This window comes from Vulpes lagopus, chromosome 4 (genome assembly GCF_018345385.1).
Source record: "Vulpes lagopus strain Blue_001 chromosome 4, ASM1834538v1, whole genome shotgun sequence".
In the NCBI taxonomy this organism is placed as follows: domain Eukaryota; kingdom Metazoa; phylum Chordata; class Mammalia; order Carnivora; family Canidae; genus Vulpes; species Vulpes lagopus.
In genome coordinates, this window is record NC_054827.1 from 46,568,677 (window position 1) to 46,683,658 (window position 114,982).

At 60.5% G+C, this 114,982-nt stretch overlaps 2 protein-coding genes across 3 annotated transcripts; one reads left to right on the top strand and one right to left on the bottom strand.

Annotated features, from left to right (window-relative positions):
* The first annotated feature begins 9,769 nt into the window (after nucleotides 1-9,769).
* On the top strand, nucleotides 9,770-86,203 carry CAMK2B (calcium/calmodulin dependent protein kinase II beta). 2 transcript variants are annotated; one of them, XM_041751604.1, is made up of 21 exons: nucleotides 9,770-9,961; nucleotides 38,575-38,669; nucleotides 52,531-52,590; nucleotides 58,600-58,654; nucleotides 60,375-60,440; nucleotides 65,791-65,863; nucleotides 68,212-68,314; nucleotides 68,403-68,486; nucleotides 69,651-69,745; nucleotides 69,895-70,017; nucleotides 70,370-70,453; nucleotides 71,013-71,055; nucleotides 71,981-72,055; nucleotides 76,295-76,332; nucleotides 76,423-76,494; nucleotides 77,727-77,771; nucleotides 79,246-79,294; nucleotides 84,888-84,963; nucleotides 85,085-85,179; nucleotides 85,271-85,505; nucleotides 85,979-86,203. In XM_041751604.1, the coding sequence occupies exons 1-20, from the start codon at nucleotides 9,897-9,899 to the stop codon at nucleotides 85,501-85,503; spliced, it is 1,629 nt and encodes a 542-aa protein (XP_041607538.1). In that variant the 5' UTR covers nucleotides 9,770-9,896; the 3' UTR covers nucleotides 85,504-85,505; nucleotides 85,979-86,203. The 2 variants fall into 2 exon arrangements, with proteins under 2 accessions (XP_041607538.1, XP_041607539.1); XM_041751605.1 differs by lacking the exon at nucleotides 71,981-72,055.
* A 4,331-nt stretch (nucleotides 86,204-90,534) lies between these two features.
* YKT6 (YKT6 v-SNARE homolog) lies at nucleotides 90,535-98,959 on the bottom strand. The gene is made up of 7 exons (XM_041751618.1): nucleotides 98,675-98,959; nucleotides 96,572-96,654; nucleotides 94,898-94,998; nucleotides 93,746-93,850; nucleotides 93,388-93,453; nucleotides 91,424-91,525; nucleotides 90,535-90,814 (listed from the first exon to the last, which is right to left on the bottom strand). The coding sequence occupies exons 1-7, from the start codon at nucleotides 98,776-98,778 to the stop codon at nucleotides 90,779-90,781; spliced, it is 597 nt and encodes a 198-aa protein (XP_041607552.1). The 5' UTR covers nucleotides 98,779-98,959; the 3' UTR covers nucleotides 90,535-90,778.
* Between the last annotated feature and the right edge of the window lie 16,023 nt (nucleotides 98,960-114,982).

The window sequence follows — 114,982 nt, forward strand, 5'->3', positions numbered from 1 at the left end:
AAGGGGGCTGCCCGCGGCCTGGACCACGCTGCTTTCCGTACCACCTCTTGCTTTCCTTTACGTGACTGTCTATATGTCAAGCGTGTTTTTAGGGACATTTTTACTGGACGAGACCTTGAGGCTGCCGTGTCATTGCTTACTGGCCCCGGCTGCTGCTGCTGAGAAGTCGGGTCACAGTCCTACGGATGCCCCGCGAGCGACGCGTCTCTTCTCTCTGGTGGCTTCCAGGACGTCTGAGGTTTTCGGGGACTGTGTGCATCTGTTGTTCTTTTTATATTTATCCTCACTGGGGCTTGTGGAGATGATGGGAGATGTGCATTCATGTTTTCCATGAAATTTGGCATGTTTTCTGGCCATCGTGTCTTCAAATATTTCTCGTGCCTCAACTTCACACGTTGGGACCATGTGTGACGCACTCGGGCCGGGGGTCCCTGCTCCTCTTTGCTGTTGATCATCGGGGGGGCTGGGAGCTTCCATCAGTTCCCCAGGACCACAGCCGCTCCGGTTGCCCCAGTATACCCTCCCAGTGGCCTCCCATCACCGAGTCCACCGTCCAGGTCACCTGGGGCTACTTCTCACTTTCTGGAGATGACTCTTCTTGCCTGCGGCTCACGTCTCCCTGTGTCTCTGAACACCTGGTGACTCTTGTGTTAACGGAACAGCGGGTGTAGCAGCTACGACAATGTGAAGCTCAAGGTTCTATTAACCGCCCCCCCCTCGCCCCGCCCAACGCTGACTTGTTTCCCGGCTGATGGCCTTGAACTTGCTCCGACTTGGCTTCGTGCTTTGTTATCGCAGATCCCGGAAAATCCGCGGTATTTCCTGGGCCCCGTCATCTGCCCTGTGTCTGCACATCAGAGGCCTCGCGAGTCCCCCTGTGGGGTCTCTGGCGTCCTGCCCCCCACATCCCCATGGCTCCCACAGCCCCAAGTCTGCTGTCTCCCCCGTTGGGTCCCTGTGACCTCTGCCCTCCGGCACTCTGTGCCACCGCCCGAGATGGCGCCGGGCCACCGCAAGCGGTTGTACGCGGTGCTCCTCAGGCCCCCGGTCTGACAGGGTCTGGCCTTCACACCTGGGACCAGGTGTCTCATGCCTTCTGCCCGGAGGATGGTTACTTCCCCCAAGAGGGCCAGTCCGTGCCAGTGAATCCTTATTGTCCACGCGTGGAAGTGACAGGTCAGCTTCACGCAGAAGAACATGCTCCATGTCCCCCCTGCCCCTGTTCGCTCTGGGCCCCCTGTGCCCCGAGCCCTGGGTCCCCAGCCCTGAGATGCCTCTGCCTGCTGCTTGTCGCGGCTGCATCAGCCCTCCTGTCCACGCCAGCTTCCCTGAGAGCCCCCTCAGCCCTGCTCTCTCCTCCTGGTGACACTCAGCACTGTGCCCTGCCAGTCCCTTCGGTCCCCATCAGCACTGCTGCGCCAGCACCTGAAGTTTACTGCTCCCCTGCACTGCCACCAGGCCCTGATTCCAAGGTGCCCTGTCATTAGTCATAATACCAACCCCATGAAGGAGGCGAGATGTGCAGTTTGCAGGGTGCAGCCCCCACTGGTTTCTCCCTGGGGCAGGGGAGGGTCAGAGAGAGAGGGGGCTTCGGGAGACCCTGGGTCCTGCAGAGGTCACCGGTCTGGCAGGGATCCCTGGCTACAGCCACTTGGGGAGGGGCCAGATCAGTGGTGGCTGGGGGCTGCCTTGTGTACCCCAGGCCCTGGGGCTATGAGTGACGGCCACTTGGCCAGGGGGTGACTGTAGCCAGGGTGGCTTGCAGGCTGGTCTTCAGGAGCGCCCCCAATGCTGAGGTCCCACCCTCCAGCCATGTGGGGTCACCTCCCCGGGGAGTCTCTCCTCCTGTAGCTGTGCTGTGTGGGAGCCCCAAAGCCTTGGGGCCTGCCAGGTGGAGGGTGTGGTGTGGGTGGGGCAGGGGGCCATGGCCACCCACCAAGCATCTGCTGAACCCATGGGGAGGCCACCAGCAGGCAGCAGCCAGCAGAGGCCAAGACACCTTGGCTGGGGCCAATGTGGGAACGGGGCCAGGGGCACCTGCCACCCACTCCTCCACCACAGCCCGCAGGCCCCTGGATGAACGAGTGTCCGGAAGCCCAGGAGCCCTGAGCTGGGGACCTGAGCATGAGGAAGGGGCCTCCCAGCAGGATGTAGGGTGGGGACAGCTCTCCAGGGCACCTTCAGAGTCTTACCTCCCCTTCTGCTCCTGGACACCCACCACCCTCAGTCCCAGCAGAGGAGGCAGGAAGCTCAGAGGAGAGCATTTGCACCCCATGGTCAGGACGTCTGTCTCCACCCCTTGGAGCCCTTGCACATGGCACCTGCACAAAGCACTTGCTCGCCTGCCTGCGGCCCGGTGGAGGCAAGGGTGCCAGGGCAGACAGCCGGCCTCCCACGGCCTCTCACCGCTGGCGGCTGCACCCTGGAACCTCATGTCCCCCTCTGCGCCACGGCCCGGGTGACAAAGTGTCTGTGGGCCGCGGGCTGCCTCGGGAGCTGCCCCAGTGTCCTGCGTGCGGCCTTGGCCTGACACCTGTAAGTGAGCGCAAGCCTGCAGTGTCCCATAATTACGGTCGCTGTGTGCAAACTGCATTATATTTGGCTCCCCCCACGCATGAGGCTCCTGTCGCCACTGAGCTCCCCTCCCCATGCATCACATGGCCCAGCCTCTCCTTCCCTCCTCGGTGGATCTGCCAGGCCAGTCCCTGTGGGGGCGATTTGGGTTGTTTCCAGTTTTCTTGGTTATAAATAGCACCGCTGTGCATGTCTTTATTACAAATCCTTTCCTCTGAAACCCTGAATAACTGAGCCCCCGGGCGCCCAGGACTCGGTGAGCGAGCACATCCTACAAAACCCCCTGCTTGCTCCCAGCTGATCCCACCCGGGGTGCGCGCCACGCGGCCCCCTGGCGCCCTGGCTGCACAGACAGACCGGGGGGGGGGGGGGTGGTTGGGGGCAGCTCCTTCCAGGCTCATGGGCACAGACGACGGCAAGTCAACAGTAAAGGGGACGCATCCGGTGTCTCCTGATGGTCGCCGTGTCCCTGTCCCACGAATGGTCATGCGCACCTGGGCTGGGAACTGGCCCGCTCCGCTGCTGGTCCAACCCCAGCCCTTACCTATGCCCTCACCTGTGCCCTCACCTGTGCCCTCGACTTCTCAAAGATATAATAAGGGAAAGCACTCTTATTGTGTGAAGTTCACAGCTTCTACATTCTGTGGCATTTTACTTTCTTTTGAGTCAATATGAGTATTTGTATTTTCCTAGAATAATTTCCATCTCTACCATGTTTTTCCATTTATTGGCAAAGCACTGTGCATAGTGTTCTTTTATAATCTCATCTCCTTGTTTTGCTTTTGTCTCCTTTCCACACTGACTTCTGGGGCTTATGTTGTTCTAACTGGACTTGTCAAAGATCTATTTTACTGCTTAAAAATCTTTTTTAGGGGTGCCCCGCTGGCTCTGTCGGCAGAGTGTTCGACTCCTGATCTCAGGGTTGTGTGCTCAAGCCCCATGTTGGGGGTGGAGAGGAGTTTAAAAAAAAAATAAAATCCTAAAAAAATTTTATTTCCCCCAAAGGTCTAGCTTTTGGTATTACCGATTAGTAATAGCACTATTGGATGTTTTTCATTTCATTGATTTCTGTTTGGTTTTATCAAACTCTTCCCTTTACCTTTCCTGGTGTTATTTTGTTATTTTTCCCAGTTTCTTCGGCTGCTTGTTTGCGAGTAAGCCGAGCTGGCTTGTTGCCTGAGCCAGGCACTGCAGCGTCCCATCACACATGGTGCCTGGTGGCCTCACTTGGGTCTGTTCATAAGTTACATTTTGATAGTTTCCATAGTTTGAAATTTAGATTTCCTGTTGAGCGGCTTTATTTGGCTTCCTTTGGTCATTTTTTTTTTTATTTTAATGCATGGTTGTCACGGATGCCTGCTTTCGTAGGATTTGTTGAGATCTCCTTTGTCTCTGAAAGCAGGGCCAAGCTCAGAGCCTCCCCCGCATGACTGTGGGGACGGGTCTCCTTTGCAGGCAACACCAACACTCGTGCAACTGGTGTGTAAATACACTTACATACACATGCACCCATTGTACCTGTGTACACCTCAAAGCCACAGCGCTTTTCTCCCATGGAGGTCCCTGGGTGCTCGGAATCAGTGCCAGCACCGCCAGCCCTCGTGGGTACCGCACTCTTCCGATGTCCACAGCCACAGCTTCGTCCTGAATTTCGTGGAAGTGGGATCCTGTGGTATGTTTTCTTGGCATCTGGCTCCTTCTGTTCAAATACATTTCCGAAGACTCGCCCATGTTTCCATGTGTGCCAGGAGCTCCTCTTCCTCATGTATTTGCACCAATGTCTTGAACCACGTGCCTGTTTATGGGTGATTACATCGCTTCCAGGTGTAGCTACTCTGAATAGAGCTATATAATGTTTTTATACAAATTTCTTTGTTTTTTGACATACGTTTTTATTTCTTTGCATAAATACCTAAGAGAGGAATTAGCGGGTCGCAGGGAAGGTATTTGCTTAGTTTTATAAGAAACTAGCAAATGGTTCTCCAGGGTGGCTGCCCCATATTCACGCACGTTTTCTTCATGGTGGTTTGTGTCTGTCAACAATAGAAAATCCCAACACAGCGGGGTCTCCTAACTGGGGTCAGGGCCAGCGCGGCACTGGGGGCCCCACTTTGCCTTCTCGAGGGAGGGAAGTGAACAGTCTCAGGCCGATCTGCACAGTCATCTGGCTTCCTGCTGGGACCCCAGGCCTGGCGCTAATGCCCATTGTGCTTGAAGGTGGATGGTGAGCAGCTGGGCACCAGAGGGCCTGACCCATGCATGGAGGCGGTTCCCACGCCATGGCCCTGGTGTTCATGGTGAAGGGAACAGCAACTGGGGTGACTCCCTGGCCCCTCCTGGCCATTTGGGGCACCGGTGTCATGCTGCTTGCTCCTGCTGGCCTGAGCGGCCCTGCTTGTCGAGGATTCCTGTGTAAGCCCATCACAGGGTCAGGGGTGCCAGGCTTCTGGGGCCCAGGGCCTGAGGCATTTCCCAAGAGGTGGGCAGTGACCCCAACCAAGAGGAGGTTGGACAGGAAGGGCCATGTGCTGGGGCCGGTGAGGGCCTGAGAGGGGTGCTGCAAGCCTGCAGGCACAGGGTCATGTCCGGGCCTGGAAGTGGGCTAAGCAGGAGTCCCTGCAGGCCTCCTGGGGAGGATCACCCTCTGCCCAGAGAGCGTGGGTGGCATCTTTCAGACACCTTGTGCTTAGACGCCTGGGGAAGCATAAGGAGGTCTGGAGGGTCAGTGCTCTCCTGTCAGAGGGCAGAAATTTTGTGCAGGCCCAAGTAAATTCCCCGTGTCCTGCTGGCTAGCTTTGTTTCTTTGCTTGCCCGTCACTTAGACGGCTCATGTGCCCCTGCAGGACTCAGGTGCAGACAAAAAAACAGCAGGGTGTGGGGTACGTTTGTAGCCCCTCTTCTTCACCTTCTTCATTCCTTAAATACGCCAGCTGGTTCTAGCCACAGGGCCTTTGCACAGTGGCTGTTTCTGCCTTCAATGCCCTTTCCCCTTATCCCTTCTCCTTCACTCAGATGAAGGACTGAAATGTCACCTCCTCAGAGAGGCCCTTCCTGAGTACTCACTCTAAAGTTGCCACCCTGTCACTATCTAACAAATCATTTTGTTTTAAATCTACATAGAACAAATATGACTACTCAATGGTTTCTGATTTGTTTCTTGTTGGTCTTGGGTATAAGCCCTGCAAAGGCAGCAAACTTGTCCACCTCATTCTTTGGTGTGACCCAGTGTCTGGGCGGAGCCAGGCACAAAGTTGGCACATGGTGGCCACATGAACAAGGCCAGTAGTCACCCAGGAGCAGAGCACAGTGGTTAAAGCACCAGCTATAAAGTCAGGCAGATCTGGATAACAATATTGTTTGGATGACACAGACTAGCTGTCTCACCTGAGCCCTCCTACAGACTCCTTCTGTGCCTCAGTTTCCTTGTTTGTAAAAGGAGATTGATAGCCCATTTCTTTCTTTCTTTCTTTCTTTCTTTCTTTCTTTCTTTCTTTCTTTCTTTCTTTCTTTCTTTCTTTCTTTCTGATAATCCATTTCTTGACAAGTTACTATGAGGTTTGTATGAAGTTGTGGGTAGAGAAAATTTAAAGTTTCTAGCATGCAATGGGTGCATTGTAAATTGTAGCTATGGCCTTCATCATCACCATCATCACCACCATCACCACCCTCATCACTATCATCACCATCATCATCATCACTATCATCATCATAACCATCATCATCACCACCATCACCATAACCCTCATCACCATCACCATTATTACCATCACCATTATTACCATCACCATCATCATCACCATCACCATCATCATCACCACCATCACCATAACCCTCATCACCATCACCCTCATCACCATCACCATCATCATCACCACCATCATCATCACCCTCACCATCATCATCATCACCATCATCACCATCATCACCATCATCATCACCATCACAACTGTCACCACAATCATCTTCACCATCATCACCATAACCATAATCATCACCATCACCTTCATCACCATCACCATCACTCTCATCACCACCACCCTCATCGCCATCATCACCATCACCCTCATCACCATTATCACCATAACCATCATGATCACCATCATCACTCTCATCACCATCATCATCACCATCACCATCATCACCATCACCCTCATCACCATTATCACCATAACCATCATGATCACCATCATCATTCTCATCACCATCATCATCACCATCACCACCATCATCATTACCACCATCACCACCATCACATCATCCCTCCACACACCTGCCATAAGTGTCTTGCTGCCGTGTCAAGGTCCAGGTGATTGGAGACTGATGGATTAGGGTCTTCCTCTTCTGGGAAACCACTGCCTGCTCTTCCAGGCAGATGGCTGGGCCTGAGAGAGGTGGTGGCAGTGACATCGGTTCCTGAGGGTGAGGGGGACAGGGAGGGCTGTGTCTTTCCTTGGGAGAATGAGCCCCACGTGCAGCACTTTTGGCTCTGCAGATGTGATGCTTGTTGCCATGGTGACTGTCCTAACAATAACCTCCCAGAACTGATATTCCCCACACCCGCCCCAGCTGCCACCTGGGAGGGAGAGCCCTCCTCGCTGACGAAAGCCAGCTAGAGAGGATAAGGTGGGAGGCAGAGATGATGCGGGGGTGCGGGTGGAAGAGGGCCCTTCCTGAAGGAGGGCTGGGGGGCCAGAGCCAAATGACAGGGCTTCTGGGGCCTGGGATTCCAGAAAGTCATGGCTGGCAGCCCTTCTCCCTTCCAGCTGCCTACTCTGCTGGGGAGGAACTCTCTGACTCAGGGGGTGGACAGTAGGTTGTTCTGTGAGAGGGGTGCGGGGTTGGGCTCTGTAGGCAGGGGCAGTCTGGGTCCCTTCGGTAGCTCAGCCATTCCCCCCATGGTACCCTGATCAGCCTGCTCTTCCCGCCTGCCCCCAAGTCTCCACATCACACCTTGAAAATTCCAGCCCAGACGAGGGGCTGCCTGGGGGACCCCAGTTGTTGACTGGAGTAGAACAGAGGCCTTAAATCATACCCCTTTAGTGACCCCGACTCCTTGCGGAAACTTGGTCTGGGGGCAGCCCACCCAACCAGGGAAAAGCAGGACTTCAACACAGAGCCTTCAGAATACTGCGGTGTCCTTGCCCAGGGCTGCAGAAAGCGTGCATGTGTGTGTGTGTGTGTGTGTGTGTTTGTGTTCTGTGTGTGTGTATGCATGTGCAGATGTGTGGGAAAATAAACAAGACAAGGGAGGGATTATGGGGCAGGGGTTTGAGTCCCAGTCACTTCTTGGCTGTGTGACTTTACCTCTGTCTGTCTGCTGTCCCATCTGGTAAAATGGGGATAATCATAGTATATGCGTCCTGAGGTTGAGAATTAAATGAGATAGGACACGTAAAAGGCATGCAAGCAAATCAATGCCAGCTGTCATCATGGTTTTGATACCACTTCATGCTGGCATGGACTCGCGTTGGCAGGAGTTTGCATGACCTTGACGGCCTAAAGGGCCTACCTGCAGCCTGGGGAGAGGCCGGTTTACCAAGGGGTGTGCTAATTCTATTCTATTGTGAGGGCCTGCCTCCTTCTCCTTCCGGAGCTCAGAAGGATGCGGGTCACCCAGTGTGCGGGCCAGGTTGGACATCCACAGCCCCTGCTGCCCCAGGAGAGGTGGAAATCTGCCTTTCAGAGGTGCCTGGGTGCTCTGGTCCCGGCTCTCCCCTCTTGCCTGGCACTACTGAGATCAAAGCCAGAGCCCCTCTCCCCACAGGATGCCCCCCGCCCTAAGCGGGGCACTTGCCAGAGTACCGCTCAGCCTCTGGCCGCCTCCTGGTGCCAGTCGCTTCTGCAAAACCATCCAGTGTAAGGACTGGTTGTGACCAGGTCTGCTCGTCGGCCTGACGGCTGTGTGCCAAACACATCCCGGTTGGGAAGGTCCTGGCTGCCCCACCCCAGAGTCCCTTCATTTGATCTTTTATTCAGGAAACACTGTGGCTTCTGGGGTGAGCCACAGAGCAAGGTGAGGGAGATGAGCAGGACAGGCCCACAGCAGATGCCTGGGGAGCCCTGGGCACAGTAAGTAGCTCATCTCAGGGCAGCTGCACGGCCTAAATCAAGAGCTGGCTGCTAGAAACTTCTGTCCTCAGGGCCTGCCCATGACAGACCCTGCTCTGACCCTCAGAAGAGTGTGGGTCCCGGAGCCCAGGGAGTTCTCTGCTGGCTCTGAAGCCCCGGTTCTGGACGGCAGCCTGGGTGTGGCCCTAGGGGAAGGCTCTTTTGTGGGAAATGGGGTCAGCCCAGCCTCTCCGGCCCCTCCCTCTTGCTCTCTCCTCCTCTGTTCCCCGGGGTCACTTTGAAGATGGACCCTCTTCTAGGCCAGAGCGGAGGCAGGCAGGTGGATGAGGCCTGAGAAGGGACCGTCCCCCTCACCCGGCAGAGCTGTGAGCTCTTAGGACTGCTGACTTACCGCCGGGGGCGGGGCGGGGGGGGGTCGGGTCCCCTGACTCCGGGACCCTCTGCTTTACCGCCTCGGCTGGGACACCCCCACGCCCAGTCCTCGGGGACTGATGGAGGGGGTGCCCTGCGAGCCCGGGGATGGGGCCTCCCTTGTGCGCTCCCGCCCCGGTGTGCATGCCTGGTGTGGGGGCTCCGGGGGCGGCTGTGCCGTGCGCGGAGTGGCGGGGACAGGACACGAGGGTGCCGCCAGCGTCTCCTCCTGGGGTGTGAGGGGTCAGTCCAGTGGGGGTGGCACACGGGCCCCTCTTGCGGGCATTCAGGGAGGGGAGGGGCGGGGTTCATTGTGTGCGGGCCCTGCGCGGGTTCAAGGGGGTCCCGGCGCGCCGCGGGAGGCCGGCGAGGCGGCTGCGGCGCTGGTGCGTGCGCGCACGGGCAGCGGCGGGTCGGGGCGCAGCGCCTGCAGGGCGAGGGCGCGGGGACGGGCGCGGGGCAGGTGAGGCGGCCGCCGCGGGCGGGCGCGGGGCGGGCGCGGGGCGGGCGCGGGGCGGGCGCGGGGCGGGCGCGGGGGCCGCGCGGGTGCAGGGCGCGTGCCGCGCGCGTGCAGGGGCGGCGGCGGCGGCGGCGGCGGCGGCGGGGACAGCCGCGCCCGCGTCCCCCGCGCGTAGGTGTGCGGCGCGCTCCTGGCGGGGCCGGAGCGCGCACATCTCGCGTGCGCTCGCGGCCCGGCGCAGCCCAGCCCGGCCCCCGCCCGGCGCCGCCAGCCGAGGTGTCGCCCGCGCCCGCGCCCGTGTCGCCGCCGTGCCCGCGAGCGGGAGCCGAGCCGCCGCCACCCGAGCGCAGCAGAGCGCACGCCGAGCCCGTCCGTCGCCGCCATGGCCACCACGGTGACCTGCACCCGCTTCACCGACGAGTACCAGCTCTACGAGGATATTGGCAAGTAAGAGCCGCGGCGCGCGCGGGCCGGGCGGGGCCGGGGGCTGGGGCCGGGGGCTGGGGCCGGGGGCTGGGGCCCCGGGGACCGGACCCTCCGCGCCGCCCGCTCGGGCGCACTGCGGCCCCGCGCGCCCCCGGCGGCCCTCGGCGGCTCCCGGCTGGGGCCCGAGGCGCACGGCCCCGCGCCGCCGACCCCCTCCGCGGCCCCGGGCCAGGCCGCCGGACCTCGGCGCGCGCGGCTCCGCCCGGGCCTGCTCCCGGAGGCCGGGACTCGGGGCGCGGGGCCGGGCGCCGCGGGGGCGGCAGCAGGTGTCCCCGGAGCGCCGGGCAGACGTGACGCATTTGGCGGCGGGAGGTCAGAGCGGGGCGGGCGCGGGGGCGGCCGGGGGCCTGGAGAGCGGGGGACGGGGCGGCTCCGGCCGGGGGTCGCCGGCGCGGCGGCCGCGCTGTCCCCGCCCCCGCCCCCGCCCCCGCCCGCACCCCCACCCCCGCCCCCGCCCCCACCCCCACCCCCACCTCCAGTCCAGCGGCGGCGGGCGCGGGGGCGGCCGGACTTGCTCGGCGCCTGCTCCTCCGCGTGGCTCCATCCGCGCGGGGGGTGCCCGCTGCGCTCGGGGCCGCGTGGGAACAGCCTCCGCTGCGGGGCCCCCGTGGAATCAGGGTTTCGGAGGATTTCCCCCCAGATTCTTCTGGAAACGCGAGTCAGGAGAGTGGAGGGCTGAGATGGGGAAGCTGGGCAGGTCCCTGGGGTGGAGATGACGGGGTGGGGTGGGGGAGGCCGACGGGCCCCTGATTTCAGGGTCATTGAAGTAGGGGGAGGCGGGGGAGGTGGACCTCGGAGAGTTCTTGACCCGAGGGCTGCAGGCAGGGGAGGCGGGGGTTCACGTGGGGAGGGACCTTGAAGGCTCCGTCCAGGTGGGGCCTCACCCCCGGGAACAGGTGGCTCCCGGGCTCCGGTCTGCAGCTCGCGCCGCGTGGGGCGCCTGGGCTCGGGGTCAGCCAGGGCCCTCCCGGCCGGGGTGCGTCGGGGCGGCACACCTGGCGTCCCTCCGTTGGGTTCCAGAACTCCGGAATCCCTCGGCCCCAGCCCGGCAGCCAGAAGCCCGCCGTCTCCATCCTCCTTCTCTGGCCCTCCCGCGTGGTGGGGGCGCTGGCGAGGTTTCCTCTTACACATCCAGCGGCAGAGCCTCATTTTTCCTTTTCTAAAAAGCGTTTGTGATGGTTCTTCTATTGGTGAGGCATGTTGATGGGTGATAATTGTGGGTCCTGATCTGGGAAGAGTGGGGGGCTGTGCTGAGTCCTGGTTCTCCTTGGATGGGGGGGGTGCGGGTCAACCCTGAGGGCCGAGGAGCTGGGAGGATGCGAACCCCTGGGGGGGCACGGCAGTGGCCGGCAGGCCCAGGAACGCCCTCCCACCCGTGGGTGCTCTTCGGATGCCTGGCCCCAAGGCTGGCGGGCAGAGAGCAGAGGGTTGGGGACCGCCCAGCACACCCGCTCTGCACACCCCTGATGCCCTGAACACAGGCGGGGAAGGAGCTGGAAAGGACAATGGGCTGGGGGTCCTCAGGTGGAAGGAGGAAGGGGGTGGCAGTGGGAACAAGTCCCTCTTTCTAGGGAACCTGCTTAGCCTTCCTCTGCTTGCCCAGGCACCCCTAGGCTCCCCCTGCCATGTGCCTTGCCTCTCCTCAACTTGAAGCTGACCCTGCTGACACCCTACACTTTTCTTTCTAAAGATTTTATATATTTATTCACGAGAGACACAGAGAGAGAAGCAGGGACACAGGCAGAGGGAGAAGCAGGCTCCCTGCGGGGAGCCCGATGCGGGACTCGATCCCGGGACCCCAGGATCACCACCTGAGCCAAAGACAGAAGCTCAACCGCTGAGCCACCCAGGCACCCCCACCCTACACTTTTCTGTGAGCTTCCAACTCCAGGCCTTCTGCTCCAGCAGTGGCTGCTTCTCCCGGCCTCTGCCACCCACACGCACACCGGGGAGTGGAGGTCTCTGGGCTACCAGGGGAGATGCCAAGAGGGGACCTTGCAATGGAGGCCAGGCTCCTCCCCCTCAGCCAGAGCAGGAGCAGCTTCGAGAAGGGAGCCACATGGCTGCTGTGCCTGGAGCCAGGGGACCAGGCATGAGTTGGGGAGGCCCCCTAGCCCTGGGGGCGGGTGGGGACCAGGGCAAGAGGCTCTCAGCTGGCCCAGCATTGCTCTGCGGGGTTTCCCAGGCCGCAGGCCCAGTGGGGGCCCCGAGGGCCAGTGGCGGCCCTGCCAGCATCCTGTGTCGGAGGGGTCACATAAATGCCGGGTGAGCTGTGGCAGGGTGGGGAGCGAGGGGCTAGCGCGTCTGCCCAGGGCAGGGGCAGGTGGCCCTGATGGCCTCTTGTTGACAACGCCTGCCCAGGGCCGTGGTGCTGCCGTGGCCCCAGGTGGAGGCGTCCCAAGTTTATTTAAAGCTGCAGCCCCTGGCAGCAGTCAGAGGACGCTGCGCTCTCTGCCCGGGGAGGGCCGGGCCACTGGCCCACAGCTGCCGGTGTGACGTGGCTGCCTCCTTTCCCCTCCCTGCCCCACTTGGATTTTTTCCGTGGGGGCCCAGGCAGCAGGGTCTCAGGGCCCCGGGGAGGGGCGCTGTGTTCCGGGGGCTCTGCTGTTCCTGGCCTAGTGGGGCAGACCTGCCGGGCCAGGGCTCTTGACACCTGCCTGGATGCTCAGGTCTGTGGGCCAAAGAGCTGGAGGTCCATCCAGAGCTGGAGGTCCCTACGCAGGCACACAGCAGGGTCTCCAGGCCCTTGGCGCAGCGTAGACTGGCCGGCAGGGCGGTTTTAGTTCTTGTGTGTTGACTAGTTTTTTAAAATTGAGAAAAATATCAGGAGTAATAAGAGAATACTTGTATCTCTTTTAGCAAGAATTGGAAACTTTCACTCTTTTGTCCTTTTGGCTTTAAGTTCTGTTTAAAAAAAATTTTTTTTTTTTTTATTACAAGAAAGCATTACAAGTAAATGTGAAGTGACTCTAAGTTCTGGAGCTCTGACGTACGGCATAGTGATTCTGGGTAATGGTGCTGCGTGCTGTACTTGAAATCTGCAAAGACAGTGGGTCTTAAAAATTCTCGCAACACATACACGTGCACACAAGCATGCACACATGCGTGTATGCGCATAAGCACGCACATGCAAACACATGCACGCACACAGGGCCGTGACTCTCTGAGGCCACTGTGGGCAATCCATGACGTGTACACAGGTGTCCCATCATCACGTCATAACCTTGTACTCAAAATTGCATGTCGCTCACATCCCACCAAAGCTGGAGAAAGCCCCAAGTAAGCTTTCTCATGTCATGTACATGGACGTGATCCTTCCAGATTGCTGGGTTCATTTCCACACAGAGATGAGCACCCGAAACTGACGCTTGGGATTCTCTGGTGTGTTTTCCTATAGCTTTCCGATCGTTCCCACCTGTGTTTTCGCGCAGTTCAGTGCCAGGGGCACCTTTGGGGGGGCCAGGCAGGCTGCCCGTTGCTGCTGGCCTGAGGCAGGTTGTGGCCACCGTTCCCCTCTGGATGGAGGCCTCCCTTGCTCCTGGTTGCCGTGCTCTCCAGTCCCACGGCGAGTTCGCTGGTGCAGGTGTGAGGGCTTCCCTAGGGTCTGTCCTGGCAGTGGGGTTGCTGGCCAGGTCCCTGCTCTCCGGTCCCCCCTGTGTGTGTGCAGCCCCTCCAGGCCCTCGCAGTGCGCCCTCACTCCGTGCTGGTGGCTCTCAGCTGTTGGATGGTTGCTTGGGTAGGAAGAGATCTTTGTGTTCAGGCTCCCGAGTCTGTCCCTTTGGGGGGTCGTCTCCTCTAAAATGTGGGTGATGTCTCCAGAAGAAAGTAGCTCCCACGAGGTTCTGGACGCTCCCCTTGGGGGTGGCCCCGCTGTAACCACCTGTAACAGGCATGTCCCTTTCAACATTCGATTTTACTTGATACGAGTGGATCCTCCGTTTTAAAGACACGGAACCACCGGTCAGGAAGGATGGGCCAGGGAGTCCCGGCAGTGCAGAGGCCCGACCTCCAGGCCAGCACACCCCACCCCTCCCGGATTCCCCTAAACTTTGCCAGGCTCACCGCTGACCTTCACATGTCCTTGGCTGCATCGAGTGTCAGCCGGTCAGAGGAGAGCAGGCCTTGTCCTGGCGAAGGGCCTTCCTTTCCTCAGGAGCGACCTGCTAGGCAGTTAATAGATAAACAGGATATTCCGAGCAAATTGATGGGTGCGTCTCCTGAGCTCCCAGGCCAGGTTGCCAGGGAAGGAGGAGAGGGCTGGGTGGAGGAGGGGTCTGCTGTTGGCTCTCTTGCTGCCTCAGACCTTGTGCCCTGGCTGCCCTGGCTGCTCCCCTCCAGGGGACCCCTTCGCCCCCCGCCTCTCTCCCCTCTCCCCTCTTTGCCCTCCTCTGCCCCTCCCCTGCCCCATCCCGGCAGGCCCTGGCCCTCAGCGCCTCCCTCCGACAGGCCATCTCCCCCACACTGGGCTGCAGGTGGGGTGCAGGCCCCTTCCAGGCCTGCCCAGGCGCTAGGGGTTGCACATTCCAGGGAGGGTGAGCGCAGCCCCAGAGCTCGAGGCCCATCCTTGGTGGACGGTGTTTGGGAAGAAGTGACACGCGGAGGCTGCGGCAGGATGCACATGAAGGTGACGCTCCTGTACTTACTATTGAGTGGTATTTTTATACCGTAACCTACTTTGCCAGGAGCTAAGAATACACCTCGATACCTGCACTCTTTCTCTCCTGGTAACGGTCCCAGCAGTGAAGTGGTGCTTATTACATCAGTGTGCTCCCCGATGAGATCCGCACCCCGACCCTTCTCCGCTCCTGGCAGAGGTGGACTTAGGCGCCCAGAAGCTCCATCCAGGGCCAAGGCTGCAAGGGCTGGGGTTCGAATTCGGCCGGGGGACTCCGGACTCGGCTTTCTTGTCCCTCACCACAGCTCGTGCCCCTACTGGCTTGTGGCCTGCTTGTGGTCCACTCGGACCCTTGGCTCTTTGGGCCTCTGCCTGCCCTGGGCAGGCCGCTCAGCACACACAGGCCATGTTTCTCCAGCTCCAGCGCTGTACCGTCCTTTTCCTTTGGTTGTCGATCTGCTGTAACCAGCGCTCTGCCCCGGTTTGGACCACCAAGGCTTGAAATTTTGTTGCATGAATGGAACAAAGTGCAAGGATTTATCTTCTTATAAAGAGAAGTAAATAGTCACATGTGTGTGATAAAAGTGACTCTTCGACACCCCACTTTTCTCAGCCCAGAGGAGCCCGGGTGGTCTAATGTTGGTGTTAGGACATGTGGGCTCCTGCATACGCGTGTATACATGTGTGCAGAGTACATGTCACATATGGAATTGCCACATATGTGATTTTGAAGTGTGTTTGCTCCTAACACCTGTTCACACCAATCCCACCAGGCGAGGGTTTGCCCGCAGGGCTCAGCCTGTCGGGGCTCCTAGATGTACGCGGTGTGCTGGCCGTATTTTTCGAACCAAAAATGGGGCCCATCCTCTCCTAAGCATGACACAGGGGTGAGAGGGCCCTTTGTTTGCTGGCGGGGCTCCTGCGCTCATCGGAGGGCGTGACTGCTGTGTGAGAAGGAGAACAAGGGTTGGCTGCTCTCGGCAGGACCCTGGGTGCAGGGAACAGGGGCCTCCTTCAAAAAGAGCCCGGGGCTGGATGCCTGGGGGGGGCTCAGTCAGTGAGGCGTCTGCCTTCAGCTCAGGTCATGACCCCAGGGTACGGTGATGGAGCCCCGGGTCGGGCTCTCTGCTCAGTGGGGAGCCTGCTTCTCCCTCTCCCTCTGCTGCTCCCTGCTTGTGTGCGCTCTTTCTCTCTCTCTCTCTCTCTCTAATAAATAGATAAAATATTACCAAAAAAAAAAAAAAAAAAAAGAAAAGGACTACAAACCATATTCCTCCCCTCTTTTATCTCATCTAAGGGAGAGATATTTTTTTCCTTCTGCCTACCTGTACTTACTTAAAACACCCTCAGAGAGTCCATGTTGACCCCCTGGGATCTAACAGGTGCTGAACAGGATGAGGTGTCACCGGGTGGAGGTGACATGACGGCTGTCTGCTCCTCAGACACGTCCCATTCCTCCCTCTGCTCTCCAAGGCCACCTCCCTGGTTCAAGGCATGAGATGTGGCCTTTCTGGAGATTTCAAATATATTTTCAAAAAATTTAATTCCCTCTTTCTCTCTCACAAAAATGGAATCTGATTTTTAAAGCATCTTTCACAGCTGCGAGTCACTTTGTTAGTGTAGAAACATAAAAATGCATAATGTATCAACTTGGTTTTCCAAAAATTATCATATTGGCATATTACATAGAAATGTATATTTTATTCATATAAAAATCTGAATCTATTTAAAATAAAAACATCCTTTTGTGTTACAGTGGTGTCACTTGCTGCCAAGCCCAGGGGCCCTCTGTCTCCTGGTTTGGGGGGTCGCTGGCCTGGCCAGTGGCTGCTGCTCCTGCTGGACGGCATTGTTTCGCTTGGACATAATGATTCTGACATAACTAAGGCTCCGGTTCTTTGTTAAGCCAGAGACAGGCGTTTGTTGAATTGTGGAACAGATTGGCAATAGCTGGGCAACGGTTTAAGAAAATGTTGTAGAGGAAGCATAAGCCACACTGTTCGTGGGGGGTGGGGGCCTGATCTCAGAGCTCGCCACCTTCCCCTCTTCCCCTCTTGAGCAGCTGGTGTGGGCCGCCGTCACTGTCATACAGGAGTGTCACCAGGCCCTCTGACGGAGTGCGCTCCGTGGGTCCAGCCCGATCGGGTTGGTGCCTGTTTCCAGCAAGGCACCAAGGGGCAGCCCCTGTGTTTCCATCACGCAGCTCACACTGAGTTCCAGGACTGGGTGCCAGGCTCCTGTGGGTGCACAGCTGGGCCGCTTTGAGGCCTGCAGCTCCTTCCAGGGGCCTCGGGCGCTCGCCCTGCAATCGGTGGCACCAGTGGGTCTTGGGGACACCCAGACACCTGGCTTGAGTGGCCACCTGTCTTGTCACCTGGTGAGGTGCGGCTGCGGGGCAGACATCTCTGAGGTGCTTACCTTGGAGTGGACGCCAAAAGAGTTTACAGTGTTCTTTCCACGCCTTAATGAAATTCTTCCCAAGGCTCCTGTTCTTATATGTTGAGGCACAGGCTGGTTGTCAAAATCATTGGTTTGAGCCAGACCATCTGTTTTTTTTTTTTTTTTTTTTAATTTTCAATTTTAAGTAGATTCCGTGCCCAGTGTGGAGCCCAGGTGGGGCTTGAACCCACGATCCCGAGATCAAGACCTGAGCTGGGGTGCTCAACCAACTGAGCCACTCAGGCACCCCACGCCAGGCCATCTGTTAGGGGCTTCCTGGGTAAAGAGTGCTGGTCTAGTGAGGAGTGCACCTGCTGAAGAAGCGGTTCCCAGCCCCGGCTGCACGGGGGCCCCTGCCCCAGACCAGCTGAGTCAAACACGGCAGTGGGGTTGGTGAGGCCTCCACGCTGTTACAGTGGGCAGCACAGACACAGACCCGATGCCAGGCCCGGGCTCCTGCCTCCCTGCTCTCCGTGTGAGCCTCACCTGACCGTCAGTGTGGAATTGGCCTTCTTTTCCTGTACACTCAGCCATCTCACTCCTGATCCTGTTTGTCTAGAGCAGCACTGTCCAGAGGAAACAAAAAATTTGAGCCACAGATGTAAGTCACACGTGTAATTAAAATGTTTCTATTACTGGGCACCTGGGGGGCTCAGTGGGTTAACGTCTGCCTTCAGCTCAGGTCCTGGGATCGAGCTCAGCAGGGAGTCTGCGTTGCCCTCTCCCTCAGTGCTTTCTCCCTCTCTCGAGTTCTCTGAAATAAGTAAATAAAATCTTTAAAATAAAATTACTATTTAAAGAGAAAGGGGTGAAAGGAAGTTTAATAAATAGATGTATCTGGCTCAGTGTATCCAAAGTATTATTTCAACACAAAATCAATGTGAAATGTTATTGTTCAGCTATTTTATATTTTTAAAAATATTACATGTTTGAAATCTGTTGTGTACTTTACATTACAGCACATCTCAGTTTGGACCAGGCGCATCTCAGGTTCTTATAGCTACTTGTAGGCAATGGTCACCACACTGAACAGGGCATGTCTAGAGCTTCCAGGCCATTCCTATTATTTTTTTATTATATATTTTGCAGTTTTTCTGGTTTCTTTTGCTTTTCTGCAGACTTGTTCAATCCGTAAGTCTGCTAACACACTTAACTGCTTTACCAGGCGCTCTCTAGGTGCCGGGTGAACAGTGATGAACAGACAGTGCTTGCTCCCATGGAACTTATACTGGTGGGGGAGGCAAGTTACAAACATATACACCAAACACATTATATGATGGGGTGGAAGGTGAGTAATCCCACTGGGAATCGTTAGAGACTTGGGGTGCCATTTAGGATGAACGCTGCCTCTATAAAAGGGGCAGTCAGGCCATGTAAAAGGAGAGGAGACTCTAGTTGCTAAAACTGGGAATGATAAAGGGACAGTACAGCTGACCCAACAGAAATAAAAAAGATGATAGGAAGTCCGTGAACAACTGTGTGCCAAGGTGAATAACCTCGATGCAGTGGACAAATTCTTACTAAGACACAAACAACTGAAATTGACTCAAGAAATAGAAAATCTAAATAGGCCTCTACCGATGATAGGGACTCATTCATAGGTGAGAAATTTTGAAATGCCCCACAAAGAGAAGCCCAGGCCCAGAAAACTTCATTGGTAAATTCTGTCAGACATTTAAAGAAGAATTAATAGCAGTCCTTCACAAACGCACTCAAAAAATAGAAAAGGAGGTAATTTTTCCCAAATTATTCTATAGAACAAGTAAATCCTGATATCCAAACCAGACAAAGACCCCATAAGCAAAAAAACAAAAAAACAAAACAAACAAACAAACAAAAAAACAACTGTGGAACAATGTGGATGTAGATGCAACATCCTCGAGAAAATAGTGACAAAATGAAGTCTAACAATGTAGAAAAAGGTTAACTTTATGAACAAGAAAATTTTATCCCTGGAAAATAATGGAGGGTTGGTTCAACATACAAAATTCAGTTAGCACAAAACAGCACATTAATAGAACAAAGAAATTATATGATTATCTCAACAGATGCAGAAAAGTATTCAACAGAATCTAATATTCTTTCCTGGTAAAAACACTCAACAAACTATGAATAGAAGGGAAACGTCCTCCACTGGATAAAGAGCATCATGGAAAACCCACAGCTCAGGTATTGAATGGTGAAGGACTGAACATCTTCTCCCGAGGTCAGGGTCAGGTCGGGACAAGACAAGGAAATCTGTTCTCTCCACCTCTGTCAAACATGCTACATACAGGAGGTTCTAGCCAGGACTGTTAGGCAAGAAAAGGAAATAAAAGGTACCCAAATTGGAAAGGAATGGGTAAGCCTATCTCTAGGTTTGCAGATGACATGGTCTTGTGTATAGAATATCTGAAGGAGCTCTAGAGAGACCTATGAGAACTAAAAATGAATTCGGCAAAGTTGTAAGATGTGAGATCATGATATAAAATTCCATTATATTTTGTTAATACTAGTGATGTTCGATCCCAACATAAAGCTAGGAATTAGGAAAGTTCTATTCACAATTGTATCTAAAACAATAAAATACATAGTAATAAATCAGCAAAAGGAGAACAAGAACTTGAACAATGAAGACCACCAACGACTGTTGGAAGAAATTCAAGAAGACCTCAGAAAATGGAGACATACCATGTTCATGAACTAGAAGATTGAATGGTGTTAAGATGGCGGGACACTGCAGATTGACCCACAGACTCCATGTGATACCTGCCAGAGTTCCAGCTGCCTTTTTAAAAAATGACAAGCTGATCCTCAATTCATATAGAAATACAAGGGGACCCCTTGTTCTTTTCAAGAACAATCTTGAAAAGGAAGAACGATGTGGGGGGACTCACACTTGCTAATTTCAAAACTAGGGGCTCCTGGCTGGCTCAGTCAGTGGAGCAAGTGACTCTTGATCTCAGTGTTGTAGGTTCAAGTTCAGGGGAGAACTTGGCGGGGGAGAGATTACCTAAAAATAATTTTAAAAACTAATTATATAGCCATGGTGGTCAAGAGCATGGGTACTGGCATAAGCATAGACACATAAGCAGTGGAGTGGGACTGAACCTAGGATGGACCCATCCATTGCTGGTCATTAGATCTTTGACAAGGACCACAAGACACTTCAATGTGGAAGGATACTGGTTCGTTCAACAGATGGACCAGCTGGGTGTCCATGTGCAAAAGAATGAAGTTGGAACCCAATCTAAGGCCATAACACTGTGATCTCAACATAGATCATAGACCTAATGGTAGGAGCTGAACTTGTAAAATTTTGGAAGAAAACAGTAAATTTTTGTGACCTGGGATTTGGTTTCTTAGATATGACACCAAAAGCATGAGTAACAAAAGAAAAATAGGACTTAGCGTTAAAATGTTTTGTGTTTTCAAGGGCGCCATCAGGAAAGCAGGAAGATAGTCCCCAGAATGGGGAAAGATATTCGCGAATCACATATCTGATAAGGAGTTTGTGTTTAGACTAGTCCAAGAACGTACTATCTGACAGTAGAAAGACCAACAACCCAATCAGAAATTGGACAAAGGACCCGAGTTGACATTTCTCCAAAGAAGAGGTACAAGTGTGCGATAAGCTCAAAGAAGATAGTCATGTGGGAAATGCAAATGACAACCACAAGTAGAAGCTACCTACTGCCCCCAGGATGGTGAGCACCAGGAGGCCAGTGATGGCCGGTGTGGGCCAGGATGTGGAGTCACAGCCCTCAGACGCGGCGGAATGGTGCCGTGGCCATGGAGAACAGCACCTCCAGATGTCCCATCCCTAGAAATGTGCCCACGAGCTAGGACAGCACAGGTCCACACCAGGTCTTGCTCACAGGAGCAGTGACCCTAATAGCCAGAGAATGGACACACCCCGAATGTCCATTGGCTGGTGACGGAGTCAGGAGAACGTGTCGTATCCTCATGGTGGGAAACCAGTCGGGCAGTGAAGGATGAAGTCTAGCACGTATGATGCTCGTGATGGCCCAGGAGCACTTCCAACCCGCTGCACACGGTGAGAGCAGGCCATCTCGGGGCTCACATGTATGGACCCCATTACATGCTGCACGTCCTCAGCAGGCAGCTCGGGGGCACAGGGGGCACGGGGGCGCAGGGGAGCCGCGGGTGGAGTGGGGCGTCCCCGGGGATGGATGTTGTAGCTCAGCTTGTGCTGATGGCCGATGACTCTGAGCGTCTAGGAACAACCATTGAATTACACACTTTAAGTGGGTGAATTGTTTGGTCCATGAATTATATCTCAATAAAGATGTTTAAACCTAAATAAAACCTATATATATGTAAAAAAAAAAAAAAAAACCAGAGAACCCTAGCATCTGGCTCTCAACACCCAAATTGCAGAGAAGTGAGATTAGCAGTGAGAGTGGCTCTGGCTGGCGGCTCCCTGGCGCTGTAACCGCGGTGGCTGAGGCAGGACCGTGGCCCAGCTGTGGTGAGCTGCCCCCGTGGCCCTCTGCCCGCTATTGCCTCCCATGCTGGGACGTCCGTGGAGGCAGCAGAGGGTGGAGGCCCCAAGGGACACAGGGACGGAGGCTGGAGCGTGCAACCGCCTCATTCTCTGAGATTCTGAGGCCAGCCTGGGTGGCGCTGGTCCACGTGGTCACAGAGCAGGGTGGCTGGCGGGGGCCGAGGCCCAGGCGGCTGGGTCTGGGAGGGCCCACGGGAGGGCGCCTGGCGGGAGGCCAACTCTCCTGCCCCTGGACGCGGGGCATCATGATGGGCATGGGTGGCAGGGCTGGGGGCCTGGCCGTGTCAGGTCAGCAGGGTTGGCCGTGAGGAGGGGGCTGTAGCACGGGTGGCGGGGGCCAGGCCCCAGGTCCTGTTATGCTGAACGTGTGGCCTCCTGCCTGGGTCCTGAGCGGGCCTCTCCCTCTTCCTTGCTCTCTCCCTCTGCCCCCCCAAGGTGCCCACTGTCCCCAGGCACCGTCTGGAGCAGGGCCTCAGCTGGGGCCTGTCAGCCTGCCCTCCGGGACTCCACCTGCTTCCATCCTCTGCGGCCCTGGACGGTCCCCTGGAGACTCCAGGGCCAGGCCTCGGGGCCCTCCTCTGCACCCCCTCCTTGCCCAGCAGGTCTGTGGGGGCCCCTCAGGGCTGCACGGGCACTTGCAGGGTGCAGGTCTTCGGGTGCCGTCCCAGCCCCGTGCCCAGCCGGATGGCGCGTTTGCTTTCCTGGAGGCTGTGAGCAAAGCCGCGCTGACCACCTGCTGGACGGTCTGCCTCGTGGGGAGTGCTCACCACTTGCCTTTCCGCACCCGCTCGAACCTTCCTGGACTGCTGCTCCTGCTGCCGGGCTCTGGTGTGAGTCCCCTCACATGGACGGGGACCCCATGTGGCCCGGGGGCCGGGTTTGCCCCCCTGTGTCCCTTCCCTGCCCTAGAAGGGTCCTTTGGGGTTCCCTTGGATGCCCTCCCAAGGACCTCTCCATCTCCTACCGCCCCGTCCTTGGCAACTGCTGATCGCGGGGCATTGAAGGTTCCCCGTCGGGGCTCAGCTGCTGTTCTGAGTGCCAGGACACCTGCTCCCTGACCTTGCCGTCCTGTCCCGGGGCACGTGGGGTCCCAGCGTCAGTCCCCCTGGGGGTGTGTCCCGCCTCAGAGCTCCAGTGTGAGGTCATCCAGGGACCCCAGGCACAGAGCAGCTTGGCAGGGTGCACGCGGGCTGGGCACTGCCTCTTCCTCGCGTGGCAGGGCAGCACGCGGACGGGGACCTCCCAGCAGGTGTGCGCCAGGGGATGGCGGGTGCGGGATGGGTCACCTCAGAACCCTCCTGTCGTGAGGGTCGGAGCCGGGGGCGCAGAGAGCCAGCATCCGGGACGCACACGGGCCTCCCCGCGTTCCTGCATCCACCCTGTCCCGAGGCCTCAGGCGGCCACAGCACTTCCCCTGGGGCTGGGAGGAGGTGCCCAGCTGGGCTACCTGGTGCCCTGCTTGGCTGGTCTGCGCCCCGAGGGAGGGAGCCCGTGGGCCGCGGGCCGGGCACGGAGCAGCAGCCGCATCTGTGTCTGATACTCGGGGCAGGTCGCACCGGGGCCCTCGAAAGCTCCTCACGTGCCAGTGCGGGGGGCAGGCTGTGCTTCGTCACCTGGGCTGAAGGGACTTCTTAAAAACCTGGTTTAAAGGAAAGCAGTACAAGTACCAATGTCTTTCCTCCTTTCTGGATGATTTTTCAGATTCGACTGCACACCCCCCAGGGCGGTTTGCTGTGAGATGTGCGAGGTGTAGAACCCTGGTCCTCAGAGCATCCAGCATGTTCACGTTGGGGGTGGCCCTAGGACTGTCCCCGTTACACACCAGCTCCCTCCTCCCCCCCACGCTGCCCCCCACCAGCTCCTCTCAGCACCCCCAAGCACTGAAACCCCACGCTATGTGTCCTTCGGTGTGGCTCATCCGCTCAACGTCACCTGTTCCAGGTCCCTCCACATGGGAGCAGGTGTCAGGGTCCTTCCTCCTCTGGGCCGGGGGTCTCCTGCCATGTGGATGGGCCACGTTCTGTGCATTCATTGGTGACCTTCGGTTTGTTTCTGTTTCCCAGCTGCTGTGAACACATCGGGCACAGGACCTTTTTTAAAGACGGACACGTATCTCCCGCTCTGGCCACGGTGTTGCCACACTGGGCTGTGCAGCCTTGAGCTTCCGTGTAGCCTCTCTGTTTCAGTCACCCCTCTAGAAGTGGGGGGACTGGGTCAGAGACTTTCTGGGGTCTTTTCCGACCCCATGTGCTGCTCGTGTGAAACCCATGGCTTTGCTCGGGGACTGGCCTCAGAGCTCAGCCATCTGATGCTCAGGTGCCCGCAAGCCGATCACACGGATGTGTGCATTCCTCGAGAATAAAACTCAGGGTGAACTCAGATTGACCTGAAACACAAACCGAGAATGAGTCCCTGAAGCTTTACCGGATGTACACCTTGCAAGAAACAGCCCGTGTCCCTGTAAGTTCCAGACGCCCGAGGCGTCTGCCTGGTGTAGGGAACAGTAGGCTCCATGCTTGGGGGGCTTGTGCAGAGCAAGTGGTGTGTGCCCGAGGACTCAGTGGAGACACTGCCCTGACCCTGTTGCTGCCCCTCCTTCCATGGCCCCTGGGAGCAGCCTGGGCAGTAACTCCAGGCCCGCCGGGGTGGGGGGCCACGTCCCCTGTGGCCCTGTCCCTGACTGCCTGGCTGTGTCTCTGGGGCGGCTGTGGCTTTGTCCCCCGGGAGCCCTGGCTGGAAGGCAGGCCCAGGTGCCATTTGGGGGGAGCCCCCGCTGGGGCTGTGTGTGACTCCAGCTGCCCTATTTCTCCAGGTGGGCATTCAGATCTGTCCTTGGTCACACTGACGGGTCAGTGACACAGACCCCTCTCCAGGGAGGGGTGCCGGGCCCATAGCAGGGGTGTGGCCATGGAGCCAGGGCCATGGGGCCTGGAGGTCAGAGGGGGTTCCGTGGGGCGAGCGTGCTTGGCCCTGGGGGTCCCCTCGGACTCTCTCCACTGCAGTTTTCCCTCTGGATCAGGATTCCCAGCGGGAGGACCTCTCGAGGTTCCAATGTAGCCCGTCTCAGACTGCCCCCCCGAGGACACCTGCAGAGAGGCGGAGCCCCCCAGGTGAGATGCAGGTGGGGGCAGGCCTCCGCGGCCTCCGGGAGCTGGGAGACGCTTTCTTCCTCCTCATGACATGTCCGAATTTTAACATTGTGGAAGTGTTCACAGCTCTTGTGGGCAGAAGGACTCGGCGCTCTCTGTCCAAGCCCCAAGTAAGGTGGAGCCCCAGGGACCCCATGCGGCTGGAGCTAGAGTGGCTGTGGGCGTCTAGGTTGGGCCAGGGGCCCCCACCCGAACCGGCTCCTCCTTGGGGAACCCCTTTGGCCCTTGGTCCCAGGGACCCCGGGGTGGGCTTGCCCAGCAGTCACGGGCAACACCCTGTAGTGCTTGCTCAGGGCGCGTTGCCTCAGGGGGAGCAGGCGCCCTGCACCGGATGGGTGCAGGAGGCCAGTGAGGCAAGGCCGTCCTCTCTGTACCTCAGTGGTGGGTCTTGGGACCAGGGGTCATCATAGGTGCCCCTCAAGGCCAGCGGGGCCTCACCCTTGGGACGCAGGTAGGCCCGGGGACACTGTACCACTTTCTCTTCAGTGTCCACCCTGGTCCTTGCAGAGTGGATGTGGGGCTGGCCAGGGAGAAGAGGGCGAGGGCCGGGGGTGAGGCAAGGTGGGGTGGGTGCCACCTGCAGGCCTGGCTGGGCTTCCTGTGCGTCGCGCGTCACTGCTGCTGTGCCTCGCCCCCGGCTGGTGGCCAGCTTCTGAGGCGTCTGCGTTCTGGGAGCGAGAAGGAGCGGGCACAGGCCCTGCCCTGAGGTGTCCAAGTCCAAGACCCACCTTGCTGCCTCCCTCCCAGGCCCGTGACGAAGCTGTTCCCTCCGGTGGGGCCCCAGGGGCTGCCCGTGGTGAAGGGGAGATGCCCTCACGCAGAGGGAGCTGCGCAGCGCACCCAGATCCAACTGCCCCATGGGTGACGGTGGGAGCTGGCAGCTCACGGAGAAAGGATCGGAAGCTCCCCGTGGCCGTGGCCATAGGAACGCTGTCGGACGAGAGTCCACTTTGGGTGGCGGGTGTGCAGATGGTTCTCCCAGGTGGTCCCCACCCACCTCTGGGCCCAACGCTCCTGTGGGGGGGACACAGCCCTGAGAGTGAGTGGACCCTGGACTGGCCAAGAGCCCCCCCGTGTAGGCAGGGGAGGAACCCCGAGAGGCAGAGCCTCCGGTGTGGAGCTGACCTGTCTGGCTGCAGGGGCCACCGCAGGCCTCGAGGCCACTCTGAGCTGCCAGTGGACGGGAGGGGGGGCACTGGGCCCCAGGGCTCCCGGGCAGTGCTGGGCCCTCCTCTCCCCTCCCTCCTGCCCGGTCTGTCCTTATTTTCGTCTTTGCTGGATGTGTACGAGGCACTCGTTAGGACCATGGCTTCCGGCGGGGGTCCAGTGTGGCTGTCGCTGAAGATTCCTGGAGAAGCTGGGTTACTTGAGAGAAAGGGGAGAGAGAACTGGTGGAAGACGGGGCAGGTGAGCCAGACCAGCTGATGGAGGGGAGCCTCAGGGGCCTCTGGGCCCATCCCCGCTGCCCTCCCTGACCCTCGGCCACGGACGTCAACCAATTCCAGTACTTAGTCTGTTCAGGCTGCTATAACCAAAATACCGTAAGCTGGGGGGCTTATGAAAAATGATTTCTTACTGTTCTGGGGGCTGAGGGTCCAAGGCCATGGCGCTTGCAGATTTAGTGTCTGGCGAGAGCCTGCTGAGTGGACAGCTTCGTCCCTGTGTCCTCACGCGCTGGAGGGAATGGAGGCATCTCTCAGAGGAGGTCTCTTCTAAGGCACGAGTCCCATCCTGTAGGCTCCACCCTTGTGACCTAATCCCCTCCCAAGATGCCTCCTCCTAATACCATCACCTTGGGAGTTAGATTCTGACACATGAACTGGGGAACACAAGCATTCAGACCATAACAAGTACCTTGTCAAGGAGACTTTTCTTTGCAGACTTGCCCGGAGTCAGCCAGAGGTTTGTGTGGGCCTGTTTCTGGGCTCTCTGTTCTCTCCCATGGATGTACTGTCTATGCTTCCAGCAGAGCACCCCGTCCTGCTTCCTGCAGCTTCGTACAATGTCCTAAAACCGGGCAGCGTCAGCCTAGGACTTAGCTCTCCTCTGATCTTGTGTTGGCTACTCTGGGTCTTTTGCCTCCAAATAAACTTCAGTTTCAGTGTTGGTTTTTTTCTGGGATCTTGATTAGGATCGCATTAAATCTAGAGCAAGCTGGGAAGAGCCGACATCCTGACGGTGTTGGGTCTTCCTGTCCATGGACAGGGGATATCTCTGCATTTGTTCAGTTCCTTGATTTCATTCAGGAAAGCTTTGAGTCTTTCTTCTATAGCTCTCCTATATATTTTGCTAGGTTTGTACCTAAGCACGTCATGTTTTTTGGTGGTAGCGTAGATGGTATGGTGTTTTATTTTTTTATTTTTATTTTTTTTTAAAAGATTTTATTTATTTATTCATGATATATATATATATAGAGAGAGAGAGAGAGAGAGAGGCAGAGACACAGGCAGAGGGAGAAGCAGGCTCCATGCACCGGGAGCCCGACGTGGGATTCGATCCCGGGTCTCCAGGATCGCGCCCTGGGCCAAAGGCAGGCGCCAAACCACTGCGCCACCCAGGGATCCCCTGGTATGGTGTTTTAAACCTCAGATTCCACTTGCTTGTTGCTGGTATGTAGGAAAGCAATTAACTTTTGTATATTAATCTTGTATCTTGCAACTTTAGTATAACTGCTTATTAGTTCCAGGAGTTTGTGTATATGTCCATTTTGGGAGATTTTTTACATTGATAATCATACTGTCTGCAAAGAAAGACAGTTTTATTCTTTTCTTCCCAAGCTGTATACCTTTTATTTCCTTTTCTTGTCTTGGTGTATTATTAGCTAGGGTTCCCAGTATGATGTTGGAAAGGGGTGGTGAAAAGGGACATCTTTGCCTTGTATCTGATCTTAGAGGAAAAGCACTTACTTTCTCTCCAAAAGTATGAGGTGAGTTGTAGGTTCTTTGTAGATTCTTGCTAAGGACTCAACTATGCCCTGCCCAAATTAATAGGTCCAAATTAATAGGTCAAAGCCTTAACCCCCAGTGTGACTGTATTTGGAGATAAGATCTTCAGGAAGTAATTAAGGTTACTTGAGGTCATAAGAGTGGGTCGCTGACTTAATAGGATTCATGTCTTTATAAGAAGAGACACCAGAGTTGCCCTGCTCTCCATGTGCACCACTGAGGAAAGGCCGTGTCCTCATAGGAGATGGTGGCTACCTGCAGGTCAGGAGCTGAGAGCTCACATAAGAAACTGAACTTGCTGGACCTTGGTTTTGGATCTCCAGCCTCCAGAACTGTGAGAAAATAAATTCCTGTTTTTTAAGGCTCCCCTCCCCCCAGAATGTGACATTTTGAGTTGACTGATACAGTGTTCTTTATCAAGTTGGGATAGTTCCCCTCTGTTCCTAGTTTGCTGAGAGTTTTTATTATGAATGGGTGTTGGATGTTGTCGGATGCTTTTGCTGCATCTGTTGATATGGTCATGTGATTTTCCTTTTAAATCAGTTGATGTGATGGAGTACGTTAGTTGGTTTTCAAATATTTAACCAGCCAGCCTTGCACACCAGGGGTAAATGCTCTGTGGCCCGGGTTTATAATCCTATTTGTGTATTGTTGGATTATTTTTCTTTTTTTTTTTTTTAAGATTGTATTTATTTATTTATAAGATACACAGGGAGAGAGAGAGGCAGAGACATAGGCAGAGGGAGAAGCAGGCTCCCTGCAGGGAGCCCGATGTGGGACTCGATCCTGGGTCTCCAGGATCACGCCCTGGGCCGAAGGCAGACGCTAAACCACTAAGCTACCCGGGCTGCCCCATAGTTGGATTCTATTTGCTAATGTTTTGTTGAGGATGTTTGCACCTGTATTCATGAGGGATAATGGTCTGTAGTTTCTTTTTCTAGTGGTTTTGGTTTTAGGGTAATGATGGCTTCACAGAATGAGTTAGGACATATTCCATCTGCTTCTTTTTCTCTAGAAGAGAATTGGTATAATTTCTTCCTTAAATGTTTGGTAGGACTCACCAGTGAACCCATGTGAGCCCAGGGCCTTCTATTTGGGAAGGTTATTAATTATTGATCCCATTTCTATAATAGATATAGGCCTCTTCACATTTTCCATTTCTTCTTGTGTGAGTTTTGACAGATTATATCTTCTAGTGAGTCCATTTCATCTGTTTTATCGACTTTGTGGGTATAGAGTTGTTCATAGTATTCATTATCCTTGTAATTTCTGTGGGATGAGTGTTGGCTCTGCTTTCATTCCTGATGTTAGTAATTTGTTCTCTCTCTCCTTTTTTCTTATCCTGGCTAAAGGCTTATCAATTTTATGGATCTTTTCAAAGAATCAGCTTTGGTTTCATTGATTTTCTCTGTTTATTTCCTGTTTTCAATTTCATTGATTTCTGCTCTTTTATTGTGTCTTTTCCTTCCTTTAGACTTACTTTGCTTTTCCTTTTCTAGTTTCCTAAGGTGGGAGATTAGATGATTGATTTTTTTTAAAATTTTTTTTTATTTATTTATGATAGTCACACAGAGGGAGAGAGAGAGAGAGGCAGAGACACAGGCAGAGGGAGAAGCAGGCTCCATGCACTGGGAGCCCGATGTGGGATTCGATCCCGGGTCTTCAGGATCGCGCCCTGGGCCAAAGGCAGGCGCTAAACTGCTGCGCCACCCAGGGATCCCTAGATGATTGATTTTAAGTAATGTCTTCTCCATGTATTTTAGTTTTCTTTTTTAAAAAAGATTTTATTTATTTATTTATGAGAGAGAGAGAGAGCAGAGACACAGGCAGAGGGAGAAGCAGGCTCCCTGCAGGGAGTCCGATGTGGGACTCGATCCCAGAACTCCAGGATCATGCCCTGAGCCGAAGGCAGACACTTAACCGCTGAGCCACCGAGGGATCCCATTTTTTTTTTTTTTTTTTAAATTTTTTTTTTTTTTTTTTTTAATTTTTTTTTTTTAATTTATTTATGATAGTCACAGAGAGAGAGAGAGAGAGAGGCAGAGACACAGGCAGAGGGAGAAGCAGGCTCCATGCACCGGGAGCCTGATGTGGGATTCGATCCCGGGTCTCCAGGATCGCGCCCTGAGCCAAAGGCAGGCGCCAAACCACTGCGCCACCCAGGGATCCCTAGATGATTGATTTTAAGTAATGTCTTCTCCATGTATTTTAGTTTTCTTTTTTAAAAAAGATTTTATTTATTTATTTATGAGAGAGAGAGAGAGCAGAGACACAGGCAGAGGGAGAAGCAGGCTCCCTGCAGGGAGTCCGATGTGGGACTCGATCCCAGAACTCCAGGATCATGCCCTGAGCCGAAGGCAGACACTTAACCGCTGAGCCACCGAGGGATCCCATTTTTTAAAAAAATATTTTATTTATTTATTCATGAGAGACAGAGAGAGAGAGGCAGAGACATAGGCAGAGGGAAAAGCTGGTTTTCGAGCTATCTTTCTACACTTGATCTCAGCTAAAAGGCGGAGAAGCGATTCTAGCTATCTTTCTGTTTGTGTTTCCAGTTTAATCCCACTGCGATCTGAGATTTCTATTCTTCTAGATTTGTTAAGATGTGTTTTATGGCCCAGAACTTGGTCTGGGTGTTTCCTGTGAGCTGGAGAAAAATGTGTATTCTGTTATTGCTGGAGGAAGTCGCCTGTAGATGTCCAGTAGATGCAGCTGACTGATGGTGCTGGTGAGTTCAGCCGTGGCCTTCCCGATTTCCTGCCTGCTGGATAAGTCTACCTCTGCTGGAGGCTGTAGAAGTCTCCAACCATAATCACGGGATCATCCACTTCTCCTTGTAGTTCTATCAGTTTTGCCTCGTGTAGTTGGACACGCTGTCTTCGGGTGTGTATGTATTAAGGCTTATCATGTCTTCTTAGAGAAATGATCACCTGATCTTCATGTGATGCCCTCTTTATCCTGATAACTCTCCTTGCTCAAGTCAGCTCTGTCTGACATGAAAACAGCTACTCCTGTTTGTTGTTTTTTTTTTAAGATTTTATTTATTTATTCATGAGAGACTTAGAGAGAGAGAGGCAGAGACACAGGCAGAGGAGAAGCAGGCTCCATTCAGGGAGCCTGATGTGGGACTCGACCTCGGGACCCCAGGATCGCTCCCTGGGCCGAAGGCAGGCACCAAACTGCTGAGCCACCCAGGGATCCCTCCTGTTGTTTCAAATTACCGTCAGCGCAGCGCTCTCCATCCCTTTATTTTTCTCATTGTGGTAAAATATACAGAATTTAAAACTTACCAGTTTAACCATTTTTAGTGCACCATTCAGTAGCATTAAGGACATACACAGTGTGGGACAGCCATCACCACCATCCATCTCCAGAACTTTTTCATCTTCCCAAAGTAACTCTGTCTCCAGGGAAGCATCCCAGTGTGTTCCACCCCTTCAGACTCCCCTGCATCCGCTGGGCTGGAGCCCCTCTTGTTCCCATCATTTCTGCTGCCTCAAGCCCTCCAGGAAGCTTCGCAAGGGTGTGTGTAGTCTGGGAGAACCGGGACCCAAGGAACCCCTACTGTGGTACAGAAGGGTGGTGGGTCTGGGCAGTGTTGAGAGTGACGGTGTGAGCCATGAGACTTACATCGAACAGTGGGGACACATATCGAGGTCAAGCTCTCTTCATCTGTGTGGGGCTGTATGAACTCTGTGACTGAACAAGTCATGAAGATTCATCACCATTGTGCGACCTTACGCCTAGATGTTGTCCGGGTGTGCATCACAGGTGGGCGGGCAGGGCCCTGCTGGGTTTTTGGTCTGACCTGCATCCACAAGACTCCAGGTGAAGTGGCTGCTCTTTTTGGGTTTGGCTGTGTGTCCTTGAGGGCGCTGGGGACCTCAGCTGGCCAGCTGGTGGTGTGTCTGCCCTGCCTCACCATCTCTTGCTTTGTGGACCGATTCATCCAGAAGATGTCTGTTGCTGAACTTCCAGGGGTCTCATAGCATTTCACAAAGGGGTCAGTCTTGAGGCCCTTAGACCAGAAGCCCCTCTGCCCCCATTCCTGGCCCTCCTGAGACTTTCTTTTTTTTTTTTAAAGAACTTACTCTTTCTTTTTTTTTTTAAATATTTGTTTATTTATGACAGTCACACACAGAGAGAGAGAGAGAGAGAGAGAGAGAGAGAGAGCCAGAGACACAGGCAGAGGGAGAAGCAGGCTCCGTGCAGGGAGCCCAACGTGGGACTCGATCCTGGGTCTCCACGATCACTCCCTGGGCCAAAGGCAGGCGCTAAACCGCTGCGCCACCCAGGGATCCCCTCCTGAGACTTTCTGAGCAAAGATTTATGTGGTGGAGTGAGTTAGGGAAAGGCCGCACCTTGTACTCCCTAGTTGGACACTCATAGCCCAGATGAGCAGTTGACTTGGGAAGTCCCGCAACTGAAAAAGAAAGGAGGAAAGGCAGGGGAAGGTGACCCATTTATCTTACTGGTTCCCAAACTTACATGCCCACGGAGCCCCCTCTGTACCTACCCCCATTAACCTCCTGTGGAGGAGATACTTGAGGAACATGATTTGGAAAATGTTTTCCTGGGGCACATGGTGGCAAACTCCATGAGGCAGTGTTGGGGCAGCGCGTGCTGGCGGCTGAATTAATCGTGTCTCCTCAGAATTGGCACGTGGGTGTGCTGACCCCGGTGCCTCAGAATGTGACCTGGTGTGGAGATAGGCCCTGGGCACGTGTAACAAGTTACATCCTACAGCAGGATGCCCCTCATCTAATACGACTGTGTCTTTCTAAAATGGAGAAATTTGGATAGAGACGTGCACACAGGGAGAATGCCGTGTGAACGGGAAAGCAGAGGTTGGGGTGATGCTTCTGCAAACCAGGGAGCACCGAGGATCTCCAGAAAACCCCCAGGAGCTGGGAGAGGCCAGAACAGAGCCTCCCCCACTGCCTCAGGAGGGACCAGGACGTTGATCTGGGACTTCTGGCCTCTGGGTCGGGGAGACAGTGCCTTTCTGCTGTTTGAGCCGCAGCCTGTGGTGCTTCCTAAGGTGGCCCCAGGACGCTAGCACAGCAGGGACGAGCAGAGCTTTAGCTCCTCGCCTGGGCTCAGAGGTCGGGACTGGGAGCCGCTGGGATTCCGAGGGCCTCGGGAAGGCCGGGTTGGACAGGTGTTGCAAACCGCCCAGCTGTGGGCCTTAGTAAAGTCCATGGAAATAATGGAGATGTGCAGGGCAGGCCATTTATGAGGAGGGAGATCGTCATCCCAAATGCCTGCCAGCCGAGGGAGCACTCCACTTCCCTGGAGGAATGTTCTCTGCTCCAGAGAGGGCCAGCTGTGATCTAGCGCAGAGCGGGGATGTGTGGGAAGTGACGCTCAACAGCAAAGCCGACCAAAAACCAGGCCCTGGCACACTCGGCTTGTGTGGATGCTGCCGAGGCCGCGGGGGTGCGAGCGTTCACATGGACAATGGTATGTCCATGCCAGTCTCTAGTCATGTTTCTTCAGGCCCGTTTCCCTGTTTCCTCTCTGGACAGCAGTGGGACACGGTCCCCAGGATGACAGCCAGGATGTTTCTGGGGATGGGCAGCTCTCGTGGGCCTGAGCCCTGGATGTCCCCGCTGCAGCGGGACCTGTAGCTCCTGCCCAGTGGGACACGCACTTGTCCAGATCCTGTTGGGGAGCTGCTCGCTCTCCTCACTAGGAGAGGCAGAGGAGGCTGGGGAGGCAGAGGAGGCTGGGAGGCAGGGGAGGCTGGAAGACTGGGGGGGCAGGGGAGGCTGGGAGGTAGAGGAGGCTGGGAGGCAGAGAAGGCTGGGAGGCAGGGGAGGCTGGAAGACTGGGGGGGCAGGGGAGGCTGGGAGGCAGAGAAGGCTGGGAGGCTGGGAGGCAGGGAGGCTGGGAGGCAGGGGGGCTGGGGAGGCAGAGGAGGCTGGGAGGCAGGGGAGGCTGGGGAGGCTGAGGAGGCTGGGAGGCAGGCGAGGCTGGGAGGCAGGCGAGGCTGGGAGGCCTGGGAGGCTGACATACTCTCCTGGTGTCCCTGGGACGGGTGTCCTCTGGTAGAGCAGTTTGCAGCTGCCTCATGTCATGCTGTGGAAGAGTTGTTTACGATGTTTCCGAGAGGGAAGAGAAAGCAGAATGTAAGCAGCACCTTCAACTTGTTCTTTAAACTATTTTGTTGATTCCATTTTCCGCTGTGAGCATGGATTGTTTATTATTATTATTATTATTAGCAGGAAAATACATAATAATCAGCAGTCTTGGCTCTCTGTTTCATGGAGAAGTTAATGTTTTCCACCCAATTACTTAAGTCAAGATAGAAAATATAAAAGGACCCCCCTTCCTTCATTCGCAGGAGCTCATTTCAGTCAGAGGTGGCTTAAAAACATTAAGCTATGAGACAAATAAATAGCAGCTGGTTTAGTTTAGATGAAGGCACATGAACAGGCCAGGGGCCTTTCTGACTCCTGTGTGGTGCACCCCCACCCCGGCACAGGCCCCCCAGCTAAGCCACCTGGGAGAGAGGACACCCCTTAGGGATCTGTGGGGGAGACAACCTGTCTGGCCAGTAGGTGCTCCCGGTGCTTGCCTAGCCCAGGGGAGAGGTCATGCAGCCGACGGTGGGCTCGGGGCGGGAGTGGGGGCAGCACGCGTGCATCCTCCATGGGCTGCCTCCCCCAGGCAGGCAGGGGTGGGTCCTTTGAATTGCCCAAGGCCTCTGGCTTTGTCGGGGTTGCACTTGGAGACCCCGTGGGAACACAGCAGCCTCCTGCAGGGCCTGAGGTCCGGACATGGGGGTGGCCGAGCTGGCCGCCCGGGCACCGGCACCGATGCACCTGCGCTGCGGGCTGGCCCTCCTGACTCCTTTGGAACCTGGCCAGTCGGCCGCTCAGCCAGGTGGGGAGTGGCGGTGGGGGCGGCGGGGCGAGGGGCTCCCGGTGTGTGCCTTGGGCCTGGAAGCTGGGTGGGGCTGAGCCCCCCAGCTAAGCAGGGAGGGCACAGCAGGGGCAGGGGCGAGGTTGACAGGGGCAGATGCAGCCACAGGGACCGGGAGGAGCTGTAGGGCGGGGCTGGCAGAGGAGAGGTGCGGGAAGGAAGGGGCAGAGGCGGGGAGGGCGGAGGCAGGTGCGCTCTGGGCCGGTGGGCAGGTGGGCAGGTGGGCAGAGCAGGGGGGCAAGTGTTCCCGGGGAAGGTGTGGCGGGAGCCGGTGGCGGCTGCAGGTGATGTGCATCAGGCGCGAGCTCCGTGCGGCACTGGGGGCAGGCATGTGCTGGTGTTTCAGGCTGGAGGAAAGTGGGGTGCGGACCATGCTGCCGGGGGGCCCAGGCTGGACCGGGAGGGGAGGGAGGTCCGGGGGTGTGTGGCCTTGCCCCCCTGTGCAGAGGCCCCCACACCGCCTGCCCCGAGGGTGGGGTCCTGCGTGTGAGGAGGCAGAGGAGGGGGCAGCCCCTGGAAAGGTGGGGAGAGCAGGGGGCAGGGTGACCTCTCAGGGCTCCCCTGGGTGGGAGACCTCTGCAGGCAGATGGAGGGCACGCCCTGGAGGCCCCTGAGCAGAGCCGGAGGGCGCGGGTGTGGGGGGTGCTCGCCCACCAGGATGGGCCGGAGGTGATGGAGCCGCGGGTTCCTGCACTGCATCCGCCCCCCGGGGGGAGGCCCCCCGCTGTCAGCCTGGAGCCTGGTGCCTGCTGGTTGAACTCAAGTGATCTGAATAGGGTGTTGGGGTCCTGAGGCCCCTGGGCAGCAAGTGCTGGGGGGCCTTTAAAAGGCAAATAAAACTCATTTAAAAATAAGTGCTTAGAGTCCTTGTGGGTCTGAAGGCTCAGAAAAGATCGGGTTCGCTGCGGGGGCGGCATCGCAGAGAAGTGTCCTGGAGTTCAGAACAGAGACCCCGAGTTGTGTTGGGTCCTTGTCCTCAAAGATTCGGTTCTGGGGGTAGGACATGGTGCGTTGGAGGGAGGATGTGCGGTGTCCGGGACATGGGGACCCTGGCTCATGGGGAACAGCATAGGCTTCCCAGAGCACTGGTGGTTCTGGGGGTGCAGCCCTGAGCCTGCCAGCCAGAGCCCCAGTCCAGGTGCCGGAGGGCTGGAGGCCTGCCTGGGAGTGCAGGTTCTGGCCGACTTTCAGGGACAGCCCCGGGTGAGGGGGCAGAGAGATTGGGGTCTGTGGTGACCAGAGGGCGGAGGAGTGGTAGTCCCTGGGGCCGCACTGGCCTCCCTGGGCTTGCTGCCCACCCAGGGTGTGGTGCAGGGAGTCCTCCAGCGCAGGGGCTGCCCTAGCGCCTGGCTGGCCTCTCCTGGCAACTTCCACAGCAGCTCCCCTTGGACACCTGAGCCCCAGGCCCAGCCCCTCATCATAGACTGGGTTTTGATGGGCGATGGGGTCTGGAGCCCCATGGCCGACAAGGGTGGGGACAGCTCTTTCTAGAACTTTCTTCCAGGCCCGGCAACAGGGATGACCCCAGAGGGGCTCCCGGAGGTGCCCTCCCCCGACCTGGCAGGTGGGACACTGGGAGAAAAAGGCCCATGTCCAGTGAGCTCCCATGAGCTCCATTATGGAGTGCTTGCTGGATGCACTGCCTTCATTCCCTCTGCTGACTCCTGCCACCTGCCCCTGGCCTCACTCAGAGCCTCACTCTCCCAGGCTTAGAGCTTCTGTGGAAGAAAAACCACTGTGTGGCCTGGGAGGGAGGCAGCCCCCCAGGACGTGGGGCAGAAGGCCAGCCTCGGCAGGGTCTGCATAGCTGTGTGTCCGAGAGTCTCTCCACCCGTGGGCTCTCGGTCATTTTGTTCACACGCACTCTGCTGTGTGCTGGGCAGGATTCCCGGCCCACTGCTGTTGATGCCCATACTTACCCCGCCTGGTGGAAGGGCCTATGGGCCTGGCCCCGCTCCCAGAATGGGCCCGCCTCTGTCCCCTGGCCACCTCCCTTGGCGTCCACCCTGCCGCAGGCTCGCCGTAAGCGTGCAGTCCGGCTGTTGGCAACTTCCAGCGGGGGGGTCAGGCCTGCCCTGTGAGGTCAGCTGTGGCATGGGAAGTCCTGACTGCCCCACGGAGGCTTGCAGAGCCTCAGGCGAACAGTAAATGCGATGCTGCGGGGTGGATGCAGGGGCCAGCAGTGGGTGGGCAAGTGGCCACGGCCTTGCTCAGCCCTTGGGCAGCCCTGGGAGCCTCCCTTGCTCCTTTAGTGGATGGGGATACAGGCTCAGGGAGAGGGATGCAATATGGACAGAGCAGGATTCGAACCCAGACTGGCAGATAGCTCCTGGCTTTTCCCCTCCTGCAAGGGTCAAAAGAAAAAAAGAAATCATCCTTTCTGTAAATGTTTCCTTACATAGGAGGATCACAGGTGCCGAGGATGCACGTCCCCAAAACTGCCTGTACCCCAGAGGCAGCCACCGCCTGATTCTTGGGCTGACTTTGGAAAAGCAAGACACAGCCCAATGCACAACCGTTGGTTATGATGACCTTCGTCATTAAGAAAACGTTCAATTAGATTTAGTGCAATATTTATTTTTTTTCCAAGAACGCGAGTAATACATTTTAATGAAGTTTTATCCCAAAGGGATCCAGTAGTGCCCCCTTATCGGGGGGGGGGATCATGTTCCAAGGCCCCCAGCCAACCCTGCCACGTTGTGTCCTGTGAGTGCGTATGGATGGTTACACTTAATTATGAATCAGGCACAGGACAAGTGGTGACAAAGTGGTTTATCAGAGGCTGTGTGAACGCGTCTCTGTCTTACTGTCTGGCATTCGCTCTTCCCCGGATTGTGTGACAGGGTGACAAGCCCCCGTGAGGGGATGAAGAGAGTGACTAGTGCGTGCTGGTGACACCTGTGAGGGGCTGCTGACCTGCTAACCGTGTGTCCTGAGGATCACATCCTTCCGGTTGAGTGCAGACACGTGCCCCTGCAGATGTTCTCTGAGACGCTGCTTTTGTGTTGCCTGGAACGTGGGGCTTCTGTGGCCACGGGATTCTCAGGCTGCATAGATGGCAGGAAGGCCTGCACCTGCCCATCCAGTGACCTCCCGGCTGGACCACAGACCCTTCCCGAGCCATTCCCTTTCTGGGCCTGACTCATGCGTACCCGTCCGGCGTTCTTGGGAATCCATCTGAAATCAGATTAAACCAACATTGGTGACAAGTGGAGGACCCCAGAGGACCTCGATGGGACCCCCAGGGCCTGCTCTCTGGTCTCTGGCAAGCCTGCCCCCTCTTGAGGGTCAGCATCCATGGGTTGTGGGCCCTCTGGTACCGGCCTCGTGGCGGTAGCTGGCTCGACCCTCCAGACTGGCCCTGCACACCCCACCCCTGCCCTCAGAAGCACCAGTGCTGGGCAGCCCAGGTGGCGCAGCGGTTTGGCACCGCCTGCAGCCTGGGATGTGATTCTGGAGACCAGGGATCGAGTCCCATGTCGGGCTCCCTGCATGGAGCCTGCTTCTCCCTCTGCCTGTGTCTCTGCCTCTCTCTCTCTGTGTCTCTATGAATAAATAAACAAAATCTTAAAAAAAAAAAAAAAAAAAAAAAGCACCAGTGCTTCCCTGGGACTTAAAGCCTCTGCTCTCACAGGGGCCCGGGAAGGGGCCCAACCCTCCAGCAGTGCAGCTTGGGGCTCTGATGCTTCTCCCTCCCTCCCGGACCTTCAGTGAGTCCCCTGTGGGCGGCACAGCTCTGGGGAGGGCTCGCGGGCCTCACAGTTTGGTGCCGAGAGCCAGAGGCCGCATGCTCAGAGGCCCTGGGCAAGCCTGGCAAGGACGCCCAGGCTGTGGTCCCGCGGGAGCCGGGGTCCCGCACAGGCCGGCACGAGGAAGCGGGGCTGGGAGCCAGATCCCCAAGCAGATCTCTGCCCAGGCTTCGTGGTTGGGTGCTGGGTGCTCGCAGGGAGATTAACTGGCTGTCCTGTCTCTGTTCCCCATTTCTTCCCCAGGGGGGCTTTCTCGGTGGTCCGGCGCTGTGTCAAGCTCTGCACTGGCCATGAGTACGCAGCCAAGATCATCAACACCAAGAAACTGTCTGCCAGAGGTAGGCACGGGCTGTGTCGGCGCGGGCCCAGAGCTCGGCAGGACTGCAGGGGCACCTGTGGGGAGAGGGTCCCCTTCCCTCGGACGGGGGATCCCCCGGTGGCTCTGGCTGGGGGCTCACGGAAGGCAAGAGGTCAGAGCGCTTGGTGGCCTGAAGACTTCTAGTGACGGATGCTGTGGGGCTGCCAGAATGACCCCTACAGCCCCTACCCCGTGTCGGGGACGGTTTGCAGGGCCCTGGGCCCACAGGGGTGAGCGTGCTGCTGGACACGTGTCCTCGCCCCGCCGGCCTTGCCCCTCCGGAGGCCTAACTAGGCAGCGGCCCCTTCTGGGCACACAGGTACAACCGTGGCCTCCTGGGGTCCGAGCGTAGTCCCCGGGTTGGGGGGACGGAGCCATGGTGGGGGCACTGCCCTAGGCAGGTGACTCAGAGTACAGACCCAAGGGGCGAGGGGCTGGGATTGCCGGAGGGGGTTGCTAGCATGAGGAGGGGCATCTCTGGCCCCAGGGTCAGCCTGGGGGAGGCCGGGTGACCCCTGGGCAGGGAGAGTCAGTGAGGCCCCCACCAGCTGCCGTCTTGTCCAGACACAAATCAGCCTCGAGGCTCCTCCTCTGGCCGGAGAGGCCCTGAGGGCAGCTGCTGGTGGCCTGCATCCCTCCCTGAGACCGTGGGGGGCAGCCCTGGGGAGCAAGCAGTTGAGCCCACCCTGTGCGATTTATTGAGCTGTATGGAGGCATTGTCTGGGGACCTGCTGTGTACCAAGCCTTCAGGCCTGAGTGTGTCCAGGGGCGGGCGCTCCCACCCCAGCTCATGCCAAGGGGCCTGTGGTGCCCAGGGAGCTCCGTCCCGAATCCTCCATGCTCCGTGCTAGTGTTGGGGCCTGAGGGCCGCGTGGGGCCGTGAGTGGGGAGGCTCTGGACAGATGTAGCAGTGCTAGCCCCTGACCGCAGGCGCTGCCCCTGATGGCAGGCATTCCTTGGGCGCTGCTTGGGGGACAGCGGCGGGCTCGGCGGCCTCCTCCCGTGGCTAGACTGGGATGGGAAGTGCTGTGGATCTCTGGGCAGCTGCATGCGGCCTGTGAGCAGGGGCAGCCCCAGTGCACATGGGCCTGGGTGAGCCGATGCTAGAGGTGATGCTGCCCAGGGCTTCCTGTCGCGTAGCACTCCCGGACTGCTCCGTGATCCAGGGTGCGGAGCACTGGGAGATGCTGGCCTGGACTGGGTTGGGGGAGATGTCTGCACCTGTGGAGTCCCTAAGGCAGGACGAACCGAAGCTGGTTCCAGGCAGGGGAGGAGGAGCCGAGGGTCCCCTAGACCGGTGCGGGAGACCCTCACTCTCATCGGCTGTGCCGAGTGGGCAAACGCATCCACGTAAGCCCCCGAAGCTCCATGTGCAGGGCGTGGGTGCAGGGGAGGGCTTGGGGGTGGAGGGTTTTGGGGGATGAATAGGAGTTTGTGAAGCTGAGGCAGAAAAGCACGTGGTGTGTTTGTGTGGAACACTGCAGCTCCTCTGAAGTCCCTCGCACTCCTGTGGATGCCCTCAGGGTGCTCCAGGTGCCTGGAGGCTCAGGACCCGCAGCAGCCTAACACACAGGTGTGTTGGGAGAGTCCCAGCCATTCTGCCCCTTCCTGGCCGACAGCCTGCTTTGCTGCCGGCATGTCCCCGAGGCCTGGGCGAGCGCGGCGGCTGGGGGGGCTCTACAGAGCCTGGGGCTCCTGTCAGTCCTCCTCCGGTCTGTGTCCTAGTAGGGCGCGGCCAGGGCCCTGGGGAGTCCCACCTTTGCCACCACACCCAGGCCTGCCCAGCTCTGGGCAGGGGGGTGGGGGCTGGGATTTTTTTTTTTTTTGTCCTGCGTAACTCTTTATTATGGAAAATTTCGAACATCCCCAAATATAGAGAAAGTGACAGAAGGAGCCCCCAACTTCCACAGTGACTGACTCTCAGCCAGTTCTGCTGCATCGGTAGCCCCCTCCCCCATCTTGCTGCACATCCCAGACAGCCTGTCATTCTGCACACGGTGTTCAGCTCTGTTCTCTGACAGAACAGGAGTCTACAGACAACCCGTTGCCTGCCCAGACGGGACCTCGAGATCCTCTGACCCGCCCACACCCCTCCCGGCCTTCCTAGCTGGGGGCTGGGGGCGGGTGGGGGGGGATACCGAGGGGACCAGGTCTCTGCACTCATCCTCCCCTTCATGCTGAGTGTGGGCTAGCGAAGGGCTTGGGCTTGGCACCACACGCCCACCCCGGGCCCACTGTTAAAGGGGTGAACCTAGCCGGTACTTGTTCCTGGCTGCGCAGGGCATAAGTGCTTAAAAGGGGCCGATGGGCACAGTGCTGTTCGCCCCCCCCCCCCCCCCGCCTTGGCCACCAGCCTGCAGGCTGCAGGCCCCTCCTCCACAAAGCTGCTTCCTGGGGTCCTCCCCACAGCGTGGAGACCCCAAGCCTGTCTGGAGGGTGCCTGCAGCTCCGTTGTCTCTGCACCCCTCCTGCGCCCAGCCTCTCCCAGAGGCTCCCGGGCTGGCTTCCATGGAGCCGCAGGTTCTCAGCTGGCCTGACGCACCGCCTGGCCCTGTCTTCTCCCTCCTGCTAAGCCTCCGCAGGCCTTGGGCTCCTTCCAGTGCTTCCCACCCCCGGGCCTTGGCACGTGTGTGTCTTCTCTGGAAATGCTTTCCCCAAACCTCTACCTGCTTGACTCCCATTGGTGACATTTCCTCAGACAAGTCTGTGCTGTGCTTCCAGGGCAATCTGGGACCCATGCACCCTGCTTTTATTTTATGGATGTCTTTCCCATCAGACTTTGGGCCCTGTGGGCAGGGACTTGACTGCCTGGTTCGCCACCGTGTCTCCCACACCCTGCCCAGGTGGCGAGCGCTCCAGAAATGGTTTTGAGGGGATGAGCATGTGCTTGGAGTGAATGAATTTTGATGAGGTACAAGGACAGTCTGCTGGAGACGGGTTAGGCTTCCAGGTGTGAGGCTGGGGTGGGGACGGGGTGGATGGGGTCTAGAGGGCTTGCGGCAGCCTTGGGTCTGCAGGGGAGGCCCCTGGTCATATGGAACAGCCAGCTACCTAAGCACCTGGGAGGGCCCAGTTCCAGGCACTTCCGTGGATGCCGGGAAGCAGGGAGGCGAGGCCCGGCGGTGGCTGTCTCCAGCGGGGCCCCAGTGGCCTGAGCAAGGGCTCCCAGCCTGGCTGCCTCTGTGGCAAGCACCAAACCAGTCCCTTGCCAGGAAGATCATGTCAGAGATACGTGCCCAGCTGTCCTGCCGGGGGGAGGGATGGAGAGAGGGCCCATGGGTGGGAAGTAGGGTGTCCGGGGAAGTGCCCTAGAAAGAGGAGTGATGGGAAGTGGAACTTCCCAGGAGGCTTTGCCTCCTCCTTCATTTCCACTTGTTATGTGAGTCCAGGTCACATGGAGGGGGCCCCACTCACCCCTGCAGGGAGCAGCAGCCTGGGTCCTTTGAGGCTTCTGATGATCAAGAGGCTGCCAGCCCCCAGTGAGGAGGAGCTCACTGGCACTGGACTCAGGATGCCTGGCTTGCCCACTGACTGGCACACAAGGGGGCCACTGGGGCCTGTGCACGCACCCATTGCACCCCATCTATGTGCCCCAGGCTGCGGGACATAGATGTTTAAAGCTTCGTCTGTTATTAAGAGGGGGACTGTGGAAAAAAATTTAAAAAAAGGAACTGTGGGACATTCATGTGAACGTACTGGGTGGATTAACAGCAACAGTTGGAGGGCAGTAATTGGGCCAGGGTAAGGGGGTCTTTGGGCCTTGCTGTGGGCCCCCCTCCCCCAGCCCATTGGCAGCACCAGTGGCTGCTCCTCGGGGGGACTTTCGCTGCCTTTGGAGGGCACGCTGTGGACATGAGCTGCCAGCACCTGGGAAGCAGGTGCCAGCAGTGACTCTGGGCGGTGGCTGCTCGTGGGGGAGGAAAGACTGCCTGGGAACGGGGCCCTGGGCGGTTATTGGGTCCTGAACCTCGGTGGCACTGCATCTCCACGCGGCTTCTCAGTGACCGTCCATACCCTCTGAGGTCGGGGTGGGCACCCATTTCACAGATGAGGAAACCAAGTCCTATGGAAGCAGACTTGCTCAGTGACCCACAGCTGAGCTGAGCAGAGCTGGGAGTAAGGGCAGCTTTAGCTTTCACCCAGCTGGGGGGTTGCTGGGGGTCAGGAATGGGGCAGCCCTCACAGGTGGGGCTCAAACCTGGGGTTCACCTCAGAGATGGGGGGCTGCCCTCACAGGTGAGGAGCTGCTCTCACAGGTGGGGCGCTTGAACGTGGGGCCGACCTGACAGGTGGGGGCACCGAGTGACAGGTGAGCTCAGGCCTCACCTCTGGGTTTCCTCCCCCCCCAAGCTGATGCCCCGTTCACCCCCAGCCCCCTCCCTGGGTCACCTGGGGCCACCGGCCCGGGCCTGGGGCGCCCTGCGGGAAAGTGTGATGGGGAGGGGCTGAACCCGAGGCCTGCGCGGGGTGGGGGGCGGGGCCCATGACCCAGAGCCGGCAAGGCGACCCGGGCTCCGCGGAACTGGGTTAGCGAGGACGCGGCGCCGCATTGCAGGGCCGGCTGAGCATGCGCAGCGGGCGCCCCTCCCTCCCCCCCCTGCGCGGGGAGTTCCGAGTTCGGGGCTCCTCCCCACCGTCTCCTCACCCCATCCTCCGCCCTCCTCCCCCTTCCCTCCCCTCGCCCACGCCCCTCCCCTCCCCTCTCCACTCATCCCCTCCCTCTGCATCTCCCACCCCCAGTCCCCCCCTTCCCGGTCCGGGAGCAGCTTCCCTCTCCCCCACCCCACGACCTGGTCACCCCTCCGCTCCTCCCTGGCCCCTCGCAGCGCCCCGCGGGCTGAGCCAGGGCCTCACGGTGTAAGCAGCTCCCAATTTCAGATAAACAAGGATTTTTTTTAGAATAAATATGTCCCAGACCCCCCTCTCCACCTCCATCAGCCAACGTTTAGTCTGCCCTCATGTTGGGGCTCTAGGGGACTCTGGGCAGTGGGAGGGGTCCCCAGGGACCTGGAGGGTGGAAGTGGGGACCTCTCCCTCTGTGCCCTCCCCTAGCGCAGCTGATCTCCCAGGGTTGGGGTGGGGGGTACCCTGTGCCAGGGAGGAGGGGTAGGAAGAGGAGCTGGGGGCCTGGAGACCTGTTCCCATGTCAGAGGAGGAGGGGCGCCACCAGGCAGTGGGCTGCAACCGCCAGATTTAGCTGTAAGATCTGAATTTCAAATAGACCGTGAAAAAAACCTGAATGCAAATACGGTCCAAACTGAACGGGCCTTACTTCCACTAGGAAATTATTTGTTGTGTGTCTGAATTTGGGACACACATGCTAAAAAATCCTCATTGGTTATCTGAGATTCCCATTTGACTGGGCATTTTGTGTTTTATCGGGCAGTATACACAGAGCGGTTGAAAGAATAGTTTTTTTGTGATCAATTCATCAACCAGATGGGCTAAGTCAGAGCTTTTGAAAATAGGGGTGGTGGGGGCACAGCAGGAGAGCCCAGGGCAGGAGGAAGAAGGAGCGAGGCCAGGCCGGTGGGGGCCCTGGCGGCCTCGCAGGTGAGGTGGAGAGTACGGTGCCTGGGGTGAGGGTGACTCTGGGGTACGGCTACCTTGGTGAATGCTGGGTCAGTGCCAGGGGTGTTAGGACCTGGTGGCCTGGGTGCTGTCCGTGCTCCCGAAACTCAGGCAGCAGCAGTGCCCACCTCACGGTGTTGCAGAGGGGCCAGGGGCAGCAGTCCCTGCCAGGTGGACTGCCCCGGGGTCATGGGGGGTCGTCAGGAGGGAACCTCTGGGAGCTCCTGCACCCTGGTGGGGTTGTCGTAGCAGCCCTGTCACTCCCCAGATCTGAAGGGATCCCTGCCCGCCCCAATGTTCATCAAGAGATCCCCCCCCCAGACGGCTGCAGGCTCGGGTTCTGACCCCAGCACTCTCTCTTGGCGGGTCCCGGAGGCCTTGAGGGGTCCAGCCCCTCTTTGAGTAGGACTGTGACGGGGGAGGCCTGCACTGTCTGGGGGAGAGCCCCAGCGTGGAAGGGATGTGGTCTCTGCTTGCTGCCAGAGCCACTGGGGAGCTTCTCCGCCACCATGCCCTCCTATTCTGGAAGGTGACAGTGTCCTACCATGGGACAAGACTGAGTCTTCTAGAGGATAAACACCATTGGTGAGGGTGGGCGTCCTGCCCCAGGGTCACTGGCACAGCTATGCACAGGATGCAGATCCCGGAGGGCTGAGATGGGCAGCGGCCAGTATGACCCCGGCTGGGGACCCAGGGAGGTCGGCGTGCCAGCTCTCGAGGTGCCCCTGGCAACACGAGTGTCATGGTGATAGGGGCGTAGAGGGTCCCGGTGCTCGCCGCGGGATATGGTCAGTCCCCCGTGGCAGGGGTAGGGGCCACTGCACCTGGTCTGCCCAGGATGGTGGCTGTGGGGCCGGGAAGCCCACAGCCAGTTTGCACTGCACGTGGGGCCTCTTGTGAGGCTGTCTCAGGGCTGAGCTGCACCTCGTCCTGGGTGACAGCAGAGGGCCTGCGAGGTCGTGAGGACTTGGTTCAGGGGCCCGGCCACAGCCGGGGAGGGAGGGCCCTGGGGACCCAGCTGCTGCACCGCCCCACGGTGCCATCGTGTGGGGCGGGCCTGGTGGCTGGTCTCTGTCCCAGTGGCAGCTGCAGGATGGCACGGACGCCCTGCTGGGGTGGGGTAGCTGCCTGGCACTGGCGCGGTAATTGCTGGTTGCCGAGTTGCCTTTTTAAAACAAAACACGCACAGAAGTCCCTGCACGGGGGTGACGTGGGGGGATCTTTTCATCCTCCTTGCTCTGCTGGCACCCGAGGGAGCCCGGAGCGGACCGGGTGGACCACGGGAAGCTCTGCGGGATGGCTAGGCCTTTCTCCATGGCTGCCAGTACTTGGGTTCTGGTGCCAGCCCTCCAGGGGCAGCCCAGCCCCTCCCTCCAGCCCCCCCCCGCCATACCCCATGCCCCATCTCAGAGTCAGGGCAACGGTCATAACAGCCCTACCCTGTAGGAGCTCTTGGTAGCCTTGGGGGCCAGTGTAAAGCACTGGGCAGGCTAGTCCCAGGTGGCCGGCAGGACCCCAAGCTGCCCCTTGACGCTCCCTGTGGGCCCTGTCAGCATGGAAGCCCCGGCTCGGAGGTGACCCCCTCCTGAAAGCAGTGTGTACCTGGCAGCTGGCAGCCAGTGCCCACAGGACGCTGTTTGAGGACAGAGCCGAGCTCAGAGCCACAGGTGTGAGCAGGTGTGGATGCTCCGACCTGAAGTTGCCCAGCTCCCATGACCTGCTCCTTCCCTGGGGCTCCCGACCCAGCTCCCCGGGACCCTGGGGGTGGGAATGTCCCGGACAGGACAGCTCAGCAGCTCAGAGCCCCAGCTCTGTCCCTTGGGATTTTGAGAGTTTGGGGACTTGAGAGTTACAGGGTTGATGCTGGACGGCATTTGGTGTGATGGTGGATATCCCTGAGCCTCCTAAGATTCTAGGAAGCTCCCTGTTGGCATCTGATGGTGTCAGTATGGAGGTGGGTGGGAGGAAGGGGAAGGACCTCTGAGTGACATCCCAGGGCCCAGTGCGGGGCGTCGCCGGGGCAACAGGTTCTTGTCTGTGTGCTGGCACTGACCACCACTTCCCTCTAGAAGAACAGAAGTCCTGGCAAAGGGGGTAGGGACACCTGCCAGTGGCCTGGGGTGTCTTGTGAGATGGGGGTTGAAGGAGGGGAGTAGGAAAAACAGGCCAGGTGCCTAGCTCTGCAGGGCACGCTGCAGGGGTGGGGGTGGGGGTGGGGGCGGGACTGGGCTTGGGGTCTCCTCTCTGTCAACTCCTCTCCCTGGGACCTTCCCACCCTTTTCATACGTAGGGAAACAGACTGAGAGGGAGGCTTGGCCTGGTTTAGGGTCCCCATGTCCAGTGTCCCCATGGCCACTGCACCCCATGCCCTGAGGTGGTCAGCATCTAGCCTCCTCCCGCGGCTCTGTCTCTGGCTGGTTCATGGCCCCCAGCTGGCAGGGCGGTAGCCAGGGACCTGAGCTGCTGCCGGGCTCTCATGGCCTTGCCCACCCCCATGCGCCACCAGGCCCCCAGTGTTGTTCAGTGTCTCCCTCTAGGGCCAAGACACACGTTCACTCCCACACCCCATAGCCTGAGGGTTGGCTGTCCTGCCCACCCCTTCCCAGTGGGCGTCCTTCTTTCCTGGGACCTCAGCAGGCATTCGTGTGTCCATGCAGAAGTGGACAATGGCCCTGGGGCAGGGGCTTGACCCTGACCCAGACCTCCACAGGCCCTGTCCAGGAGCTGCTGGACGTGGTGGGCCGTTCTGGGCAGCAGCTGCTGTGGCCTGCGTCCTAGTCTTCCTGCCCCAGCCCAGAGCCCTGTGCCATCCCTGCATCCCCAGGTCATTCCTCAGATTGCGTATGGGCATCGATGGAGCGCCTCGAGCTGGCGGGGCTCCCCAGTGAACACGGCCCCCCCCCATCCCATCCCAGAGGTTCTTGGGGGTCCAGCCGCCACCGTCGGCAGCCCCCGCCACCTGCTGGGCTGTGTGGACTTTCCGTGTGGGATTTCATCTTCCAGCCAGCACGACTGCTGGTTTTTCCCAAGAGGTGGTGTCACTTGTCCCAGGCCAAGCCTCGGGGGTGGAGAGGGGGCAGGTTGGCAGCTCCTCCTGCCAGGTGGGCCCATCTCCCCCTCCCATCCCTCCTCCGCCTGCGCCAGTGCCTCGCGGGTGTCCTTCTGCCCGTGACAGCTCTGCTGCTGCTCCTGGCAGCTGGCGAGGGGCCAGACACCCACCCACGTCCCTCCTGTCCCCCTTCTCCTGGCACCCTCCCCACCCCAGCTCTACTCTGAGTCACCCACAGCCCGGGAGCAGGTGGGTGCCGGGGCGGGTAGAGGATGGTGGCAGGGCTGGGAGGGCCGGAGGAGGCCACGGGGAGCCCCAGCCTGGGGTCTGTGCACCTGCTTCCTTGACTGGGACTGCCACTCATGCTACAGAGTGTGGCGGAAGATGTTCTCTCCCACCACCCTCGGCTTCCTGACCCCGCTTTGGGGCCCTGCCTGGGGGGACATGGCCTGGGGGTCCCTGCAGGGAGACCCTGCCTGGGGGGAGATCCTGCCTCGGGGGAGATCCTGCCTGGGGGGGACTCTGCCTGGGGGAAGACCCTGCCTGGGGGGGCCCTGCCTGGGGCACTTGCTGTGTGGAGCTGGATTCAGTCTCCCTCTGCCATTCCCCGGGACATTGTTGGAGTGCAATGGGTCAGGCCTGCTGTGTACGTGGAACAGACGGTGCCCACGTGTGGCCCCATGTGGCATGGCACATGAGTAGCCCCTGCCTCCTGTCGCTCGGGGGCTCCTGGGGTTTGAACGGTGTGGGGTGTACAGGGCTCCGCTGCAGCCACCCCCTGACCTGGCCCCCAGCTCCTGAGCCTGGGGGCATTCTCCCCGGCGGGGGGGGGCCAGCGTTCAGGGCAGGCCTGGTGCAGCCGGTGGTGGTGGGAAACCCAGGAGGGCTTCCCGGCCTTGCAGGCTGTGGAGCTGCAGGTCTGGGATTCAGGCAGGGGGCAGCAGGGGGGTCACTGGTGTTTTGGGGTCCTGTGTCTATTTTGCTGTTTCAGGATGTGAATGAATGCTGTTTTCTCCGTAACCCTGTTTCTTGAGTGGGAGAAACAAAGAGCCGTTTTATGGGCTAAGCCCTCCTCATGGGAGCGGGTGTGCGAATGTATCCCAAGCGTGTGAGAGGTGTGTCCAGACGATTCCCGGTTGAACTCAGGAATCCCCGTGACAGCCAGTCTTTCCCCCGTGACACAGACTTTTTCAGACCCCCACAATGGTGTGATGGCGTCCCCTTGGTCTCCTGCAGGCAGCATCAGGGCCTGTGCCTCTTCTGTCCCCGGGGCTCACGGCCCTGCTGCCCCTGCTCCTTGTGACCTGGAACTGCCCACGTCCCCTGGGTCCCCGGGAAACGGTCGGTATTGGCCTGGGGTCTTCAGGAGGGAATAGGGCAGGGGGGCCTCCCCTTTATGGGGTTCCCAGATATTGGGGGCACTTGGCCTCTGCCCTCATTCCTGGGCCCCCACCTCTGTCCCCATCCCATCTGAGAGGTCACCCTCAGACCCATACATGCAAAATGACGTCAAAAGTGCCTGGGGCTTATGCACGTGTGGGGGTGATGCAGGCTGGGTCTGACATAGGCGACTGGGGAGAGGAGACCACATCTGGGGCCAGGACACAGGGTGTCAGTGGGATAAATTCTTGGGGTCCTCTTGTCCTTAGCGCCGGTACTGTGCATATTCTGGGGCATGTGCCATCATCCCATGATAGCGTGCTAACCCGTGGCCCCGGCAGTGGGGCCACAGAGGCAGGTGTCTGGTCCTCGGGGCAACTCCGGGTGCTCTGGACACTCAGGACATCCGGCCACAGCCCTGGCAGGTGCCTGGTGAGCCGCTCCTGGGGTAGCCTGCTGCCCGCCCGGCCGGGACGTCACTGCAGCAGGCATGGCTGGTGGGGTGCTGGGCTGGGGACCCTGGGCACCGTGGGCCTTGGGCAGCCCAGGCACTGTCCTGGCTTCACCCCCCAGGCTGCTCAGTGGTCACTGCTGTGGTGTCTAGTGTCTGAAGTCCTGGCAGCCGCACAGGCCAGAGCACCGGGAAGGGGGTGGGTGGCAGGGATGAGCAGGGCAGCAAGCAGCTCTGAGAGGCCCTGGGGCTAGTGCAGGGTCGCTGGCCCATCCTGTATGCTGCTGCCCACTGGAGAACAGGAGGCAGTGGAGGTGTCCTTCCCGGCTCTAGCTGGCAATTTAGGGCCGGGGCACGGGTTAAATTTGACTTGCTTCACTGTGGCCACGATGGGGCTTATGGTACTAGTTTGGAAGCTGAGCAATAACTTGTGCACCGCTGAAGGAAGAATTCAGGGCTGTGGGCAGGGTGAGGGAGCTGGCTTCGTCCTCCCACAGCCAGGGGCCTGTCCTAAGAAGGGGACAGCCTCCCATTCTATCTGGGGCCCAGAAATATTGTCTTGGACTATTAATTTCAGGGTGCGCTGCTGGCCTGCTACCGAGAGGGACGGCCTGGAGGGTCAGTGACCTGCTGTGGCTGTGGGTGGATCCTGCGTGTGGGCCGTGCAGCCAGGCCTCCCCTTCCTGGTCCCACACAAATAATTCCTCTCCCCTAACGCGCTCGGGACGCGGTCCATCTTTTGGGTGGGGCTGTGCCCTCGGAGACAGCTTTCAGGAATGAAATAGTCTTTTAAGGGGCTTACTTCTGAAAAGTGGGTTCCCACATGCAGTTTTGTCCTGATTTCTGGGCATGAAAATGACCCCAGCTCCCAACCTGCCTATCCTCCTGAGCACTACGTGACCTGAGCTTCATTCCGGCCCTGTCCCCCCTGCAGACGGTTTCTCAGTTGTCGTCCACCCTCGGGGGTGTCCACTCCGCTGCTCTTGGGACGGTGGGCAAAGCTAGAGCAGGTCCTATAGGTCAGGTTCACATTCTGTGTCGCGCTGGACAGTCTGCAGGGTTGGGGGCTGCCCTGAGTCACACGGAGGGCGTCCTTGTCCTGACCACGTATTCGCTGAGCCGTCACCTGGTGGGAGGACGTGAAGTGTGGGGCTTCTCTCAGATGCTCCGAAAAAACAAGCACGTGCATACGGAAGCACAGATTCTGCAGAAGTGCTTTTTCTGAGGATTTCGTAGTGTTGGCGCTACTTTCCTCTAGGTTTGAAAAACGTTCAGGATAGTAACTTAAAATCCTAGGAGAGAAAAAACGGCGCCGAGAAACCAGCACCCCGGCTGCGCTGCGGGGCACGGTGCTGGCTGTGGGGACAGCCCCTTCCACCAGGCCTCTAGAGGTGGCTCCCACCCCCCAGGTAGGTGTAGCGTTGCCTGTTTGGGCTTCGTATGGATGGAAAAGAGGAATCCACGCTGCGTGGTTCTGCTGCAGTTGAGCCCAATCCATCCCTCCTGGGGGGGTGCTCGGACCTCTTCCCATGTCTGCCGTCGTGAATCCTGCTGTGTCTTGTCCACTGGGCTCTGCTCCTGCCACAGAGGGGACAGGACAGCGCCAGGGCCGCGGGGGACCGTGGGGGGTGAGGGGGCAAGGGATAGGGTGAGGGCCTGTCCCCTGCTGCTCTGCTGGGACCCTGCAAAGCCTGGGCGCCTGGCCACAGGTGGGAGCCAGGCAGGCAGGGCAGGGAGGGCTTAGCGTTTCCGGGGACGGGAGGGCCGGGCGGACGGGGGTGCAGGGGTGGGGGGTGGACCCGAGTGTTCCCAGAGAGCGTCCCCCAAGAGTTCCTGTCTGCGGGCGTGAGGAAGGGCCATGCACGTTTGCAAGCCTGTCCCCTACCGCAGCCCAGCACTGTCACTCAGCCCAGGGAGAGCTGACCGCAAGGAGGTAGCAGGCTCCCTTCCTGCAGAAGGACCTTCAGATGCCTAGGTCTTGGCCCCCAGGCAGCGCCCAGGGCCCGGCAGGCCTGAGGAGATCACATCAACTGCACCCTGCGGGTGGGTGCTGTCTGTGGGTTCCCGGCCAATCAGGCAGGCCTTGTGGTCTTGGCTGGTGCCAGGCCCTTGCTCTGAGGAGCTCAGCAGGTGCAGGGCTGGAGGGGGGTGCAGGACCCCCGGCACCCCCTCCCTGGGCATGCCCCACCCTGGGGCAGCTGCCCTCCTCATCTTGCCTCTCTTGGCAGTTTGGCCACGTGTGTGAACCAGTGCCCTGTGTGAATGAAAGCACGTTTTGGGTCTTCCTTTGTAAGTGGCTTGTTCACACAGCCTTATGTGAGTGAGCCGGGGTGGCGCGCACACGCTGCTCAAGAGTGAATCCTGTTGTGCGGCCGTAGCCGTGTTAATTGTGCATTCTCTAGCCAATGGAAACGTGGAGGTTTTTTTGGTGTTTTGCTATTAAAATCTCCGTCACTTATTAAAATGGTCCTCGTACCTTTGTCTGAAATAGAACATTTCTGATAAATTGCTTGATTCCTTGAGGCCCTGCCTCTGGAACCGAAGTGCTGGCCTTGAAGGGCTGAGAGGAGGGCTGGGGCTGGGGCTGGGGCTGGGGGTGCTCCTAGGCTGGTTCCTTAGTGCCCAGAGCTTGCTCCCCCTGCACCAGGTCCCCCTGCACCACCTCCTCCTGCACCAGGTCCTCCCCTGCCAGCTCCCCCTACATCAGCTCTCCTGCATCAGCTCCCCCTGCACCAGGTCCCCCTTCATCAGGTCTCCCTGCATCAGCTCCCCCTGCACCAGGTCTCCCTGTACTATGTCTCCCTGCACTATGTCCCCCTGCATCAGCTCCCCCTGCACCAGGTCCCCCTGCATCAGCTCCCTTTGCACCAGGTCCCCCTGCCATCAGCTCCCCCTGCACCAGGTCCCCTGCCATCAGCTCCCCCTGCACCAGCACACCATTCAGGCCAGTGTTTCGTAGATCTGTGCACCCTCACCCCAGAGGTCCAGCAGAGTCCTACTAAGCTCATGGGGACCCTGCCTGCTGCCCAGCTGCCCCACCCCGCCCCCTGCGGACAGCGTTGCTCCACCAGCGCCATAGCCAACTATGAGGAACATACCAGGTTTCAGCAGGAAGCTCCAGTGTATGGATTGAGGACAGATAAGTGAAGGATAAATTGGTGCTGTCAGTTCTCCCGTGAAATGTACGGCACTTTGTCCCCCTGGACCACATGGGGTTCCTGCCTCTGCCTCCGTGGGCCTCTCCTGGCGAACACTGGGCAGCCGCATGCTGAGAGAGGTGATGGGCCCCTCCCCGGGCCACCCACTGGTCTGGGTGGTGCTGGGCTCAGGGGAGGGGCGGGGGCTGGCTACTGGGGCATGAGGTCACACTGTGCTGCTTTCTGTCCCCAGATCACCAGAAGCTGGAGAGAGAAGCTCGAATCTGCCGTCTCCTGAAGCATTCCAACATTGGTGAGCAGCTATCCCAGGGGGTAGGGGTCCCGGCTCTCTGCCCCGTGGCCTGTGGCCTTTTCCTCCCGACGATCAGACTGGTAGAGAGACACCCAGAGGCGTCCTGTTCCTTCTCCATACGAGGGTGCCACCCCAGACCCCTGGAAATGGCTCTTCCTCCTGACCTGCAGTGATTCTGGGGGGGGGGTCGGTGCAGCCCCTTGCAGGAGCTCTACCTGGATGGGGCCCCACCCATCCCTCTAACTCCAAGCTGTGCTCTTGGTGAAAACATTCTGTGGCTTCAGAAAAGCCACAGGCAGCCCAATTAAGAAGAAAAACGTTTGGAAACCAGAAACCTCAGAGACCACTGCAGGCGGTCCCGGCCTGAGGTCTGAGGTCTGGTTCAGGTGATCTGGCTGTCGCCTGCCAGTCCTTAGAACTGTGTGGCCTGGGGCTGGGGTCCCGTCAGGGGCAGGGGAGCCTCGGGAGCCTGTAGCCTTCACCTCAGGATGGTCACCCTTTCTCTGAAACTCCAGGTCATATCCCTGTAAGTGACACCATTGTAGGAGCAGCACACCCTAGAAGTCCACTGGGGCCTCCAAGGCACTTGGCCCTCACTCGGCCACATGCTCACCCCTGTGGTTCTAGGGTGGTCCTTGCTTGCTGCCCTGGGGGGCAGGTGTGCATGTCCACCTGGCTTCCCTGCTCTGCCTCTGGCCCTTTAGGGACTTCTGAGGGGCCCACTGCACGAAGTAGCCAGGGGGCATGGAGGGGATGACAGGTCTGCAGCCTCTAGAGCTTGTCAAGGTGGAGTCCTGGGCCGCTCCTGCCAAGATTCTGGCTTAGTTGTGCCAGGACAGGGCCCAGGATGCTATTTAAAAAGAGTAGCAGGAGGGATCCCTGGGTGGCACAGCGGTTTGGCGCCTGCCTTTGGCCCAGGGCGCGATCCTGGAGACCCGGGATCGAGTCCCACATCGGGCTCCCGGTGCATGGAGCCTGCTTCTCCCTCTGTCTGTGTCTCTGCCTCTTTCTCTCTCTCTGTGACTATCATAAATAAATAAATAAAAATTAAAAAAAAAAAAGAGTAGCAGGAGGTGTGGAGCAGCCAGTTCTGGAGCCACTGGCCTGGGGGGTGGGGGGCGCATGTCACTCCCAAACCAGGGCTTGGCCTCGTGGAGGCCCAAGGGGCTCCAGAAAGCCTCTGCCAGTCCCTAGAGCTGGTCCTGGGAGCCTGTGGCCCTGCAGGACAGGGGGAAGTGAACCCCCACATCCTGGGCGGCCCCCTGTACCAAGGCTGCTGCAGCCCCGGGTCCTGCCCAGCGCTTTTACTCCAGGTTCTCAAGCCCAGTGTATGGGACCCGCCGGCATGCAGGGGCCTGACTTGCTCCTGGAAAGCTGACTTGGGCCTGCGGTGGGCCCACGAACTGGAACCTTTCACCAGTGTGCCAGGTGTCCACAGGGACCCCAGGCCATTCCTCGCTGGCGGGGTGCGGGGGAATGTTTGCACAAATGATGGGCTTCAGTTTGACCTCTGACCTTCCCCAACCCGGCTGGGGCCCTCTGTGGCTGGGGCCCTCTGTGGCTCCAGGCTGAAAACTCTTTCCTAGTGCTCCTGGCAGACACCTCCACCAGCCAACTCCACCCCTCCCCCTCCCGCCAGCCCCCTCCCCTGCTTCCCCTGAGCACCAGGCCACAGTAGGTCACCACTCTGAGCAATCGTCAAGAATCCCCTTTAAATAGCGGGAGGACCTAGGTGTTCTTTGGTTTGGCATTTTGGGACAGTTCTTCAAAAGATATCTTGCCCTGCCTGGCTGCCCGGTGTTGTTCCTGGTCACTTACGATCAGACCCTGAAGTCCTCATAGCAGCTTCATTCCAGAACACCGGGGAGCCTGCAGTGCAGAGGGAACATTCTGGAACATGGGGGAGGTGGAGCAGAGACTGAAGTACAGAGGAAACATTCTAGAACACAAGGCAGGACTGAGACGGGTGCAGAGGGGACTTCCCATTCCCTTAGACTCTGGAGGGGCTCTCTGGGGAGTCGTGGGAGCTGTCTAGGGGCAGGTGAGGGGCTGCTTGGCCCGGGCCTGGGTCTGCCCAGCCTCACCCTAGACCGAAGTGCCCCCCAGGCCCCTGGGGGAGGCAGGGGGATCTTGTTCGGCCAGGTGCAGCGGAGGGGCTCCCCATCTTGTGCTGCATCCTCAGGGAGCACTGTGTTCAGGGCGTGGGGGGGCAGGAGCCTCAGTCTCCCCATCTGCACAGTGGAGGTGGGCACCCCCAGGGAGTGCCTAGGAGGAGTCAGGTGGAGGCCAGGCCGAGCCCCCTCTCCCGAGTGACCTGGGGATGCTCAAGGGCAGGTCGTGGTGGCTCCTGCGGGGTCTGCAGCCCTTGAGCTTCTGGGGCTCTCCACCTGGGTTGAGGTACCTGTGCTGCCGGCGGCACGACTCAGGCGCAGGGCGCTGATTTTCCGTTTGTGGTTTCGAGGGCCCGTCGGCTGCGCGGCAAGGTGGCTGCGTGACCTGCGGGATCCGAGCAGAATGAAAACGTGGGCCTCGAGACAGCAGGAGCAGAACGGGGTCCTTGGGGCACCTGGGCCGGGGACACGGGCCAGAGCTGCATCTCCACAGGTTTTCCTGAATCTTTATGGTTTGCTTCCCAGGGAGCTCACTCATGGGGCTGGTAGTGGGAGGCTGGACTCCCTCCGTGGACGTCTCGTCAGGGCCATTTGAGCATCTTCGAGATGTGGCAGTGGGTCCCCAGGCTGCATGGGGACAGGGACACGGAGACAGGAGAGGGAGGGAGAACGAGGAGCACGGTGCTGCTTTCCCCCCCTAAGCTGTAGTAAAACACACGTAATATTTATGATTGTAACCATTTCTAGGTGCGTGGGTCAGTCGCATGTACGTGTGCAGCCGTCACCACCCTGTACCCAAACTTCCCACCTCCACTGTGCAGATGGGGAGACTGAGGCTCCTGCCCCCCCACGCCCTGAACACAGTGCTCCCTGAGGATGCAGCACAAGATGGGGAGCCCCTCCGCTGCACCTGGCCGAACAAGATCCCCCTGCCTCCCCCAGGGGCCTGGGGGGCACTTTGGTCTAGGGTGAGGCTGGGCAGACCCAGGCTCGGGCCAAGCGGCCCCTCACCTGCCCCTAGACAGCTCCCACGACTCCCCAGAGAGCCCCTCCAGAGTCTAAGGGAACGGGAAGTCCCCTCTGCACCCGTCTCAGTCCTGCCTTGTGTTCTAGAATGTTTCCTCTGTACTTCAGTCTCTGCTCCACCTCCCCCATGTTCCAGAATGTTCCCTCTGCACTGCAGACTTTCCTGGAACGTCTGCATCCAGGAGCACTGACTCCCATTGGCCTCCCAGGCCCAGGACCTCCCATGCATGCTGTGTCTGTGGGTTGGTCCTCGCTAGGGACCGGAGGTGGGATCACCCATGGGTCCAGCTGGGATTCCCCACTGCCTGCCCACCTTGTAGCTGGGTGCTCACGTTCCTTGCTTTTTGAGGCTAAGTAACATGCTCCATATGGACGGACAGTGTGCCGCTCCTTTCCCCGACGGCCGACACTCGGCCTTCCCTGCATGGGCCGTGGACCCGGGTGTGCGGGGCTCTGCGTCCTTGCTTCCTTCAGTTCTGTGGCCACAGAGCCGGCGGCGGCTCCGTAGTGAACTTGCCAGAACCACTGTGCTCTCTGGCTCTGGTCCTGGAGGCGCCAGCCCCGCCCGACGGGCTGCAGAGCACAGGGTGGGCATGCGGGGCCTGTGCTGAGCCGTCACGCAGGGAATGGGGTGCACAGAGCCGGCCCTCCAGCACCAGCTGCCCAGCCAGAGCCCTCCCCAGCTGGTAGTTTCTCTTTAGAGACAAGGGGTCCCCCAGCCTCCCCTCAGCTTCCTTCAGTCTCCCCCAAACTTTCCCCAGTCTCCCCCAACTTTTCCCCAGCCTCCCCCAGCCTCTCTCCAGCTGCCCCCTAGCCTCCCTCAGCCTCCTCAGAGCTTCCATCCAGCCTCTTCCCAGCCTCCCAGCACCCTCCCACAGTCTCCACTCAGCCTCCCCTCAGCTTCCCTCAGCCTCCCCCAGCCTTCATCCAACCTCCATCCAACCTACTCCCAGCCTCCCTCCACCTCCCCCCAACCTTTCCTAGCCTCCCTCCAGCTTCCCCTCAGCCTCCTCACAGCCTCCCTCAGCCTCCACTCAGCCTCCCCACCACCTTCCTCTAGTCTCCCCCCAGCCTCCCTTCAGCCTCCCCCAACCTTTGCCCAGCCTCCCTCAGCCTCCCTCAGCCTTTCCCAGCCTCCACTCAGCCTCCCCTCTGCATACTAATCCTCTCTCCCCAGGGCCTGGCTCCATGGTGGCTGCTGAGGCTAGAGCACACCTCCTTTGCCGGGTGGTCCCCCCTGAGCTGGGCAGGTGGGCACCATGGAGGACTCGCCCTGGGGGCTTCCTGCCTGGACAGCAGAGGCCGGGGCAGCTGGGGAGAGGTTTCCCATCTCCTGGTGCTCAGGCCCGCAGCTGGTGGTGTCGCCCCTCCGGGTGGCTCTCCTGCCACCGGCCGTCCAGAGGCTGCCCGGTGCCCCCTGGCCTGGGACTCAGGCGCAGGCCCCGGAGGAGTCGTGGCCTGGGGGGCTTCCAGGCCAGACTCGGGGTGCGGCAGGACTTGCTTTGTCGTCACCGGGCACCCTGCTTGTGGTGTCAGGGATTGCCTGTGTTTCTGTAAGTGGATTTGTGAGCTCACCGTCTTGCTCCGTTCTCTCAGAAGTCCCGTCTGATACGCTAGACGGGTTTTCTTCTAAACCGTTAAAATAACGTGCAGTTGCTTTTTAAACGTTAAAAGATTTTTTTTTTAAAGACGTGTGCACACGCACACAGGCTCCACTCCCAGACTCCCCGTGGCTCCCAGGCAAGGGGGTGGGACCCCCCTGGCTGGGCCTGGGAGCCCGACCCTCCCACCAGCACTGGGGGCGGGGCCTCCTGCGGCACCCAGCATTATGGACCCCTGGCCCGCCCCCTGGGGAAGGGGAGGAAGGCCCCCTGGAATGCCCCTCAGGGGCGCCCAGGCCTTCCCCCCTTTGGGGCTCAAGGCGGGGCGGCACCAGGAGGTGGTGAGCTCCCACTCCCCACTCCCCAGACTTTGCAGGAGGGGCCTGGGCAGAGGTTGCAGTGAGCAGGGGTCTGGGGTGTCAGGGAGAAGCAGGCCAGCCTGCAGTCAGCCCTGGGCTGGGGTGTGAGCAGGAGTCCACCCTGACGTCCCCCGGTGACCTTGTTCGTGAGCACGTGGCCGGGGGCTGGGGGGCTGCTGGATGCGGGGCCACTCGGCTTTTCTGGGCTGTGCGCCGGGGAGCTGGGCTGGAGGCCCTGGGGTGCCAGCTGTCGGGCGGCTGGAGGCTATCGGCGGCATCTGCGGGGGGGCAGGCTCCCAAACGTGCGGGGAGGGGGCCGTGTGACCATTCCCGGGCATCGTTGCTGTTGGGCGGAGCCAGGTGCAGCCTGGCTTCTGGCCAGGTGTGCTGGGCCCCAGGTGTGCTGGGCCCCAGGTGTGCTGGGTCAAGGCTGCTTTCAGGGCTGTTTCCTCCCCCTCCCTTAAGGCACGCCAGTGTGCCCGGGGGCGGGAGGCTCGGGTGTGTGCTGTGCCAGGCTCAGGGGCCCAAGAACAAGCGGACAGCTTAGGGGAGCACCTGGCAGGGGTGCCGTTCTGGAGCCCCCCGGGGCCTCCCTGGGCCCCACAGCTGGTCCCAAGCGGCAAGCAACGGGCCTCCTGCACTCCTCTCCTGTAAGCAGCTCCTGTCCAGGGCCCGTCCGGTGTCCGGTGAGGCTCCGCCCTGCACCCCAGCCCGCCTGCTCCCCCGCTGCCCGGGACCAGCAGACGCCCAGAGGCTACAACCCCGGGGCTCTCTCCTTGGCCTCTGCCTGCTGCCCGCCCACCTGGCCCTGCCCCTACCTATGCGGTGGGGGCCCCCTATGAGAGAGGGGGTCTGGGTGGCAAGGGCTGATAGAGGCTGGGCCAGCCCCTCACAGCCCCCTGTCTCCTACAGTGCGCCTCCACGACAGCATCTCCGAGGAGGGCTTCCACTACCTGGTCTTTGATCTGTAAGTGCTGGAGCTGGGGATGCAAGGCTCCCAGTGGGGTGGGGATTGGGGGCAGAAGTGGGGATCACCCCCAGGGGCTGGCCCGACTCCCAGGCCCCCTACCTTGCAGCCACACCAGCACAGCCTCCCCACCCCCTGTGTGCTTTGCACCATTGGTGCCTGGAGCCCCACAAGGTGGGATCTGCCCCCTGGGCCCTCTTGTCTACGGGACCCCGGGGGGGCCCGGGCAGAGGGGTGAGAGGAAGGAGAGGACCCCAGGAGCGGTCACAGGGCGTTCCTCTGGGGTCCTCACCACAGCCCACTGGCATGAGCGTGTGTGTGCGTGCACGCGTGTGTACACGTGTGCACGTTCATACACTTATGTGTCTGTGTGTACACACGTGTGCGTATGCATCGTCTGATGTGCAGGCTTTGGGGCTTCTGGCGCCTCTAACTTCCTGCTGGGTTTAGGAGGAGTGAGCTCATCCCTGTCCTTCCCTGACAGCTCCCACTACACAGCTATATTTAGCTCTCCGTGAGTCAGTGTGGCTGGGGACTGGGAAGGGAGTGGGCAGGGGCCATAGGCTTTGGGCGGCCCCTAGTGGCCTCTGGATGGCCGCGTGGCCAGGGTGCTGTCACCAGTGTGATGGGACACCTGCACGGGGCAGCTGCTCTTCCCTCAAAGGACAGATGCTGCCACGGTTGTGGGGCAGCCTCAGGAGCCCGCAGTGGACCAGCATTCCAGGTCCTCTGGTCAAGGGAGGCTGGGACTGTCCCTGTAGAGGCTTGGTCACCTCTCAACACCCCATGTTCCACAAGACAATGCTCTGAGTTGCCTGCCAGGTGGCCAGGGCTGGCCTGGGACAAAGCTGCCACTGCTAGGCTGGGGCTGTCCCCAAACGTCTGTGCCACGGCCCCTGAAGCGGCCCCTGCAGAGGGGGCAGGCTTGCTGTCACCCCCGTGGGCCCCCACACCCACCCAGCTTCACCTGCCTCCTTCACAGACAGTGTAGAGGCCACTGGGCTGGAGGATAGCCATGCCTAGGCCCTGGTGGCAGTGAACAAGTGGGTGTGTGTGATTCAGAGGACAGGGAGGGAGAGAGCAGGGTATGGGTGTCCATGTGCACACGTGTGCATGCTAATGCGTGTGTGTGCACATGTGTAACTGCATACGTGGTGTGTGCATGCACATGTGTAGGTTCATGTCTCTGGGCCTACATGGCAGAGGAGTATGGGGAGAGGCTCTGGGAGGCCAGCAAGAGGTCCTTGGCTGGTGTGTCTGCAGAGCGTGGGGAGAGAAAGGGCCTAGGCCCGGCAGGCCCTCCCCAAAAGCCTCTGCAGCCCACAGACTTGTGGTCCTGACCCTGCTGCAGCCCCTGCTCTGGGCACCCAGGATGCCCTGGGCCACAGGGAGGGAGTGGGGAAGAGTAAAGACTGGCCCCTGCCCCCGCCACAGCCTTCCCTGTCATACTACAGACCCTCTAAGGCCTGGGGGGCCAGAATTGGGGAACTACTTCTAGCCTGGGTTGGCATCCCCTTCAGGGGGCCCCAGACTTGGGGAAAGTGTGGATTCAGGGGCAGACAGGTCTCCCCACTGTCATCTTCTGGGAGGAGGTGGAGGAGGAGATGGAGGAGGGGGAGGTGGTATAGGTGTTGATGTTGTCTGTGGTGATGACAGTGATGGAAGTGACGAGGATAATGGGGTCTCTGGAGTCTGTGACCTCAGTCTGCCTTGCCTGCAGGGTCACGGGTGGGGAGCTCTTCGAGGACATCGTGGCCAGAGAGTACTACAGCGAGGCGGATGCCAGGTGGGTGTGCAGCCCTCACTCCTTCCCGCCCTCTCCTCTCCCCACCCCTGCCCCTGTGGCCCACGTGTGCTCCTGTGTGCATAGCGGCTAACGGGGCCTAGGCAGACGGTCAGCCGGGCTGGGGTTAGTCCATGGCCCGGCTGCCAGCCCAGCTGAGCCCTACTGGGAGCTCCTGAGCAGGTGCCCAGAGCAGCGGGCAACTGGTGGGGACTGGCCCACAGAGGGCTTTTTCCCTGGGGCGGCCGGAAGGAGGAGTGACCAGGGTCCCTCTCCTGCCCCTCCATTGGACCTCATCTGTGGCCCACAGCGGGCACTCAGGGGGCCTTTCCAAATGCTCTTCCAAACACAGGGCAGGGATCCCTTTCCATGCCACCCTCCCAGGGCTGGAGGCAGGATGGGAAGGCGAGGGGGGCCTGTGCCCCAGAACATGTCTGCTGGCTTTCCTTCATGGGATGGCTGTGGTTGGGAAGCCAAGGCCCCATGTGCAGCAATGGAGGGACTCAGGCTTCCTTTGGGTGACACTTCCGTGTGGGCTCCGGGGCAGCCCTTCCTACTGGGGTCCGCCATCACAGGGGATGAGGGGCCCAGTGACCTCTGGGTGCCACTGCAGCATGCTGCTGGGATGCAGGGCCCTCCTTCCTGGAAGGAGAGGCCCTTGGTGACCTGCCATGGCCCCTGCGGGAGTGCCACTCCCAACCCTGCGTCTCAGCTTGCACATCACTGAGACCAGCAGCTCCCTGCCCGCTGGCGTGGGACCCTCGCTTTACAGAGATAAAAGGCTAACACTGGTCATCTCGAAGTGGCATTAACTATGGATGCTTTCCATTTTTATTTTTTTGTTACTTGTTTATTTCTAAAAATTTCATTAATTAGCATGTATTTTCTAATCAAGAAAATGAATAATTATCTTTTAAAGTAGCTTTTCGTGACTTGCTTCTGCACCCGTGGGTGACCTCGCCTGCTGCTAATGGCCTGAGTGAGTCCTGCAGCTGCCTGGGTCCCCACAGACCCCAGAGCCCAAGGCGGGTGGTCCGCCAGAGTCAGGGCCAGGGTTGGGAGGGTGTCAGAGACAGGTGGGGCTGGGCTTCTCCTCTGCCTTGCCTGCCGGAGAGCGCCGGGGCACAGGCTGCTTTTCTGAGGCTCCTTGACGAAGGACCTTCATTTTGCTCACTAGCCTGGGAGTGCTGGTCCCCTTCTGGAGCAGGAAGTTCTGGCTCTTATTTTCTTCTTTCAAGAAAAGTAGGAAGTGGAGCAGAGCTGGGCCAGGAGTTCCGGGGCCCTCAGGTGCAGGCCCCGCCAGGTGGGCGGAGCTCCGGGGCCCTCAGGTGCAGGCCCCGCCAGGTGGGCGGAGCTCCGGGGCCCTCAGGTGCAGGCCCCGCCAGGTAGGAGGAGCTCCGGGGCCCTCAGGTGCAGGCCCCGCCAGGTGGGAGGAGCTCTGGGGCCCTCAGGTGCAGGCCCCGCCAGGTGGGAGGAACTCCGGGGCCCTCAGGAGCAGGCACCGCCAGGTGGGAGGAGCTCCGGGGCCCTCAGGAGCAGGCACCGCCAGGTGGGAGGAGCTCCGGGGCCCTCAGGTGCAGGCCCCGCCAGGTAGGAGGAGCTCCGGGGCCCTCAGGTGCAGGCCCCGCCAGGTGGGAGGAGCTCTGGGGCCCGAAGGCCCCGGATGGGCTGGGCAGTCAGGGTCCTGGGGCCCACCACCAGGGCAGAGCCGGAATAAGAAGGGCTGCCTTCCAGTTCTGCCGCCAGGACTACCTGGCTGCCTCCATCCAGGCAGTTTGCCTTCGCAGCCCTCCGTTTCCCAGCCTGGAACGCCCTGCTCTGGGGGCCTTAGTCCTGGGCACTGACTACTTCCCCGGGGGCCTGGCACCTCCCCTGTGGTCCGCGGCAGGTGGTCTTGGCTGAGGGGCGATCCCGCCTGCTGCTGCAGCTCCCCCTTGGCTGGGAACCCCTGGCCCACCCCAGCCTGCCCACACGGCCTGCCTTCTGTGTCCGGCCATGCCCCACACCCGGTGCCCCCAGCACCCGTGGCCTCAGAGCTCTTTCCTCACCACCTGCTCCTCCTGCAGGCCTCCTGGCCTATCGGGGGCTGTCGAGGAGGCTCTCCTGGTTTCGAGACCCCTTGGAACTGGCCCAGAGGAGATGGGGCTGGGGTGCACACACAATGCCTAGCTTTCTCTCACAAAGCCTGCCTTACTCATGGCCCAGCCATGAGGAGGGGACGAGGGGAGCAGGATGCCCTGGGGCCATGCCTCCAGCTGCCCCCGCTGATAAAGCTGCAATCCGAGTGGCCTCTTCTCCCAGCAGCTCTGGTCCCTGGGTCGAGGCGGAGATGCCCTGCGTTTGCCCTTTGTGCTGGTGCTTTGTTTGCAGGCCGGAAGGCCCCACAGAACCTGGGTGGACATTCATGACCCACAGGCATCGTCGGGAACCGTGGCAGACGGGCTGAAGCTCACTCCCATCCTGGGAGGGCGGCAGTGCTGATTGCCTGTGTCCAGGGACACCCCCCATGCCGCCGGGAGGGGTCGGGGCCTGCTGAGGCAGGGACCCAGGAGGCTGGCCACGCGGGGTGGTCCGGGCCCCGGTAGGTGAATCAGCGGCCCTTCCAGGGGTGCTGCTCGCGGCAGAGCAGTCCTCGGCTCCTAGCACCTGGATTCTCTGGAGGAGGCAGGGGCAAAGCAGGACTTGCTTTTCTGACCTCTTTCTTCTTCCCACTTGGGAGGAATTTGGCAGTTTGTGCGAAAACTGAAGGGTCTTTTTCCAAAGCAGGCAAATCAAAATTCAAAATATTTAGAACCTGGTTTTTAAAAGGCTAGTAAGATAGCGGCTCCTGAGAGATGTTTGAAGGGCCTCCTGAGACTCCACTGCCCCAGCGAGAGGTGGGGGGAGGAGGAGGAGGAGGCAGGGGCACAGCAGAGGTGACCTCTGAGCCCAGAGGTCTGGGACCAGGACCCAGCCAGTGTCTGCAGCTCTCTTGGGAATAACTCTGACCCCCAAGAAAGGTCCCATGGGGATAATGGGACCAAGGTTGTGGGCTCAGATTGGAGTGGGGAAGAGGGCCGGTGGTCTGGGCCCCGGGGGGCCCCCCAGGGCAGGGCTGCCCACGGTGTGCTCGGCCCGTTCATTCCGGGCGGCGGGTGGGAAACCAGCCTGTTTCTCCACCAGGGTGGCTGTGAAGCTTTTGGAGCAGGTCCTCAGAGTCGCAGGCACAGCCAAGTCCTGCAATGCTGTCGCAGAGATGCAGCCCCTCTGCTGGCCCGTGCGTGTCTGGGCCTGGCGCTCCCAGGAGAGATGGGGAGGGCAGGGTGCAGCCCACCCGCCCGGAGCCCACTTTACTAATCTGTCCCGCAGCACATGGACTCGTGGGTCCAACAAACAGTTTCAGAACGTCTTGCTGCTGGGTGGGGCAGAGACAGAATTGGGAGCAGAGAGCCACCTGTTCACTGCCACGGAGGCCGCGGGCCAGTGCAGGGACACCCACCCCGAGCCCGCGGCTGCCGTGGGACTGCTGTGGGCACGGCCAACATGGGGTGTGCAGAGGGCGCTGTCCCCGCCACGGGATGGTCTCCGGGTGAAGGAGGGATGTGCGTGACCTGGAGGTGAAGCAGGATGTGCCGCGGGCTCAGCAGGTCTGCCCGGAAGCCAGGTCACCCCAGGGCTGGCGGGAGTGGCCAGAGGCCCAGGCCACACCTGCCCGGGGACGGAGAGGCCACGGTGCCGGGAAGGGCCTGCAGGGTGTACAGCTGGGTGCCTGCCGGGGCAGAGCCGCCGCAGCCCAGGAAGGCGCTGGTCCGCCTGGGCTCCCCTCGTTCCGGGCAGAAGCCGCGTGCGGGTGGCCCCAGGGATCTGATGGCCCAGGGCTCCGGGTTGGCTGTGAGTGGCCACTCTCTGGAGGCCAGGAAGGTGTTTCCCACCCCGGGCCCTGGCTCAGCGACCTCAGTGGCCAGTGCTGGGGGTGTCACCCTGTCTCTGCTGCACCCAGTGGCCTGCCTGGCCTTAGCAGGGGGCCTCCGGAGAGCTTTGCCCCGTGGAGTGGGTTCCCTCCACCTCCAACCCCCCACCCCCACGGTGAGCTTGCCATGAGGGATCAGCCCACGGGGCCCGAGCCTGTGCCTGTAGACCGGGGGCTGGCAGTGGCTGGATGTGGGCCTGGTGCCACCAGGACACAGATGAGGATCCCTGGGGACTGAGGGCTTTGTGGGAGTCATGTGAGCAGGAAGGGCTTTGAGGGCGAGTTAGGCCAGGACACGGGACAGGAGACCCTAGGACACGAGGGCAGGAAATTCAGGACATGGGAGGGGGGTATCAGAGGTTGTCTCCTGACCTCCACAAAGCTCAGGAATCATCAATCAGCAGGTCCCCAGGCTCTGGCTGCTGCAGGGAGGATACAGGTCTCCTTTTTCAGGCAGCAGGCGATGGTCCCCAGGTGTGGCCAGAGCTATCTGAGGAACCAGTCTGGTGCCTCACCCCGCCTGGAGTGCGCCATTAGGAAAACGAAGCCCATGCCACAGCTGACTGGCCGTCACCTTGCAGGGTCTAGCTATGGCAGGAGGGGTCCTGAAGCAGTCTGCACCCCCCACCGCCACCAAAAGGGGCTGCAACTGTGGCCCCGGGCAGGTCCAGGGCTCCCGGCGGCCTGTGGCTGGCTCTAGGGGCAGCTGGAAACTGTGTGCACCCCTTGGGCCATCTGTGGGAGGTGGGCTCAGGCCAGAGGCTGGTGCGTGTAGCGGGGCGGGCGTCAGGTTCTGTGCTCGGCGATGTTGTTCATGCACAGGTGTCCGAGGTGCCTGAGGGTGGCCCCCACCTCTTCCTCCCACCCAGAAGGCCCCAGACTGCTCCCTGGCTCAGAGCCCCGGGTGGCCCAGCACAGCAGCCAGCAGCCAGCAGTCAGCGTGGACGTTTGGGGCTGTTAACGCTCCAGCAGCTGCCCCAGAACAGAGTGTGGTCCTGGTGCTCGGGTGCCACGCTGCTGCGTAGTGCCAGCCTGCCTGGCAGGGTGTGGGCTCAGCCCCAGCCCCCTCTTGGAGGGCGCCTGGCCCAGCTTCGGGCGCAGTCGGTGTGAGCCTGGGGAGGGTGCACGGGGAGCAGAGGTGTTTCCTCTGAGTGTCGCTTAATGGGTCAGAGGAGACGGCTGAGCAGGGGTGCAGGGGGCTGGCTGTGCCCTCTGCCGGCCCGTGGGGGTGAGGAAGGGGTCCTGGAGACTCTCTTCTGGCCAGCGTCTCCTCTCCCGTATGGCAGGCTGCATCTTGATCCCCTGCTTCCCCACAACCCCAGTGCCACACAGCACCCCATGCCTGCACCCTGCCCCCCTGCCCCTCGAGGCCACCCTCACTAACACGCCTGCTGTTTGCCGCAGTCACTGCATCCAGCAGATCCTGGAGGCGGTTCTCCATTGCCACCAAATGGGGGTCGTCCACAGGGATCTCAAGGTGAGTCCCCCGCCCTGCTCTGCCAGGTGTCTGTCGTCCGTACCTGCATGTCTCGAAAAAGGAGGCCCTGGAGGGGCAGTGGGAGTGCCAGGAGCTGCTGCGTGTGAGTGTGCATGAGCTTGTGTGTGGGGTGCAAGAAGGTGCATGCAGATGTGTGAGAATGTGCGCAGGTGTGTACTTGTGTGTGCATATGTTGCACGAATGTGAGAATGCACGTGCAGATGTGTGCGTGTGTGTGTGTGTGTGTGTGCACGCGCGCGCGCGCGCGCATGTCCCTCCAGATGCCTCCAGGCTTCAGAACTGAGAGGCAGTGGTCAAAAATCAGCCTATCAGCACATGTTACCTGGGGTGTCATTCCGGGCTCCAGGTGGGACACAGACCTGGCAGGGGGGCACACAGGTGATGTGTGCGCAGGTGGGGCTGATGCCAAGGGTGTAGGGGTGAGGGGCTGGCCCTGCTGGTCGCTGCCAGTGTCCAGCCCATTCTGGAAGTGTCTGCTAACCCTGGCTCAGCTCTGGGCAAAACAGTTTGTCACGCCCCAGGGCACAGTGTGGCCTCAGGAGGAACAGCGCCCCCTCTGCCTTCCCCGCCTCCCTGTGTCTCTAAGGCTGGGCTCCTGCCAGCTTTTTCTCTAGGGTGTGAGGGGGCCGTCATTCCCTCTGAGAGTCCCCAGGTGGCATTTGAGACCAGCCTTCCCACAGGTGCTCTGGTGCTCACGCTAATCCGGGGCCATGCCTTGGGCCACCAAGGGGTGTGTGTGTGTGTGTGTGTGTGTGTGTGTGTGTGTGTGTGTGAGCTCATCCTGGCGGGGCTGCTCTGGGGACGACGTCCCACTGGGAGTGGGCCCAGCACCCCCTCCCGTGCCCTTCACGTCTCTCTCTGCACACCCCACGTGGTCCTGCATCCCTCTGCCTGCGCCTCAAGCCCGCCTTGTCTGCCCTTGGGGCTTCACCGTCTGTCACCGTATTGTTTGAAGCAGCGTCACTTGGAGGCATGCGTTCCCACCTGGTTCCTGGACCCTATGAGTCGTAGCTCACCCTGAGGCCACGGCATAGGAATGAAGATGGGTGCTCCCCCTGGCCCAGGTGTGACCCGGGGGCAAACAACCCTTGCTGAAAAGAGCAGAAGGGCAGGACGCGTGGGCTCTCCGTCTCTTGCCTGCTGTGGAGGCCAGATGGCCTCTCCTCTTCTGGAGAGGACCCCTGTCCCCTGTGGGGACGGAGCCCCAGAGGTGGTACTGTGGTGGACTTGCTCGTAGCAAGGTGGGGGGGGGCGGGGGGTGTGGAGCTGGGGTGGGGACCCAGCCCATCCCTTAGTGCTGCCTTGGTGCCTCTGGGCTGCTGAAGCCCCCGCCTGCCACTCAGATCCCTCGGTGCAGGTGACAGGGAGGCAGGGTCCCCCCAGCCCTGCTCACATGGGCAAAGTGAGGATGTCCAGGGCCTTCTGAGCTGTGCTGGGCGGGCAGGGCCACATGTCACCTGGGCGACAGAGCTGTCCAGCCAGCTTGTGGGGCTGAGGGGCCAGGGGAGGACCCGCTTTCTGCCATGGGGCCGGCCTCCTTCCCGGGCTCCAGGGACTGTTGTTGGGGCGCCCAGCAGTGTGAACTCGGCTTTTCTGGGGCAGTGTTTGCCTTTCTTGGGGCGCTGACATGGCAGTGTGGTCTCAGTGGGCCTGCCAGATGGGAGGGAGGGGAGGGGAGGGGCGGGGGCCCTGGGAGCCCCCTGCGGCCAGAGACGAAGGAGCCCAGAGGCGGTGAGCTCCGAGTGCTCCACGCCAACTGCCACAGGCGGCCAGGCCGGGGCGGGAGGGGCCCTGCATACAGGACACGGGGTAGAGGGACACTCTGGGCCCTCGGGGCCACGTGTCCCCAGTTGGAGGCCTCAGTCTCCTTGGTGCTGCCGTGGGACAGGGGACGAGTGTCCTTCAGCTGCTCCCTGAGGCAGAGGGTGCTGGATGGGCCCGAGCCAGAGGGACGTGGGGGCAGATGCTTCATGCCGCCTCCTTCCTCCTTGCTCTCTGGGGGTCCCGCTCCTCCGGCAGCCCCTCACTGTGTCTCTGAGCACCCAGACGTGGAACATGGGGTGGAGGCATCGCCTGCTAGGGCTTGTCGGGTGCACTAAGGTCTGGTTGCTGCACCCTGAGGTGTGAGCCGGTTCCCCTGTGCCCCAGAGGCCCCCAGGGTGCTGAGGGGGTACCCCAAGGTGTCGGCCAGGGCAGCACCCACACAGCAGGGGGTCAGACCCATGCACCCCGGCCTGCAAACCGCAGTCCTGTCTACTGTGTCCCCTGTCCTCCGTGACACCCCGGGTGTGAACCACATGTCCACTGGTGGGTCACCTTCCCCGCAGCCCGAGAACCTGCTCCTGGCCAGCAAGTGCAAAGGGGCGGCCGTGAAGCTGGCGGACTTCGGCCTGGCCATCGAGGTGCAGGGTGATCAGCAGGCATGGTTTGGTGAGCGTCCCGCTGGCCGCCGGGGGAGGAGGGAGGACAGGGCTCAGTGGCTGATGGGGCCCTCACCCCGCCCTTCCCCTGCCCCCAGGGTTCGCAGGCACACCGGGCTACCTGTCCCCAGAGGTCCTGCGCAAGGAGGCCTATGGCAAGCCAGTGGACATCTGGGCATGCGGTAAGACCCCTGTAGGGGCGGCGTGGGGCCGCGGGGGCCATGGGGGGCCTGGACCACTGGTGCTGTGCCAGGCCAGCCCCTGCACGGCCCGTGGCTGGGGACAGACACACTGGGGGGTTTGCAAGGGCTCAGTGTCTGGGAAGGTGGGGGCTGTGTGCCAGGGGACAGGATGTCCAGAAGGGTGGGTAACCCACCAGCAGTGCTGACTCCTGGGGCTGCACCCAGCCTGGAGCCCCTGCCCGCACAGATTAGAATTGCCACCGCGACTCTGGCTGTGGCAGAGAAGCCCACTGCCCAGAAGAGAGGGCTGGGCCAGGGGGAGCACAGGGTGCTAAAGGGGTGGGGGCTATGCAGGCTGTGGCAGGGCTGCCTCCTTGGTGGGGGTCCCAGGCACAGCTGAACCCTGGATGGACACTCATGTTCCCAGGGCACAGGATTGGGCATGGGGCGTGGGTGGAGGCCGCAGGGGGCCCAGGGAGTGGAGGCTGTGGGTGGTTCAGGGGGTGGGGTGTTGGGTGGGGTGGGGCATGGGTGGCGGCTGCAAGGGGCCCAGGGAGGGCTCAGGGAATGGGGGGCTGGGATGGGGTGGGGGCTGCGGAGGGCCCAGGGGGTGGGGATGGAGGCTGCAGGGGGGTGCCCAGGGAGTGGGGGGCTGGGGTGGGGTAGGAATGGAGGCTGTGGGGAGTCGAGGGCGTGGGGCGCTGGGGTGGGGTGAGGGCTGTAAGAGGCCCGGGGAGTGGGTTGGAGTGGGGATGCAGGCTACAGGGGGGGTGCCCAGGGAGTGGGGGGGGTGCTGAGGTGGGGTGGGGGTGGAGGCAGCAGAGGGGGCCCAGGGAGTGCAGGCCCAGGGTGGGGTGGGGTGGGGGCTACAGGGGAGGCCTGGGGAAGGGCTCATGGAGTGGGGGGCTGGGATGGGGTGGGAGTGGAGGCTGTGGGGGGGTCCAGGGAGTGGGGGTCTGGGGGGGTGGGGGCTGCAAGGGGCCCAGGGAGTAGGGAGTGGAGTGGGGAGTGGGTAATGATGGAGCTGCAGGGGGTGCCTAGGGAGTGGGGGGCTGGAGTGGGGTGGGGTGGGGGCTGCAGGGGAGGCCTGGGGATGGGCTCAGGGAGTTGGGGGCTGAGGTGGGGTGGGGCAGCCCCGTGAGGTCCATGCTCTGTTCCCCCCAGGAGTGATCCTGTACATCCTGCTGGTGGGCTACCCACCCTTCTGGGATGAGGACCAGCACAAGCTCTACCAGCAGATCAAGGCAGGAGCCTATGATGTGAGTGCTGGGACCCCTTCGGACCCCTCCCCGTCCAGGGGGAAGCTCCTTTTCCCAGAACCACAACCCTGATATAGACCACTCGGAGAATCTGGTTCCTGCCTGGGGAGAGGGCTTCAGAAACACTCGTGGGTTGCCTTCTATTCTAGTTTCCGTCCCCCGAGTGGGACACCGTTACTCCTGAAGCCAAAAACCTCATCAACCAGATGCTGACCATCAACCCCGCCAAGCGCATCACAGCACACGAAGCACTGAAGCACCCATGGGTCTGCGTAAGTGCACCCAGCATGGTGACCCTGGGGTCTCCTCTGCACAGCTGACTGGCCTCCCTGGTCTCCTGAGTACTGCATGGCCTGTGGGCGGGGACACACTGGGGGGTTTGTGAGGGCTCAGTGTCTGGGAAGGGGGGAGCTGCGTGTGAGGGGACGGGATGTCCAGGCGGACGAGATGTCCAGGCGGACGAGAGGGCCTGGCTGGGGAACACGGCTGTCAGGAAGGCCAGGAGGGTGAGGGTGAGGTGGGGGCAGATTTTAAGGGGTGGGGGCTGGGCAGCAGGCGGGATGGGTGGCTTGGACGCCCCAGCCCTCTCCCTGACTCCCATCCAAACGGCCTCTGTCCCCACAGCAACGCTCCACCGTGGCTTCTATGATGCACAGACAGGAGACCGTGGAGTGCTTGAAAAAGTTTAACGCCCGGAGGAAGCTCAAGGTGAGATGCAGCTCCCAAGTGCTCACTGTCCAGGTGACTGTGCCCTTAAGGGTCCTGGACTGGGAGCGGCCCCAGGGGTCCTGGCAGGCTTAGTGAGGGGAGGTACAGCGGTCCCAGCGATCTTGGCCCTATCACGGCAGTGACCCTGGAGAGCGTGGCACCAGCCTGCAGGCTGGGGGTTTCCTCGGGGTTCCCCACAACAGGGTTCCGTGCACCCGGGGCTGTGCACAGGCAGGTGCCCCGGGTCACTGCCACTCACTTTAGGGTGAGTGAGTGGGCGGCCCTGACCCCCCGCAGGCTGAGCTAGGGGACCAACCTGGTGGGTGGGGAGGAGAAGGCTGTCAGGGGGCCAGTGGGAGGAGCCCTGGGGTCCTGGAGCCTTCTAGAAGCTGTGGTCCACCGGCCGCTGCTTTGTCAACTCTGGAAGCAGGCGGCCGGTCCCCTGCAGCTGCTGAGTCTGCAGACTGGTCTGCAAGGCCGGGGCCTGAGTCGTGCCAGGCGCCCCCAGGCTGAGGTTGGGGCCGGGGTGGCCAGGCCTCAGCTGCCTGTTTCTCCCCAGGGCGCGATCCTCACCACCATGCTGGCCACGAGAAATTTCTCAGGTGAGAACGGTCTTCTCCTGGAAGAGCAGGCTTCCGAGGGCACCAGTGCCAGCCTCCCGCCTTCCCTCACCCCATCTCCCAGCCTATCTGCCTGCCGCTCAGCGGCCTGGCCTCCTGCCCCACCCCCCCGGGGCCACGGGGCCTAGGCTCCGGGGCGCCCCCACCCTGACCTGGCACTCACCCCCGTCCCTGCGTGTTGGGTGTCTGTATCCTCACCTGACGCCCTCGTGTGTGAGCTGCCCGCCGCCTGGGCCGCAGCTCTGTGTGTCTGTCGGCACCTCCGTGGCCTTGTTGTCCTGAGCCCTCTGAGCACCCGTTCTGTGTGGGGGAGAGAGAGGAGGACCCGGGACCTCTCCACTGAGCTCCGGACTCGCTGGCGGCTGCCCGCCTGGGGCACCGAGGCCAGGGGGGTTGGGGGGCGGGGGCGGGTTGTGGCGTGCGGCTTCTTGGGGGCGTCTGTCAGCGACCCCGAGGCCAGGGGCCCTGGTGGCCCCGTGTGGGCACGGCGTCACCTGAGGGGCAGGTGGCCCACTGGCTGTCCTGTGGTTGTCTGTCGCCCGCGTCATTGGGTGCGGGAGCGTCTGGGGTCCGTCCCTGTGCGTCTGTATCCAGCACCCCGTCCTGTGACCTTTGCTGTGATCCTGTGGTGCCGGGAACGGGGGGTGTGTGTCACTCCAGCACGATGGGTCCCGTCCTGGGCGCGAGAAGCCCCCGCTGGGGTTTTCTAAGGAGAAAGGAGGCAGATGCTTTTCACCTGTCACTCAGTCTGGGTCCTGTTCCCACTCTCCCGGGAACGGGACTCTGGAACCATCCGCCACCAACTGTGGACTCTAATCTTCTTCTGCTTCCTTTGTCTCTCCTCCTCCCTCTCCTGCCCGCCCCGTCTGTGTCCGCCCCTCCCTCGTCTCTAACCCGGTGCTAACAGTGGGCAGACAGACCACCGCTCCGGCCACAATGTCCACCGCGGCCTCCGGCACCACCATGGGGCTGGTGGAACAAGGTAGATGTTCGTGACCAGGGTCCCGCCTGGCGGCATGCAGCCCCCTCGCTGCACGCAGCTGCCGGCCGGGCCTCCAGAGCCACCCCTTAGGCCCCGGGAGCCCCCGCTCCCGCCCTGGACAGGTCCCACTTGGAGGACAGGAGGCAGCCCCCGCTATGCTAAAGGAGGGGCCAGGCTAGGTGACCCCTGAGTCCTGCCTCCCCCCACGTGCATCGCACGGATCCTCGGTCCTGACCCCTGACCCCCTAGACTCTAGGGGTCAGGAGACCCCTCTGGACAGAGCCTTGTGCTCTCTGCTGTCTCTCCCCACTTGTGCCTCACGAGCCCTGCTCAGAGTGACCTTGAGCACCCAGAGGGAGCCTCAGGGCTGCTGTGGGGTCTGGAGCCTGAGTGGGAGGCTCCCGGGGAGAAAGACACCCTGCACTGTGCACCCCCGGCCTGGCCCCCCCGCCCCCAGGGACCTGCCCTGTGCTGCTCCCCGTCACTCGCATGGAGCTGGTGGTCTGTGCTGGGTCCGACGTGTGCATGTGTGCCCTGTGAGCCCCAGGACAGGGGAGCCTCAGCCCCCCCCCCCAAAACGTCCTGTTGGTTTTTTGTACGAGGCCCCTCATCTCTTCCCACACGTGTGAGGCCGGTCTGCTCCTCCCAGGAGCCTCAGGCCAGCTCCCGCCCACCCAGCTGTGACCTTAGCCAGAACCCCTGAGGGCCGGTGGACCGGGCCCCAGGATCTGCGGGTGGACCAGCTTGAGCTGAGGGTGGTGCAGGTTTAGGGTGCACGGAGCCACCTGCAGCTGGGGTGGTGCAATCCCCGGGCTCCCCAGGCGGAGCTCTGGGGCCTGGTTTTGTGCTGGTGCCTCGTGCTTCGGCTTGGTCAGGGCAGAGGCCGCCCCAGCCAGCTGTCCACCCCAGCTCTTGCCTCTAGGTCCCGCAGGGGGTGCGTCCCCCAGCCACCTCCTTCTGGGGGTACTCAGGGCAAGGCCACCCTCCGGAACGAGGGTCTGCGCCCCTCCCGTGAGCCCAGAGGATGCACCCAGCAGCAAGGACCCAGAGGGCTGCGATCCTTAGCTTCCTCTCCAGAGCCTTTCTGGAGCGTGTGATGGGAGGGAGGAAGCGGGGCCAGGGAACAGGGAGCCTGGGCGCTCCTGGTGACGCGCTGCTGCCCAGCCCAGTGAGCCAAGCCTCTGGGCTGCTCTCTGCCGGGGGCTCCTGCCTGAAGCCCACCTGCCTGCAGCGGATGTGGAGCAGAGCGACTGCATGAGGCCGTGTGCATGCGCAGCCCCTGCCGGGGCACCCAGGGCTGCTGTCCCGGGGGTGGTCAGTGCATGTGGGCTGAGCCCAGCATGGCTGTCCCGGGCGACCAGCGAGGGGACAAGGCAGAGGCTGGGCCCTCGGGCAGAGGCCCCTCTGCTATGTCAACCCCCCTCAGCCAGCTGCACTGGGGGGGTCTCAGCTCCAAGGCCATCGCTCCCCCAAGGGGGACAGGATCTGGGTGACACAGTACCCCCGGGCAGAGGAGCCCAGGGTGTCTTTGTAGAGATGAATGCTGCAAGTCATTAGAGCATCTCGGGCTTCCTGGAGAGGAGGCAAGAGAGCTGGCACCCGTGGGGGGTGGGTGGGGGCATGGCTTGGGGACCCCTGGTGGGTGCTGCAGAGGCCTCTGCTTGTCTACCAGGGGCCTGGGGCACTTGCTGCCAAGTAGCACATCTGGCTTGAGAAAGTCTGGAGGAAGCGCCTGGTGCTTGTGACACCCAGCGTAGACGGGGCTGAGCAGGGCCCTGGAGTCAGTCAGGACTGAGACGTGAATGTGCAGGAGCCGCTTTTAGGAGGGGCCTGGCTGTGCGCCCCCCGCCCTGCGCCCAGACTCTCAGGCTCTGGTTAAAGGGGGTTCCTGGGGGGAAGTGTTTGGGATGGACGAAGAGGATTGGTATCTGCTGTCGGGCTCTCTGGAGCCTGGGCCCTGCTGGAGCCGTCTGTCCCCAGAGTGGTATGGCCGTCTTGAGTAGCACAGTCTGGAGAGGGGGTTTTGAGAGTCCGGGACTGAGGGGGTCTATCCCAGGGTCTCTCCGCCTCCACCCAGGGCCTGGTTCTGGGGGGAAGGCCGGGCAGGGCTGGCTGCGTCCCCTTGAGCCGCTGGGCCAGTCCTGGCCTGCAGCAGCTCTGACGCCTGCGCTGCGTGGGGCTACGGGGCCCATCCTAAACTAGGGTGTGGGGGTCAGCTTGCCTGCCTGCTCGGCTGCCATGACGTGCACCTCTGGGATGGGCTGGGGCCCCTTCCCCCGGGACCCTGGAGGAGCCAGCCCCCCCGCTGGTCAGCCAGTGGGGACGGGGGCCCTGGGCTCCACCAGTGCGCTGGCCGTGGGGCAGTGAGCAGAGGGTTGAGGTCAGCGGGGGTCACGTTGCTCCTGCGTCTGCAGGGCTGGCCTGTCCCTCTGTGCTGAATTCCTAGGAGGTGGGTTCTAGCTGCCACCTGGAGAGCTTTCCAGGGTCCCTGCAGGGGGAGGTGGGACATGGCCCCAGGAAGGTGGCATCTCAGGTTCCGGGATGCTCAGGGGTCAGGGCCGCCAGGGCATCACCGCATGGCCCTGATCCAGCCTCAGCGGTTTGAGAGGATGAAATGCAGAGCCAGCAGGCCCGGCGGGCAAGGAAGGAGCGGCCTGTCATCCCTTCACTGACTGGGATCCTGCGACCGGGGGTGGGGATGGGCCAGGGGGCAGGCCTCTGGTGAAACAGGGCCCTGTAGATCCTGTGGGGGAGGCCCTGAGAGCTGATGTGTGGTGGGAATGCAGACTGTGCCTGAGGTTGGGGCTTGGACAGTCTCCCTGGCCGCTCTGGTCAAGCAGAGCCACCTGTGTCCTTGCACAGAGGAGGGTGGCCGGCAGGCAGTGGCCCAGAGGCCTGGGACCTGGCCTGGTCACTGTGCCAGGGACCCTGACCATGGTTCTCAAGCCGCAGCAGCATTAGGATCCCCTAGACCAAATGCCCCGCCACCCCCGGGAGGTCTGGGGTGGGTCTGGACGCTGCCGCTGCTGCTGCTGGAGGTCCCCACTCTGAGAACCACAGCATCGCTCTAAGTGTGCACGTTGGTCTGGTATCTCAGCCCAGAGTCGCTGGCCTCCAGGGATGATCCCCATGGGCCCTCGGGGCAGGCAGCCCAGCTCAGGGCTGGCAGGCTGGCTGGAGCCCTTAGAGCCTGTGGCGGGGTGGGGCCAGAGCACCCCCGGACCCCTCCCCTCCGGCGTCTGCGCCCATGGCTGCTTCTCTAACACCCCCCCCCCCCCCGTGGGGCAGCTTGGCTGGGTGCGTGGGCGGGCAGGCGGGCGGGGGGACCAGGCCGGGCTGGGCCGTGCACCTGCACCCCTGCCTGACCACACGAATCTTGTTTTCTCTCTTTTCCTCACTCCTCACCTCTCCTTTCCTGGAAGGTAAGCTGACTTCCTTCAGTTCTGCAGCCCTACGATTACAGCTGAGCACCGTGGAGGGCACAGCTGGGGCATGTGACAGGGGAGCAGGGTGGCTGGGGCAGGCCCGGGAGCCCAGAAGGCAGGAGCCAGGCCGGCCTGACCTCTGCGTGGTCGTGTTGGGGTGAGACGGGCCATCTGCTGGGCGGCTGACAGGTGGTACAGGCCTGGGTGGCCCTTTGAGCCTTTCCCCGCGGGAGTCATCCTGCTGAACCCACTCAGAGCGCAGGGTTCTCAGGAGTGGACAGAGGGGCCTGTGTTGGGGTCAGTGCCGCCAGGCCCTTGGGTGCTGTGCACCAAGGGGCTTGGCCTGGGGCCTGGCCCTGTGGGCAGGGCTGTGTGTCCTGTTCGCCGAGGGAGGGGGCCACCCCCTGCCTGAGAAGAGAGAAATGATAGGCATGTGGCCAGCACCCCAACTCCTCCCTGGGTGGGGGGGAGCAACCTGCCTTCTTGCCAGATCCTGCATGCTCCCCACAAGCCACGGGGCCCAGGCAGGAGGGCAGTCTTGGTGTCCAGGTCACAGAGAATGGCCAGGGGAGGGGCCGTCCTGGGGAGGAGTGAGGTGGGCAGCCCTGCGGGGCTCCCCGGGCCTCTCCAGGATGGCCCAGCTCTGAACTGGGCACAGACTCGCTGTCCCCCCACTGACCGCAGAGGCCACCCTGCCTCAGGACCTTGGGTCACTTGGGGATCCCCAGGCCCCTGAGGTCACCTCTGGGGGGAGGCAGGTAGCAGTGGACTCCAGGCCTCTGGCTCATGTGCGTGTTTCATCCCAATGCAGCAGCCAAGAGTTTGCTCAACAAGAAGGCTGACGCGGTCAAGGTAAGTGCGCCTGGCCCGACCCTGGAGCTTGGCCCATCCCACACTCCTGTGGCTCCCCCTGCCCCTAACCTCCTCTTCCTCTCTCCACAGCCCCAGACGAATAGCACCAAAAACAGCACTGCTGCCACCAGCCCTAAGGGGACGCTCCCTCCGGCCGCCCTGGTACTGAGCCCCTCACAGCTCTGCTCCCCAGCCCTCCTGCACCCTGGCTGGGTGGTGGCTGCCGGTTAGGAGGCCTGGGGTGCTGGTGGGGTCCAGCCCCAGCCTGTCTCTGCTGGACCGCACTGGGCCCTCCAGCCGCCCCCACCCCCCCACCCCCTGCCTCTCGGGTGTGGAACGAGGTCCATCCTGGGGCTGAGCTAGGGGGGCCCCCCCTCAGCTGCGGGGAACAGGCCCAGCCGCCCGTCGACATGTCAGCAGTGAGAGACCTTCAGGGGCACCACCCGGTGCTCCTCTGCCTTCATCAGGTCCACCCTGTGTCTGGGCCTGACGCTCTGCAGGGGCATGGCCCAGTGGGGAGACACCTGCTAGGTGCTACAGGGGTATGCCTTCTGGCAGGGGGTGGCCTCGGTTTCTCCCAGGAAGAATGGGTGGGGCTGGTCTTAGCTTTGGAGCCTACCCAGTGTTCTGGAGGGAGAGACAAGACCCCTGGGTGACTGTCCTGGTGATGACCCAGGGGTCATCTGCTGGCAGCTTCCCAGCAGAGTCCGGGTACCGTGGGCCCCGAAGCAGCCCGGGAGATGCACCCCTGTGGCTGTGCTGGCCTGTGAGTGCCCAGAGGGCAAGGCCGGGGCTTCTGGCCCAGGAGAGTGCAGAGGAACTGCTGGCTCTGGCCCTCTCGCCCCGGGGGTCCTGTCTAGGGGGCCCCCCCAGCTGGTGGTGCAGGGATCCTGTGTGCCCGTGGCGGCCTGTGGAGAGCTGGCCACCCCACGAGGTTGGGGTTTGCTGGTGCTCGGGTTCTGAGGTTGTGCAGAGCTCACGCGGTATGTTCGCTGACCCCAGGAAGGCGGGTTGGCCAAATGGCCGTATAGCACGTGGGGGTGGCCTCAGCCCAGGAGGGCAGGGTCCCGCACAGCCAGCCCCGTCTCGGACCCCGTCCATCCCATATGACACCCCTACCCCGATGACATCTTCAAAATGCCCCCCACCCGGGACAGAGGGCCAGGCCGCAAATGGAGGGGAGGGCCTCCTTCCCCACCCGCGGCCCCCATGCTGTCTGCTGTGTTCCATGGGTGCACATGCTTGCTCTCTGGCCACCCTGGGCACCCCCAGGCCTCCCTAGCCCGCTCCACCTCCTGCCATCCACGCTCGGCTGCCGTCCTTCCCTGCACCCTCCTCCTCCTCCTCCTCCTCTCACTTCCCTCTTTCCTCCTCTGTGCTTCCTTCTTCTATAGGAGCCTCAAACCACCGTCATTCATAACCCTGTGGACGGGATCAAGGTACTGCTGTGCCCTCATCACCCCTTTGGGAGCCTGCACTCAGGCAGGAGGCAGGCCCCCTGGCCAGGGGCAGGTCTGGGGCACTGACCCGGGGAAGCCCTTGTGCTGAGACCTGGGGGGGCAGATGTGCAGTGAGTCCTCTCAAGGTAGGACACCGCCCTACAGGTCCATGGCTGCCCCCTCGGGACAAGGCCCTCCATGCCGCCCTCGTGGGCATGGCTGTCCCCAAGTCCACGGTTGACATGGCCTCTGGGGCTGCCTGAGACCCCCTGAGACTCGGAGCAGGATCTGCTTCTCAGGACCTTCCGTGCTGTGCGTCCAGCCCTGGCAGTGGTTGGGCCCAGCAGAGCTGGGAGCCAGGAGAGCAGGGCTGCCTCAGGGGGTCCCTGGGAAGAAGGGCCAGTGTGGGCCGAGAGGAGGGAGCAGCAGGATGCCCCTGGCCTCACCCCATTGCTCACCTCTGCCCCCGTGCTTCCCGCTGAGCAAGGCTGCGTCCTTTATTGCTGCTCCTTAACACGGCATCGGCATCACTCCCTCTGCGTCGGCATCCTCGCCTGGGGCCAGAGAAGGGGCTGGCTCTCGGGGTGGCAGGAGGGATGCTGGGCAGCCCAGCTGGGTTTCCAGGACCAGCACCCCATGCCTAGCACACCTGGGTCTGCGGTCAGACTCCCACCCAGACCAGGGCTCCTCGGAGGGGCCCCCACACCCGGGCAGTGGGCCGGGAGCCCCCGCCAGTCAGCCAGTCCAGACGCCAGGTGCTAGGAAGGGCCTGGGCGTCCTCCTGCCTTGTAACTGCCGATGGGTGTCCCTCAGGCCCTGTGTCTGGGGTGACAGTCCCAGTGTCCCTGCAAGGGGCCTCTAGAGCCCCTTCTGGGGCTGTGGTATGAGCCCCAGGCCTACGACCGTCTCCGGACCGAGCCTGGAGCAGCGTGTCTGGTCAGGACACCCTGTTAGGAAGCTCTGAGGGGCAAGCGGGTGTCCTGGGAACTCCGGGACAGGTGACCGGACCTGGTCTGTTACCTGGAGAGCAGGAAGCCCTGAGTGGGGCGGTGAGAGCCCGCCTGGCTGCTCAGTCTAGGCCCCGGGGGGCCGGTGGCCGCCTCCCGGGAAGGACACGTGGGTAGCCCCCTCCTGCCCCAGGCAGGCCACGGCTCTCAGGGCCTCAGGCTGGGGGAGCCTGCCCACTTCCCAGGGCCCCAAAGAGCCCCTCTTCCTGTCTTGTTGGAGACTCCTGTGAGCACAGGGCGCCTTCCCTCCAGGTGCGTCTGGTCGGGAGGAGGGGCCACCAGAGCCCCCGGCCATCAGCCATCCGGGTTGTAAGCCTTGGGGTCAGGTGACCTCTGAGGTGTGTGAAGCTCCAGCCCCGCCCATGGGGTCACGGGGGGGGGGGGGGGGGGGGGGCGGGGGGCGGGGGGGCACCTGCAGGCCCCGTGGAGGCCACATGCTGATCTGCTGCCTCCCTGTGTGTCCCCAGGAGTCGTCGGACAGCACCCACACCACCATAGAGGACGAGGACACAAAAGGTAGGGCCGGAGGGCGGGTGGCCGCGGGCTGGGGGCGGGGGGGGGGGGGGGGGGCCGGGGCTTTGCAGCGTGTGGCCGCCATGGGCTCCCTGGAGCAACGAGCTCCGTGGCAGCTCCGTGTCTTCTCCAGGACTCTGCCTGGCTGCCAGCTGATCCGTAGACGCCAGCATGGGGGCCTTCCCTGGGTTCTGGGTGCTTCCACGGCCTGTGAGGGCAGGTGGGCGGCACCGTTGCGCATGCAGGGCTTCCACACCGTGAAGGCCAGCGGCTCGCCTGCACCCCAAGGGGCACCCCCTTTTCTGCTCCCAGCCATGTCAGCAACCCAGGGAGGGGAGGTGGCGTCCCAGCCCACCCACACCAGGCCACAGGCTCACAGAGATATGCCCAGACAGTTTGGGGGACACAGTGATACCCCAGACAGGGAAGGGAGGGTGGATGTTCACGGGGTTTCCCCAAGCAGACTGACAGGCCCAGGCCATCTGTGAGGAGGCCTCCCTGATGCCTGGTCCCTGACTGCCTGGCCCGAGCCTGCGGCGGGGGTGGGGGTGTCGAGGGTCAGTAGGGGAGAGGACCGGTCTCCCAGCCTCCTTCCGGCCCAGACCCCGGTGGCACCTTGTCTAGCCGAGACAGCAGCCTCGGGGGGCAGGCCTGTTCCCCTCCCACCACGCCCCAGCCATGCCTCCGATGTGCCCACAGTCCCTAGACCCCCTGTGAGCTGTGTGTGGGGGCTCCCCAGCCTAACCTCACTCATCCTTGTGCGTGCCCCCTCCTGTCCTCCCATTCACCCCCATCTCACCTCCACCCCCTGCCCGTCAGCCCCCTGCCCGCCCTGCTCGATAGGTGGGCTCCTGTGTGGGTGGCGCGTCCTTGAAGGCCCCCAGCCTTCACCTCTCTGCAGGGTGCAGATAGAGCTCGGGGTTTTCCCCGGGCCCCTTCGGCCCCACCAAGGCTGGTGGCTCCCCCCAGGCTGTGGGGCTCCTCTTGTGGCCTGTGGGGCCAGGTGCTGTTTTTGTTTTTTTTTTTAAGATTTTATTTATGTATTCATGAGAGGCACAGGGAGGCAGAGACGTAGACAGAGAGAGAAGCCAGGTCCCTGCTGGGAGCCCGATGCGGGACCCCAGGGTCACAACCTGAGCTGAAGGCAGATGCTCAACTGCTCAACCGCTGAGCCCCCCAGGCGCCCCGGGGGCTTTTTGCTGCTAAGACTGGCCCCAGCCCCCACAGTCCCTGACATCTTGAGTTCCGTGGGGAGGGGCTCGGGGGCTCCCTGCCGGCTCCGCACATAGCTGCCCGGGGCCTGGCACTGACTCCGCAGGGCACTCCCAGCCTCTGCCCTCCCCACCGCCCCCCCCTGCACTGCACTGCCGTCCACCACCCCAGGCCTCTCCCCCAGAGGCTCCCCTGGGCCTGGGGCTGCCCTCCTGACCACCTGACCTTCCTGGTACAGCACCCAACAGGGCCCCAGGGAGGCATAGACGAGGTGCTCCTCCAGAAGCCTCTCCCCACCACAGGCTTGCGGGCTGAGACGGACAAGGCCTGGCCTGCCTGCCCGGCTGGGTTCTCCTCGGGGTTCTGCACACACTGAGCTGCCTCTGTCCTCTTGGGGGGCACCCTCTGCCCATAGCAGCTGCTCTCCACCCAGGTGGACCGTGCACCTGCCTGGACATTCTTGGAGCCTCCTCCTCTGTCCCTATGTCCCCCCGTGTCCCCCATATGCCCCAGTGTCCACTCACATCCCCCTCTGTCCCCCATGTCCACCTTCACCCCCTCTGTCCCCCAGGCCCCCCATGTCCCCCTCCCCATGTGCCCCCTTGCCCTCTACTCTGTCTTGGCTCATCACCCCATAGCTTTTCTGTTCTCTGTGCCCCCTGCCCACCCCTGTTCATATGCAGGCTGCTCTGCCCCAGCCCCCAGGGTCCCTGACACCCTGAATACAGTGAGGAGGGGTCAGCCCCCCCGCCCCCATGCCTGCCTCCAGCTCTCCCAGGCCCCCCACCCACCCTGTGCACATGGCACCTTGACTGGCTCCCAGCTGCTCCTTGGGGGCTTGCGGGGGTGCCGAGCCTCCCGGCCATGGTGTGCTACCCCTCACTCTGGGGAGAGGCCAGCTTGGGGGTGCCCAGAGGGGGCCACAGGACGGTGTCGTTTGCCTCAGGAAACGAGCTTGTGGCTGAAGGCGGGCGCCTGGGAATATGCTCGTGTGCGTGCAAGAAAGACTCAGAAACAGGGAGAAGCAGCCTGTGACCTGTGGGCCCGGGTGACGCAGACACTGGGTTGCAGGGGCACCGGGGGTGGGGGGCAAGGGCCCCTCCCCAGGCAGGGAGGGAGGAGCTAGCTGCTCCAGCCCGTCTGCCGACTGCCACCAGGATCGCTTACAGGGATGGGTGACACCCTGGGGCTGCAGCCTCCCCCACCTGCCGGGAGGCACCGGCCAGGGAGGTGCCCTCCGATGAGAGGCTGCGGACCAGGGGCTGGGCATGGCCGGGGAGTGGCTGGGTGAGTGCGGGCCTGGGGGTCGAGGGTCAGGGCAGGGAGGAGGGGGAGCAAAGCACGGCAGTGGGGCAGGGGCGCACAGGGGCAAGGCGAGAGGGAATGGGGTGGCCTCTGGACAGCAGTGGCCCCCCAGGAGCGCTCAGTGCTTGGCCAGGAGCTTGGGTGCCGCTCACAGAGGCAGGTGGTGAGGGGGAGGGGGCCGGGCTGGGGCAGGTGCACGGGAGAGCCTGGGGGCTCGGCAGCATCCACGTCCCCCTCTCCTCAACCCCTCTTGGCCCTGGTTTAACAGATGAGGAAGCGGAGGTTGGGATACACGGAGAGGTGCCCCCAGGGGGGCCTCCCAGCATGGGACCCCTCCCCGCACCCCCACCCAGGGCTGTGAGCTGCCCTTGGAGTCTGCACCGTAGGCCAGGTTGGGGGCTCTGAGCACCCCAGGCTGACCCTGGGGTCCACCTGGAACTAAATTATAGAGGTGGGGGCTGCAGAAAAGGGCCCTGAGCAGGACTGAAGGGAGGCGTCGGGGGGGGGGCCTGGAGCAGCAGGTAGGGCAGGCTGGGGGGGTGAGGGCCCCTGGGGAGCACAGTCCTTGCTCTGGCATATGCACCCCTAAGTCTCCAGCACCATGGCTCCTTTGGGTGCTGGGGCGGCCACAGGTGAAGGATGGGGGTGGAGTCCGCCCCCGAGCTGTCTGGGTTGGGACCTGGCTTCCAGGGTTGCAGCAGTGGGTACCCCCACCTCCACCTCGGGCTGGGGCTCTCCCAGCACTGAGGCACAGGCTGCAGGGGGCCGTCTGGGGCGGGTTGGGGTCACGTGCCTGCCAGCTGTCCTCGTGTGTAAATGGGGTCGTTGCCCACTGGCCCAAGCCACGTTCCCCATAATCAGGGATTACACCCAATCCAGGCTGATCCTGCACAGCTGCCTGCCTGGGGTGGCTGGGGACTCCCAGTGCCCCCACAGCTGCCAAGGGTTTTGGATTAGGGCCAGCCTGGGGTCACCGTTTGGCAGCAGCCTGGCTTTCCGGCCTGCCGGCTTGTCCCAAGAGAGGGAGGGAAGAGGCTGCGGTCCAGGTCCGGAACCCCTCCCGAGCCAGACCCTTGCCCATATGACAAGGCTGGGGCCGCGGAGCCACCTGCAGGGGGGTCACAGCTCCCAGCCTCTCCTCCCAGGGAGCCCCTCACCCCGCATACCCCCAGGGGAGGCAGGGCTGCCAGGCAGCAGGGGGGCTCTGGGCAGCAGCCCCCCTGCAGCCTCCCCTGGCCTGTCTGTGGGATGGGTGCAGTGTTTCCCAAGCTCCAGGGCCTGTTGTGCTGTGACCCTGACCCTCTCCTCCTGTTTATACCCCCATCTTGTACTACAACGTGTTTGAAAATATTCAACACAACTTCATTAAGTGGCAGATCAGGTTAACTTGCCATAGGATGGGGGGTGCCAGGGAACAGGACAGAGGCCGTGGTGTCCGTTCCAGTCGCAGCGCTATTGGCCGAGGGCTCCTGTGGGTGCTGATGTGAACAGGGGGGGCCAGCGAGTGTCGGGTGTCGGACATGCAGGCGCCGTCCACCCTCACACGGGTGGGGCCGCCTGGCTCAGGGGTCGCTGGGGAAAAGCTGGATAGCAAAGGGAGGTCACCTCCACTAGGGTGACGGGGACCTTAGAAGCAGAAATGCCCAGGGAGAGGGCGCGGGGGGTGGTGGGGGGAGGCTGCCAGAAGCCACAGAGACGATGCAGAGGGACAGGGCCTGCCTGGCGTCCCAGGACCAAGAGCGGAGGGCAGTGTGTGTAGGGACCGCCCTGAGGGTGGATATGGGTGGCGAGAGGCAGCTGCGGCCTGCAGGGCCGACCAGACAGCTGGGGCCCAGGCTCTGCACGGAAGCCCACAGCCTGGGCCCCAACCCAGGTCCAGACACGGAGCCCAGTGAGAAATGGAAATGGGGCCTCAGCACAAGGGCAGTTGGATCCCGAGAGGGGGGTTTCTGAGACAGGAGAAACTCGCAGGTGGGTGCACACACAGATCCCCACATGCGAACACGCACATGTGTGCACACATGCCCCCCCCCCCCCCCGTGACAGTGGCACACTCGGGCACCCAAGCCCTCAGGTTGGAGCTCCTGCTGCCTGAACGGTCCAGAACGTCTTCGAGGGGGGCGTCTGTGGGAGGGGGCACCCATGGCAGGGCTGTGGGCAACCCCTCGAGCGCCTGCGGTCTGTGCTCCGGATGTGAGCACACGCCTCAGCTCATGCATGTGCTGTTCGGCCACGGGGGCATGTGTGGTGACCTGGAGAGTGCCCGTGGGAGGAGCTCCGGGGACCCTTCAGGGCCTGAGGCTCGCCTTTGCCATGCTGCTCTGTGGGCACACACGTGATAGGTTGTGTGTGTGCACTCGCGGGTGCACATGCATGGAAGCCGTTGAGGGCCTACCGAGGACAGGCCTTCTCTGAGGAGGAGGTGCGAAGGAGACTTAGGGGAACGCGAGCATACGCAGCGTTATCTGCAGGGCCTGTTTCTTTAGAGAAGTCTCAGCGACCCCGAAAGTTGTCTGGCGTTGGGTCCGCAGGGTGCAGGGCTATGTTGTTCTCACACAAGTCGTTAAAGAGACCACGGCCAGCACCCCGGGGCCAGGCCTGTCCAGGTGCAGAGGCCGGGCGGGCAGAGCCCGAGCCCTGGGGTACGGCGCGTACGGTGGGCGTGTGGCTGCGAACAGGTACAGGCGGCAGGTGTGCAGCCAGCCGTCAGTGTGTGGGCTCCCCGGGCCCCTCGGCCCCACCGCCAGTCCCCCGTACGTGTTCCTCAACAGATGGTGGATTCGGGAAGGGTTCTGCGCCGAGTCCGGGTGGGCCGGAGCCAGAAGGGCGGGTCCCAGGGCTGCAGCCGGAGGGAAAGGGGCCACACAGGGTGGCTGGTGCAGGCTCTGTGTCCCCTCTCTGCGTGTCGTGTCTGTCACATGGGCGCAGTGTATGTCAGGACCGGGTGGACTTGCACACGAGGTGGGGGGGGGGGTGATGTGAGCTGGCCGATGGGGTGCCGGGCCCCTGGGGAAGAGAGGCAGGTGGGGGCAGGGTGGCTCGGGCAGGCCTGTCACCGGGCGGCCGTGTCCCCCTGCAGCGCGGAAGCAGGAAGTCATCAAGATCACGGAGCAGCTCATCGAGGCCGTCAACAACGGGGACTTCGAGGCCTACGCGTGAGCCGGGCATCTGGGCTGGGCCCCGGGTGGCCTCGGGGGACACCTGGGGGGCTTCCCTGTGGGGGGATGGAGGGTCGGGAGGCGGCGGGGCCTCTCCTCACCCGGGTCTGCCCCCCAGGAAAATCTGTGACCCAGGCCTGACCTCGTTCGAGCCTGAAGCTCTGGGCAATCTGGTCGAAGGGATGGACTTCCACAGATTCTACTTCGAGAACCGTGAGTGGGGGCACCGCCGGCAGGCCCCGGGCAAGGGGTGGCAGGCCTCGGGGGCGCCCCAGCCCAGCCCCTGCCTCTGCCCTGCCTGCAGTGCTCGCCAAGAACAGCAAGCCCATCCACACGACCATCCTGAACCCCCACGTGCACGTCATCGGGGAGGACGCGGCGTGCATTGCCTACATCCGCCTCACGCAGTACATTGACGGGCAGGGCCGGCCCCGCACCAGCCAGTCCGAGGAGACCCGCGTGTGGCACCGCCGTGATGGCAAGTGGCAGAATGTGCACTTCCACTGCTCAGGCGCACCTGTGGCCCCGCTGCAGTGAAGGTGGGTGCGGGATGGGGCCTGCTGGGTGCGGGGGGGTGGGGGGGGTAGGCCGCCCAGGATGCTCGCAGGCAGCACCCCACCCTGTCCTCCCCCTCCTCCCTGGCGAAGCATGAGAGCTGGTCCCTCTCCCCATCTCTTGCGAGCTGACCCCCACCTCCCTGGGGGGGTGTGCAAGCTGACCCCCATCTTCCTGGGAGCGCATTTGAGCTGGCCCCTCTCCCCATCTTCCTGGGGGGCATGTGAGCTGGTCCCCATCTCCCTGGGGGTGTGTACAAGCGGACCCCCATCTCCCTGGGGCACGTGAGAGCTGGCCCCCATCTCCCTGAGGGGCATGACGGCTGGTCCCCTTCCCACCTCCCTGGGGGGTGTGCGAGCTGGTCCCTCTCCCCCATCTCCCTGGGGGCACGTGAGAGCTGACCCCCATCTCCCTGGGGGGTGCGTGTGAGCTGACCCCCATCCTCCCTCCCTTTCAGAGCTGTGGCCGGCTTGGCGGGACGGACTCGTGTTGGGAGCCCCGCCGTCCGCGGCCCGCCCGTCGCATGTTTGTGTCTCTGCCTCGTTCCCCCCCTGGTGCCTGTGTCTGCAGAAAACAAAGACCGGACGTGATCTCTTTTTCACAACAAGATGACAACACCACAAAAAAAATTGATGTTGGATGAAACGGGAGGAAAAAAAAAAAAAAACAAAGGAAAAAGCTGTAAAAATCACTGGCATTTGTGGGGCTTTGAACCGACGGGCACTCCCCACCCATGCTCCACGTGTCTGTCCGCTCCTGGCCCCTTGGGGACCGGTGGGGCAGTGATCTTGTCCCCAGGGGCCGGGCCGAGGAACGCTGTTTGTTAGGTGGCACCCCCCCAGGCGTCTGCATTCCCCCCCCTGCCCCCGCCCGCCGTGCATGGCTGCTGTCAGGAGTGTCGGCCACCTGGGGCCACGGGGACCTGAGCGCGGCTGTTCCCCTCCCTCCTCCTCACGCCCCCAGCATGGATGAGCAGCACGGAGGCCAGCTGGCTCCGGGGGGGCCCGGTGCACCATCCGAGAAGCCCCCATGGGCCCAGGGCTCCCCCTCTGGTCCCTCCAGGGCCAGGGAGGTAAAGACCTTACCCGGGCAGGAGACTGGCCAAGAGGACACTGTTGGCTGGGCTGCAGCCCCGGCAGGAGGGGAACCCTTGGGATGGCCTCCCTCCTGTTGGGGTGCCTCCCTTCTGCCCACCCCCCTGCCAGCCGGTGCGGCCACAGAGGGGCTCTGGGCTTGGTCAGGACGCAGGCAGGGGAGAGGGGGCAGAAGCGGGTGAGTGGCTCCCTGGGCTGCCAGGCCGGGGTTTGCTGACAGTGCTCTTGGAGTCTAGGCTGGAGCAGAGGGAGGGAGGGCTGCCCCAGGCCTGAGGCACAGGGTGCGGCTGACCGGGACCCTGGGATGAGGAGAAGACAAGCTGGGCCCATTCCGAGGTCTCCCGGGTGCTGGTGGGCACCATGGTGAGGCTCGGGGATGGCCCCGTGGTCGGAGGGCAGCAGAGAGCACCCAGGTCAGCCGGCCAAGTAGGGTGGTTGCGGGGTGGGATCACGGAGGTGTGGGTCCCTGCTGCCCCAACACCTGCCCTTTAATTCACATTTTCAACAAGGATTTTCTTTATCTTCCCCCACAAATCAAAGCAAGGGAGGGGCACAGAGTGGGGAACGGGATGCAGGATGCTGGTCTCCAAGGGGACTGTCCATCAGACACTCAGAATGGACACTCACCTGCCTGTCCACGGCTGTGTTCAGGACAGCTGTCCCCACCCATGGACACAGGGTAAACATCCGCAGGGCTCACCGTGGACAGCGTGTGGCCCAGCCACCCTCCCCTCCGGGGGACCCTTCCCCATCCCCTCACCTGTTGTCTCCACGGAGCTGCCTGTCTCGGGTAATTTGGGGATTTTTTTCTGGGGGATAGTTCTTTTGCATGACCCCTCTCGAGCAAGCCACACCTGCTCCTCTAGCTAGATGTCCAAGGTGTGGTGGCGCCGGCCGGCCCGCTCTGTGGAGGGCCGGCTGCCCGCAGTGCTGGCCGGCAACCTCCCCTTCTCTCTTTTTGCTGAGTTCCATTGTCTTTTCTTTCTGAGCCTTGTAAGTGTAAAAAAATCATTATTTTGTTCTGTCTCGGGAAACTGCAAATAAAAGAAAAACAGGACAAATGGCTTCACGTGCAGCTGGGGACTTGATGCCAGGGCCCTGCCGAGCTCCAGCCCCCCGCCCGGCCACTCCCCCACTGCCCGGGCCCCCTGCCACAGCGGCCACAGCACCACCCACTGCCCCACCCCACCTGTGTCGGCCCTGGATGCTGGAACCAGAGCTCCCTGTGAGCCCTGAACCCCCACCTCTTCGGCAGCCTCCCTGGATGAGGCCAGAGGGCAGTTCTGTGTGGAAAGAGCACAGGACCCAACCCTGACTGTCTCTCCACTTATCCATCCCTCACGCGTGTCATTCACCCTGTGGCCATGGGCTGGGTTGGGTGGATGGCACCCAGGCCAGCGTGGACAGCGATGTCCCGCGAGGACAGTAGTGGCCTCTAGGAGGCAGAGATGGCGGGGCTAAGACAGTGGGGGCTGGGAGGGGTTCCCCAAGGAGGACCCAACCACCTGGAGGGCACCTGGAGGGCACCTGGAGCCGAGATCTGGGAACAGATGGACACCAGGGACAGAGGGGAGCGAGGGTCTTCCTTCCTCTCCCCGGACACTGCTCCACCCTCGCCCACCCCATCATCCATGCCCAAGGCCTGTCAGGAGGGACACATCACCTGTTGCCCACTGTACCCCTGCAGCATGGGGACACTAAGCCACCTGGGGCCTCCCTCAGGAATGCTGGCCGCCCTTGGCCTGTGCCAACTGCATCAGCACCGAGTACATGGCTGAAGGACTGCATGGCCTCGTGACCACATGGCCTGACCTAGGCTGTCTGACCAGCCAGTTGCCCACACTCAGGCCCAGCCAGGCGAGGGCTGTGGTAGCTGGCCTGTGCGCTGCTGGCCCTTCCCAAGGCCATGGACCAGGCAGCCTGCCCTTCTCGCTGGGTCCCCAGGCCCTGCCAATGCTGGTCTGTACCTCACATGCTTTCCTGGGACAGATGTGGGCTTCAGAACCATCCTAGGTACGACACTCATGTCCAGTTGATTCCTGGTAAGAGGGGTGGCCCAGGGGTCACTAGGACAGGAGGCCCTGGACCAGCTTCTTAGTCCTGGCAGGTGCTCAGGAGGGCGGGCTGTGCCAGGGAGCACACAGGGGACCCAAGCGTGGGGCGAAGATCTAGGACACGGCAGTCGAGCATGCACAGTATCTAGGGCTCCACTCTCCTATCAGCTGTAACCCGAGGCGGCTTTCCAGGCCAGACCTCCCTGTGGGCGCTCTCTGCAGCCCCGCCCCCAGGATCCGGAGCCCTGAGGTGTGCTGTGGGACCTGAGCACAGGGTGGGTGGGGAACCCAGCCAGGTCAGCGAGATAGCCTTTGGTCACTTCGCTGGCACCTGGGGTGAGCGAAGCTCCCTGGGCCTCGAGACCCCATACCCCAGCAGGTCCTCCCGCCAGAGATCCCAGGCTGCCTCACATCCAGGCACACCAACGAGGCTGAAAGCAGGGCCCAGAGGCAGCAGTGAAACAGGCAGAAAAGTCTCCAGACCCTCTGATCATCAGCCCCCGGGGTCATTCTCTAAAGTGGGAGCAGATGGGAGACTCTCCAGTCTGCACCGCCCCCATGTCCCAAAGGGTTTCCATATGTGCGGCCTGGGCTGCGGGGCAGCTCCCTGGGCCGGTTCCCCTACATCTGTTCAGGGGCTGCCTCCCCTGGACAGGCACTGCCCCAAGAGGCCTTGCACCCCACAGGCGCACTCAGGGAGGCGCAGGCTTCCCGGGGTAAAGGGGCCCCTGAGGCTCAAACAAAACAAAGGACAATTTTGCAATCTCAAAAGACAACTTTATCCAGATAAGAACTTTTCGAACAGAACAGTTAGGTGGCAGTTATTAAAATACACTCTTTGCCCAGTGCTTCCAAATGAGACACCATCAACTGGGGAAACGCTGGCTGGGGCCTGAGCCAGCCCCACAGGTCTGCACCTCCACCCCCAGCTGCTCCGCAGAGACCTCCCAAGTTGGAGTCGTCACAGTCCCCCAGCACGGGGGAGCAGGCTGGGTCTGTGCATTCCAGGGGGTCCCTTGGGCAGGCTGTTTTAGGGGCCAGCACAGTGCCCAGGGTGAAAGGCCAGCCAGCAGGTAAACCTGTAGTGTGGGGGTCCTCAGAAGCCACGAAGGTCCCACTTTATGGTCCAAGCAAGGTATTCAGGGCCTGGCCCTCTCTGAGGGCAGCAGGACCTCCTGGGTAGGCCAAGAACCAGCATGCTCACGGAAGGACCTCCCAGGATGGGACCATATGCCAGCACCCCAGCAGGGGCTTCTGTGGGGACCAGGTCCCAAGGGCCTGTCATGAGCTCACGTCCTCAGGACGCACTGCAGAAATGTGGCAGGGCAGTCTGAGGGAGTGGGCAGGTCTCGGGGCTGGGGCTGGGACTGGCGCTGCTGGGGGGCTCTCAGCAGTGCTCCTGTGGGGGCCAGACCGGGTGTGGGGCACTGGGAGTCCTTGGGATGGCTGGCATCTGGTCTTGCTAAGGCACGCAGGCCCCGGGCGGCCGCTAAGACAATCCTGTTGCCAGAGATGAGTGAACATAGGTCGAGAGAGATGTACACAGTACTGTGACCCGGAGGTCAGAGCTGAGCTGCACGTCTGGGCCGATGCCCCCCACTCCACACCCCTCAGGCATCTCCGTGCAGCCTGCAGGTGGGTGCCCTTAGCAGGGGCCAGGGGAGCATCAGCATCCGTGCAGCCTGTCTCCCCCGGCCCTGCCATCAGGGCTCAGCCGGGCTTAATGCAGGGTTAATAGTCAGTGCACGAACACAAGTGCAAGGTAGACGGAGGCCCGAGGCTGGCTCTGACCTCCCTGGGAACCTCGCACAGCTCAGGGGCCCACGGGTCTTCCCAGGGGTCAGAAATGAGCCCTTCAGCATCGGTGTGAGTCACTCAGAGTTTATGGTTTCATCTGGCCCAAGAATACAGCTTTGGGACCCTCGAACAACCTTTCCAGAGATCAGCAGACATGTGAATGTGAATGTTTTCCCCCAGCCCGCCCCCGGCCCTCAGGTCCTGCCAGGAGCCCCACAGTGAAAGCAAGATCTGTCCCCACGAGGGTCTTCCCACGCCGGCTCTGCTGCAAACGGCCAGGGCATCGGACACAGGGGCCTCCGCGGGCTGCTGTCACATGATGGCACAGCACGAGTTCTGTTTCCGGGCCTAGACAGAGACAATCTGGAGCTGGAGAGGCGGAGGCGGCTGGCAAGACCACTGCGGCACCCATGGTGGGGGAGGGGGAGGAGGCAGGGGCTGCGGCCTGGGCTGGGAATGCTGGGAGCAGCCCAGGCGGCCAGGAGTCTAACGGCCAGGAGTCTAATGTGGCGCCAGCCTGTTCCCCAGGGCGACCCAACCCCATGCCTGGAGGTCATACTGAGGATGTCTTCCCTCTCTCACTCTGGGTTCACATATGCCCCCTAATCCCACTCGCATTGCCCTCTCAGGCTCACAGGAATGCCAAGGCGTGTGAACAGCCCTGCCACTGCCCACTCCAGCCAACCACTCTGTCAGAGGGAAACAAGAGGCAGAAGGGCCTCTCTGGGAAGACAGGAGGCCTCCTGAGCAGGCAGCAGGAATGGGGCGAAGCCCTGGGCATAGGAGAGCAGCCCGGAGCAGGGCGGAATGAACTCTGCCCACCGCAGCTTCCACAGCGCCCGAGAGACCCTCCACTACTGCTGGACCTGGGCACCCCCACCTCTGCTCTCCCCACACGTCACTGAACGTCCTGACAGCTCCCCCAAGGCATAGCTCCTGCGGACAGCCAGCACTCACTGTCTTATAGAAGGCTTTAGACTGTGTTCCCAGCACTTCGGATTTGGACACCAGGTCATCTAGCTTCTCCCCTCGCTCCAGCAAAGACTCCATGGTGTTGTGCTGGACAAAGGCATAAAGAAAGAACACTCTGTTGGTCGTGAAGCAAGTGGCCACGAGCCCTCCTGCAGCTTGTGGGAAAGCGCTTCTCCTTTGGGCTCCTCCCCCACGCAAACTTCGGGGGCGTCCCAGGTGGAACAGGACCCTGTGACCGTCCTGGGGAACTGCCATCAGATTCACACAACGCTATAGGAGAGGTCGCTTTTACACACATGTACACCTACTGCGTCCCACACCCTGCAGGGGCCTGTGTTCCAAGGTCGGCATTCAGGGAGTGCCCGCACCCACAGCCCGTCCTTGGGGTGAAGGGATGAGGCACTCCCAGCAGCCCTAAGTCCCGATGCCATCGGGAAGTGGCTGGCTCGCTTCCAGCATGGATGGCCATTGCTGGAGCAGCCATAAGGCCCTCAGAGGCCTCACTGGAGCAGGTATCTAGGTACACAAACATGACCTGACCCAGAACGAGGAAATAAGTGAACGTGTCCTTTCTACACAGAGCTCAACAACTCAGGTTCCCAGCACAAGCAACCAAGGGTAAGACGTGGCTGGGAAGAAAGGCAGCACAACCAGTAATCCCATTTCTGCAGGCACACTGGGCCAGGGAGGACGATACCCCCACCATGCGCAGTCAGAGAGGAATGACACAGCGGACACCCCGCAGCTCTGCATAGCCCAGGGGTTCCCATAGCCACGGCTCCTCGAGAACACACAGAGAAGCCCATGCAAAGACCTGGAGACACCCAAAGACTCTCACAGCTCATTCACAGTCCTAAGCCCCAAAACTACATCATTAGAGCTCGATGACTGCAGCCCCCCCACCAGTTTCTGTGTAATGTGCTTCCTGGTGCCACCCAGGCTGGCGTCCGACCCTGGGACACAGTGCTGAGCATGAGGACCGAGCCTGAATCAGCAGGAGTTTCACGTCGAGCAGGGTTTTTCCGGGCACCTTTGTGGAGCTATCTACCCACTTAAGGTTCATTAGCTGCTGGGCACTGGCGTCCCACATCCACCATCGCACCAGGAACAGGGTGGGTAGGGACAAGCTCTTGGTCCTGAGGGCTCATATGCCCGGCAGTCAGGGAGTCATGGGTGCTGGCTAAGACTATGCAGCGGCGTCCAGGAGGCCTGTTCCTGGGGCACTTGCACGGGAGCCAGGCAGGAAAGGCAGAGGCCACGAGACCCTGAGGCTGTGCCAGGGAGTGTGCACTGGACCCCACAGCTTTCCTGAGGGCTACTGACGGACGGTAAGCAGAAGAGCCACAGATGGTTGGCTACGGTGCAGACACACTGGGCAAATGTGAAAAGAGAGCTCCAAGTGAAAGGGGGGTGGTGGGAGAAAGGAAGTGGGGGGGGAGGGAGAGAGGTGGGGGAGGGGAGGGACAGAAGCTAAAGCAGCAGCTACAGACCAGCAGAGTGCTCAGGTACGACACGGGGCTCCCACTCTCCTCAGGCCTGAGGACCCTAGGTCTGTGTTTAGTGAGTAGGGGCGGCTTCTCCCGCCCCCACAGCCCACACCCTGTGAGGGAGGCAACAGGAATGGCAGGGAAGCAGAGCCACGGATCAGAGACCATCACGACTGGTAACCGCCCAGAACAGGGAGAGATCAGGGGCCACAACAAGGTCTCAGCTGAGGCCCTTGGGCAACAGGTGTTGAACTCAGATGGGTGCAAGCAGCACAGACCTGGAGGCGTCTGGGTGATCTGGTTCTGAGGCCTCGGACACTCAGGGAGAGGTGGGCACCCACCCCTCTCAGCCTAGCGCTGGCATGAGGGCTCCCCCAAGCCCAGACTGTGTGCCCAGTGGCTGGCTGAGATTTCCACCCCCACTCCTGGCTCTGGGATGCGCTCGCCCCTGCTCCTGCTCACCAGAATGATTTTGGTCTCGTCCAGCTCAGCCTGCACTTTAGTCATGGGGTCAGCTTCTCGGGGGTTCTAGGAAAGAGCCAAAAGTAACATCAGGAGGAGAGTGACCACCTGGAGACAAAGCTCAAACCAAACAAACCGGACATGTGGCCACGTTCACAGACCACAGGCTGCTCAAACACATGGCAGAGAAGGGAAAGCCCATCATGGAGCTCGGTTCCAGGTCTTACGTGCATCCCTGCATGTTTCACAGCGACACCGACACTAAGGCTGCCAGGAAGTTCCCCCACAGCCATGACCTCCAGGGCTGCTGGCTTTGCTGTACCACACAGCCTCTCCTGAAGGCTTCTGTACACCCTACCTGGTATCGACTCAGGTGGCCATCTAGGGCGGTGTAGTGGATGCTGGCAGGGGACCCGACAGGCCACTCTATCCTGTCCACCTGCTTGGAGAATTCGTCTAGAACCTGTAGGACAAAGGGACACATTGGTATCCGCGAGACCTGAAGAACGCCTTGCTCAAGAGAGGCAGTCAGGGCCATGGGTGGAGGGAAGAGGAGGATGGCTCATGGCCAGGGGCAAATGTAAGTTCAAGTACTTAAAATCTATGGAAATTGGGATGCCTGGATGGCTCAGCAGTTGAGCATCTGCCTTTGGCTCAGGTCCTGATCCTGGGATCCAGGACTGAGTCCCACATTGGGCTCCTTGTGGGGAGCCTGCTTCTCCTTCAGCCTAAGTTCTCTGCGACTCTCTCTCTCTCTCTCTCTCTCATGAATAAATAAAATCTTTAAAAAAATAAAAATAAAAATAAAAAAAATCTCTGGAAATTAAGCACCAAGTATATCTAAGCTGAAATGAACCTTGCCTGGAAAATAAAAGTATTAAAATTTTAAGCTACATATTTCCGCTTTTATTAGGTCACATGATTCTAGAAAAGAAAGTACTGGCCCTCTCATTTCCCAGAACAGTTCTTCAAAAATGGAGCGAGATTCTTTGGATTTAAGCAACCAGCAGATTTCATGTGCTTATGGGTGTCAGTGCTTGGGGGCAGAAGGGACCAGCATCCTCGAGGGCTTTATGACAAGCACCCCTCAAAGAACTGAAGAGCATGGAGGCACTAAGCCCCGTGCTGGTGCCGGCCCCATGTGGGGGACAGGAACACCCGGGGTGTGCAGGGATGACCTGACGGAGGGTGGTCGCCACAAGACAGAGCACAGCGTTGGCTGTGGCTCGGAGGGCAGAAGCAGAACAGTGGCCAGAGCAGCAGCCAGGGCTGAAAGTGCAGCCATAGCTGACCCGAGGGCCTGTCCCAGACATAAGCAGGATGAGGGGCAGAAATCAGAGCCAGTGAAGGAAATGGGGAAGGGATCCCAGACCGTCTCTTGGTTTAGGGCAAGAAAAAAACCGAAAATAGGTTGATTTTAGACACACTAATACACTACTCCCTCCCTTATACCTTGCGCACTGCCCACACCTGTCCATCCAAGGCCCGCTTGGCCACAGTGCAAACTCACCTTCTCCAGCAAGGTAAAGGCCACCCGGGATGGATATTCGCTGTCAGCAATGACCACTCCTGCCAGACTGTCGTTTCGCACGTAGACGTGGCACAGGTATTCTAAGGAGAAGATAGACACGCGGAAGGGGAAGTGAGAGTTTTGGCCATTTCACCCTGATCTTCAAAGTGTCACAATGCTGAGCTCTTGCCCTGTGGGTCAGCGAGACTCATACAGGACAGCACGGGAGGGAGCGCTGCCACCAGCACAGCCCAACAACTGCTTCAGACAAGTCAATGCCCAGAGACCCCGTGTGCAAAGCCAGGGTGTAAAGGAGCCCCAGGGGTGCAGGAAACCTCCCAGGGGATGCGATTCCAAGCGCATTTCCCAGTTAGATCCTGGAGCCCCAGCAAGGCTCAGCTGTGTCTAGGGGGTTGCACCTCTGATGCTCTGGCCTGTTCTCGAGCCAAGGAGACCCCAGACGAGTACAAAATGAGAGTGGCCTAGCCTCGCATCAGGAAATCGGGACATCAGGTTTCATTCTTACAGCAATCCTGGCCTGTCCCGGGCTGTGGTGGGCTGGGGAGGTGAGGGAGGAAGAGAACAAGGAAAAAGAGAGGAGAGAAGGTCCATCTGCAAACAAATGTTCTCCAGCATTGCTGTGTGAAAGTCACTGAGTTATCTAAAGGCACAGAGTGTATGAGTGTTTCTGCAAAACAGTCACCATTCCTGCTATGAGTTTTTGTCCCTTTCAAAATAATCCAGACAGGATACAGCTAATCATTCCCCCACGGAAAAAAAACCTAAGGATTACACCTAACAAATAAGAACCTTCTTGTTCAGACAACGCTCACGCAGAAGAGCCTGATGCTAAACCTGGAGAAACGGGGAGATGGAGAGACTGCGAGCTCATGTCAGACTAGGGCAGCGATGGACAAAAGCAGGGCCACCGCCGCCCTCTGGACTCTGTCTACGATCCCAAGCAAGCAAGGCTCAAGCGTGCAGCCCAAGCGCACACACTCCCCACAATCAGAGAAGCTGGCTCAGAGCCGCAGACACGGCCAGATCCGCCAGCATTCACAGTCCAATGTCACCTCTGGGGTGTAGGCAGGACAGGGAAGCTGTGTAGGGGACCCCACCCGGGGCCTGACGGGCATCTGCATAGACACACTGCCTCTAGGGCCCATGCGGGCTATACCAGGGAGCTTGCCATGAGCTGTCTGTGAGCCACAGCTGTCCTTCTTGACCTGTCCGTGTCACACAGGCTTCGCACGGGAAACCTGAATCATGAAAACGTGAACATATTGGTCAAGAAGAAAACAGTTTTTTGATTCCTGGTGAAAAACCTGCAGAGCCCAGGATGCAGTGTTACGTCAGCAGGGCTGGCTGGGAATCCTCATTTGTGATGCGTACAACCCTGGAGGGAAAGCAAATTCAGGAAGGCCACTCCCTGCTGCACAAAAGCCAGACCCCAATCTGAAGCGAGTCTAAGCTTTGGGGTAGAAGCTTAATCAGGCCGCTGAAACGTCAGCACCAGACAAAGAAGCATGCGTGACCAGAACAGAGAGAATGCGGAGGCAACAAGCCAGCAGAGTGGGGTCCTGGCAGTCGTGGGTGGGGCAGTGTGTACATGGAGAGCCACAGGTGCCAGGGCAGACGGGGGCTGCATGTGCACGAGGCGGCAGGTCCTCTTACCTTGTTCTTTGACAGAAGCTCTGCTGCCTTTCGCTGAGCGCTCCACAATCAGCTGACTCGTGAAGGTCATGAACTCCTGAACACTAAGAAAATAACACATATTACCTATTCCTGTCACCCTGTCCCCAGCACAATGGAAGGTGACCTCTGAGCATAGACACCAAGGGGCCACTGCTTCTTGGGCTCATTCCTTTCCCTCTCAACCTTAGTGACAAATGACAGACACTGTTTTGTTACAGATTCTCACGGCCATTCAAACTACACCTGCTCACTACCTCGTTCACCAGGGCAACACACTTCCAGACCCGCGGGGACTTCCTACAGACTTGACTCAAGAGAACACTGAGGGCAGAGCAGGATTTGGGAAGCAGGAGAAGCAGAGCTGGCCTGTGCACGCCACACGCTGCCACGTGACCCATGTCCACCGAGAACGCAGCTACGGCACAGAACATGCATGGCCTGGGGCGTGCTGTCTCATCCAGGGCGTCTGGAAGAGAGACGCTTGGCCAAGAAGGAAGTGACTTGTACAAACGCCAAGAGGGAAGAGGGCACTCATGGGTGCAACAGAGAGATGAGGCTAGAACCAGTCACAGGTGATGGCAGTGGAGCCCAAGGAACAGGGGCTAACATGACTCTCTGAGGGTTCCTCTGACCAGTGTACGAGGGACCATACAGAAGAGGGAGGACCTCTGGCCACGGACCCATGACCTCCAATCCCGGTACTGACTGCCACGTGCCTCCCCGACAGCCACGTACGGTCTGTGCGTACCACAGTCCGCACCATACCTGGTGCTCAGTACTGAGGGTGTAGTGTGATCACAATCATCCCATAGGGAACAAGGCTCCAAACAAGGAAGTCTTTGCAATAAAACCAGGCAGAAACATAGCACGACTCCACGTAGACACGGGAGGACTTACGTTTATCGTGAGAGTCAGCGCTAGAAAAGCAGGGGACCCGTGTGAAGGTTTTGTAGCTCGAGGTGGGCAGAGGGGTAGCGCGAGGCCAGAGGTCGCGGGGCCTCCAGCTGCGGCTCTATGAGGTGCGCTGGGGACGCCTCCAGCGCACCGTGTTGTGTGAATCCTCAAACACACAGGGTACCCTACGCCAGAGACGCAGAAGTCCCACCCTGGAACCTCTGAGCACCCTGGGTGCACACGGCCAGGTGGGCAGCAGCCGTCCCACCACAGAAGAGCAGTGAGCGGGACACGGGGCAGAGGCTGTGCTAGGAACCAAAGCATCAAGACGTCGCACCCCGAATGACCCAAAAGCAGCAGAACGTTTCCACGCGGCCGCCACGGAACTGTTCTAGGTCCCGCCTGCACAAGGCTCCCGACCGACCAGCGGCAGTGGACGCGGGGCCAGATGGCGGCGGCCCGGGGCGGCTCGCACTACACGGGCCTTCTGCTCCTGGCCCTTCCACGGCTCCGGACTCGCTCCTTCTTGCAGTCACAGTGGCCAGGAAGCCCTACACACCCCAGCTTCTCTCCAGACCCTCCGCGCACACCCTCCGGCGCCATCAAACCTCAACCAGGAGAAAGCATGGCATTTGGGTTCGAGCGCTGGCCGCTGCGCATCATTCCTGCGGCCTCGGTGACTGCATCACAGCTGATGCCGGTCCCCCAGGGCGACAGGCGCTGTCTCCAGGGCGGCCGCACGAGGCTGCGGAGCTACCGTCGCTGCAGAAGGCCGCCTACGGCTCACCGCGGCGGGACGGAATCGGCCGCTCCTCAAAGTCCCCTTGAAACGTCACCACGACGGCAACTGACAAAACGTGTTCCCCCGCGGCGGGAACCTTTCCCCCGTGAGCGCAGGCGTCCCCGCAGGTGCGTCTACACACCGAGCAGGAACCCCACCCCCACGCCCTCCTCCGGCCCTCGGCCCCCGGGCCCCCGGGACCCCTCCGCTGCGCCCAGCGCCCTCGAGCCCCCGCCCAGGCCCCGCCCCCTAGGGCCCCTGACCCCCCCCCAGGCCCCGCCCCAGGCCCCCTGACCCCCAGGCCCCGCCCCAAGCCCCCAGACTCCCAGGCCCCGCCCCCAGGCCCCTTGCCCGCCCCCAGGCCCCGCCCCCCGCCCCAGTCGCGGCCTCGCCCCCGGCCCGCTCACCTGGACCTCTGGAAGAAGCTGAAGGAGGACACGTCGTACGCGGCTTTGAGCAGCACCGCCTTGGGTTCGCCTTTGTACAGGACGCTGAGGCTGTACAGTTTCATGGCGCCGCGCCCTCGGGCCGCGGGCCCGGCTCGCAGGCAGCAGCGCGGCCGCCGCCCCCGGGGACCACCGCAGGCTGCTGACGGGTCGGACGCCGGCTTCCCCTACTGGCTCGGGGTCCACTTCCGGTTCCGGCCAGGGGCCGCCGCCCGAGCCCCACGGAGGGTTTTCGTGCCCCGGATGCAGAGAGGACCGGCCGGAAACACGCAGGCGGTGGGGGCGGGGGCGGGGGCGGGGTGCGGGCAGAGACAGCGCAGCGCATGCGCATAAGCCGGCCCCGCCCTTCTGGCCTGTCCAAGGGCCCGTCCTCTCCCTCCTGCTGCATCCCGGGTCCTCCCAGGCCTCCCCCTTCCCTCCTCCCTCCTGGGGTGTCCCGTCCACTGCAGGACCTCCCCCTCCCTCCTGCCGTATCCCATCCCCTCCCACGTGTCCCCCGCGTCCTGAGCCCTCTGGGGACTCCCCCCTCCCACTTGGGGTGCCCTGAGTCCTCCTGCTTTCAAGCTCTCCCTCCCTCCCAGACTGTCCTGAGCCCTCCCGGGCAGCTTCTGGGAACACACCCGGAGCAGCACCCACACGCTCAGAAAGGAGCTTTGATGGGGTGGGGGGAGTGACTGCCTTCCTGTGTTTTGTAAATCAAATCTCCTTTAACGCAAAGCGCAGGAAATTCTTCTTCTGGAGGCTCCTGCAGCGTGTGAAGCTGTATTCTAGTCCTCGCCAGCTCATCCTCCTGCAGGAGCAGCCCCTGTCTGCACAGGACCCCTCAGCACGAGCCTGCAGGGGTCGGGGCTCCCTGGGCCTGCCCACCAGCTGTCTAGGCCCTGACGAAGGAGGCAAAGTGCTGACCTCAACGGTAGCAGAGATGCATCGCCTCCAAGGGCAAAACATCCGCTCCTCACTTGGGGAGCAGCTTGGCTGGTGGACAAGGACTCAGAAGGCCTCCTTTGCCTTGAGATGTTGAAATAATGCTTTGCTGATGGGTGGGGATGAAGGAGGCACAGTTGCATAAAAACTGCATCTTGCCTGTTTCTTGCTTATTAAATGGTAGGATGTAATCTGTCCCTCATGGGACACATAAAAGGATCTTGGTCTTTGGCAGTTGGCGCTAAGCTGACACGTTCGCTATGCTAGAATCAGCCAGAGCTGAGATGATGGGAAGAGCCAACAGCATCAGTCTACACCTAATCGGGGTTTCTCAGCTTTAGCACTATTAATAGTTTGGTTGGATACTGCGGGCTTGTCCCAACAGTTGGGAGCCGTCCCAGGCACTGTAGGCAGCATCTCAGGCCTCATACCCAAGTAGCACCCCATGCCATCTGGGAACCAAGAGTGTCTGCAGACGTTTGCAAAGGTGCCCTGGGGAGCAGTGGTTTACAGAAAAATGTTTGTATGTCTAAAGGAGGGGTCCTGGCACCTGCCCCCTCACTCAGCACCTCCCTCACCAGCCCCCTTCCCTGGGTATTTTCAAGTGCAGAGTGTGAAGAGGGCTCTTCCACATGCCCCTGTTTGGGTGTGAAACATCAAGAACAGACACTGGCCAAGGCCAGACCTGTGACCCATGACAGGGCCATAGCAGCAGGCCAGGCAGGAGCCCGTGATGCTGTGCTAACACCGTTGTCCTATAGGGGGCGGGTGAGCCCACTGCTGATGGAAATCCCTGGAGCCCCTTTTCCTTTGCCACTGAAAGTTCTTCAAAGGGACCAGGAGGACAGTTATTGCTTGGAATCGACTTAAGTGTATTCACAAGTCACATACTAGTGGATGTCTTACAGTTGGTCGTATACCAAGCACTTTCCACGTGCTTGGTATTCATTCAGCGCCTCACAGAAGAAAGAGGTTTCATCATCACCTTACAGACACAGAAACGGATTCAGATCAAGGAAATTGGTAGAATGACGAGACACATGTCAACACCACACCTGGCACCTCCCAGCTCCCCTCCCAGAGGCTCTCTGCCCTCCTCTCTGGCCCAGCCCTGCCTCCACCGCTCCAGCTATGTGGGTGCAAACTCCCCAATCTCAGCATCCAGCTTCCATTCCACCACTTGACTTGGATTCAGTCCCAGCATGGCCAGAAGCCCCCAAAGCATAAAGGTGAACAAAGCACTAACCTCTCTGTCTCTCTCTCTTTTTTTTTTTTTCATCTGTAAAGCTGGAGATATAACCCTTTCCATCAATGTGATGCTGGGAATGGTAAGACACTATATTCCAAACTCTAGTCTTGGTAGATGCTTAACAAGTAAAAACCATGATGATTCCTGTATTGTTATCGTTTACGACAAAAAGAAGAGATGGTCGTGGGTTAAAGGCATTCTGCATCCTGCTGGGAGCAGAAATCTGACACGCTGAAACCTGAGTGAGTTCTACAGAGTGGGGAATACTATTGTATCTTATCATTTCCTGATTTTGATCCTTGTGCTGTGGTTATGCAAGAGAATTCTTGGTTTGGGGGTACTACACACCAGTACTTAGGGGGTAGAGAGACAGCACATCTTCACCTCACCTTTGCAGGATTCGGAGGTATATATGAAGGGTAAAGTGAAGGGGTCGGGGTGAAGGTATCCAGGAATGCTTTGTACTGTGCTACAAGTCTAAAATGATGGGGATGGGGCGCCCAGGTGACTCCATCAGTGAAGTGTCTGCCTTCAGCCCTGGTTATGATCTCAGGGTCCTGGGATTGAGCCCCACATCAGGTTCCCTGCTCAGTGGGGAGTCTGCTTCTCCCTCTCCCTCTGTCCCTCCACCCTGCTCATGCTCTTTCTCTCAAATAAATAAATAAATAAATAATATTTTTTAAAAGATTTTATTTATTTATTAGAGGCAGAGAGAGAGAGAGAGAGAGAGAGAGAGAGACAGGCAGAGGGAGAAGCAGGCTCCACCCAGGGAAGCCTGACGCTGAACTCGATCCCGGGTCTCCAGGACCACGCCCTTGGCCGAAGGCGGTGCTAAACTGCTGAGCCACCTGGGCCACCCAATAAATAAAATATTTTTTTAAATGATGGGAATAGAAAAGATTATCAGAAGGGAGCGCTGATGTTATGCATGCAGCTCCAGTAGTAGTCGGGGTGGCAAAGCTGTCTGAAGTCCAGACTCTCCCTCGTGCACTTGCGCCCTAGAGGAAGAGCTTCCCTGGAGACAGGACTGGAGCCATGCTGCCCGCAGCATGTGGTCCAGGCTCATATTCACCCCTGCTGGGCAGGCAGGTGCCCACACACCTTCAAAGCCCTCTCAGCTCACGAAGGGACCCATTTTAGCTGCACAGTGGGACCCCCATAGAGCTGGATCAAAGCCAGCTGAGGGGCGTGCTGGGGGTTCCTGGGGGACCTGGCCACGCAGTGGCCTTGGCTTCTCATCTGGTCAGCCAGGGCCAGGGCAGCAGGGCTGTTTTCAGGGTAAATGTATGGTGAGCCTCTGCAGCCTACACAGGAACGGGGAGCCCTGAAAGGAACCACAGATGCCCTCAGGCCTCCTAGAATCCCAGGGCGTGTCACTCCTAAGTGTGCAGGCTAGACATGTCCACCACTACAAGGTGCAGCGTCTGAGAGCCAGCAGATGCAAGAAGCCCATTGTGACCCTTGTTTTATTCTCCAAAATGGGAGATTAAACCCCCACATGAAAGGTGTCCTCTTGGTAGCAGAAGGAAGACATGCTTTTTTTTTTTTTTAAGATTTATTTATTTATTTATGATAGAGAGAGAGAGAGAGAGGCAGAGACACAGGAGGAGGGAGAAGCAGGCTCCATGCCAGGAGCCCGACGCGGGACTCGATCCCGGGACTCCAGGATCGCACCCTGGGCCAAAGGCAGGCACCAAACTGCTGAACCACCCAGGGATCCCCTGCTTTTTTTTTTTTTTTAAGATTTTATTTATTCATGAGAGACAGAGAGGCAGAGACACAGACAGAGGGAGAAGTAGGCTCCCCGAGGGGAGTCCCATGTGGGACTCGATCCCAGGAACCCAGGGTCACGACCTGAGCCAGAGGCAGACACTCAACCACTGAGCCACCCAGGTGGCCCAGGAGGAAGACATTCTAATCACCAGAGATGAATGAGGCCTAGCAAAATTGGTACAAACAAGCCTCACCTTGCAGTTACTTCCAGCATGTCCCCTCCGTAGCCCCAGCCCTTCTATCTCATGGGTCCTTCACTGTTTTTTTTTTTTTTTTTTTTTTCATAAGAGTGTTTGCTATTGATTTTTCCTGTTCTGGTTTCCTCTCTGGGTCTTCATTCTCTTTAGAAGGCTCCTGTGCACATGCAAAAACTGTAATAAAACTTGTTCGCAAAAAAACACACAAAAAACAAAAAACTTGTATGCTTTTCTCCTGTTTAAGGCATTTTGGGTCTTAGATGCAGCTGAAGACCCGAAGAGGGCAGAGAATTTGTCTTCCTGCCCACCGGCCTAGGGAGCACAGACTTGATGCCGTCCAGCCCCGGCCCCTAGGAACACTGCTCACTACCATAGGCCTCCCAGCAGATTGCCCAGGCTGGCAGCCAAGAGGGAACAGATGTCAGAGCAAGAGGGAAGAGGGTACACTATGAGGAGCTCCCCCTCCCCCTGAGCCCCCATCCCTGGGCTGAGCTCCCCCTCCCCCTGAGCCCCCATCCCTGGGCTGAGCTCCCCCTCCCCCTGAGCCCCCATCTCCAGACTGAGCTCCCCTTCCCCCTGAGACCCCCATCCCTGGGCTGAGCTGCCCCTCCCCCTGAGCCCCCATCCCTGGGCTGAGCTCCCCCTCCCCCTGAGCTCCCTCCCCCTGAGCCCCCATCCCTGGGCTGAGCTCCCCCTCCCTCTGAGCCCCCTCCCCCTGAGCCCCCTCCCCCTGAGCCGCCCCTCCCCCTGACGTGACCAGCGGCCCATGAGGTGACCAGCAGCCCGCAACATGACCAGTGGCCCACAAGGTGACCAGCGACCCACGAGGTGACCAGCGGCCTGCGAGGTGACCAGCGGCCCACGACGTGACCAGCGGCCCATGACATGACCAGCGGCCTGCCCCTGTGCTGGCAAACCTGAATCCCAAGACTTGCTGGAGGAGGGAAGTCCTGTGGTACAGAAGATGTAGGGAAGGGCCTGCTTGTCCTGCCCGTGTCCAGAAGTTACCCTGACACCAGCCGAAAGTGAACTGGCATCGGAGTTTGTTAGCAAGAGTGACCTGGGGCAGAAGGAAGGCCAGCACAGGGAGAGGAGAGGGAAACAAAGCAGTCTTATTAGAGGAGGGGCCCCAGGCAGTCCAGGGTGTGGGCCCGGTGGCTGTAGCATTTGAGGACAGACCTGGATTATATCGTAATTAGCCAACTAAGCACTGTCCTCTCTCAAGAAGTATTCAAGATGCCTGCAAGGGGTAGGAAACCACAACATTATTCCTGTTCTGGGGACATGGGTCAGATAAGGACACACGGCTGCTTTCTGCAGAAGAGCAAGGAGCAGAACATACTTAACCTGTCCTCTGCCGGGATGGCATCACTGCAAACCCACCACTAGGTGCATGGGCCAGGGTGGCCCCTGACTCTCTGTCAGGACCTCAGGACGTCAAAGGTCCATCCACCTGTCGCTTGTGTCTAGTTTCCTGCCGAACATGTGGACAGACAGTTGTGGCAGTGGGGGAAGAGCCACTTCTACGTTCAGACGACGCGGTATAGACAGCAAAGAAAGGGCATCGAAAGGGGCCGCTCCCTGTCCTGCGCACCACAAAGGACAACATCCAAGCAAAAGGGGACTGCTGCCTGCACCCCCAAGTCATGGCATCTCCAGTGGCTGGGAGCCTGGTCTAGACAGAAGCTACCCCGAGGGCCAAAAGCACATCTCAGAACTGGAAACTGTAGGAAAGCCTCCTGACTGCCTCCCAGGCAGCCTGGGAAGAGAGTGGGAGGTGGCCTCTGAGCAGGTTGCTAATCTGGCCTCCATTCCCCAGGAAGCACAAAGTTATTCGTCAGGCTCAGGTTAGCTGCAGTTCCAGCCTTGACCTCATAGCCCGTGACTACACCTGTGAGTGACTAGAGCCAAGCTGCTCCCTTACAACAAAAAAATCAAACGGTAGGGGATGAACCATGTGTCACCAGCATTACACGTCAGTGGGGAAACAATCACCTACCCCACAGATACTAGTCTCACTAATATCTGCATACCTCACTACCTCACAGCATACATAAAAACAAGTTCCAGAAGGATCAAAGTGCTAAACATTAAAAGAAAGAGAAAGAAAAGAAAGAAAGAAAGAAAGAAAGAAAGAAAGAAAGAAAGAAAGAAAGAAAGAAAGAAAGAAAGAAAGAAAGAAAAAGAGAATAGATAGATAAATATTGGAAGGAAATGTGGGAAAATATTTTTCCAATTTTGGGTGGGAAATGCCTTTCTTAACAAGACATGAACCTCAGAACAAGAAAGCCAAGACTGAAATTCATGAGAAGGAACCGCTTCTGTGTGATGAAGACACCAGCGATCAAGTCTGAGTGTAGGATGGACCGCGGGAAACATCACGGCAGATTCAATCAAGGGTTAGTAGGTATTAGAGATGGAATATGAGAGCCCGTTACACAAAAGGAGACGTGAAAAAACGGTCCAGTGACAGAGTGAAGCCCAGGCCTCAGTGTTAAAATAAAGAGTGTAAACAAATCATCCTTAGAGAAAAAAATGCAAATAGCCAGGGAACAGACAAAGAGGACCCAGGGCTTTGTGACAACGAGACAACAGATCAGGAAAAGATTATCAAGATTTATAATCTCAAGGGTGGGCCAGCGTGGAGGCAAACTCCTGAGGTTGGTGGGAGGATTAATGAAATGCGACAGCCTTTTGAGGGAGCACTATAACCTCATCTGCCCAAATGTAAAATGTGCAGAGCGTTTGATCTAGCAGTCCAGCCTCTAGGAATCTTCTGGAAGACACATGTGCATGTTTTGACTGGTAAAACACAAAGCCCCACGATGGAGGAAGAGTGGAACTGCCCAGATGACCACGAATAGAAAGTTGGTTTAAAATGGGACAGCACGTCGTTGGTCTGGAGAGTCTCGCTGGCCACTCCTCCTCGCTCCCCCTGCTGGTCCTCTAGACGTCTCCTGTCTCCTCGGTGGCCTGGTCCTGACCCTGCCCGGCCCCATTCCCACGTTCTCCCCCCCCCCCCCCGACAGCAGCCACCGGCCACTGGAGTGCTCGCGGTGTGCCAGTCCTGAGCCGTTCTGCGAGGATGAAGCACACCAGGCTTCAGAGGCTGAGGCCAGAAGCACCGGTTGAGATGGTCCTTGGTCTCCCAGTTTGCTTCTGGTGGATGAGCTCTGGCACCTGGCCTCCCGCTCGGTTCCCAGGGCCCCGTCACTGTGAACATGACTGGGCATGCTCTTGAGCTGGGGACCCTGTCCGGGCCCACCGTCCCGGCTCAGGTAGGCAGGGAAGGCGGCCACAGAGCTTACGGGGGGTCCCAGCCTGTGGCAGGGCTGGTGGGCAAGCTGCCTGCCCCCTCTTCTCTGGATTCTTCACGTGCAGGGGCCTCTGCTCCTTAGGACGTGGGCCTGGAAGACCCTGTGACCCTGCCCTGGGAACTGGACAGGTGGCAAAGTCCACGGTGACAGGGCGATTGGGCCGTTGCTATGGTGATGGGGATGGAGGCGTTTGCCATCAGCCCCGGTTTTCTGCATGGCAGCTCTAATGACAGGATGGTCAGCCCTGCAGAGGCCGGAGGCCGGAGGCCCTGCTCTCGGTTGCCATGGCAGCACGGGCCCTCTCGGGGAACACAGAAGGCCCCGTGGGGGGACTCCCCACTCCACACCTGGTCAAAGCAGGAAGTGCTGGGCGGCACAGAAGCTGGGGAAGGCTGGTTGGGGTGTGAGAGGGATATGGTCCCCTAAAGCCTAGTTGCTCAAGAGTTGTCCCTGGCCCCAGGAGGAGAGCGGACCCTTTCTGCTGAGTGTATCTGGAGGACACTGTGCCACCGCAGCCCGGCGTCACCTGGAGGGACGGCTGACTGGCGCTGGCCAGTCCTGGCCTCCAGCGATGGCCACACGGGCCTGGGTGGGGAAGGGTCCCGGCTGTGTCCCCGGAGAGAAGCCCGGCCGGCTTGCTGGTCAACGATGAAAAGGAGGAAAGTCTATGCCTGAAGCTCAAGCCAGAAACCGGCTGGAAGGTGGACCATACCCTCCCTTCAGATCCTTCCTTGGCTGGCGGACACCTTGGGGGACTTCTGCTTCAGAAGCTGTCCAGAAACACTGAGGGGTTCCAGCTCACACGAGCTGCCCACCGCACACATGCTGGATGACAGAGCCAGGATGGACGTCACCAAGAAGGAAAAGGTAATGCACAACCTGGAGCTCTTCTCCAGGAGTGCTGGTTGTGGCTCATTGGGCACAGACCAGCCTTGGCTCCCTGGCCCCTGAGGGAAGGCCTAACGGGGAGGGAGCCCGGGGCAGCGGCTCTGTCTGGCCGGAAGGCCCCCTCTTCCCAGCAGGCCAGGCCCTCTCCGCTGCTTCAGGCTCCAGCCCCGTGACTGGGCAATTAGGCTGCCAGGAGGTCTGGCAAGTGGCTTTCATTGGCCGGGGGTCTGGAGAATTTAGAGCCCGGGCTGGAGGGGGATTTGGGGCCTGGGGTCTCAGTGGGCAGAGCCAGCTGCCAGGCTGGGAGGCAGCACCCAGCAGGTATTGTGATGGGCCCTGGACAGCTTCATAGGATTCACTCCAGGAGGAGCACGGTTGCTCCTGGCGAGGAGCAGAGAACAGTTACTTTTTCCAAAACAGAGAGAAATCCAGATGTCCTTTCAGGCCGCCCTGTGCCCAGGCAGTGAGCAAGGAGACAGGGCTGGGGCCAGGGCAGGGGGAGCATGCCTGCAGCCCCAGGCCAGTCATCAGGGCAGGACAGGGATCCAGTCCCTTTGGCACAGTCTCCTCCTCACATGTCTTCACTTCTTCTGTGACTTGACGAGGTCAGCACAAACACGAGCTAGTTCTGCTCCCAGCAGAGCTGATGATGTGAGGAGAAAAACAAGCAGCCCGAGCCAGGGTGCCTGGAGCCGCAGGCAGCAAGACAGGCCGAGTCCCCAAGCGAGTCCTATAACTACTGGCGTGGCAGGAGTTTGGATGAGAAATGCTGCCCAAAGGGGCCCCGGGAGGCTACTGGGGAGCAGAAGGGTGACTAGGTGACAGTGAGAGTGAGGGCCTGGGGAGCCCGTTCTCAGACTCTGGGGCTGGTCCTTGCTCCTGCCCATCTGCACCAGGGGACACAATGCCCCCCAACCGAGGGGTGCTGGTCCAGTCCCCGAGGCAGGGCCGGCTCCAGAGCCCCAGGCTGAGAGCAGAGGGGGGAAGCCCCGCCTCTGGCATACACTTGAAAGGAGCACCAAAAACATCAGTGATCAAGGTCGATAATAATTTCTGAAGAATCAAAATTAATGCAAAAGAATGTGGAGAAGGAAATCTCAAAAGCTTAACGAGAGGCAGCATGAGTCTCCATTTCTGCGCTTGTGCCCCCTGTTCTGTAGGGTCAGTGAGCTGGGGCCCCGGCCAGTGTGCAGGGAGGCAGGGGGCAGCCTGGCTGAGCATAAGTCCCCCATCGTCTGGAGGGCTGCAGTGGCTTCAGGGTCCTCCCAGGAGCTGAGGTTTGGCTGCCAGGCCCGTCTTGCTCCAGCCCTGCGCTCCCGGGAAGTGCTACCCCCACCCCAAGCCAGCACTGGCCCTGGAGCAGTGAGCAGTATGTCCCTCACAGCGGCTGTGTCCACCTCAGGCTCCTGAGAGGAGGGAACGGAGGCGCCAGCGCTGCTCTTCCTCTGCATGCAAGCAGCCCTTTGGTCAGTGTTGAGCCTTCCACGCTTACTGGCTGTCACCCCTCCAGGGTCTGCGTGAGCTTGTGGGCTCTGCTATCCTTCAGTGGCTTCTGCACGTGTATGCCAGCCCCTTGCACAGCTTCTAGAGCTCACTGGGGGCAGGGCTGTGCCTCTGGCTGCCCCTTGGACCCCATCATAGCAGGTGCATTCCTGTGGCGTGGAGCTCTGGCTCTTGATGGCCACCCCTCCTGCATGACCTAAAGGTGGGGATCTGGGAACCCTGTCGGAAGCCCCTGCATGTGGTTCTCCCTCCTGCCTCCGGGTGGGTCCCACCCGCTCCATGAGCAGCCAGTGGGCAGGAAGGAGGGGGCTCCACAGTGCTTTCCAGGAAGAAGGCTGGTGGGTGGCACTTCCTCATCGTAGCTCACCGAGGGGTCTCAACAGCAGATGTTTGCTTCTCTCGGATCTGGGGATGCAAGCCCCAGGTTGGGGCACCAGCAGGCTCGGGTTCTGGCGAGGGCCTCTTCCTGGCTCGTGGGCGGCCGCCTTCCCACTGTGTCCTCACCTGGCAGAGACAGAGAGCGCAGGTGTCCCCTTGTGTGGGACCCTTCTGTAGCCTGTAGAATGGAGCCCCCTGAAGTCAGGCCCTCCGGCTGCCAGGGCACAAGCCCCGACCAGGTCTGCTCCTGCTCCTGTGGTGGCAGGACCAGGCCAGAGGCCCAGGCCTCCTTCCCCGCCCTTCTGCAGAGCTGCCCCGAAGCCACCGCACGGCAGGTCCGGGGCCCCCGCACTGGGGTGGGCTGCAGCTTTTCTGGGGGTGCTGGAGGGTGTTGCTTCAACCGAGGCGCAGTCCTGGCCTGCGCCCTCCTTGCACCTTCATCTCCCCTTCACTTCTCACGGGGCCGTGGTGGGTCTTGCTGGCACTCGAAGCAGGATGCCACTCTGTCTTGTTTCTCTGTCTGCCTTTGTCTGTCTCTGTCTGCCTTTGTTTCTCTATCCCTTTCTGTCTCTCTCTGTCTCTTTGCCTCTGTGTCCCTGGGCTGGGGAGGTGATATCATCAGACCCTAAGCCTGCCCCAGTCCTGTCCCCCTCCTCGGGGGCTGGCCCACCCCTGCCCAGGTCCCTCCCAGGTGGCCCCTCATCTCCTGCCCCCTGTTGTCCTCAGCTTTTGGGGGCTTCAGGGTGACTTCTCGGTGTCCAGCAAGGCCCTGGCTGTCTGACCCATGGCCACCTCCCCTCATGCTCTGTGTACTCGAGTCCTTTATTTTTCTATGTGGATGGCCCTTTTCTGGGTGAACTGGCCACCCCACTGTTTGGATGCGCCGCTTGACCAGGACCTGCTTTTCTGGTTCTCTCTGCTCCGGGTAGGCTGTCCGTGTAGCCAGTTTCCCATGGGTTCGCCTGCCTCACCTTTCCAGGGCCTCGGTGGTCAGGCCTCGTGAAAACCACCGTCAGGGTTTCTCCGTGGGGAGAGGAAAGCTGTTTGCCTCCCTGGTTCAGATCTTTTCTCCCCCTTTGGTGAAATGTTCTCGGTTTACCTCTCTGGGTACCTCTCTGGGGCCTGGGCTCCCCTTGCTGCCCCAGTCAAGGTCCTGGCCCGGGTTTTCCTGTGACCACAAGAAAGCCCCGTGGCTCCTCCTTGTCCAGCCATTGGTGCCAGAAAGTCCCGACTGCCAAGGACAGGGCAGGGGCTGGTGTACTCGGGTCCTGAGCAGGCTCCCTGCAGGGCCGCAATGGGTGCGGGTGCTGGGCTGGGCACTGTGTGGGGGGCCACCAGCCTTGGAACCCAGAGCCCAGCTGCACACGGACACCAAGGGAAGGGGCTTTGGGTTAGGGCCCAGGAGGCGACAGAGGGGCCGAAGGAGTGCAGTGAGCTAGAGTCCTGGGGCAGGAAGGGGGATGGGAGGGCCCCTGCACCTGGGTGGCCAGTGCTCCCTGGACCCCCTCCCTGTGCTGCCCTGAAGTCCTCCCAGCCCTCCTATCAAGCAGCATCCCCTTGTGATGCACATGCCCTGCTCTGCATGCAGAGCTGCCCCCACACCAGGCTGCACCTGCCCAGCCAGAGGGGCTCCGTGTCATGGTGGTGCCCCCCAACCTGCACGCAGCCCCAGACATGGGGAAGAGCCCCAGCAATGGGTCCTGGCCCCCCAGGTCTCTGTGAAGGACAGTCTGTGGGGAGCCTCTGCCTCTGACTGGGGCCCTGTGTACAGAGGCCGAGCGGATTGCTGAGGTAATGCCGGGTGACTTTTGGAGGCTTGGCTGCGAGCGACCATTCGTTCTGAAGTGGTGGGTCCAGAGGTGGCCCTGCCTGGCCTGCAGAAGAGGGGAGAGCATCGCGTGTCAGGTGGGATGGGCATGGAGACTTGTCAGAGGCGTGGGCAGAGCTAAATCAGCCTGGGACTCTCGGGGACACAGGGGCTCCTGGCACTGCCCTCCAAGGAGGGAGGGGCCTGTCTGTCCTGCCTCACTGCCGCCCTATGCAGACAGGTCACCTGCCGCCCAGACAGGTTGCCCGCTGCCCAGATAGGTTGCCCACTGCCCAGACAGGTCACCCATTACCCAGACAGGTCACCTGCTGCCCAGATAGGTCACCCGCTGCCCAGACAGGTCGCCCGCTGCCTATACAGGTCACCCACTGCCCAGACAGGTCACCTGTTGCCCAGACAGGTCTCCCACTGCCTACATAGGTCACCCACTGCCCAGACAGCTCAGCCACTGCCCAGAGGCTCAGCTGTCACCCAGACAGCTCACCTGCTGCCTTGAGGGTCCCCCACAACAGAGCTGGGCTTCCGAGCTTCCTGCCTGTGAGGCCCCGCAGACCCTGCTGTGCTCCGGGGGAGGAGAACAAACCCCCCTTGCTCCCCCAAAAGTAGAACTGAGCTGGGCACACCAGGATGAAGGATCCGTCCCCACCTGCAACGACTGCTTCCTCTGGGTCCTGCCCTTCTGCTGCGGCACACCCCCCCCCCCAAGCTTCAGTCTCACACCTGCCCCCTCCCCGCCCGCTCCCAGTGGGGTGGCCTTCCCCAGCCCTAAAGTTCCCTAAAGAGCCCCCAGCAGGCCTCCTTGGGGGACTCACAGGCCTCAGCAGGGTGGGAGTCTCGTGCCACATAACCCTGCACCCACCTCCCCAGAGAAGCTGTGCTTCCTCTGTGGACGCCAAGTCCAAAACTGTCCTGCAAGTGTCCAGATGAGGGAAGGAATGGGTGCCACTGCATGCCATGGGCTTTCCCAGAGGACACAGGATCTGCACCCGCATCCTGTGCTCCTGCCCATGGACGACATCATATGCCCACGGATGCGCTCCAGTCAAACCCACCCACGAGGCTCCCTTCGCCCTGTGGAGGGCCCAGAGCTGCACCGCTGTGGCTGGTGGGCCTCGGGCCCCACCCAGAGCACGCATGGAGGTGGCTTGTCCACAGGAGCATTGGCCTGCTCCCCCCGCTTCTGGACGCATAGCCCCCAGCTCGGTGCCCCTGAGCATACTCTGAAAACCAGGAATGCATAAAGTCATAAATAAGTCCAATAAAAGTGAATGATGGCTGGCTGTGACCATAGCACCGAGAGGCCCGCTAGTGGGCAGGGATTTCAGCTGATTACGAAGAAACACCGGATGTTCCGTGTTTCATCAAGAAACACTGATGACACAGACACACACACGCTACAGCACAATCTCAACCCCCGACTGAAGCATTGCCTGTTAATTACGCAGAAACTACACTAACATTGTGAGCAAACCTCCGCGGGTGGGGTGCTGGGTTCCCAATACCTGGGCTTTCAGTTCTGCCCCAGGGCGAGTGTACTGAGGTCCACGAGCCCCTGCCTCCTGGATCCAGCCTGGCTTGTGGGGGAGGCCCTGTGGCCTCTGCACCTGTGGCCCCTGCCCCTGCTCCCTCACAGTCCCAGCTCACACACTGTGGGGGCAGCAGGCCGGGGGGGCAGCAGGCACCCCAAGCCACTGCCAGACCTCAGGCATTGAGGAGTGTGCTTGGGGGAGCATCGCCAACACCTGGCCCCTGCAGTCCCAGGGGCTCGCACAGTTAGATGGAACGCTTCCTAGGGAGGGTGGCTAGGGTGGCTGCCTGGGTTTCCCTGAAACCCCTGGGCACGGTAGGGTCCGAGAACCGATGGCGGGCTTTGGAAATGGCCTCTGGGGCTGCAGCTGGGCATCAGCCTCATCCCGCAGAGGATCAAACTTGATCTTTTTAGGAAACAGGTGTGATGACACTGTCATGACACTATCCGGGAGTCAGGAGGCTCGCCCCGGGCCTGCAGCGGTTGCACACAGAGTCTTCCCACAGCTGCCAGCGTCTGCCTGGCTCCCTCTGACCCCTGCTCCAGACCTGGGCCCTGCCCCCGGGAAAGTTTCCTCGTATTCCTCTCAGCACTTGTCAGCTCAGGCTCTCGCTCTGCCCGGGTCTCCTGGGTCTCCAGGGGGTGCTCAGGGGGTGCCGGGGTCTGTGCTGTGTGCCCGCAGGCTGGGACAAGAACCCATGACCCGGCCAAGTCCGAACACGTCCCAATTGCCAGGGAGGGCACCGCGGGGCCATCACTGGGTGGCCTGACCCTGAACTCAATGCTCCCCCGTGCCTGCCTTGGCCTCTCACGCCTCCCGTCTGTCTCTGTCTCCGCAGAGTGCCTTGTGTTCAAGCTCCTACTAACCTGGGGCCCCTTCTCCACGCCATACCTCCCAGGCCCTGCCAGCTGGAGCCCACTGCCCTGTCCACCCCTTTGGCCATCTCTCTGCATCCTGGTCATCACGGCTGCCCTCCCCCGAGGGAGGTGAGCTCTTGGCCTCAGGGTAGACAGACGAGCCGCTCTGAGTCCAGCTGCTGCCATTCGGCCTCCTTGGACTCGCCTGCTTATAACCAGAGAAACCTCCGTCTCCAGAGGCCCAGCTAGACCTATCCCTCCCCTGTGGCCCTTGGCCTTCCAGGTCTTCTGGAAGGGACCTGGGGTCTTGCTGGGGCCGTGCACCTGCTGGGGAGCCACGGAACATACTGCCTGGCCCAGCAGGCTGCCCGGGACAATAGAATGGGCCACCTCAGGGGTCAGAAGGCTGGCACTGGGGACAGACCCAGGGTCCTGTTCTGGGCACACCCATCCCAATCTATGTCTGTCCTCCAGGCAGCCTGGTGTGGACACTGAGCAGTCGCCTCTCCTTCCTTCCCACCTGCCCACAGGCCTCCTTCTGCTCTGGGACAAGGGCGACTGCCCCGTGAAGGCCAGCCTTACTGTGCCCTCCTAGGGCCCCAGGGCCCCAAGCACTCTCTCTGCCTCCCTGTCCCCACCCCTTCACACAGCTCCGCTGGCTGTACCCCCACATGCACCTCTCTCACTGCTTGCAGAGTGGGTCATGTGAAAGCAGATGCAGAAGCACGTCTGCCTGCATAGACCCTTCTGCTGCTCTCTGTGGAGCCAGACTCTCCAGCCTCCCAGCCGCACACCCACAGCCCCTCGCTGGCCACCCCAGTCTCAGTGCCCTTCCCTGCACCCTGTGCCCAGCTAGAGCCTGGGCCATTGTGTGTGCCGTGCTGGGAGTTCCTTCCATGTCATCATCACCGTGTTGTCTGTGTGGAGCAGGTTCGGGAGAGGCCAGAGGACAGAAAGGAATACAGAGGGAGCCACCTGGGAGGCCAGCGTCCCTCATCTCCTGGTGTCCGGGGTCTCCAGGGCCTCGCAGCCCCTAATACTGTGAGCTATTTTCTCAGGTAGTTGTGTTAGTCTGTGTGTCTCAAAGATGACTCTGGGTGCTGAGGGCGGGAGATTCTAGGGGGCCCGGAGTGTTGTCAGGATCAATGTGTGGGGTGATGGTGCCAGACGCTTGTGTTAGGGTTTGGGAGAAACGGCCCACTTTAGGGATTCCAAGCAGAAAGGTTCTGCTACAGGGAATTAGGTGCATAAAGGAGCAGAGCCAGGGGTCACTGTGCCACTTCTGCAATTCTATCCCAGGGCCAGGGAGCCTCTGTTGCCATGTCTTTGCCTCGTGCTCTCACACACGTGAAGCTGGGTCACAGGTCCAGGCAGTGCAAATAGTTACGTCTGTCAAAGCTGGAGGGTCAAGTGCCAGTCCTTTCAAGTATCTCAGCAGTGTGGGCTGTGGTCATCACCAGTCCCACAGAGCAGTGGCTGCAAGGGAACCTGGGAAATGTGGTTCGAGGCTCCAGCCCTCGTGTCCCCTGGAGCCGGAGATTGAGACAGGTGCTGAATGCAGGCAGAGAAGCGAGTCCAGCAGGAAGACACCTGTCGACCCCCAAAGGAGGCTGTCGAGGAGATAGGTGGTGCTGCGGTCTGGGGCTCAGGGAAAGGTCACGACTGGGGTCACTGCCTCATGGATGAGCCATGGAATTGGTCAGAGCCTAGGGAGTGGCCTTGGATGGAGAAAAGCACAGTGTCTGGGACTGCAGGGTCAGAGCCACCCCCTCCCCGAACTATGGCATCCCTGCCCAGCCCCCCAATAGGCTGCTGGAGTGCTTCCT

Coding starts and splice junctions, on each gene's coding strand:
- CAMK2B (XM_041751604.1), top strand. CDS start 9,897: ATGGCCACCACGGTGACCTGCACCCGCTTCACCGACGAGTACCAGCTC. Junction 71,056..71,980: donor GGCCACGAGAAATTTCTCAG/GTGAGAACGGTC, acceptor CGGTGCTAACAG/TGGGCAGACAGACCACCGCT. Junction 76,333..76,422: donor AGAAGGCTGACGCGGTCAAG/GTAAGTGCGCCT, acceptor CTCTCTCCACAG/CCCCAGACGAATAGCACCAA.
- YKT6 (XM_041751618.1), bottom strand. CDS start 98,778: ATGAAACTGTACAGCCTCAGCGTCCTGTACAAAGGCGAACCCAAGGCG. Junction 93,851..94,897: donor CCTTTACCTTGCTGGAGAAG/GTGAGTTTGCAC, acceptor TTTGTCCTACAG/GTTCTAGACGAATTCTCCAA. Junction 93,454..93,745: donor GCCACCTGAGTCGATACCAG/GTAGGGTGTACA, acceptor GCTCTTTCCTAG/AACCCCCGAGAAGCTGACCC.